Source organism: Pseudophryne corroboree, chromosome 11 (assembly GCF_028390025.1).
Source record: "Pseudophryne corroboree isolate aPseCor3 chromosome 11, aPseCor3.hap2, whole genome shotgun sequence".
Lineage (NCBI taxonomy): Eukaryota > Metazoa > Chordata > Amphibia > Anura > Myobatrachidae > Pseudophryne > Pseudophryne corroboree.
In genome coordinates this window covers 19,680,793-19,824,971 of record NC_086454.1, presented here as the reverse complement: position 1 = coordinate 19,824,971, position 144,179 = coordinate 19,680,793, and the positions used below count along the sequence as shown (strand labels likewise).

Sequence of the window (144,179 nt, the reverse complement as noted above, 5' to 3'; positions counted from 1 at the left end):
AGAGGCTGTGCTATCAGGCAGCCAGTGAGAGGAGAAGAGAGGCTGTGCCTGTCAGGCAGCCAGTGAGAGCTGTGAGAGGAGAAGAGAGGCTGTGCTGTCAGGCAGCTAGGGAGAGCTGTGAGAGGAGAAGAGAGGCTGTGCTGTCAGGCAGCCAGTGAGAGCTGTGAGAGGAGACGAGAGTCTGTGCCTGTCAGGCAGCCAGTGAGAGGAGAAGAGAGGCTGTGCTGTCAGGCAGCTAGTGAGAGCTGTGAGGAGAAGAGAGGCTGTGCCTGTCAGGCAGCCAGTGAGAGCTGTGAGAGGAGAAGAGAGGCTGCGCTGTCAGGCAGCCAGGGAGAGCTGTGAGAAGAGAAGAGAGGCTGTGCTGTCAGGCAGCCAGTGAGAGCTGTGAGAGGAGAAGAGAGGCTGTGCTTTCAGGCAGCCAGTGAGAGCTGTGACAGGAGAAGAGAGGCTGTGCTGTCAGGCAGCCAGTGAGAGCTGTGAGAGGAGAAGAGAGGCTGTGCCTGTCAGGCAGCCAGTGAGAGCTGTGAGAGGAGAAGAGAGGCTGTGCCTGTCAGGCAGCCAGTGAGAGGAGAAGAGAGGCTGTGCTGTCAGGCAGCTAGTGAGAGCTGTGAGAGGAGAAGAGAGGCTGTGCTTTCAGGCAGCCAGGGAGAGCTGTGAGAGAAGAGAGGCTGTGCTGTCAGGCAGCCAGGGAGAGCTGTGAGAAGAGAGGCTGTGCTGTCAGGCAGCCAGTGAGAGCTGTGAGAAGAGAGGCTGTGCTGTCAGGCAGCCAGTGAGAGCTGTGAGAGGAGAAGAGAGGCTGTGCTGTCAGGCAGCCAGGGAGAGCTGTGAGAAGAGAAGAGAGGCTGTGCTGTCAGGCAGCTAGTGAGAGCTGTGAGAGGAGAAGAGAGGCTGTGCCTGTCAGGCAGCCAGTGAGAGCTGTGAGAGGAGAAGAGAGGCTGTGCTGTCAGGCAGCCAGGGAGAGCTGTGAGAGGAAAAGAGAGGGTGTGCTGTCAGGCAGCCAGTGAGAGCTGTGAGAGGAGGAGAGAGGCTGTGCTGTCAGGCAGCCAGGGAGAGCTGTGAGAAGAGAGGCTGTGCTGTCAGGCAGCCAGTGAGAGCTGTGAGAGGAGAAGAGAGGCTGTGCTGTCAGGCAGCCAGTGAGAGCTGTGAGAGGAGAAGAGAGGCTGTGCTGTCAGCCAGCCAGTGAGAGCTGTGAAAGGAGAAGAGAGGCTGTGCTGTCAGGCAGCCAGGGAGAGCTGTGAGAAGAGAGGCTGTGCTGTCAGGCAGCCAGTGAGAGCTGTGAGAGGAGAAGAGAGGCTGTGCTTTCAGGCAGCCAGTGAGAGCTGTGACAGGAGAAGAGAGGCTGTGCTGTCAGGCAGCCAGTGAGAGCTGTGAGAGGAGAAGAGAGGCTGTGCCTGTCAGGCAGCCAGTGAGAGGAGAAGAGAGGCTGTGCTGTCAGGCAGCTAGTGAGAGCTGTGAGAGGAGAAGAGAGGCTGTGCTGTCAGGCAGCCAGGGAGAGCTGTGAGAGAAGAGAGGCTGTGCTGTCAGGCAGCCAGGGAGAGCTGTGAGAAGAGAGGCTGTGCTGTCAGGCAGCCAGTGAGAGCTGTGAGAGGAGAAGAGAGGCTGTGCTGTCAGGCAGCCAGTGAGAGCTGTGAGAGGAGAAGAGAGGCTGTGCTGTCAGGCAGCTAGTGAGAGCTGTGAGAGGAGAAGAGAGGCTGTGCTGTCAGGCAGCCAGTGAGAGCTGTGAGAAGAGAGGCTGTGCTGTCAGGCAGCCAGTGAGAGCTGTGAGAGGAGAAGAGAGGCTATGGTTTCAGGCAGCCAGTGAGAGCTGTGAGAGGAGAAGAGAGGCTGTGCTGTCAGGCAGCCAGTGAGAGCTGTGAGAGGAGAAGACAGGCTGTGCCTGTCAGGCAGCCAGTGAGAGGAGAAGAGAGGCTGTGCTGTCAGGCAGCTAGTGAGAGCTGTGAGAGGAGAAGAGAGGCTGTGCTGTCAGGCAGCCAGGGAGAGCTGTGAGAGAAGAGAGGCTGTGCTGTCAGGCAGCCAGGGAGAGCTGTGAGAAGAGAGGCTGTGCTGTCAGGCAGCCAGTGAGAGGAGAAGAGAGGCTGTGCTGTCAGGCAGCCAGTGAGAGCTGTGAGAGGAGAAGAGAGGCTGTGCTATCAGGCAGCTAGTGAGAGCTGTGAGAGGAGAAGAGAGGCTGTGCTGTCAGGCAGCCAGTGAGAGCTGTGAGAGAAGAGAGGCTGTGCTGTCAGGCAGCCAGTTAGAGGAGAAGAGAGGCTGTGCTGTCAGGCAGCCAGTGAGAGCTGTGAGAGAAAGGAGGGGGTGGGGCCTCCCTGCAGCTTCTTACTGCACAGATGCTTGACGGACACTGTAGGAGATTATATATGCCATAATTTACAGTTCCCAGTGTTGCATCACTATACATATATCCAATCCCCAGGCTTCCTCAAGGACTAAGCAGTATACTGTCCGGGTTGCAGACCCGATAATTATAACTTCTTATAAACACTGTTCAGGGGCGTCTTAAGCGAGGAGGGGGCCCATGTGCAGACTCCAGGTAGGCCCTCTCCTCTTCATGGCGCCGTAGGCTCCATCATTATGCCGGAGCCTACTGTGCATGCACAGGTCTCCGGAAACATGGTGCCCGCCATGTTCCGGAGACTAAATTCAAACTGCGCATTCGCTGGGGCCATTTTGGAAGGGATTTTTTGCGCGACGGCTGCAGCGCCTAACTCCGGAGAGGTGAGTACTAAAATATGGGTGCAATGTGTGCGGTGTGGTACCCCCCTGGACCCAGAGGCCTGTGTGCACCGCACACCGCACACATGATAGAAACACCTATGCCACTGTTTGCGACAATAAGGAGCTTTTTTGTTCACCTGAATGTTTGACAGGAGCCGTCACTGCAATTTAGAAGTGAAGTGTTCGCTAATGCTTCCTCAGGACCATGTGGAGCTAATGCGCATGTGCGGTCTCCTGACCACGCACTTGTGGGCAGCCATTGCTGGGAATGGACCCTACGGATCCCTCTCCCAGTAAACGCTGCTGAATTTAGCCCACAGGTTACAATGGCTACTGCCATCTAAGGATGACGTTAGCCACCAGGAGCTTGGTAAATTCAGCAACCTATAGGGGCTGGTTATGCGGTCGAAAATGGAATACTCAGCACATATTATTATTATTACATTTTATTTATAAGGCGCCACAATTGTTTTGCAGCGCCGTACAAAGGACAGTACAGGGAGACAGAACTTAGCATTACAGTAAATAAATAACAGAAATAGAGTACAGGTAACACAGAGCACCACAATTCTCACACATAATACAGCAAGGATGTAAGTAGTGAGGGAGTGATCATTGTACTACTAGGAGCTGGCGGCCATAGATAGAGAGGAGCCTTTACCAGCAGGAGAGAAAGCGGTAAAGATGGTCGCTGAGTAGGAGAGAGCTGCGAGTGAAATGTGTCGAGAAGATGGCTTAGATAACAAGATGAAAGAGGGCCCTGCTCTGAAGAGCTAACAATCTAGTGGGGAGGGGCGACAGACAGATGACAGAGGTGCAAGCAGGTGGGAGGTAGCCTGATGGCAGTATGTAAGCGAAGCAGAGATGGGCAAGGCATGGGGCAGGGGGATGGAGAAGCAGCCTCAGGACAAGGTTATGCATTGGAGGGGTACGCTTTGATAAATAGGTGGGTTTTCAGTGCCCGTTTAAAGCCTTGCAAGGACGGGGAGAGTCTAATGGAGCGGGGGAGCGCGTTCCACTGAAGGGGTGCAGCGCGGGCATAGTCTCTGATATCTGCTGCAGTCCCCTGTACATATATATATATAGTATTTGCAGGTACCCCCTGAAAACAGCTGGTTTGGGGGATATCCCACAATTACTAATTGATAAATCGGCCCCTTAGTCTGTCCACACATACTAGTGGTGGGATGTAAGGAAACCTTGTAAGCGATTGCCCCTTTAAGAAACCGTCCGAGTTCGGCTGCATCCCGCACGGCCGCCACACTTGGACTTCTTACATCCTGGCCCTGAGCTCTATTGTAGATAAATGGGCAGCCTACGATGTACTTATATTAAGGAAGATTTATCATCAGAGTTGTCAAGGGACAGGGCCAATAAGATATATGTAGGGGGAAGGTTACTTTATGAAGAGTCTAAAAGTGGAAAGTCCCTATTACAACATTTTCATTGTAAAACACACACACACAAACACACTCACATACAGACATGCACACACACTCACATACATACATACATACATACATGCAGACATACACACTCACACACACTCACATACAGACATGCACACACACATACATACATACATACATACATACATACATGCAGACATACACATACACACTCACATACATACAGACATGCACACACACTCACATACATACATACATACATACATGCACACACACTCACATACAGACATGCACACACTCACATACATACATGCAGACATACACACTCACATACAGACATGCACACACACACTCATACATACATACATACATACATGCAGACATACACATACACACTCACATACAGACATGCACACACACTCACATACATACATACATACATACATACATACATACATGCACACACACTCACATACAGACATGCACACACTCACATACAGACATGCACACACTCACATACAGACATGCACACACACTCACATACATACATACATACATACATGCAGACATACATATACACACTCACATACAGACATGCACACACACTCACATACACACATGCACACACACTCACATACAGACATGCACACACTCACATACAGACATGCACACACTCACATACAGACATGCACACACACTCACATACATACATGCAGACATACACACTCACATACAGACATGCACACACACTCACACACACTCACATGCAGACATACACACTCACATACAGACATGCACACACACACACATACATACATACATGCAGACATACACACTCACATACAGACATGCACACACACTCACACACATACATACACACATACATACATACATACATACATGCAGACATACACACTCACAAAGAGGAATCTCCTGCAAACTGATATTTGCTGGATCATCGCTTTCCAATACTAGACCATTTTCTGTAGCAACTTTAAATGCGCCTATAATATGTATTTGCTAAAGTTTGATATATTTTTTTATAAACAATTTAGGCCTATTTATGAAGCCTTATTAATGTGATAAAACATTCAGCCCTATTTATTCACCGATTTATCCCAAGCGATTAGACCTCCATGTCTCTGTATGAGAGACCTTATTTACCAAGTCACTTTTCTGCTGCGCTGTTTGGTCATCGCCAGCATAACCTTCTCTTCAACCCTGTACACTGCGCAGCATCTGACGGGGGCCTGATTCAGAGGTGGGCACAACAGGCGCAGCCGCTGCGTGGTATAAATGAGCTAATGCCGCAAGTGGTGTCTTCTGTAAGTAGATGCCTCCCGCTGGCTTCTGGGAACCGCCGCAGCATTGGATAATCTCTGTGAACATGGGCCATCTGCGTAACACATACTTTCTTACTGTCCTGGGTGGTCATTCTGAGTTCGCTCGCTAGCTGTTTTTAGCAGCCATGCAAACACTAAGCCGCCGCCCTCTGGGAGTGTATCTTAGCTTAGCAGAAGTGCGAACAAAAGGATCGCAGAGCGGCTACAAAAAAAGATTGTGCAGTTTCTGAGTAGCTCCAGACCTACTCCTACCTTGCGAACACTTCAGACTTTAGTTCCTGTTTTGACGTCACGAACACGCCCTGCGTTCGGCCAGCCACTCCTGTGTTTCCCCAGGCATGCCTGCATTTGTATCTGACACGCCTGCGTTTTTCCACACACTCCCAGAAAATGGTCAGTTACCTCCCAGAAACACCCACTTCCTGTCAATCACTCTGCAGCCAGCAGTGCAACTGATAAGCTTTGCTAGACCTTGTGTGAAACTACTTCGGCTGTTGTGAAAGTACGTCACGCGTGCGCATTGCGCTGCATGCGCGGAAGTGCCGTTTTTTTGCCTAAACGCTGCGCTGCGAACGAAAACAGCTACCGAACAACTCGGAATGACCCCCTTGGAACCTGCGAGAGACAGATAATTGTTCGGGTAGTAACTCGCTGCCCCGGAAGAGTGGCCACTCCTCCCACATCCCAACCAGAATGGGGAGATTAATACAGGGAAATCCTGCAGTCCTCGAGGAGGGGGCGGGGCATAATGATGTTTCTATTAAAATGTGTCATTATGACACCACCCCTATGCAAAATATACACCAAACTGCATTTTTGGCACAAGGGGCGTGGGTTAATGACATGGCTAGCCTAGCCCTGCCCATGTCCATCCACCTGCATTTCTGGAGAGGAGCGGTGTTAATAGGCAGTAATACGCACAGCAGGGTAATGGGCAGTAATACGCACAGCAGGGTAATGGGCAGTAATACGCACATCAGGGTAATGGGCAGTAATACGCACAGCAGGGTAATGGGCAGTAATACGCACAGCAGTGATAATGGGCAGTAATACGCACAGCAGGGTAATGGGCAGTAATACGCACAGCAGGGTAATGGGCAGTAATACGCACAGCAGGGTAATGGGCAGTAATACGCACAGCAGGGTAATGGGCAGTAATACGCACAGCAGTGATAATGGGCAGTAATACGCACAGCAGGGTAATGGGCAGTAATACGCACAGCGGTGGTAATGGGCAGTTATACGCACAGCAGGGTAATGGGCAGTAATACGCACAGCAGTGGTAATGGGCAGTAATACGCACATCGGTGGTAATGGGCAGTAATACGCATAGCAGGGTAATGGGCAGTAATACGCACAGCGGTGGTAATGGGCAGTAATACGCACAGCAGGGTAATGGGCAGTAATACGCGCAGTGGTAATGGGCAGTAATACGCACAGCAGGGTAATGAGCAGTAATACGCGCAGCGGTGGTAATGGGCAGTAATACGCACAGCAGGGTAATGGGCAGTAATACGCACAGCAGGGTAATGGGCAGTAATACGCACAGCAGGGTAATGAGCAGTAATACGCACAGCAGGGTAAAGGGGAGTAATACGCACAGCAGGGTAAAGGGCAGTAATACGCACAGCATGGTAATGGGAAGTAATACGCACAGCAGGGTAATAGCCAGTAATACGCACAGCAGGGTAATGGGCAGTAATACGCACAGCAGGGTAATGGGCAGTAATACGCAGAGCAGGGTAAAGGGCAGTAATACGCACAGCAGGGTAATGGGCAGTAATACGCACAGCAGGGTAATGGGCAGTAATACGCACAGCAGGGTAATGGGCAGTAATACGCACAGCAGGGTAATGGGCAGTAATACGCACAGCAGTGGTAATGGGCAGTAATACGCACAGCAGGGTAAAGGGGAGTAATACGCACAGCAGGGTAAAGAGCAGTAATATGCACAGCATGGTAATGGGAAGAAATACGCACAGCAGGGTAATAGCCAGTAATACGCACAGCAGGGTAATGGGCAGTAATACGCACAGCAGGGTAATGGGCAGTAATACGCACAGCAGGGTAATGGGCAGTAATACGCACAGCAGGGTAATGGGCAGTAATACGCACAGCAGGGTAATGGGCAGTAATACGCACAGCAGGGTAATGGGCAGTAATACGCACAGCAGGGTAATGGGCAGTAATACGCACAGCAGTGGTAATGGGCATTAATACGCACAGTAGGGTAATGGGCAGTAATACGCATAGCAGGGTAAAGGGCAGTAATACGCACAGCAGTGGTAATGGGCAGTAATACGCACAGCAGGTTAAAACGAGTTTTATGGTAAGAACTTACCTTTGTTAAAACTCTTTCTGTGAGGTACACTGGGCTCCACAAGGAATGGACAATGGGGTGTAGAGTAGGATCTTGATCCGAGGCACCAACAGGCTCAAAGCTTTGACTGTTCCCAGAATGCATAGCGCTGCCTCCTTTATCACCCCGCCTCCCAGCACAGGATCTCAGTTTTTAGTTAACCAGTCCAATGCAGTAGCAGAAAAAGAGACGACAACGGTTAGTAGCCACAACACCGCATTCTCGCGACAGGAGACGTGTCAGTGGCTAATGCCATACCAACCCAAAGAAGCTAAGTGCGTCAGGGTGGGCGCCTTGTGGAGCCCAGTGTACCTCGCAGAAAGAGTTTTAACAAAGGTATGTTCTTACCATAAAACTCATTTTCTGCTGCGGGGTACACTGGGCTCCACAAGGATTGGACAATGGGGATGTCCTAAAGCAGTTCCTTATGGGAGGGGACGCACTGTAGCGGGCACAAGAACCCGGCGTCCAAAGGAAGCATCCTGGGAAGCGGCAGTATCGAAGGCATAGAACCTTATGAACGTGTTCACAGAGGACCACGTAGCCGCCTTGCACAATTGTTCAAGGGTCGCACCACGTTGGGCCGCCCAAGAAGGTCCAACAGACCGAGTAGAATGGGCCTTAATGTGATCAGGAGCAGAGAGACCAGCCTTCACATAAGCATGTGCAATCACCATTCCAATCCATCTGGCCAGAGTTTGCTTGTGAGCAGGCCAGCCACGTTTGTGAAACCCAAACACAACAAAAAGAGAATCCGATTTCCTAATAGGAGCAGTTCTCTTCACATAGATACGGATAGCCCGTACCACATCCAAAGACCGCTCTTTGGGAGACAGATCAGGAGAAACAAGTGCCGGCACTACAATCTCCTGATTAAGGCGGAACGAAGAAACCACCTTAGGTAGATAGCTGGGACGAGTCCAAAGAGCCGCCTGGTCACGGTGAAATATCAGATATGGGGAACTACAGGACAAGGCACCCAAATCCGACATTCTTCTAGCTGAAGCAATAGCCAGCAGAAACACCACCTTAAGGGAAAGCCACTTAAGGTCAGCTGAACCAAGAGGTTCAAACGGAGACTCTTGTAACGCCTCCAAAACCACCGACAAGTCCAAAGGAGCCACAGGCAAGACATAGGGAGGCTGGATACGCAACACGCCCTGAGTAAAGGTATGCACATCAAGTAAGGTCGCAATTTTTCTCTGAAACCACACCGACAAAGCAGATATTTGAACCTTGAGGGAGGCCAGACGCAGGCCTAAGTCCAGGCCCTGCTGAAGAAAAGCCAACAACTGGGCTATACTAAACTTGGAAGCGTCATAATCGTTAAATGCGCACCAAACAAAGTAAGAATGCCAGACCCTATAGTAAATCTGAGCCGAAGCCGGTTTCCGGGCCCGCAACATAGTTTGAATGACCGCCTCAGAAAACCCTTTAGCCCTTAAGACGGAAGCTTCAAGAGCCACGCCATCAAAGACAGCCAGGCTAGGTCCTGGTAGACACAGGGGCTTTGAACGAAGAGGTCTGGGTGTTGTGGAAGTAGAAATGGACGCTCTGACGATAGGCCTTGCAGGTCTGAGAACCAGTGCCGTCTGGGCCACGCTGGAGCTATGAGAAGCAGGATTCCTTTTTCTTGCTTGAACTTCCGAATTACCCTGGGCAGGAGTGACACCGGAGGGAACACGTACGCCAGCCGAAACCTCCACGGCACCGCCAGCGCATCCACGAATGCTGTTTGAGGATCCCTTGTCCTTGCTCCGAAGAACGGAACCTTGTGATTGTGTTGAGACGCCATCAGATCTACGTCTGGAAGGCCCCACCTTTCCACTAGGAGTTAAACCACTTCTGGATGGAGGCCCCACTCACCGGCATGCACGTGCTGACGACTGAGAAAGTCCGCTTCCCAATTCAGGACTCCCGGAATGAATATTGCCGATATGGCCGGTAGATGGCGTTCTGCCCACTGTAGAATCCGTAAGACTTCCTTCATTGCTAGGCGGCTTCGAGTGCCGCCTTGATGATTTATGTAAACCACTGTGGTGGCGTTGTTCGACTGTACTTGAACAGGACGGTTCTGAATTAAATGCTGGGCTAGGTTCAACTCCAGAATATTGATCGAGAGGAGGGACTCCTCCTTGGTCCACCGCCCCTGAAGGGAGTGTTGCTCCAGCACCGCGCCCCAACCTCTTAGACTGGCATCTGTTGTCAACTGGACCCAGTCGGATATCCAGAACGGACAGCCCCTGCACAGTTGTTGGTCCCGGAGCCACCAGAGCAGCGACAGACGGACCTCCGGAGTCAATGAGATCATTTGAGACCTGATCCGGTGAGGCAGGCCGTCCCATTTGGCTAGAATCAGCCTCTGGAGAGGGCGAGAATGAAATTGAGCGTACTCCACCATGTCGAATGCTGACACCATGATGCCCAGCACCTGCATCACCGAATGTATCGACACTTGCGGACGATATAGGAAGCAACGAATCCTGTCCTGAAGTTTCAGGACTTTCTCCTGAGACAGGAACAACCGCTGGTTGTGAGTGTCCAATAGTGCTCCCAGATGCACCATGCTCTGAGCAGGGATCAGGGATGACTTCTTCCAGTTGATGAGCCACCCGTGGGCTTGCAGAAACCGGACCGTCACATCTAGATGACACAGGAGAAGTTCTGGGGAATTTGCCAGGATTAACAAGTCATCCAAATAGGGCAGTATCCTGACCCCTTGACGGCGGAGTACCACTGTCATCACCGCCACGACTTTTGTAAAGACTTGCGGAGCCGTTGTTAAACCAAAAGGTAATGCCCGAAACTGGTAATGGCAGTTGCCAATCGCAAATCTCAGCTATTACTGATGAGACACTGCTATAGGAACATGCAGGTAAGCATCCTGTATATCCAGGGAGACCATGAAGTCCCCAGGTTCCAAGGCCAGAACTATAGAGCGAAGGGTTTCCATCCGGAACTTGGAAACCTTCACAAACCTGTTCAATGCCTTGAGGTTGAGAATGGGCCGGGAGGACCCATTCGGTTTCGGGACTAGAAACAGCGGAGAATAGTACCCCCAGCCACTCTGCGCAAGAAGCACCTGTACTACGACTCCTGTATCCAGGAGGGTCTGTACCACCGAATGTAGAGTGTTTGCCTTTGTCTTGTCCAACGGGACATCTGTCTGGCAAAACCAATGAGGGGGACGGTTTTTGAAGGCTATGGCGTAACCTCGTGTGACGACTTCCCGTACCCAGGCATCTGAAGTGGTCTTCAACCATTCCTGGGTATACCCTAGAAGCCGGCCCCCCACCCTGGGATCCCCCAGAGGGAGGCTCGCCCCGTCATGCGGCAGGCATATCTGTCTTGGAAGCTGGCTGACGGGCCGCCCAGGCTCTTTTGGGCTTAGGCTTACCAGGTTTGGAAGTGCGGGCCTGCTTGTTGTACGCCTGACCTTTTGCTTTACCTGAAGGACGAAAGGGGCGAAAGGAAGTACCTTTAGCCTTCGACACAGAAGGAGCAGTACTTGGCAGACAGGCAGTTTTGGCAGTAGCCAAGTTAGCCACAATCTTATTTAAATCCTCCCCAAACAGAATATCTCCCTTAAAAGGGAGTACCTCCAGGGTTTTTCTAGAGTCCAGATCCACGGACCAGGATCTCAGCCACAATATCCGGCGAGCCAGGACTGATGTAGTAGAGGCCTTGGCTGCCAGGATACCGGCATCAGAAGCCGCCTCTTTAATATAACGAGAAGCTATGACAATATAAGACAAGCGTTGTCTAGCATGGTCAGAGGAGATATCAGCACCTAACTCCAAGGCCCATGCTTCAATGGCCTCTGCAGCCCAAGTAGCTGCAATAGTGGGCCTTTGTGCAGCACCCGTGAGGGTGTTATTCGCTTTCAGACAACCCTCCACACGTTTATCCCTAGGCTTTTTTAGAGACGTGACGGTAGTGACCGGTAGAGCTGAGGAAACCACCATCCTAGCCACATGTGAGTCCACTGGAGGAGGCGTTTCCCAATTCTTAGACAGCTCCGGCGCAAGGAGATAGCGAGCCAGCATCTTCTTTTGAGGCACAAACTTCATACCCGGGTTTTTCCAGGGTTCCTGACGTATATCAATTAGGTGGTCAGAGTGAGGTAAAACTTGTTTAATCACCTTCTGACGCTTGAACCTATCTGGTTTCTTAGGAGGAACGGATGGCTCGGGATCATCCGTAATCTGTAAAATTAACTTAATAGCCTCCAAGAGATCAGGAACATCCACATGTGAACCACCCTCCCCATCAGCCGTATCTGAGTCAGAACCTGTGGGGTCAGTGTAAGTGCCGTCTTCATCCGACGAGGTGTCAGTGACAGCAGTGGATTGTGAGGAGACAAGCGCTCGCTTAGAGGACCCCTTTGACATAGGCTAGCGACGGTCAGACTTTTTAGTAGTCAGGGACTGGTTCAACTTCTTTATTTGAGCAGATAAATCGTCCGCCCACGGCGGGTTAGCTGCAGGGACCACAAACGGTTTTACCGGCATTGGGGGTCCCAAAGGTGGGTGTTAGTTTACGAACTAGCGTATGCAGAAGCGTGGAAAAAGCGGCCCACGGCGGGTCATTATTTGCCCCCGTTGCCACCGTGCCACTGGGGGGCAAGGAGCCCCCAGAACCAGAGCCCAAAGCTGCTATATTCTCCTCATAGGTATCTGCGGCTTCAGCAACACCGGCAGTATGTTCAGCCCCAGAACCGTTACCCTCAGAAGCAGACATGATATAACTTGCAGTATCAGGTAACACAGTACAATTTGTCAGCAGCACGATACCTCTTACCCAAACCCCTGCGCAGTGTAGTCAGCGCCAGCAGAGATAAAGGAGAGATATGGTGACAAAATCACAGAGAAAAATACGTAAAACAGTATATCTTTGTGAAAATCCTATATTAAATAAAACCTGACGCACCAAGCCCCCTCAGGTTATAGAATATAGGGATAGCAGGTTGAGTGAAAGACACGAAATGGACACCACTCAGCTATCAAATGCACACACAAATAGTCACAGTTTGTACAATGCAGAGGTTATTACTGACAATAATACTGCACTGGACTAGCTTACACACTATATAGTCAATAGATATAACAGTACACAGTAAGAACTGGATGTATATCACAGGGTAATTGTACTATAAAACCCTGACTAAATGCACTCTTTCTTAACTAACACTGACTGAAAAAGGCAGGTAGAATACTTAAGTGTCTTGTAAAGTCACAGCACTGACAACCAGGCGGCTTTACATAGGAGGATTTGCCCAAGCAGTCCCAGGAACAGTGAGCTGAGGGATAATGGCGCCGCAGACACTGCCAGGGAGTGAGGGAGAGACAGATATGCAGCTCCAGGGCGGGAACATTTGCAGAAAATGGCACCCTGGGGCTGGGAGAGGGGCTTCAGGTCCAAGCTCTATCCCCCTGCTGGCAAAAAACCCACCGGGTACTGCGGGCTCTAATAAAACGGTTTATAGAGAAAACCTGACCTGTACCCATGCCCTGGTGATCTAGTGGGATCGCCTGTACTGCCACAGTGTCCACCGCCAGCGCGCGCGGCCCGCCTCCCACTGACCACGCCGGATCGCGATAAAGACCGGGTCCCGCAAGCGGGACCCACCACCTCCCGAAGCGCGGCCACGCGATCCCGGAGAGCCCCCATCGTGTGTGCCTGACAAGAAGAAAACCGGAGCCTCCAGCTGTAGTTACCCGGCAACCAGGGCTCGGGAGTGTACAGCGCCGCTGGGGAGAGCCGGACCTGCAGCCGTGAATGTCCACTGACATGTAACACTGCTGCTGCCCTTGTAGTCTTCACTTTTTTCCTCAGAAAAAAAGCTCTTCATAGGGCTGCCTGGAGCAGCCCCTCTGTTAAGTGCCTGCTACTGCAGCACCAACTACAAAACTGAAATCCTGTGCAGGGAGGCGGGGTGATATAGGAGGCGGCGCTATGCATTCTGGGAACAGCCAAAGCTTTGAGCCTGTTGGTGCCTTGGATCAAGATCCTACTCTACACCCCATTGTCCATTCCTTGTGGAGCCCAGTGTACCCCGCAGCAGAAAGGGCAGTAATACGCACAGCAGTGGTAATGGGCAGTAATACGCACAGCAGGGTAATGGGCAGTAATACGCACAGCAGGGTAATGGGCAGTAATACGCACAGCAGTGATAATGGGAAGTAATACGCACAGCAGAGTAATGGGCAGTAATACGCACAGCAGGGTAATGGGCAGTAATAAGCACAGCAGGGTAATGGGCAGTAATACGCACAGCAGGGTAAAGGGCAGTAATACGCACAGCAGGGTAATGGGCAGTAATACGTACAGCAGGGTAATGGGCAGTAATACGCACAGCAGGGTAAAGGGCAGTAATACGCACAGCAGGGTAATGGGCAGTAATACGCACAGCAGGGTAATGGGCAGTAATACGCAGAGCAGGGTAAAGGGCAGTAATACGCACAGCAGGGTAAAGGGCAGTAATACGCCCATCTCAGCTTGTGTACATCCAAGTTCCGTCAAACATTATTTGGGGCTCTGACATACAAATATACTCAGAGCAGGGCAATAATGTGATTAGACTTCCGCACTGGAGAAATTCCCACTATGATTGGTTTGTTTTGGCTACAAACTATAATCTGCTCACTCCAGCTCATGTCTCATTAACTGAAAGTAATGTAGTAGCAGTGAGGGTGCTGGAAGTAATCTAGTAGCAGTGAGGGTGCTGGAAGTAATCTAGTAGCAGGGAGGGTGCTGGAAGTAATCTAGTAGCAGGGAGGGTGCTGGAAGTAATCTAGTAGCAGTGAGGGTGCTGGAAGTAATCTAGTAGCACGGAGGGTGCTGGAAGTAATCTAGTAGCAGTGAGGGTGCTGGAAGTAATCTAGTAGCAGTGAGGGTGCTGGAAGTAATCTAGTAGCACGGAGGGTGCTGGAAGTAATCTAGTAGCAGTGAGGGTGCTGGAAGTAATGTAGTAGCAGTGAGGGTGCTGGAAGTAATCTAATAGCAGTGAGGGTGCTGGAAGTAATCTAGCAGCAGTGTGTTAGGTGCCGCGGTCCACGGCGCCGCTCGGTCTGTTTCCGAGCGACGCTCACGGCTGCCGCACCCCCTTCCCTGCCCGCCCGGCGCCTAGCAACGCTGGGGCGCCGTGCGCGCTGAGCCGCCGGGTCCCTAGCAACGCTAGGACGCCGTGCGCGCTGAGCCGCCGGGTCCCTAGCAACGCTAGGACGCCGTGCGCGCTTAGCCGCCGGACCCTTAGCAACGGGGACGCCACTGACTACCGCGTTCCCTGTTGCTTCCTGCCAATCATTACACCTGTTAGCTCTGGTTGTGCAGCAGGGCAGCTGCACGACATTACTAATCAGGCTTCGCTGCAGCTATTGGAGGGTTCCCTGTTAAATTCTCCCTCACTACCTGGCACAGACGCCGGTGATAGCTTCCTGTATGCTGTTCCTGCCTGGTAACGTCTGTTCCTGGTTTAGCTGTATCTGGTCGATCCTGCTCCCTGTGCTCCCGTGTCCTGGAGTTCTGAAGCCGGTCCTGGGAATCCTTCCTGTCCAAAACGAACCTGTTGCAGTCATCCGTGGGTTCTCGTTACTTGGGGTTCTCTCCCGGTTTGTGAGTAGCGGCTTCTGCCGCGAGTTGCGGCCCAGGCCGCTTAATCCTTGTATTACCTTTGTGTTGGTGGTTTTTGCGGAGGTTTACGCTTTTCACTGTCCTTCCCAGAACTCGGCGGTGCCGTGTGGGGGAACGGACAGTGGTATCTTTTGTTGTTCTTTTCCTTTGGCGGCGTGCCGCACATATATTTAGTTTCAGGGTAGTTAGTAGCCCCTAGCTTTTGTTTGTTTTAGTTAGAGGTCCCCTTGTTATTATCCTGTCTCGGTTCACGCTTTGTCTCACGCTAAAACCTGGGGGCATCGGAGTTGGGCAGACCTAATCCGCCCTTTAAACGCGGCTGCCGTGGGCCCAAGAAACCATAGTCACTCAGGCGTGAATTGACCACACGGGTAAGACAACGGAGGTAGGGTGCTAGGGGCTATTCTCGAACCACTCCTTAGTTCAGCGTCGCGTCCTGGTGCTCTGAACTCACATCGCAACATCTCTCCAGTTCTGAGCATCAGGAACGTAACACAGTGAGGGTGCTGGAAGTAATCTAGTAGCAGTGAGGGTGCTGGAAGTAATCTAGTAGCAGTGAGGGTGCTGGAAGTAATCTAGTAGCAGTGAGGGTGCTGGAAGTAATCTAGTAGCAGTGAGGGTGCTGGAAGTAATCTAGAAGCAGGGAGGGTAGCTGGAAGTAATCTAGTAGCAGTGAGGATGCTGGAAGTAATCTAGTAGCAGTGAGGGTGCTGGAAGTAATCTAGTAGCAGTGAGGGTGCTGGAAGTATTCTAATAGCAGTGAGGGTGCTGGAAGTAATCTAATAGCAGTAAGGGTACTGGAAGTAATCTAGTAGCAGTGAGGGTGCTGGAAGTAATCTAATAGCAGTGAGGGTGCTGGAACTAATCTAATAGCAGTGAGGGTGCTGGAAGTAATCTAGTAGCAGTGAGGGTGCTGGAAGTAATCTAGTAGCAAGGAGGGTGCTGGAAGTAATCTAGTAGCAGTGAGGGTGCTGGAAGTAATCTAGTAGCAGTGAGGGTGCTGGAAGTAATCTAATAGCAGTGAGGGTGCTGGAAGTAATCTAATAGCAGTGAGGGTGCTGGAAGTAATCTAATAGCAGTGAGGGTGCTGGAAGTAATCTAGTAGCAGTGAGGGTGCTGGAAGTAATCTAATAGCAGTGAGGGTGCTGGAAGTAATCTAATAGCAGTGAGGGTGCTGGAAGTAATCTAGTAGCAGTGAGGGTGCTGGAAGTAATCTGGTAGCAGTGAGGGTGCTGGAAGTAATCTAGTAGCAAGGAGGGTGCTGGAAGTAATCTAATAGCAGTGAGGGTGCTGGAAGTAATCTAATAGCAGTGAGGGTGCTGGAAGTAATCTAGTAGCAAGGAGGGTGCTGGAAGTAATCTAGTAGCAGTGAGGGTGCTGGAAGTAATCTAGTAGCAGTGAGGGTGCTAGAAGTAATCTAGTAGCAGTGAGGGTGCTGGAAGTAATCTAATAGCAGTGAGGGTGCTGGAAGTAATCTAATAGCAGTGAGGGTGCTGGAAGTAATCTAATAGCAGTGAGGGTGCTGGAAGTAATCTAATAGCAGTGAGGGTGCTGGAAGTAATCTAGTAGCAAGGAGGGTGCTGGAAGTAATCTAGTAGCAGTGAGGGTGCTGGAAGTAATCTAGTAGCAGCGAGGGTGCTGGAAGTAATCTAATAGCAGTGAGGGTGCTGGAAGTAATCTAATAGCAGTGAGGGTGCTGGAAGTAATCTAATAGCAGTGAGGGTGCTGGAAGTAATCTAATAGCAGTGAGGGTGCTGGAAGTAATCTAATAGCAGTGAGGGTGCTGGAAGTAATCTAATAGCAGTGAGGGTGCTGGAAGTAATCTAATAGCAGTGAGGGTGCTGGAAGTAATCTAGTAGCAGTGAGGGTGCTGGAAGTAATCTAATAGCAGTGAGGGTGCTGGAAGTAATCTAATAGCAGTGAGGGTGCTGGAAGTAATCTAATAGCAGTGAGGGTACTGGAAGTAATCTAATAGCAGTGAGGGTGCTGGAAGTAATCTAATAGCAGTGAGGGTGCTGGAAGTAATCTAATAGCAGTGAGGGTGCTGGAAGTAATCTAGTAGCAGTGAGGGTGCTGGAAGTAATCTAATAGCAGTGAGGGTGCTGGAAGTAATCTAATAGCAGTGAGGGTGCTGGAAGTAATCTAATAGCAGTGAGGGTGCTGGAAGTAATCTAGTAGCAGTGAGGGTGCTGGAAGTAATCTAATAGCAGTGAGGGTGCTGGAAGTAATCTAGTAGCAGTGAGGGTGCTGGAAGTAATCTAATAGCAGTGAGGGTGCTGGAAGTAATCTAATAGCAGTGAGGGTGCTGGAAGTAATCTAATAGCAGTGAGGGTGCTGGAAGTAATCTAGTAGCAGTGAGGGTGCTGGAAGTAATCTAGTAGCAGTGAGGGTGCTGGAAGTAATCTAATAGCAGTGAGGGTGCTTGAAGTAATCTGGTAGCAGTGAGGGTGCTGGAAGTAATCTAATAGCAGTGAGGGTGCTGGAAGTAATCTAATAGCAGTGAGGGTGCTGGAAGTAATCTAGTAGCAGTGAGGGTGCTGGAAGTAATCTAATAGCAGTGAGGGTGCTGGAAGTAATCTAGTAGCAGTGAGGGTGCTGGAAGTAATCTAATAGCAGTGAGGGTGCTGGAAGTAATCTAGTAGCAGTGAGGGTGCTGGAAGTAATCTAGTAGCAGTGAGGGTGCTGGAAGTAATCTAATAGCAGTGAGGGTGCTGGAAGTAATCTAGTAGCAGTGAGGGTGCTGGAAGTAATCTAATAGCAGTGAGGGTGCTGGAAGTAATCTGGTAGCAGTGAGGGTGCTGGAAGTGATCTGGTAGCAGTGAGGGTGCTGGAAGTGATCTGGTACCAGTGAGGGTGCTGGAAGTGATCTGGTACCAGTGAGGGTGCTGGAAGTAATCTGGTAGCAGTGAGGATGCTGGAAGTGATCTGGTAGCAGTGAGGGTGCTGGAAGTGATCTGGTACCAGTGAGGGTGCTGGAAGTAATCTGGTAGCAGTGAGGGTGCTGGAAGTAATCTGGTAGCAGTGAGGGTGCTGGAAGTAATCTGGTAGCAGTGAGGGTGCTGGAAGTAATCTAGTAGCAGTGAGGGTGCTGGAAGTAATCTAGTAGCAGTGAGGGTGCTGGAAGTAATCTAGTAGCAGTGAGGGTGCTGGAAGTAATCTGGTAGCAGTCAGGGTGCTGGAAGTAATCTGGTAGCAGTGAGGGTGCTGGAAGTAATCTCGTAGCAGTCAGGGTGCTGGAAGTAATCTAGTAGCAGTCAGGGTGCTGGAAGTAATCTAGTAGCAGTCAGGGTGCTGGAAGTAATCTAGTAGCAGTCAGGGTGCTGGAAGTAATCTAGTAGCAGTGAGGGTGCTGGAAGTAATCTGGTAGCAGTGAGGGTGCTGGAAGTAATCTGGTAGCAGTGAGGGTGCTGGAAGTAATCTAGTAGCAGTCAGGGTGCTGGAAGTAATCTGGTAGCAGTGAGGGTGCTGGAAGTAATCTCGTAGCAGTCAGGGTGCTGGAAGTAATCTAGTAGCAGTCAGGGTGCTGGAAGTAATCTAGTAGCAGTCAGGGTGCTGGAAGTAATCTAGTAGCAGTCAGGGTGCTGGAAGTAATCTAGTAGCAGTCAGGGTGCTGTAAGTAATCTAGTAGCAGTCAGGGTGCTGGAAGTAATCTAGTAGCAGTCAGGGTGCTGTACAGATGGTGGCTCTGGAAGGTCAGTGAGGTTCAGGTGCCAAATGTGAACTGCATTAAATGTCACTCAGTGGCCGCTCCGAGCACTTTTAGCTCTCACTGTAGGACAGAGTTTATCATCTCTTTGACCTAGAATCTATTCAGATATTGGTGACTTGTTCCAGCTGGCAGGACAATAGCTGGAAAAGCTCCGGGAAGGCACTTACCTGCAGGGGTCTGCTGTGTTGATGCATATTGCCCCGCCCCCTGATCTGAGTGTAAAGATGTCCTGTTTATGTACAAGTAAAAGCACATCAGGGCACTTGTGCCTCCATGTCTGCAGCTACATACCACATATCACCTCATGTTTTGCTGTTAAAAGCCATTGTCCTTTTACATTGCAGGCACCAGAGTTTACTGTGCATGCGCAGGTCTCCAGGAACATGGCGCCCATGCCGCGTTTTCAAGGATATCTCTATTGCACATGCGCAACTCACTGCATCGGCCATTTTTCCAGTGATTTCTGCAGCTCTGCAGACAGTGCTGGTCCGACGAAGCGGTAAGTATAAATAAATGGGTGCAGTGTGTGCAATGTGTGGGCGCCTCCGCACACCTTGCACCCATTATCGATACACCAGGACGTCTTAGTCCTTGCACATTCAGCCACACGTATGTACACAGGGGGAGGCGTTTCTAGACAATTTGCATAATGTCACAGACGGGAATAGGCGTAGCTGCGTGCGCTTTTGCGTGACTCATTATCAGGCCCATAAGGTTGACATTTCCGGGATGTGGACATTGTGAATTTTCGACAGTGGCCATGTTGTCAGTGCATTTTTTTTTATTGACTTTTAAACTAACCCTAGCTCCTAAACTTTACCCTAAAATCATTCTGTCAGTATCGACATTGTGAATTCAATGTGATGATTGTATACCCAATATTCATGAGGTAACCAGTGACATGATTGTACAGCCTCACGGTGGGCGTGGTCATAGACCAAATGTGGGCAGGGCTTGTTTTGCTTTTTAACATGTTGGAATAAATACAATTGAATTGAGATGTTGCGTGGGTACTAGTGAATTGAGATGTTGCGTGGGTGACTAGTGAATTGAGATGTTGCGTGGGTAACTAGTGAATTGAGATGTTGCGTGGGTGAATAGTGAATTGAGATGTTGCGTGGGTGACTAGTGAATTGGGATGTTGCGTGGTTGACTAGTGAATTGAGATGTTGCGTGGGTGAATACTTAGTGAATTGAGATGTTGCGTGGGTGACTAGTGAATTGGGATGTTGCGTGGGTGACTAGTGAATTGAGATGTTGCGTGGGTGACTAGTGAATTGAGATGTTGCGTGGGTGACTAGTGAATTGAGATGTTGCGTGGGTGACTAGTGAATTGAGATGTTGCGTTAGTGACTAGTGAATTGAGATGTTGCGTGGGTGACTAGTGAATTGAGATGTTGCGTGGGTGACTAGTGAATTGAGATGTTGCGTTGGTGACTAGTGAATTGAGATGTTGCGTGGGTGACTAGTGAATTGAGATGTTGCGTGGGTGACTAGTGAATTGAGACGTTGTGTGGGTGACTAGTGAATTGAGATGTTGCGTGGGTGACTAGTGAATTGAGATGTTGCGTTGGTGACTAGTGAATTGAGATGTTGCGTGGGTGACTAGTGAATTGAGATGTTGCGTGGGTGACTAGTGAATTGGGATGTTGCGTGGGAGACTAGTGAATTGAGATGTTGCGTGGGTGACTAGTGAATTGAGACGTTGTGTGGGTGACTAGTGAATTGAGATGTTGCGTGGGTGACTAGTGAATTGAGACGTAGCGTGGGTGACTAGTGAATTGGGATGTTGCGTAGGTGACTAGTGAATTGGGATGTTGCGTGGGTGACTAGTGAATTGGGATGTTGCGTGGGAGACTAGTGAATTGAGATGTTGCGTGGGTGACTAGTGAATTGAGACGTTGTGTGGGTGACTAGTGAATTGAGACGTTGCGTGGGTGACTAGTGAATTGAGATGTTGCGTGGGTGACTAGTGAATTGAGATGTTGCGTGGGTGACTAGTGAATTGAGATGTTGCGTGGGTGACTAGTGAATTGGGATGTTGCGTGGGTGACTAGTGAATTGGGATGTTGCGTGGGAGACTAGTGAATTGAGATGTTGCGTGGGTGACTAGTGAATTGAGACGTTGTGTGGGTGACTAGTGAATTGAGACGTTGTGTGGGTGACTAGTGAATTGAGACGTTGTGTGGGTGACTAGTGAATTGAGACGTTGTGTGGGTGACCGGTGCAGCGTCTGTATGCTGCCCTGACTGCAGGGCTCAGCCACAGTCGCAGTCTACTGAGTGTAAGTAACTGTCAGTTCAGTGTCCTGTGTAACGCAGCCGCCGGTCACTCGGAGACCTGGATGCTCCTGTGAAAACAGACTATACAGTAGGTCAGTTATAAAAATACAACCGACATACCCAGCATTCCTTCATGGCTGAACTGAGGAGGCAGAGATCCCTGCCAAGATGTGGCTTATGTAACCTTTAAAGTGACAGTCCCTTACCCTGACACATGAACCTTTAGTGCGGACTATTGCGAGCGGCTCCTTACTGCTAGGATATTGCTGCACTTTTATCCAGCTCTGAGCACTGTCTATTGTAAACCTATTAATACCCGTTTGTGAGAGCTGTAATAATCGTCATACATTATTCTCCATCCAAAGCTTAGTAAATAGACCCCTATGTCACTTGCTGGACCCTCTGGTGTACGTGCCAGGGCCTCAGTGGTGGCGCCCAGCTGGCTCATCCTGAGTGCAGCTAGTGCCTCCTTCTTCCTCCGTCTGCCATGTTGCTATACGGGAGTGCATGTGACATGTTCTATCGGATCCTGCAATGGTGGTATGTGTCAGCGCTGTGTGATGGAGGTTAGGCCATACAGCAGATAAACCAGGGAATGGCTTATTAGCAGGTAGAAACAGGTGCAGGATAACACAGAGACAATCTGCACAGGAGCATACAGGGTAATGCTGGTGCCCAGGGCAGCCATCAGGGGGGGACTGTGGGGACTAGGGTCCCGGGCCCTTACAGAGAAGGGGGTTCACCCTTTCTTTCCAATACCTGTAGAGCTGCACCAGTCTGAATCAACAGCAGTCTGATGCGCAGGGAGGACTTCTTAAAACAAAACTTCCCTGTGCATCAAATCTCTGTGAACCATTCCTGTAGGTTCACAACACTCCACCTATATGTAACATCACAATGTATGACATCACATAGGGGTGGAGCAGTGCAGCAGAATTTTTTTTGGGGGGGAGAGAGGGGCCCTGTCTATATGGTCAGTCCCGGGCCCCACAATTTCTGGTGGCAGCCCTGCTTGTGACTGTAGTGCACCTCTATGGGGGTCATTCCGAGTTGTTCGCTCGTTATTTTTTTCCGCTACGGAGCGATTAGTCGCAAACTGCGCATGCGCAATGTTCGCAGCGCGCCTGCACCAAGTAAATCAGCATAAAAGTTTGGTATTTTACTCACGGCGTAACAAAGTTTTTTCATCGTTCTGGTGATCGGAGAGTGACTGACAGGAAGTGGGTGTTTCTGGGCGGAAACTGGCCGTTTTCTGGGAGTGTGCGGAAAAACGCAGGCGTTTCAGGGAAAAACGCGGGAGTGTCTGGAGAAACGGGGGAGTGGCTGGCCGAACGCTGGGTGTGTTTGTGACGTCAAACCAGGAACGAAACTGACTGAACTGATCGCAGTGTAGGAGTAAGTCTGGAGCTACTCAGAAACTGCTAAGAAATTTCTATTTGCAATTCTGCTAATCTTTCGTTCGCAATTCTGCTAAGCTAAGATACACTCCCAGAGGGCGGCGGCTTAGCGTGTGCAATGCTGCTAAAAGCAGCTAGCGAGCGAACAACTCGGAATCACCCCCTATAGGCACACACTGTAAGGACATATGCAGTGATGTTAGCGGGATATATATCGGTGGTAACACAGTGGAGTTTGGGGGATCTGTAGGGGATGCGGTCAGGACACCAACTGTCGACACCCATCAGAATCCCAACATCGGAACTCCGAATGAGGCAGGATCCCCACGCCAGAATCCTGACAGCTGGCATCCCGACCGTAAGTATCCCCCCAAACGGAGGTTTAGGGCCGGCAGGAGGGGGGGGGGGGGTTTAGGCGTCAGACAGGGGGGTTACGGTTAGGCTGCGCATGGGGGTTGGTGTTAGGGTGCGGGGAGGGTGGGTCAGGGTTAGGTTTAGGCAGCGGAGACGGAGGTTAGGACTAAGTACCATAAGTACCATTGAGGGGAGGTTAGGGTTAAGCAGTAAGGGGGGAGGGTTAGGGTGGTGAAGAAAGAGGAGAACACCCCTTACCCCTGTCGGACTTCTCATTAGCGGGATCCCGGCATCAGTATTACGACCGCCAGGATTCCCTCCGCTGGCGTAACATACTGATCCCCTCTGTAGGGCCTTCGTTAATTGGAACACTCAGGGGCACACCCTATACACTGGTAGACGCTCAGAGAACCGAGCATGCCCAGTAGCACACTTGGCAGATTGGAAGGTCGCGTCTCCGGAGGCGCAGGGTCCTAGTGCCCGGGGGATAGAATGGAGAGACAGCGTGCAGAGCATTCAAAATAATATTCACTTAATGTTGGCAGGTCCCATTTAATAAAATCTATCTACATTATAATAGGCATGAATAGTTTATCCTATTCATTCTATAGTGTACGTGTTGCGGCCCTGAATCATGCCCTACGGGGCCCGGGGAGCCGGACACAGCCATGTTCGTGTCTGCATCATATACCGCTGCAGCATCTGCGACCTTATGCTAATGCTGCTGCAGAGCCCTTCCCTAGTGCACATCCGCCTGTCTGACCGTGCAAGGACTGCCATGCCCGCCGCAGCTCACATCATCAAAGTGTGGAGCAGCCCCGTGCGAGGTACAGATTCTCCATCTGGGTGCGGCCTCCGGTGTGAGCGGTGAAACATCTGTGTACACAGCAACTATAACCGACATTCCTATAGGATGCAGCGTCTGAGAAGCCCCTCCCCCGTCCAGCCTCACCCAATAGATTTCTAATACATTTCAGAGACCATGCATCAGTTCTGCGCCTCTGGCCCTGATTCAGAGGTATACCCCGTAACAGCGTGGAGTTTGTCTGGTTCAGATGCTGGAACGGGCGTTTATGTGATTCCTCATAAAAAGGGGTTACGGGAACGTGCAGGAGTAGGGTGTAGGGTTACAAAGTAGCCTCTGCCACAGCGGGCCGGTGCAGTGAGCCCTCTCCCCTTATACCAGGGCCGGATTTAGGGGGGGCGAAGGGGGCGACCGCCCCCCCCCCCTAACACAGTCATAGCTACGCCCACTTTTGAGCAGAAAAGAGCTCTCCGGGGAGACCTGAGGCAGAACGATGTGCTGCAGCTTATACCACAGCAGCACAGAGGAGCCAGGAGAGCAAGGGTTACAGAGCATTTGCCCCTCACTTGCTGGTGTGTGGGTACTAGGGCTAATAAATACAATTGCCCCATAGCACAGTCACATGTACATAGAACAATCGCAAAGCTCTATCTCAGTCTCACTCAAAAAGTTCAGTCAGAATTGAGAGAAGGAGTTAGGATTGCAGATGGGAGGAGTTGGGACTGTAGAGGGAGGAGTCAAGATTAAACAGTAAACCGCCCGCCCCTAAAGAAAAGTCTAGATCCGTCCCTGCCTTATACCAGGCTCTCTGCTCTTGGGATGTTGGAACTCTTCACAATGACTTTTGCTGCTGTCTGTAGTTGAAATGTATCAAACTATGGAGAGAGGTATAGACAAAGCAACCAGACAGGTACAGTGATGCCCAGAATAATCTTCAGGTGTAACGTGTCACCGCTGCTGGTTATGGAAACCCTGCGTCATGTCAAATTCAGGTCCTCTTAAAGGGCCTGATTCCGATTTGTGCGTAATGCTGATATTTACGCAGCTGAGCGATTATCGGAAGACTGCGCATGTGCCGCGGTCACACTGAGCGCACGTGCCATGGTACCATTGCGATGCCGCACGCAGTAAGGATTTACTCTCAGAGGGATTGACAGTCAGAGACCATTTGGGGGCGGTAACGGGGAGTTGCTGCAAAAGCGCAGACGTGTCGCAACCATTTTTGGGGCATGTTTGTCTACATCTGTGATCATGCCGCAGGAAATATGGTGTCAGCGCTGCAGCTCTCGCAGCCAATCAGGAGGTCTATGTTCCTCGGATTTACGTCGATGCGATTGTGTACGCAGTTGCTGAGACGTTGCGATGGATCCGGTGGGCATCGCTAATAATTTTTGGGTGGCAGCTTCACTTGCAATGTTTCCCTAGTCTGAAATATGGCAGCTACGAAGGCTTCAGCGCGCAAATCGGAACCAGGCCCCAAGCTCAGGTTTCAGGACACGCTGACAGTAACGAACTGCAGGATCCCAGCTGCAATCAGAGCAACAGACTCAAAGGTCATAGTTTTATCACAACCACTCGGAGCCTGTGCCAAGCTGCATGCGTTGTGTGTATGACTGCAACTTAATCATTAATATTCTCACAAACCCCAGGCGGCTGCATACAGGTTATTGTTATGCTATTACTTAGACGAGTTGCGATGCCTTGGCCGTGTCGCTGGGGCTAATTGTGATTCCCATCACAGGATTTTTTGGTTTGCACGTGTATGGCCTGACGGGGGCGGATGGGCAGCTGAGTGGTCTGCTTCCGTTCCGAGTACAGAAATAAAATGATAGTGTAATCTATCACTTTACTTTATATTCATCATTGGGACGGGCTCTTAACCATCTCACTGGACTGACCCCTGTCCTGTTCCCCTTCCTTAAAAGCACCTTTTAATTGCCACACGTTGTGGCAGGTGCCAGGAAGGAAGGGGACATACTATCCCAATCAGGACAGAGCTCTCACATTGTCACTGGGGGTCATTCAGAGTTGATCGTAGCTGTGCTAAATTTAGCACATCTACGATCATCCACACTGACATGCGGGGGGACGCCTAGCACAGGGCTAGCCCGCCCCAAATGTCAGTCCCTGCGCCGTCGCAGAAGTACAAAAGCATCGCACAGCGGCGATGCTTTTGTACTTCATGAGTAGCTCCCGGCCTGTGCGGCTCCTGCGTGCTGGCTGGGAGCTACTCATCGCTGCCCGGGTCGCAGCGGCTGCGTGTGACGTCACGCAGCCGCCGCGGCCCGCACCGGGCACCGCCCGGCCACGCCTGTGTTGGCCGGACCACTCCCCCTAAATGGCGGCTTAACGCCCCCTCCCGCCCAGCGACCGCCTCTGCCTGTCAATCAGGCAGAGGCCATCACTGGGCTACGACAGCCGTCGGCTGTCTGCCATGCACCGGCGCACTGCAGCGCCGGCGCAGTTCAGACTTGATCGGCTGCTGTGCGAATTCGCACAGCACCGATCAGGTCTGAATTAGGCCCACTATCCCACCAAAATCGTGCAAATGCAGGGGGATGGTGTCACGTAGCAAGTAAAGCCAAGTCTTTGACATTAGTATGCTCAGACTGCTGACCCCCTAGCAAGACTTACTCTGCTGATGATATGGACTAATATGCAATCTTGTGGAACTTTACCTGGCGTGTTTTGTATTTAATTACTGTCCCTTTAAATCCAGCAGCTGAGACTAGTTTTGAAAAACACTGCATAGTACTTTTACCCCTCTGTTTATTAATACCCAGTGTTATTTTAATTCTGTGCTGCAGTGTACACTTCAGTAATAACAATATATCTGATATACTTGAAATAACTAAAGTATTTATATACAGTTAACTAAAAGAGCGGAATTCAAATCTTATCCCTCCACTAGATGGCGCCGAAACAGCTATTCAATTGTAGCTCCGTTTGTGCACGATGACTGCCAGCGTCTGCATTTCAGCTGCCCCCCCCTTTCCCCGGGTGCAGCGAGCTGAAATGCGCAAAAAGTGACTCGCCACTTTTCACAGTCGCGCCCAGCACTTTGGGTAAAGTGGCTAAACACGACCTGTATAGGTGCCAACAGCGCAATAATGGGACTCAATTGAATCTAGCCACCGTGATCTTCTGTCACTTTAGATGGAAAATCGGGAGCAATAATCAATTGAATTCCACCCATAATATCTATTGTGCACTTTCACTCCGCTGCTGACGGATGCCACGTGAGAGATAATATTCTAACAGGGCACAGTCAGGGGGCCGTAATTCTGGTCCATTCCAGGACTTAGTAAGGTGTTAGCATGGTGGTATAATTTAATGTCTGGTAATTGGAGGCCACCTATCTGTTTCAGGCACGATAGTAGCTCACGTCGGATTCTAGGTCTTTTCCTGGACCAAATAAATTGCCGAATCAGGGAGGAGAAAGAAAAAAAACAGGAGTCGGGCATAGTTATCGGCAAGGCCTGCAGGACATAAAGTATCTCGGGAAGCGTGTTCATCTTAACCAGGTTGGATTTACCGATCCAAGATAGCTGCTTCAAGTGCCAACTTTTATAATCTGAGTGAAACGAGGAAAGAAGAAGGGTAAAGCTCGTTCGGAGGAGTTGTGAAAGGTTTCTGGGTAATTTGATCCCTAGATAAGTAATATGGGAAGGGTGCCAGGTAAATGGGAAGGTATGGTGGAGACCAGAAACTGTGGAAGGAGGGGGAGGAGATATTGAGGGCCCTAGACTTCAAGAAGTTAATCTTAAAGTTTGACAATTGCCCAAATCTCTTGTTCTCCAGTATCAAGTTCAGGAGGGAGGTAACAGGGCGAGAGGCAACAGCTAACAAATCATCAGCAAGTAACGCAAGTTTGTGTTCCTCATCTCCAACATGGACACCAGAAATGAGAGGGTTGGTCCTAATTGCCCTCTCTAGACCTCTATACATAGAACAAAAATCAGTGGAGATAAAGGGCAGCCCCGTCAAGAGACGTTCTATAAGGCAGGAGTCTGACAGGGTACCGTTGACTCGTACTTTGGCCGATGGAGCTGCATAAAGCGCCAGAATTCTATGGGTAGCGAGAGGACCCAAACCTACAGGACTGAGAACAGACCTCATAAATGTCCAACTGCTCCAGTCAAATGCTTTCTCCGCGTCCATGGACAGGAAAATGTCAGGCACCTGAGCCCGAGACGCTAGCTGGTTCAAACTGGGGACCTTGGTCGTAATATCTCAAGCTTCAAGTCCCCTAACAAATCCCCCCTGATCATTATGGACTAATTGTGGAAGGACGGAATGCAGCCTATGAGTCATCAGTTTGGCATATAGTTTAAGGTCAACACTGAGAAGGAAATAGGTCTGTAGCTCGGACACAGGAAGGGGTCCTTTCCCAATTTGGGGATGACTGATACATACCTCCCAACTGTCCCAATTTTCGTGGGACAGTCCCGTTTTTTGGGGACTGTCCCACCTGCGGCCGCAGTGTCCCGCGTTGGGGGGGGGGGGCAGTTGGGAGGCTCAAGCACTCGCTGCCCTGCCTATCAGAGCAGCGGTGAATAGATGTTTTGCGCAAGCGCACAGCGTCTATTCACTGGAGTCAGAGGGAGAGGGGGCATGCCAGCGGCTCACAGAGCGCTGGGCATGCCCCCTCAGTGACGAAAGCGGGGCGTGGCTCGCAATCGCGGGTCCTCCCATGAAGCCACGCCCCATTTCTTAGGCCACACCCCTTTTACGGGAGCGCGAGCGGCTTCGCCGCGCGTGTGTCCCTCTTTGTACAAAAGAAAAGTTGGGAGGTATGCTGATATATGGGCCTCTAAAGATTGGTTTGAAAGTTGCATATCTTTGGAGGTGATGCCGGCGCTCATGTGACTAACTTTGGAATCCCGACACCACAACCGTCGCTGGATCACTGACAGCTGACATCCTGAAGGTAAGTATTGGGATATGGGTTAGGGCCTGAGAGGGGGAGGGTTAGGCACTAGGGGAGGTTAAGGTTAGGCACTGGTGGGGGGGTTATCCATAGCTGACACCCCTGGAGGGTTAACCATAACCGCCACCCTTTGAGGGTTAGAGGAGAGGAGAGTTAAAATATTTACCCCATCTGGTGTCAAGATCTTCACTTTTGGGATGCCGCTTAAGGTCATGTGACCGCTGGCATCCCGATTGCCGGAGTGACATACTGAACCCCTTTGGAGATGGAATTGAAAGAACAGGCTATAGTAACGCTATGAGGGCCCAGGCTCTTTCCTGAGGGGGGAGGGGAAAGAGCCAGCTCCACCTCTTGCAGTGTAAAGGCAGTTCTAGGTAGTGTCTATCTGAGGCAGAGTAGGAAAAGAGACTGAGGAGAGACATTACAACTTGGGGGAATGAATTTGGTCGAGGGAAGGAGTCAGACAGATTACGCAATGCAGAGTAATATTGTCTGTGATTGCGGTGTCTCACAATTGGGCGCTACTGCGTCTGTTCTAGCACAGGCAGGGCCGGCAACAGAAATCTAGGGGCCCGTTACACTGATATCTCTGGGGCCCCCCTCCCCTCCGTCCCACTCCCTAAATATCCCTAACCTGCATGTGCCAATACAGGCATCACCAAATACAAGGCACTAGATTTGTGCATATACTGAAACACTACAATACATAGATGGAAAACACACAACAAAAGTGCACTGTGTCCGTTACTGGAGCACAAACACACTCATACACATACCTACATACATACACATCACATATACTGTATACACACACACACATACTGTGAAGCAGACATAAACTGTCCAGGAAGGACTCACTGTCACCACAGCTAGGGTGTCTCTCTCGTGTGTAGCACTGCGGGGGGGCTGCTGCAATCTTCTCCCTCCGAGTGTCACACACCAGTGGACAGGCCGGCAGCGGGAGGTTGTGCACAGCTTCTGGACAGCTCCTCAGCGGAGGCAGGAGACAGGGAAGTGCCGGTGGGCCAGCGTCATGACGTCACGACATTGGTGCCACGGTATGGGACCATACCAAGGGACAGGGTAAGGAGGGGGAGGCGCGGAAGGAGGTATTGCGGCTTCTGACTGGACACTTAATTAATTTTCTCTAACGTCCTAGTGGATGCTGGGGACTCCGTCAGGACCATGGGGAATAGCGGCTCCGCAGGAGACAGGGCACAAAAGCAAGCTTTTAGGATCACATGGTGTGTACTGGCTCCTCCCCCTATGACCCTCCTCCAAGCCTCAGTTAGGTTTTTGTGCCCGGCCGAGAAGGGTGCAATCTAGGTGGCTCTCTTAAAGAGTTGCTTAGAAAAAGTTTTTAGGTTCTTTATTTTCAGTGAGTCCTGCTGGCAACAGGCTCACTGCATCGAGGGACTTAGGGGAGAGATTTTCAACTCACCTGCGTGCAGGATGGATTGGATTCTTAGGCTACTGGACATAGCTCCAGAGGGAGTCGGAACACAGGGCTCGCCCTGGGGTTCGTCCCGGAGCCGCGCCGCCGACCCCCCTTGCAGACGCTGAAGATGAAGAGGTCCGGAACCAGGCGGCAGAAGACTCTCAGTCTTCATCAGGTAGCGCACAGCACTGCAGCTGTGCGCCATTGTTGTCAGCACACTTCACACAGCGGTCACGGAGGGTGCAGGGCGCTGGGGGGGGGCGTCCTGGGCAGCAATGTATAATACCTGTATGGCGAAAAATACATCACATATAGCCCTTGAGGCTATATGGATGTATTTAACCCCTGCCAGATATCTAAAACTCCGGAGAAGAAGCCCGCCGAAAAGGGGGCGGGGCCTATTCTCCTCAGCACACAGCGCCATTTTCCCTCACAGAAAGGCTGGTGGGAAGGCTCCCATGATCTCCCCTGCACTGCACTACAGAAACAGGGTTAAAACAGAGAGGGGGGGCACTGATTTGGCGATATGTATATATATTAAAATGCTATAAAAGGAACACTTATATAAAGGTTGTCCCTGGATAATTATAGCGTTTTGGTGTGTGCTGGCAAACTCTCCCTCTGTCTCCCCAAAGGGCTAGTGGGTCCTGTCCTCTATCAGAGCATTCCCTATGTGTGTGCTGTATGTCGGTACGTGTGTGTCGACATGTATGAGGAAAATATTGGTGAGGAGGCGGAGCAAATTGCCTGTAATGGTGATGTCACTCTCTAGGGAGTCGACACCGGAGTGGATGGCTTATTTATGGAAATTACGTGACAATGTCAACACGCTGCAAGCCGGTTGACGACATGAGAGGGCCGGCGAACAAATTAGTATCTGTCCAGGCGTCTCAAACACCGTCAGGGGCTGTAAAATGCCCATTTACCTCAGTCGGTCGACACAGACCCAGACACGGACACTGATTTCAGTGTCGACGGTGAAGAAACAAACGTATTTTCTTTTAGGGCCACACGTTAAGGGCAATGAAGGAGGTGTTACATATTTCTGATACTCCAAGTACCACAAAAAAGGGTATTATGTGTGAGGTGAAAAAACTACCTGTAGTTTTTCCTGAATCAGATAAATTAAATGAAGTGTGTGATGATGCGTGGGTTTCCCCCGATAGAAAATTATTGGCGGTATACCCTTTCCCGCCAGAAGTTAAGGCGCGGTGGGAAACACCCCTCAGGGTGGATAAGGCGCTCACACGCTTATCAGAACAAGTGGCGGTACCATCTACGGATAGGGCCGTACTTAAGGAGCCAGCTGATAGGAGGCTGAAAAATATCCTAAAAAGTATACACACACATGCTGGTGTTATACTGCGACCAGCGATCGCCTCAGCCTGGATGTGCAGAGCTGAGGTGGCTTGGTCGGATTCCCTGACTAAAAATATTGATACCTTTGACAGAGACAGTATTTTATTGACTATAGAGCATTTAAAGGATGCATTTCTATATATGCGAGATGCGCAGAGGGATATTTGCACTCTGGCATCAAGAGTAAATGCGATGTCCATATCTGCAAGAAGATGTTTATGGACACGACAGTGGTCAGGTGATGCAGATTCCAAACGGCACAAAGATGTATTGCCGTATAAAGGGGAGGAGTTATTTGGGGTCGGTCCATGGGACCTGGTGGCCAGGGCAACTGCTGGAAAATCCACCGTTTTTTACCCTAAGTCACATCTCTGCAGAAAAAGACACCGTCTTTTCAGCCTCAGTCCTTTCGTCCCTATAAGAGTCATATCTGCCCAGGGATAGAGGAAAGGGAAGAAGACTGCAGCAGGCAGCCCATTCCCAGGAACAGAAGCCCTCCACCGCTTCTACCAAGTTCTCAGCATGACGCTGGGACCGTACAGGACCCCTGGATCCTACAAGTAGTATCCAAGGGGTACAGATTGGAATGTCGAGAGGTTTCCCCCCTCGCAGGTTCCTGTAGTCTGCTGTACCAATGTCTCCCTCCGACAGGGAGGCAGTATTGAAAACAATTCACAAGCTGTATTCCCAGCAGGTGATAATAAAATTACCCCTCCGACAACAAGGAAAGGGGTATTACTCCACACTATATGGTGGTACTGAAGGCTAGGTGAGACCTATTCTAAATCTGAAAAATTTGAACACTTGCAAGGGTTCAAATCCAGATGGAGTCACTCAGAGCAGTGATAGCAAAGAACAAGGGGACTATATGGTGTCCCGGGACATCAGGGATGCTTACCTCCATGTCCCAAAATTTGCCTTTTCTCACCAAGGGTACCTCAGGTTCGTGGTACAGAACTGTCACTATCAGTTTCAAGACGATGCCGTTGGATTGTCCAAGGCACCCCGGGTCCTTACCAAGGTAATGACCGAAAGGAGGATTCGTCTTCAAAGAAAATGGACGACCTCCTGATAAGAACAAGGTCCAGAGAACAGTTGGAGGTCGGAGTAGCACTATCTCAAGTAGTTCTACGACAGCACGGGTGGATTCTAAATATTCCAAAACCGCAGTTGTTCCGACGACACGTCTGCTGGTCCTAGGGATGATTCTGGACACAGTCCAGGAAAAGGTGTTTCTCCCAGAGGAGAAAGCCAGGGAGTTATCCGAGCTAATCGGGATCCTCCTAAAACCAGGAAAAGTGTCAGTGCATCATTGCACAAGAGTCCTGGTAAAAATGGTGGCTTATTACGAAGCGCTTCCATTCGGCAGATTTCACGCAAGAACTCTTCAGTGGGATCTGCTGGACAAATGGTCCGGATCGCATCTTCAGATGCATCAGCGGATAACCCTATATCCAAGGACAAGGGTGTCTCTCCTGTGGTGATTACAGAGTGCTCATCTTCTAGAGGGCCGCAGATTCGGCATTCAGGATTGGATGCTGGTGACCACGGAGGCCAGCCTGAGAGGCTGGGGAGCAGTCACACAAGGAGTGTGATCAAGTCTGGAGAATTCTCTCCACATAAATATACTGGAGCTAAGAGCAAATTTATAATGCTCTAAGCTTAGCAAGACCTCTGCTTCAAGGTCAGCCGGTATTGATCCAGTGGGATAACATCACGGCAGTCGCCCACGTAAACAGAAAGGGCGGCACAAGAAGCAGGAGGGCAGTGGCAAAACTGCAAGGATTTTTCGCTAGGCGGAAAATCATGTGATAGCACTGTCAGCAGTGTTCATTCCGGGAGTGGACGACTGGGAAGCAGACTTCCTCAGCAGGCACGACCTCCACCCGGGAGAGTGGGAACTTCATCGGGAAGTTTTCCGCATGATTGTGAACCGTTGGGAAAGACCAAAGGTGGACATGATGGCGTCCCGCCCAAACAAAAAATGGGACAGGTATTGCGCCAGGTCACGAGACCTTCAGGCGATAGCTGTGGACGTCCTGGTAACACCGTGGGTGTAACAGTCGGTGTATGTGTTCCCTCCTCTGCTTCTCATAACCAAGGTATTGAGAATTATAAGACATAGAGGAGTAAGAACTATACTCGTGGCTCCGGATTGGCCAAGAGGGACTTGGTAACCGGAACTTCAAGAGATGCTCACAGAGGACTAATGGCCTCGGGAGCTAAGAAGGGATTTGCTTTCAGCAAGTACCATGTCTGTTCCAAGAGGAACCGTGGCATCGGCCTTTAAGAAAGGACCTGCTCCAGCAGGGACCTTGTCTGTTCCAAGACTTACCGCGACTGCGTTTGACGGCATGGCGGTTTGAACGCCGGATCCTAAGGGAAAAGGCATTCCGGAAGAGGTCATACCTACCCTGGTCAAAGCCAGGAAGGAGGTGACCGCACAACGTTATCACCACATGTGGTAAAAATATGTTGCGTGGGTGAGGCCAGGAAGGCCCCACGAAAAAATTTCAACTAGGTCGATTTCTGCACTTCCTGCAAACAGGAGTGTCTATGAGCCTCAAATTGGGGTCCATTAAGGTTCAAGTTTCGGCCCTATAGATTTTCTTCCAGAAAGAATTGGCTTCAGTTCCTGAAGTCCAGACGTTTGTCAAGGGAGTATTGCATATACAGCCCTTGTGTGCCTCCAGTGGCACCGTGGGATCTCAACGTAGTGTTGGGATTCCTCAAATCATATTGGTTTGAACCACTCAAATCTGTGGATTTGAAATATCTCACATGGAAAGTGACCATGCTGTTGGCCCTGGCCTCGGCCAGGCGATTGTCAAAATTGGCGGCTTTGTCTTACAAAAGCCCATATTTGATTTTCCATTCGGACAGGGCAGAACTGCGGACTCGTCCCCAGTTTCTTCCTAAGGTGGTGTCAGCGTTTCACCTGAAACAACCTATTGTGGTGCCTGCGGCTACTAGGGACTTGGAGGACTCCAAGTTGCTAGACGTTGTCAGGGCCCTGAAAATATATATATATATATATAATTCCAGGACGGCTGGAGTCAGAAAGTCTGACTTGCTGTTTATATTGTAGGCACCCAAAAAGCTGGGTGCTCCTGCTTCTAAGCAGACTATTGCTCGTTGGATTTGTAGTACAATTCAGCTTGCACATTCTGTGGCAGGCCTGCCACAGCCAAAATCTGTAAATGCCCATTCCACAAGGAAGGTGGGCTCATCTTGGGCGGCTGCCCGAGGGGTCTCGGCTTTACAACTTTGCCGAGCAGCTACTTGGTCAGGGGCAAACACGTTTGCAAAATTCTACAAATTTGATACCCTGGCTGAGGAGGACCTGGAGTTCTCTCATTCGGTGCTGCAGAGTCATCCGCACTCTCCCGCCCGTTTGGGAGCTTTGGTATAATCCCCATGGTCCTGACGGAGTCCCCAGCATCCACTAGGACGTTAGAGAAAATAAGATTTTACTTACCGATAAATCTATTTCTCATAGTCCGTAGTGGATGCTGGGCGCCCATCCCAAGTGCGGATTGTCTGCATTACTTGTACATAGTTATTGTTACAAAAAATCGGGTTATTATTGTTGTGAGCCATCTTTTTTAGAGGCTACTTCATTGTTATCATACTGTTAACTGGGTTCAAATCACAAGTTGTACGGTGTGATTGGTGTGGCTGGTATGAGTCTTACCCGGGATTCAAGATCCTTCCTTATTGTGTACGCTCGTCCGGGCACAGTACCTAACTGAGGCTTGGAGGAGGGTCATAGGGGGAGGAGCCAGTACACACCATGTGATCCTAAAAGCTTGCTTTTGTGCCCTGTCTCCTGCGGAGCCGCTATTCCCCATGGTCCTGACGGAGTCCCCAGCATCCACTACGGACTATGAGAAATAGATTTATCGGTAAGTAAAATCTTATTTTTTAGGTGACTGGCAGCTGGGCAGGCATTCACTTCAAATAGGCAGTGCGTCCTATATTTTATTTCCCTGATTCATGGGGCCCCTCCAACCCTCGGGGCCCGGTACAGGTGTCCCCTTTGACCCCCCCTGTCGCCGGGCCTGAGCACAGGTGCCATAATATGCAAATGTTTGAGTACAAGCATACATCTGAATGCGCAAGATGCTGCATCACTGGTCGTCTAGACAGTCCACCATCGCCACAGCCCACACCATCAGTACTTATACCACACTTTGGCTGTTGCAGTATCTTCTGCTACAAGAAATTAAATGTACTATTGCGCAAATACTGTTTATATGGTTACATATAATAAAAACAATGAAACATTACTTCCCTTCTCTCTTTCTGTTGGGGGAACAATAAACTTGAATACAAGCGAACATTGAAATATTTAAACTCACCCGCTGAGCGCGGCGCTTCCCCTCTGCCCCACGTCTGAGTACGAGCGCCCGCGAGCTGAGACTGGCCGGTGATAGGGGGGAAGTGGGGTGGAGACTGGTTTATTGTTCCCCCCAACAGAAAAAGAGAAGGGAAGTAATGTTTCATTGTTTTTATTATATGTAACCATATAAACAGTATTTGCGCAATAGTACATTTAATTTCTTGTAGCATTTGAGTGTATGGAAAATAAGTGAATTTTTCCAAAGTGTATGTGCTGCATTTGTTCACTGTTTATCTAGCGCAGAAAACGCAATATTTTTTGGTTATGTTGCAGTATCTTCGTCTGAACATGGCCTCCATTGAAGCGGCTATGTGTTCATTTTATGTCACTACCCAGGTAAGACCATCGCTTTACTGTTCAATGTCTGATACTATCGGTAGAGCCTGTGGTGGTCATTCCGAGTTGTTCACTCGCTGCCGATTTTCACAGTGCAGCGATCAAGTGAAAAAATGGCAAAAATGCGCATGCGCTAAGTACTTTCACACAAAACTTAGTGGATTTACACAAGCTCGAACGACGTTTTTTCATCGCTCCAGTGATCGTAGTGTGATTGACAGGAAAGGGGCGTTTCTGGGCGGAAACTGGCCGTTTTCAGGGAGTGTGCTAAAAAACGCAGGCATGTTAGGGAAAAACGCGGGAGTGTCTGAGAAAACGGGGGAGTGGCTGGCCGAACGCAGGGCGTGTGTGTGACGTCAAACCAGGAACTAAACGGACTGAGGTGATCGCAGTGTAGGAGTAGGTGTGGAGCTACTCAGAAACTGCAAAGAATTATTTAGTAGCAGTTCTGCTAATCTTTCGTTCGCTATTCTGCTAAGCTAAGATACACTCCCAGAGGGCGGCGGCCTAGCATGTGCAATGCTGCTAAAAGCAGCTAGCGAGCGAACAAACTCGGAATGAGGGCCAGTGTCTGATACTATCGGTAGAACCTGTGTACGTACTCTCAGGGTAATGCATGCGCTCCATTTTTACCACATGTGCAGTAATAATCGCTCCACTACGTGGACATGGAAATAGCATGCGGTCTTGGGCCCTCATTCCGAGTTGATTGCTCGCTAGCTACTTTTAGCAGCTGTGCAAACGCATAGTCGCCGCCCACGGAGGTGGAGGGGGGGTATATTTTTGCTTTGCAAGTGTGCGATCGCATGTGCAGCCGAGCAGGACGAAAAAGTTTTTTGCAGTTTCTGAGTAGCTCTGGACTTACTCAGCCGCTGCGATCACTTCAGTATTTTTGGTCCCGGAATTGACGTCAGACACCCGCCCTGCAAACACCTGGACATGCCTCCCTGAAAACGGTCTGTTGACACCCACAAACGCCCTCTTCCTGTCAATCTCCTTACGATCGGCTGTGCGAATGGATTCTTCATTAAATTAATCGGCAAGCAACGATCCGCTTTGTACCCGCACAACGCGCCTGCGCATTGCGGTGCATACGCATCCGCAGTAGTAACCTGTTCACTGCGCTGCGAAAAACGGTAGCAAGCGGTCAACTCGGAATGACCCCCTTTGTGCGCCCTTTGCCTACATACACATCAGGCAGAAGGGCGACTGGCAGGCTATCCAACTCGCTCTGCACACATGCACCTTAAAAATAGGATTCATAGAGAGAGGCGGGGCCAATGATATCACAGCAGCTTAAATGACTGCAGTCTCCGCTTTTTAACCTGCATGAGATCCCATTAGGACACTGGGCCTGAATCAGAAGTGGACGCATAGTTGGCCAATGTTGCGCAATGTGCCGCAATGGTCTTGCGATGATGTTAGTAACGTGGATTAGTAAACAGAGAAGCTGACAGATAGTGACCATTTGTGGGAAGTAGCAGTGGGTGTGGTGACTTAGGGGGACATTTACTAAGCAGTGATAAGAGCAGAGAAGTGAGCCAGTGGAGATATTTCCCCATCAACCAATCAGCAGCTCTGTATCATTTTATAGTATGCAAATTATAGATGTTACTTCAGTGCTGATTGGTTGCCATGGGCAACTTCTTCACTGGCTCACTTCTCCACTCTTATCACTGCTTAGTAAATGTCCCCCTCAATCTCTGATGTTTCGTGATAATTTCGGGGGCGTGCTCCAGACAATGACTGTGTCTGCCTACGCAGTCGTTTTGTCCCCAGCGCCTTACTTACCACGGACATTCTGAGCAACCATAGGGTTGTTCTGAGGTCCTATGGTGCGACCGATGTATCTCCGATGCGGCAGATCTGAAAAGCTGAGGGTGGGCGTCTCTGTAAAGAAGACGGCGCCTGCGACATTTGCTTTATTCCTGTTACCTACAGATAACAGCTAATCCATTGCCGGCTGTCATGTGCTGAGCCCGACATCCTGAGGTAACGCTATCAGCTCCCCAGCGGTCCTGAGACAAAGTAAGCAGTCATGAGGAACCAGCCTATGTCACCAGCAAAAGGCCCTGCAGCGGCCGGCCACAAGATGGACACGGTTCCAGGTGCCAGTGACAGGGCCTGGGGGGTGCCAGCGACGAATCTCCTACAACTTGTGCACAGCTGGCACTCACTGGGCCTGATTCTAAATCAGACAGTACGTTGTTCGTGTGTGCGTCTTCTGCCGCTCTTGCTCCTGCCGCAGCTTGAACCATTTCAAAATTGTGATGTTGACTTTGTGGCGTCACCATGAACAACGGCCTCCAATGTGAGCAATTCTGCGTCTAAACACAACCGCTATCAGCACCATGCACGCGACACTCCCATATCCCCTCCCCCCATAATACGACCCATCTCCATGCATGCGCTAAGCCACCACCCTGTCACCGACTAGGAATGTCCATTATATTTTCAAAACACTTCTGAGCCCGTGCGCCTCAATCTCTGACTGTGCGTGGGGACTCTGGATTCATGCGCAGAAGAAAAAAATCGTTCCACTGTGTCTGACATCGATGCTTCAGAATAGGGCCCATAGTCGCTGACTACCAGGAGTGGTTGGTAACTGCAGGTGACGGACAATTAGGGAACTCCTAGATCAAGCAGTAGAACCACAAGTAAACTGTAGAGAGGAAAGTGGATGCGGTCAGGATCCCAGCGGTAAGTATGGGAGGTTAGGGTAAGGCACTAGGGTTAGGGGTCGGAGCGGGATGGTTAGGCTGTGGGACGGGGGGAGCGGTTAGGGTTGGGCTGCGAGATGGGTTGGAGTGGGATCGTTAGGCTGTGGGACGGGGGGAGTGGTTAGGGTTGGGCTGCAGGAGGGGTTGGAGTGGGATGGTTAGGCTGTGGGATGGGGAGAGTGGGATGGTTAGGCTGTGGGACGGGGGAGTGGTTAGGGTTGGGCTGCGGGAGGGGTTGGAGCGGGATGGTTAGGCTGTGGGATGGGGGGGAGCGGGATGGTTAGGCTGTGGGACGGGGGAGCGGGATGGTTAGGCTGTGGGACGGGGGAAGTGGTTAGAGTTGGGCTGCGGGAGGGGTGTATTACGGGTAGGGTTTAAATACTTAATGTGATCCATCGGGATTTGGACTTTTGGGATGTCGTTGTCGGCATCCTGACCGTTGGGATACTGAATGCCAGGATTTCATACCCAACCCAGATTTAGCCAATCCTGTCACCGTTGGGTTAACTCTGAACAGAGTATTTTATCTGCATGGCTGCTATCTGCAAATGACAACATTATAAGAACATACATGATGAAATAGAAGTTGAAAGGTTCAAAAGTCCTTCTACAATGATATATGTTCTCTCACCTGCAGGTACAGTAACACGCTATTTGCATATGGGGAGATGTACTAAGCCTTGGAGAGAAATACAGTGGTGAGAGATAAGGGGGCAGATGTATTAAGCCTGGAGAAGTGATAAAGCAGTGATAAGAGGAAGATGATAACGCACCAGCCAATCAGCTCCTAACTGTCATTTTTCAAACCTGTAATGATTGGCTGGTGCGTTATCACCTTCCACTTATCACTGCTTTATCACTTCTCCAGGCTTAATACATCTGCCCCAAAATACCAACCAATAAGCTCCTAACTGCCATGTTAGAGTTTGAAAAATGACAGTTGGGGGCTGATTGGCTGGTACTTTATCTCTCTCCTATTTATCACTCTCTAAGGCTTAGTAAATCTGCCCCAGTATATGTTTCTCTTTTGTCATTCCCATAATATTCCACTAATACTTAGCTAGTTCAGTGTTACCCAGTAAATGGCGCAGGTCGTTCAGGCGTGCAGCGGCCGGGCCTTGGGGTGATCACAGATAATGAGATTTGGCGCTTGGCTGAACATTTTCTACGCTTCCTCGCGTCGCTGTTCCTCCGTTATAAGGATTTAGTCAGGAATGTCCGTTTTATTTCTTCACTGATGGAGAAAGATAACAAGTGGGGGGATTATAGTCCGTGGAACAGTGCTTAGCTTGCAGTCCATGGCCGGCACCTGTATACCCGCACAGCTGCTGTATACAGCGCACTGGCTCATGGAGACGTGGAAATGACAGTTGTATAGATGATGAAATATTATACAGGTTGGTGAGCTCTTCTACCTCCGTCAGTTATCTAGATAGCTACTGGCCCCAGGGACGTGCAGTCAGGGGAGGCATAATGCACGCCCCTGTCAGTCCCATAGATTTGATTGGGCCAGCAGACACATGCGGTGGCGTGACACGGCATCGTGGCGGCGGGACTCGGCGGAGAGAGGGTGGCTGGTGGCAGACCTGTATCCGAGAGGATCCAGCTCCTGCCAGCCACTCTGCAGAGTTCGGCAGCGGAGAGCGGCTTCCAATTTCAAAAATGGCGCCTCAGCATCTTTTTTTAAATTCAAGATGACCGCCGCCAGCCAATCGCGGCTCGCCGTGTCATTGCCCCGCCCCCCCTCAACTGGCATATATAAGCCAGCGGCGAGGAGGGAGCAGTCAAGAGCTCCCGAAGACCGAAGACGCCAGAAGCCCTGGGGAGGCGGCGGCCATGCAAAAGAGCGTAAAAGCCGCCTCCCCCAGGTGAAGACGCCGGAAGTCCTGGAGTGGGGGCGGCCATGTTAAAGAGCGTAAAAGCCGCCTCCCCCAGGTGAAGACGCTGGAAGTCCTGGAGTGGGGGTGGCCATGTTAAAGAGCGTAAAAGCCGCCTCCCCCAGGTGAAGACGCCGGAAGTCCTGGAGCGGGGGCAGCCATGTTAAAGAGCGTAAAAGCCGCCTCCCCCAGGTGAAGACGCCGGAAGTCCTGGAGCGGGGGCAGCCATGTTAAAGAGCGTAAAAGCCGCCTCCCCCAGGTGAAGGTCCTGCACAATAAAATATTTAAACATGTTGTTGTTTTTATTTTAATATTTTCTTTACAGGCGGACTACGGGTGCCAGCGGGCCCTTAATGTCTGGGCATGCTGGCACTTGTGGTTCTCCAATTGCCGGCATGCTTGGGCAGGCTTGCTGGGACCTGTAGGCTGACAATATTAGTATGCCATGAACCTTGCACCCACCGCCACCAGGGGTCCGGGGCATAGCACTGGGCTGGTTGTTGCTCAGGAGGGTGCTTTTTGAGGTCCCTACTTCCTGAGTAATTCCAACCCTGGGCTGACTGGTTTGGGGGGTGTTTAATGCTATGGCAGGGGGGCCCAAACTGAGAGTCTCCCCTGCTATGGAATTACTCCCCCTGGCTGGTTCAGCCTAGTGCTGGTCTTTGTAAAAGAAGGGGAGCCCTATACCTTTTTTTTTTTTCTTGGGAAGGGGGGGGTAGAGGTGGCGCCAGTGCCTCACCAGTCACTGCCCTCATCGCACATCACTGACTGGCCCTTTCTCACATTATATATATACTAGGTGATTCATCGCACCCTACGACCTTGTATTACCTCCAATCATATTTGTGTGAGTGGTTAAATATTGCACCGACAAAGGGCGTGTGATGGTTATGGGGTCGAAGCCCCTTGCAACGGCGTGAACAGCGCACGCAGGGCCTGATGAATCACCTTGTAGGTGCTGTGGTTGGGGGAGTGGCGGATGCGGGGAGACACAGACGGGGCCCGGGGGTGCCGTGGGTGGGGTAGGAGCGGTTGTGGGGGTGCCGCGGGTGGGGGAAGGGCTAGTGCAGTGGGTCCGCGGGTGGGGGACGGTGCGTGGGTGCCGCGGGTGGGGGTCCGGAGCCACTGCGGGTGGGGGAGGAGCTGTTGCGGGGGTGCCGCGGGTGGGAAGGTGCGGGTGCGTTGCTGCGGCGGGTGTTGGAGGGGGTCCGGAGCCACCTTGGGTGGTGGAGGGAGGGGTGTGGGGGTACCACGGACTGGGCCCGGAGGTACTGCGAGTGGGGGAGGGGCGGGTAATGCTTCTCCTGCTTCTCCTCCTTTCAGCAGCTAAGCTGCTGTCCTCCTTTTGGCAGTGGCTCTCCCGGAGACTCGCACAGCAGCCAAGTCACTATTGTTAGCGCCAGTGTCCCAACGAGCCGCATTACAGGGAAGAAGATGCACTCAATAAACTACAGCTCCCAGCAGCCCTTAGCGCCGGAATGCTTCGGCACTAGGGCTGCTGGGAGCTGTAGATTATTTAGTGCGTCTTCTTCCCAGTAATGCGGCACGTTGGGACACCGGCGCCAACAATAGTGACTGGCTGGCAGAACCGACTGACTGGCTGAATCAATGTAAAAGGTGAGAGTGCTATGCAGTGTCAGTGACACTGCACACCCACTGCACTGCACAGCACTGTCCCCTTTTACATTGATTCAGCGTCCAGACATTACCCTCTGCGATATCACACACTCTATCCGTTACATTAGCCATCTCAGGGCTTCCAGGCCGGCCGCCTAGGTGCTGTGTTGCGGAGTCAGGGCATCTGGGGATCTGGGCGCGGCTGTGGCGTGGAGGCACTTCTGTGACATCACGCGCAGAGGAGGCACCGGGGATCAGAGAGTATGCGGCGCAGGGAGGGATGCGCCACTTTCATACACATCTATGCCGGTGGCCGCAGCAGCATTTGTTCCACCTGCGCCGCGGCTAGGGAGTGGGGATTGTTGATGCCGGAGGGGGCAGGTGGACTGGCAGCAGGACATAGGGGGTAATTCCAAGTTGATCGCAGCAGGAATTCTGGGGGTCATTCCGAGTTGTTCGCTCGTTATTTTTTTCTCGCAACGGAGCGATTAGTCGCTAATGCGCATGCGCAATGTCCGCAGTGCGACTGCGCCAAGTAAATTTGCTATGCAGTTAGGAATTTTACTCACGGCATTACGAGGTTTTTTCTTCGTTCTGGTGATCGTAATGTGATTGACAGGAAGTGGGTGTTTCTGGGCGGAAACTGGCCGTTTTATGGGAGTGTGTGAAAAAACGCTTGTTGTTTCTGGGAAAAACGCGGGAGTGGCTGGAGAAACGGGGGAGTGTCTGGGCGAACGCTGGGTGTGTTTGTGACGTCAAACCAGGAACGACAAGCACTGAACTGATCGCACTGGCAGAGTAAGTCTCGAGCTACTCAGAAACTGCACAGAGAAGTCTTTTCGCAATATTGCGAATCTTTCGTTCGCAATTTTGATAAGCTAAGATTCACTCCCAATAGGCGGCGGCTTAGCGTGTGCAAAGCTGCTAAAAGCAGCTTGCGAGCGAACAACTCGGAATGACCCCCTCTGTTAGCAATTGGGCAAAACCATGTGCACTGCAGGGGAGGCAGATATAACATGTGCAGAGAGAGTTAGATTTGGGTGTGGTGTGTTCAATCTGCAATCTAATTTGCAGTGTAAAAATAAAGCAGCTAGTATTTACCCTGCACAGAAATAAAATAACCCACCCAAATCTAACTCTCTCTGCACATGTTATATCTAGAGATGAGCGGGTTCGGTTCCTCGGAATCTGAACCTGCCCGAACTTCAGGTTTTTTTACACGGGTCCGAGCGACTCGGATCTTCCCGCCTTGCTCGGTTAACCCGAGCGCGCCCGAACGTCATCATCCCGCTGTCGGATTCTCGCGAGGCTCGGATTCTATCGCGAGACTCGGATTCTATATAAGGAGCCGCGCGTCGCCGCCATTTTCACACGTGCATTGAGATTGATAGGGAGAGGACGTGGCTGGCGTCCTCTCCGTTTAGAGTGACTAGAGTACTAGAGAGAGACACACATTTTGGGGAGCATATAGGAGGAGTACTACTTGCTGCTGATAGTGTGACCAGTGACCAGTGCCACCAGTTTAATTTAATTAATCCGTTCTCTGCCTGAAAAAAAACGATACACAGTGTGACACAGTCACACATACCATATCTGTGCTCAGCCCAGTGTGCTGCATCATATACTGTATATCATTATCTGACTGCTGATTGCTCAGTGCTCACTGCTCACACAGCTTAATTGTGGGGGAGACTGGGGAGCAGTTATAGCAGGAGTACATTTAAGTACAGTGCACACTTTTGCTGCCAGAGTGCCACTGCCAGTGTGACTGACCAGTGACCACTGACCACCAGTATTGTGATTGTCTGCTGACCACCAGTATATTGTGATTGTCTGCCTGAAAAAGTTAAACACTCGTCGTGTGGTGTTTTTATAAACGCATTCTGCAGACAGTGTCCAGCAGGTCCGTCATTACATAATATATATATACCTGTCCGGCTGCAGTACTAGTGTGATATATATATATATATATTTTATTTTTATCTCATTATCATCCAGTCTATATTAGCAGCAGACACAGTACGGTAGTCCACGGCTGTAGCTTCCTCTGTGTCGGCAGTCGCTGGTCCATCCATAATTGTATACCACCTACCCGTGGTTTTTTTTTCTATCTTCTTGATACTAGTAGCTTACTTTAGGAGTCTGCAGTGCTGACAGACAGTGTCCAGCAGGTCCGTCATTACATAATATATATATACCTGTCCGGCTGCAGTACTAGTGTGATATATATATATATATATATATATTTTAATTTTATCTCATTATCATCCAGTCTATATTAGCAGCAGACACAGTACGGTAGTCCACGGCTGTAGCTACCTCTGTGTCGGCAGTCGCTGGTCCATCCATAATTGTATACCACCTACCCGTGGTTTTTTTTTCTATCTTCTTGATACTAGTAGCTTACTTTAGGAGTCTGCAGTGCTGACAGACAGTGTCCAGCAGGTCCGTCATTACATAATATATATATACCTGTCCGGCTGCAGTACTAGTGTGATATATATATATATATATTTTTTAATTTTATCTCATTATCATCCAGTTTATATTAGCAGCAGACACAGTACGGTAGTCCACGGCTGTAGCTACCTCTGTGTCGGCAGTCGCTGGTCCATCCATAATTGTATACCACCTACCCGTGGTTTTTTTTTCTATCTTCTTGATACTAGTAGCTTACTTTAGGAGTCTGCAGTGCTGACAGACAGTGTCCAGCAGGTCCGTCATTACATAATATATATATACCTGTCCGGCTGCAGTACTAGTGTGATATATATATATATATATATATATATATTTTAATTTTATCTCATTATCATCCAGTCTATATTAGCAGCAGACACAGTACGGTAGTCCACGGCTGTAGCTACCTCTGTGTCGGCAGTCGCTGGTCCATCCATAATTGTATACCACCTACCCGTGGTTTTTTTTTCTATCTTCTTGATACTAGTAGCTTACTTTAGGAGTCTGCAGTGCTGACAGACAGTGTCCAGCAGGTCCGTCATTACATAATATATACCTGTCCGGCTGCAGTACTAGTGTGATATATATATATATTTTATTTTTATCTCATTATCATCCAGTCTATATTAGCAGCAGACACAGTACGGTAGTCCACGGCTGTAGCTACCTCTGTGTCGGCAGTCGCTCGTCATCCATAAGTATACTAGTATCCATCCATCTCCATTGTTTTCCTGAGGTGCCTTTTAGTTGTGCCTATTAAAATATGGAGAACAAAAATGTTGAGGTTCCAAAAATAGGGAAAGATCAAGATCCACTTCCACCTCGTGCTGAAGCTTCTGCCACTAGTCATGGCCGAGACGATGAAATGCCAGCAACGTCGTCTGCCAAGGCCGATGCCCAATGTCATAGTACAGAGCATGTAAAATCCAAAACACCAAATATCAGTAAAAAAAGGACTCAAAAATCTAAAATAAAATCGTCGGAGGAGAAGGACTTGCCAATATGCCATTTACCACACGGAGTGGCAAGGAACGGCTGAGGCCCTGGCCTATGTTCATGGCTAGTGGTTCAGCTTCACATGAGGATGGAAGCACTCAGCCACTCGCTAGAAAAATGAAAAGACTCAAGCTGGCAAAAGCACAGCAAAGAACTGTGCGTTCTTCGAAATCCCAAATCCACAAGGAGAGTCCAATTGTGTCGGTTGCGATGCCTGACCTTCCCAACACTGGACGTGAAGAGCATGCGCCTTCCACCATTTGCACGCCCCCTGCAAGTGCTGGAAGGAGCACCCGCAGTCCAGTTCCTGATAGTCAGATTGAAGATGTCAGTGTTGAAGTACACCAGGACGAGGAGGATATGGGTGTTGCTGGCGCTGGGGAGGAAATTGACAAGGAGGATTCTGATGGTGAGGTGGTTTGTTTAAGTCAGGCACCCGGGGAGACACCTGTTGTCCGTGGGAGGAATATGGCCATTGACATGCCTGGTCAAAATACCAAAAAAATCAGCTCTTCGGTGTGGAAGTATTTCAACAGAAATGCGGACAACATTTGTCAAGCCGTGTGTTGCCTTTGTCAAGCTGTAATAAGTAGGGGTAAGGACGTTAACCACCTCGGAACATCCTCCCTTATACGTCACCTGCAGCGCATTCATAATAAGTCAGTGACAAGTTCAAAAACTTTGGGCGACAGCGGAAGCAGTCCACTGATCAGTAAATCCCTTCCTCTTGTAACCAAGCTCACGCAAACCACCCCACCAACTCCCTCAGTGTCAATTTCCTCCTTCCCCAGGAATGCCAATAGTCCTGCAGGCCATGTCACTGGCAATTCTGACGAGTCCTCTCCTGCCTGGGATTGCTGTTGTTGCTGCTGGGAGTCGATGGTCATCCCAGAGGGGAAGTCGGAAGACCACTTGTACTACTTCCAGTAAGCAATTGACTGTCCAACAGTCCTTTGCGAGGAAGATTGAAATATCACAGCAGTCATCCTGTTGCAAAGCGGATAACTGAGGCCTTGACAACTATGTTGGTGTTAGACGTGCGTCCGGTATCCGCCGTTAGTTCACAGGGAACTAGACAATTTCTTGAGGTAGTGTGCCCCCGTTACCAAATACCATCTAGGTTCCACTTCTCTAGGCAGGCGATACCGAGAATGTACACGGACGTCAGAAAAAGACTCACCAGTGTCCTAAAAAATGCAGTTGTACCCAATGTCCACTTAACCACGGACATGTGGACAAGTGGAGCAGGGCAGGGTCAGGACTATATGACTGTGACAGCCCACTGGGTAGATGTATGGACTCTCACCGCAAGAACAGCAGCGGCGGCACCAGTAGCAGCATCTCGCAAACGCCAACTCTTTCCTAGGCAGGCTACGCTTTGTATCACCGGTTTCCAGAATACGCACACAGCTGAAAACCTCTTACGGCAACTGAGGAAGATCATCGCGGAACGGCTTACCCCAATTGGACTCTCCTGTGGATTTGTGGCATCGGACAACGCCAGCAATATTGTGTGTGCATTAAATATGGGCAAATTCCAGCACGTCCCATGATTTGCACATACCTTGAATTTGGTGGTGCAGAATTTTTTAAAAAACGAGAGGGGCGTGCAAGAGATGCTGTCGGTGGCCAGAAGAATTGCGGGACACTTTCGGCGTACAGGCACCACGTACAGAAGACTGGAGCACCACCAAAAACGCCTGAACCTGCCCTGCCATCATCTGAAGCAAGAAGTGGTAACGAGGTGGAATTCAACCCTATATATGCTTCAGAGGTTGGAGGAGCAGCAAAAGGCCATTCAAGCCTATACAACTGAGCACGATATAGGAGGTGGAATGCACCTGTCTCAAGCGCAGTGGAGAATGATTTCAACGTTGTGCAAGGTTCTGCTGCCCTTTGAACTTGCCACACGTGAAGTCAGTTCAGACACTGCCAGCCTGAGTCAGGTCACTCCCCTCATCAGGCTTTTGCAGAAGAAGCTGGAGACATTGAAGGAGGAGCTAACACGGAGCGATTCCGCTAGGCATGTGGGACTTGTGGATGGAGCCCTTAATTCGCTTAACAAGGATTCACGGGTGGTCAATCTGTTGAAATCAGATCACTACATTTTGGCCACCGTGCTCGATCCTAGATTTAAAACCTACCTTGGATCTCTCTTTCCGGCAGACACAAGTCTGCTGGGGTTCAAGACCTGCTGGTGACAAAATTGTCAAGTCAAGCTGAACGCGACCTGTCAACATCTCCTCCTTCACATTCTCCCGCAACTGGGGGTGCGAGGAAAAGGCTCAGAATTCCGAGCCCACCCGCTGGCGGTGATGCAGGGCAGTCTGGAGCGACTGCTGATGCTGACATCTGGTCCGGACTGAAGGACCTGCCAACGATTACGGACATGTCGTCTATTGTCACTGCATATGATTCTCTCCCCATTGAAAGAATGGTGGAGGATTATATGAGTGACCGCATCCAAGTAGGCACGTCAGACAGTCCGTACTTATACTGGCAGGAAAAAGAGGCAATTTGGAGGCCCTTGCACAAACTGGCTTTATTCTACCTAAGTTGCCCTCCCACAAGTGTGTACTCCGAAAGAGTGTTTAGTGCCGCCGCTCACCTTGTCAGCAATCGGCGTACGAGGTTACTTCCAGAAAATGTGGAGAAGATGATGTTCATTAAAATGAATTATAATCAATTCCTCCGTGGAGACATTGACCAGCAGCAATTGCCTCCACAAAGTACACAGGGAGCTGAGATGGTGGATTCCAGTGGGGACGAATTGATAATCTGTGAGGAGGGGGATGTACACGGTGATATATCGGAGGATGATGATGAGGTGGACATCTTGCCTCTGTAGAGCCAGTTTGTGCAAGGAGAGATTAATTGCTTCTTTTTTGGTGGGGGTCCAAACCAACCCGTCATTTCAGTCACAGTCGTGTGGCAGACCCTGTCACTGAAATGATGGGTTGGTTAAAGTGTGCATGTCCTGTTTATACAACATAAGGGTGGGTGGGAGGGCCCAAGGACAATTCCATCTTGCACCTCTTTTTTCTTTAATTTTTCTTTGCGTCATGTGCTGTTTGGGGAGTATTGTTTTGAAGGGCCATCCTGCGTGACACTGCAGTGCCACTCCTAGATGGGCCAGGTGTTTGTGTCGGCCACTAGGGTCGCTTAGCTTACTCACACAGCTACCTCATTGCGCCTCTTTTTTTCTTTGCGTCATGTGCTGTTTGGGGAGTGTTTTTTTTGGAAGGGCCATCCTGCGTGACACTGAGGTGCCACTCCTAGATGGGCCAGGTGTTTGTGTCGGCCACTAGGGTCGCTTAGCTTACTCACACAGCTACCTCATTGCGCCTCTTTTTTTCTTTGCGTCATGTGCTGTTTGGGGAGTATTTTTTTTGGAAGGGCCATCCTGCGTGACACTGCAGTGCCACTCCTAGATGGGCCAGGTGTTTGTGTCGGCCACTAGGGTCGCTTAGCTTACTCACACAGCTACCTCATTGCGCCTCTTTTTTTTTTGCGTCATGTGCTGTTTGGGGACTGTTTTTTTTGGAAGGGCCATCCTGCGTGACACTGCAGTGCCACTCCTAGATGGGCCAGGTGTTTGTGTCGGCCACTAGGGTCGCTTAGCTTACTCACACAGCTACCTCATTGCGCCTCTTTTTTTCTTTGCGTCATGTGCTGTTTGGGGAGTGTTTTTTTTGGAAGGGCCATCCTGCGTGACACTGCAGTGCCACTCCTAGATGGGCCAGGTGTTTGTGTCGGCCACTAGGGTCGCTTAGCTTACTCACACAGCTACCTCATTGCGCCTCTTTTTTTCTTTGCGTCATGTGCTGTTTGGGGAGTGTTTTTTGGAAGGGCCATCCTGCGTGACACTGCAGTGCCACTCCTAGATGGGCCAGGTGTTTGTGTCGGCCACTAGGGTCGCTTAGCTTACTCACACAGCTACCTCATTGCGCCTCTTTTTTTCTTTGCGTCATGTGCTGTTTGGGGAGTGTTTTTTTTTGGAAGGGCCATCCTGCGTGACACTGCAGTGCCACTCCTAGATGGGCCAGGTGTTTGTGTCGGCTACTAGGGTTGCTTAGCTTACTCACACAGCTACCTCATTGCGCCTTTTTTTTTCTTTGCGTCATGTGCTGTTTGGGGAGTGTTTTTTTTGGAAGGGCCATCCTGCGTGACACTGCAGTGCCACTCCTAGATGGGCCAGGTGTTTGTGTCGGCCACTAGGGTCGCTTAGCTTACTCACACAGCTACCTCATTGCGCCTCTTTTTTTCTTTGCGTCATGTGCTGTTTGGGGAGTGTTTTTTGGAAGGGCCATCCTGCGTGACACTGCAGTGCCACTCCTAGATGGGCCAGGTGTTTGTGTCGGCCACTAGGGTCGCTTAGCTTACTCACACAGCTACCTCATTGCGCCTCTTTTTTTCTTTGCGTCATGTGCTGTTTGGGGAGTGTTTTTTGGAAGGGCCATCCTGCGTGACACTGCAGTGCCACTCCTAGATGGGCCAGGTGTTTGTGTCGGCCACTAGGGTCGCTTAGCTTACTCACACAGCTACCTCATTGCGCCTCTTTTTTTCTTTGCGTCATGTGCTGTTTGGGGAGTGTTTTTTTTGGAAGGGCCATCCTGCGTGACACTGCAGTGCCACTCCTAGATGGGCCAGGTGTTTGTGTCGGCCACTAGGGTCGCTTAGCTTAGTCATCCAGCGACCTCGGTGCAAATTTTAGGACTAAAAATAATATTGTGAGGTGTGAGGTGTTCAGAATAGACTGAAAATGAGTGGAAATTATGGTTTTTGAGGTTAATAATACTTTGGGATCAAAATGACCCCCAAATTCTATGATTTAAGCTGTTTTTGAGTTTTTCTTGAAAAAAACACCCGAATCCAAAACACACCCGAATCCGACAAAAAAAATTCGGTGAGGTTTTGCCAAAACGCGGTCGAACCCAAAACACGGACGCGGAACCGAACCCAAAACCAAAACACAAAACCCGAAAAATTTCAAGTGCACATCTCTAGTTATATCTGCCTCCCCTGCAGTGCACATGGTTTTGCCCAACTGCTAAAAAATTTCCTGCTACGATCAACTTGGAATTACCATAGGACGCTGCAGTAAAAGGATGTTTTTTTCCCCCTATCTACAGCGCAGAGACTTGCTGCAGATGCAGTGGCATACCCTCCAGCTGCACCTTTTTGGCAGGTATAGGACCTTTTTTTTATGGTCTGTACCGATTTTTGGCTCTCCAAACTTCCATTGAAAGTACAGGAAAAGGGGCGGGTCACGCCGCTGTACCCGTGACCATGCCCCCTTTTTGAATTTTTAGCAATTTTTATGAGTACATTAGGGGTCATTCCGAGTTGATCGCACGTAGCAACTTTTTGCTGTCCATGTGATCGAGACGCTGCCTATGGGGGAGTGGATTTTTGCATAGCAAGGCTGCGAACCCTTGTGCAGCTGAGCTATGCAAAAACATTTTGTTCAGTTTCTGAGTAGCTCTGGAGATACTTACCCGCTGCGATGTCTTCAGCATGTCAGCTCCCGGAATTGACGTCAGACACTCGCCCTGCAAATGCCAGGACACGCCTGCGTTCGCCACACCACACCCAGAAAACAATCAGTTGACCCCCCGGAACGCCTTCCTCCTGTTAATCTTCATGCGATCGCGGTAGCGATCGCTTTCTTTATTCTTCTTGTCGTTGCCCAGCGACGCCCATCGCTGGGCAATGACGCACCTCTGTGAAAAACAGCAGCGTGCGAACGGGTCGGAATGACCCCCATTGTTGGAGGGTATGTTGCTGCAGATGCAGTGGGCCTATTTTGGGGTGTGGACCTGGAGCTGCAACTCCATCAGTCCCATTGCTAATCCTGCTCTGGGAAAACACAGCAGCCAAAGGGCAGAGCCTCCCATTGGATGCAACCTGTGTGGGAGGGCGTTTCTCGCCCAATCAGCTGAGGACTGGGTGTGATAGACCTGCTGCTAACCCAATGAGAGCTCCTAGCCACGCCCAGCACAGGCACAGAGTCACAGATCTGGGCTATTATATAGTAGACACGAAATGGTTTTGGACATCAATCCTCTTATCCCATAAATGATGCACTTAATTTGAGAGCTATTTGTCATTTAGTTACATTATCCCTAATATTAAATCACAGCAGGAAGCCACAGACTGAGAGTTATATAGTGGGAGGACCCTAACCATCCGCAGCTTGTCAGTCAGGCTGTTTCTTGGGGACTTTGTGACACAGTCAGCACCTGTTCTCCACATGCACCAAATGGGTCCTACGCAGGTGCTCCACCATTGAAGATGTGCGTAATCCACCAGGCCACAGGTTCACACATTCAAGTTTAGAAAAGGATGCCGCAATGGCACTGGAGCATGGTAAGGGGGAGGGGCGCGAGGTAGCCTGCAGGCCAGCGGCACACAAACAGGGGGGGGGGAGGGGGAGCGGCAAGGTAGCCCCTCCCTGCTCTAACACCTGGGGCATCTTGCTGGCCAATAGGGCAGTGTGGCTGCACTTAGTAAGGGAGGGGGCAGGATGCAGGGATAAGGAGCAGCAGGAGGGAGTGGGAAGTCGTTCTCAGGCAGAAGTTTCCCACCCTCTGAACCCTGTAATGGAGTGGCCGTGCAGAAATATAGAGATTTTGGGGAGATTTAATAGTGGATCTTCAATCTGTTGTTTGTTTTTGTATAGTGTTTATTTTATGTGGGTTCCATTTTTGGTGTTGGTTGTGGTTGTTGTTTTTTCCTATATAAAAATTATTGAAATAAAATTAAATAAGATATATATACAGTGGGGATCGAAAGTTTGGGCACCCCAGGCAAAAATTCATTTTAATGTGCAAAAAGAAGCCAAGGAAAGATGGAAAAATCTCCAAAAGACATCAAATTACAGATTAGACATTCATATAACATGTGAAAAAAAGTTTGATTTTATTTCCATCATTTACACTATCAAAAGAACAGAAAACAAAAAATGGCGTCTGCAAAAGTTTGGGTACCCTGCAGAGTTAATACCTTGTACTGCCCCCTTTGGACAGCTGAGACCTGACAGTGTCATGGATTGTTCTCAATCATCGTCTGGAAAGACCAGGTGATGTCAATCTCAAAGGTTTTAAAAGCCCAAACTCATCTGACCTTGCTCCAACAATCAGCACCATGGGTTCCTCTAAGCAGTTGTGTAGAACACTGAAACTGAGAATAGTTGACGCTCACAAAGCAGGATGATAAAGCTAAATATTTATCTTATATAAAACCCTTTATGAGGTCTAAGAACACTGTACGCTATTTACGTATGGAGTACCGTAAGGGTACGCTCGTTGCGTAACGATCGCTTAGCCGTGGTCGAGACGCTCAAGCGTCACGTTCGCTCACGGCCAAGAGATCACAGGCAGGCACGCTATTGGCTGCCGACTAACGTAATGATTCGCTATAGCGTAGCGGACGCTCGGGTCCACGAGGAGATCACCAGCGGCGCTGACGCTCACAATGTTAAACCTTTATATCTAAACCATAAACAATGTAATATGCTGTAAAACCTTAGTGTAGAGATAGGGTGTAGATGCAACCTAGTGTAACCTTATTACCTTTTTAGCTGTTCTAGCGTCACCGACGCTCTGAGAATACTTAACACTATAAGAAATACACAGATACCTGGGCTTAGGGTCCAACGCCTAATATATATATATTATGAATGATATACTTGCAAAAGAATTAATACAAATACAAATCATACACTACAATATAACATAGACTACCTAACCAGATAACTACACAGGAAATACAATACAATTACTATTTAAGGGAAAATAAGAGAGAAAGAGGAGAAGAGAGAGAGAGAAATTGGCCCACAATAACAAGAAGATCAATATAGTTGCGGAGAATAACTTACGCACAAAGGAAACGATCGCATGCGCCTCTGGACATCCAGCTCCCGATTTTCAGCAATGATAACCGTTGAAGAGTGAGAGCTGGATGTGATCGGCCTGTCTATTTATGCCCCACACACAATACAATTCAATGGTCCCTACAATCTCATTGTTCATTGGACACAGGAATTCCTCCTCGCATTATAACAAAAGGTCATAGGTTGATTCATACTGGTGGGCTGTGACTATTTCCAACAGCTCAGGTGGGAGGGAAACTGGGTTTCCCGCCGCATGGATAAGTAAGTGCAAATACAGTAAATGTTCATAAACTTCTTATGTCCATAACTATTCGCACGAGCGATTAATCCGCTTCAAACCAACACCGGAATATTGCTAATTAAATACTCTTCCGATGGGTACTAAACACCACTGTATTACTCCTGTCTGACCCTTCGTATCAAACAATGAGGGATCTCTTTGTCCAGGAACATGCTACATTAACTAAACTTTCAGAATCTATCAAAGGGACCATGATCTACAAAATACATTATATAGTGAAAATATGTAACGATTGAGTCGCACGCTACGATCACATAAACTCTACCGTAAATACGCATACCGTGCGCCTGCGGGTGCCCGCGACTGTGAGTATGCGCACGTACGGGAGAGCGTACGCATGCGCAGCACGTACCTGTGTGAGGTGCAAATATGGTAGTGTGCATAGAGATATTTTTCTGACTTTGACAGTCCACCCTTTGGCAGTCAATAATAACTGCCACCTTCTAAAACATTTCAAAAAGAGAAAAATATATGTCAGGGGTTAATACATTTCCATGGTTGGGTAAGGGAGGAGAGAGGAGAAGGTGTGAAGAGGGTATGACCTAGTGAGATAGCAGAAGCATGTGTGTATGAGTCCATGTTTGGGGGGTCATGTATCATCGTGCCGTACGTGTGGTACATCAAGCTTCGAGGTATTGCGAAGTATACATTTGAATTCCTTCTTATCCCGTGGTACGGGTCTGTGGATGGGCTGTCAAACTTTACCGAGCTCTTTTCGGCTTTGGTTGTAACAAAATGGGGGAGCACATTTTAGTTGATGATACATGAATGGGGGAGATATGTGATTGCTGATATCTGTGCCTGTATTCCCTATCGACTATGTGTGTCATTACCTGAGGGTTGTAGAAATGAAGAAAAGACATAATTACGGTAAATGCGGTGGTATTCTATGTCAGGTAAATGTACATTCGTCGATTGAGGTCTTGTTTGGTGTCTGTTGAATGCAGTCTTCTTTGTGCTTTTGCCCATAAGGTGCGAGCAAAAGCTGTCAATGTCCATAGATTTACAAAAGTGTTGGGCTAGCGTAATTTTAAAATTTCTAGGGAAACTGGGGATCCATGGCATAGTTCATAAAAAATCTGTGTATCAGGTTGTCAAAACTTCTTCTTTAATCCCTCTGTTGTCTGTATATCGGCTCATCAAATTCCTCGTCCAAGTGGGTCTTTTTACCTTGGAGGAAACGGAAAAACAGGTGAAAGAAACGGACCGTACAAATCGCATTTTCATCACATCATTGTTTCTACATTTGGGTCATAAATCAAGTCCATTGGAATTACAGTTTCCTCACTCCTCAAACTCATTACTCTGGAACGATGTTTGCACCTCATCAAAGCCTGACCGCATCTAAATATCAAACCAATCGTTATGATAACACCTAAGATACATAGGAGAAACTTCCCAACATCCATTATGACTCCTTGAGCCCAGTCTCCTAAACCAGAGAACCAATTTCGCGGGTTCAACCATGACACCCAACCAGTCAGCTCATTACCTACAGCAGCAAGAGTGAGATTGTGTCTCCTGCGAAATTCCCACTTCAGTTGGAGAATATCGTCCATCTTTTGGTCTATGACCTCGACCGGGTCCTCGGTGCTATTCGTAATATATGTGCAACATTTCTCGCCGTATTGTGTTGCCAGTGTGACACAATATCCGCCTGTCACTGCTGTGAGGTAATTAAGAACCATTCTATGCTGTACCAGTTCTGTTTTATAAGCTTGAAGTTCTCTTCCAGTATACCTAAACGTGTCATCATACATTTCAGTGATATTATCTAACAAATTGGCGAGCGCAGATATGTATTTATAATTCAACACTCCTCTAGCGGTGTGAGTGATATCTAACGCGATTAGAAACTGAATCCCGGTGGATTCATGGATCATGTCAGAGGCCGGATGCTCTGTTCTTTCTATCAGGTGCCGTTTAACTACGTGCTCGTAATGGGTGTGAGTATAAGGAGTTTGGGCAACACGGTGTATGTCTTTCATTTTGTCATGTGATACAGTCATTACTTCAGGCAGTACTTTTCCAATATAACACAATCCTTCAGAGTTTGGGGCAAGCCACTTATACGCCTTTCTCCCGCATATGAAATATGCATCATCGGGGAGAACATATGGGACGGAGTAGGACATAACCATATTACACACCTTCCATGTGAAATCTCCTAACCCTAATTCTTCCATCTGCTTAGTACACGTATCAGGTTGTACGATATGTGCACAGTATCCTGGTGATACCTCTCCAACTCTCGTAATCCTATTTCCTAAGGTATACCTATACCGGAAAGATTTTCCTCTACTGGCTATGTGGCGTATAAGCTCTGTATCTGTAGGCATTCTATCTGCTCTATGCGAAAAGGTCATGGTTTGATTACTCCATGACACTTCCCAATTTTCCGGCTTTCGGGGATTGGAGATGTTAAAGCATAATAGGGACCTATCCACATGGTATTGGTGGAGCTTCAAACTAGGAGGGCTGGAGATATTAAACCTCCTGTCCACCGGTCTCCCACCACTTAACTCAAGTACCTCCCCTAACGTTAAAGGAAATGGTACTAGCCCTGATTTGCTATGACCTTGAGGTACTTGAGAGCATACCCAACAATCTGTTTTATTTAACACACTACCCACTAAGGAGTGATAGTCACTCAATGGATGCCGGTCCATATGGATATTAAAACTGGATTGGCATTTCTTTATGCACCCATCCTCAATGACATTGTTACAGAGCCGACAGATACAGTTTTCTTCAGCTAACAATCCTTCACAATTCCTTCTATGGTCAATGCTATCGGATCGTTTTCTGATACTCGCCTTTGCTTGTTGATTATGTTGTTCTTGGAAAACTACGCCTCCATCTCTGTCATCAGAACCCATTCCAAAACCTCTCTCGACCTCCATGGTACTCTCGCCGGAACAGACTGCTCTGGTCAACATCATGGTCAACAGGAAAATCCGGGTCACAGTCTCTTGGGGCAAGTCCATCTCTAGGAGGAAACGGAGAAGAATGAGAAGGGGGAAAAAAATAGTTTGAGGGAGAGGGGATGGGAAGTTGGAGAAAAACAATAAAAGGGAACAGGGGATCGACAACTGCTTTTGGTCTTGTGATTTTCAATGCTCAGGTGCCGCCTCAGTCCTCCTGGAACAGACACTCCAGTGATACAACCTCTACCGTCTGTTCCTTATCACGGGGCCTCTCTGGATCAGCAACCTTTTTACAGTGGGACGAATGAACCCAAGTCTCTCTCTCAGCAACCTTCAATGCTGTAGTGCTAGTCAATAAGACCTGGTATGGTCCTTCCCATCTGTCAATAAGGCAACCTGAGCGTAGAAAATTCTGTATCATTACATAATCCCCAGGTTCAATGTCATGACAATTACTATCTGGTAAATCAGGAATCACTAACTTCAGATTATCATTTTGATTCCTTAACTGTTTACTCATGTTAATCAAGTATTTTACAGTCACTTCATTGTTACACTTCAAATCATCCTGAGTGTTAATCATAACATGCGGTTGTCGACCAAACAAGATTTCAAAGGGAGACAGATTAAGAGGGGACCTGGGAGTGGTTCTGATGCTGTACAGTACAATGGGTAAAGCTTCTGGCCATGTCAATCCTGTCTCTGCCATCACTTTACTCAGTTTATTTTTAATAGTGCTGTTCACTCTTTCCACTTTCGCACTCGCCTGTGGACGGTATGGAGTGTGCAGCTTGCTATCAATTCCCATCAATTTACACATTCCTTGAAAGACATCACCTGTAAAATGGGTACCCCTATCACTTTCGATAATTCTAGGGATACCGTATCTACATACAAATTCCTGCACAATTTTCTTAGCAGTAAACATAGCGGTATTTGTGGCCGCCGGAAATGCTTCGACCCAATTTGAGAAAGCATCTATACAAACAAGTACATATTTCAAATTTCGACAAGGGGGTAATTGAATAAAGTCAATCTGTATTACCTGGAAAGGGCCGCAGGCAGGTGGGATATGAGATGGTTCTGTAGGTATTGCCTTTCCGATGTTCTTTCTCAGACAGGTAAGGCATGACATTGCCCTTTTACTCGCATGAGATGAAAATCCTGGGGCACACCAATATGCTCTTACCAACTTGCACATCCCTTCCTTGCCCAGATGAGTCAGCCCGTGGGCTGCCTCAGCTAAACATGGAAGGTATGCTCTGGGGGCCACTGGTTTACCGTGTCCATCCGTCCAGAGTCCTGAGGACTCCTGGCCATATCCTTTTGCCTTCCAGACTGCCTTTTCCTGTGTGGAACACAAATTTTGCATCTCACACAACTTCTGTGTGTTGATGGTATTAAATACCATCAGTTGTGTGGTGTCTGTCTGTCTGGGGGTAGCAGCTGCTAACTTAGCAGCTTCGTCTGCTCGGCTGTTACCAAGTGATACTGGGTCTTGGCTATATGTGTGTGCTTTACATTTGATAACAGCCACTCTGTCGGGTTCCTGTATCGCTGTTAGAAGCCTTTTTATGTGAGCTGCATGCGCTACCGGTGTACCAGCTGCCGTCATGAAATTTCTGAGGCGCCACAGGGCTCCGAAATCATGGACTACCCCGAATGCGTATCTAGAATCGGTGTAGATATTGGCTGATTTGCCCTTAGCTGTCACGATCCGGGTATCTGGACGCCATTTCTTACCCATCAGATGCCTCCTAAGGCTGGCTCAGCGCTCCAGGACCGGATCCCATCTGTTATCCTAATGTTCACATTCCTGCATCCTCTCCTGTCTCTCTGAGACGCTGTCACAGTAACGCCTTATTACATCTGGCATGGCGTCTCCCGCGGCCTCCGCCGCCGTCCCTGAGCTTCTGCATGCAGAGTGTCAGAGTGGCGATTATGTCAGCCGCGGCCTCCGCTGTGTCCGCGTGGTTGGATGTGCACTTGTCAGCCTGGCGTCTCCTGTCTCCAGTGGCCGGCGCCGCCATTACTGTTTTCATTACCACATGGATTACAAACCAAACTTCCCTCCAAGTGTCTGCATGGGCGCAGCCATCTTGGATTCTGTCAGCTGATCATTTCCTCCAATCTGTTGTCAGTATTTTTAATCTGCATAATTGCCAAGCCAATCCCTTCCTTGCTGCAGGTATAAATACACTGTGCCTGAGCAAGGAAGGCGTCAGTGCTTTGGTTGTCAAACCTAGTTCCTGTTTGTCTCTCTCCTGTGATTGTCTTCCAGGTTCCAGCTCCTGTCTCAAGACTTCCACCATAGAGACCCGCACCAGCATTCCACCTGCGGTGTAGCCTGACTCTCCAATCCATTGTGGATTCATCTGTTTCCAGCTACAACATTACCTGCTTCCAGCTCAGCTTCCAGCAGAGTACAGCTTCTCTTAAAGGGCCGGTGTCCTTTCTACACTTTACCACTCTCCACCGGTATTATTATTTCTCCGCTCTCAAGTTCTACATTTCAGTTCATATTTCATCGCTCCCAAGTTCATTTATTATTTAACTGGTTCCAGCCAGTATCCACTCCGTGCTAACAACAGTCTGGTTCCAGCCAGTATCCACAGCAGCTGTTTTATCTTCAGCAACCCAGCTTTTCCTGGAACACCAGCTGGCACAATCCTGGGTTATCTCCATTGCTACAGTCGGGCCTGGTAAGGACTTTCCATCTAGAAGATCATAAGAACTATCTCACACTACCAGTGCCCTGTGGCTCCTGCCATCCTGTAGTACCCAGGAACTGTATTTATTCTTTGCTGACTTTTACGTTTTCTTTTACTGCTGCTGTGTTGCGGAGTTGTCATAATAAACATCATTGACTTTTATCCAAGTTGTCGTGGTCACGCCTTCGGGCAGTTATTATCCATGTTACTTACATGTCCAGGGGTCTGATACAACCTCCCAGGTTCCGGTACATCTCAGCCCCTACAACTGAGGCTGCCTCCCGTCAGCTCAGGCCCTCAGTTGTGACAGTAAGCACTGACCTAATGAATCCAGCCGGAGACCAGGATCAAGCGGCCAGGCCGATGCAAGAACTGGCAGCCCGACTAGAACATCAGGAGGCTGCACAGGGCCACATCATCCGCTGTCTCCAGGATCTCTCTACTCGGCTGGATGGGATTCAGACAACTCTCCGTGGATCAGGCGCGTCTGGTGCGTCAACCACAGTGACTCCAGCTATAACCCCACCCACCTTACCCATTTCTGCTCCACGTCTTCATCTTCCAACGCCAGCAAAATTTGACGGATCTCCAAGATTCTGCAGGGGATTTCTCAACCAGTGTGAGATTCAGTTTGAGCTACAACCTGGCAATTTTCCCAGTGACCGTACAAAAATTGCCTACATTATTTCTCTTCTCAGTGGCTCAGCCCTTGATTGGGCATCACCGTTATGGGAGAGGTCCGACACCCTGCTATCTTCCTACACTGCCTTCGTGTCAACATTCAGGCGCATCTTCGACGAGCCAGGCCGGGTAACCTCAGCTTCATCCGAGATTCTCCGTTTACGCCAGGGGTCACGTACTGTAGGACAATATCTGATACAGTTCCAGATCCTGGCATCCGAACTGGCATGGAACGACGAGGCCCTGTATGCTGCATTCTGGCATGGCTTATCTGAGCGTATTAAAGATGAGTTAGCTACCAGAGACTTACCTTCTAAGTTAGATGAGCTAATCTCACTCTGCACGAAAGTGGATTTACGTTTCAGAGAGAGAGCAACTGAGCGTGGAAGATCATCTGCTCCAAAATCTTCTGCTCCTCCTCCTCGTCAACTGTCACCATCTAAAGATGAGCCCATGCAACTTGGCCGTTCCCGTTTAACTCCTGCTGAGCGCCGAAGACGTCTCTCCGAGTTTCTCTGTCTCTATTGTGCAGCTCCGTCTCACACCATTAATGCCTGTCCCAAACGTCCGGGAAACTCCAAATCCTAGCTCGCCAAGGAGAGGGCCGGCTAGGAGTAATGATCTCCTCTCCATCTCCTCAAGATTGTAATCTCCCAGTCTCGCTTCAAGTTGCTCAACGTTATCGGAACGTCATTGCCCTCCTTGATTCCGAAGCAGCTGGGAACTTTATTACCGAAGCCTATGTTAAACGGTGGTCCCTACCCACCGAGAGACTTCCTTCGTCCATTTCTTTAACTGCCGTGGATGGCAGCAAAATTTTTGATGCAGTTATTTCTTTAAGGACTCTACCAGTTCGTCTGAGAGTGGGAGTTCTTCATTCCGAACTTATTTCTTTTTTAGTGATTCCTAGAGCCACACATCCTGTGGTCCTGGGCCTTCCATGGCTCCGTCTTCACAATCCTACAATTGATTGGACGACTATGCAAATCCTGGCATGGGGTTCCTCCTGTGCTGAGACATGTTTGTTTAAAGTATTGCCTGTCTGTTCTTCCTCCCCCAGGTCGTCTGATGTTCCACCTCCTCCATATCAAGATTTCACGGATGTGTTCAGTAAAGCTTCTGCTGATATCCTTCCTCCTCATAGAGAATGGGACTGTCCGATTGATCTCGTTCCAGGGAAGGTTCCACCTCGAGGCCGAACTTATCCGTTGTCTCTGCCTGAGACGCATTCTATGGAGGAATATATTAAAGAGAACCTAGCAAAGGGGTTCATTCGACCTTCTTCTTCTCCAGCCGGCGCAGGCTTCTTTTTTGTAAAAAAGAAAGATGGTGGTCTGCGGCCGTGCATCGACTACAGAGGTTTGAACGACATTACCATCAAGAACCGTTATCCTTTACCCCTGATTACTGAGCTCTTTGACAGAGTTAGCGGAGCTACCATCTTTACAAAGCTGGACTTGCGAGGTGCATACAATCTCATCCGGATCCGTGAGGGTGACGAGTGGAAGACCGCCTTTAACACCCGTGACGGACATTATGAGTACCTCGTCATGCCCTTCGGATTGAGCAATGCTCCAGCTGTCTTCCAGCATTTTGTCAATGAGATCTTCAGAGACATTCTATACCGTCATGTCGTGGTCTATCTAGACGATATCCTCATTTTTGCCAACGATTTAGAGGAACATCGTTTTTGGGTTAAAGAGGTTCTGTCCCGTCTCCGTGTCAATCATCTCTATTGCAAATTAGAAAAATGCGTCTTTGAAGTCAAGTCCATTCCGTTTCTAGGGTACATTGTGTCCGGTTCCGGACTAGAGATGGATCCTGAGAAACTACAAGCAATCCAAAATTGGCCGGTACCCTTAACCCTCAAAGGGGTCCAGAGGTTCTTAGGGTTCGCCAACTATTACCGAAAGTTTATACGAGACTTTTCCACCATTGTGGCGCCTATTACTGCTTTCACTAAGAAGGGTGCTAACCCGTCCAAGTGGTCTGAAGAAGCCATGCAAGCATTTCATCTTTTAAAACAAAGGTTCATCTCTGCGCCTGTTCTGAAACAGCCTGACATCGACTCTCCTTTCATCTTAGAGGTGGATGCCTCCTCCGTTGGAGTAGGAGCGGTGTTATCTCAGAGGGCTAAAGATGGCCATTTACACCCTTGCAGTTTCTTCTCCCGGAAGTTCTCCCCAGCTGAGCGCAACTATGCCATTGGCGACCAGGAGTTGCTAGCCATCAAGCTCGCTCTAGAAGAGTGGAGGTATCTGTTGGAGGGAGCTTCTCATTCAATCACCATACTTACAGACCACAAGAACCTTTTATACCTGAAGGGCGCACAATGTCTCAACCCTCGTCAGGCCAGATGGTCACTTTTCTTTTCCAGGTTCGACTTTAAACTCCAGTTCTGTCCGGGCTCTCAGAATCGCAAGGCCGATGCCCTTTCCCGCTCATGGGAGCAAGAAAATGAGTCAGAGTCTTCAGACAAGCATCCTATTATAAATCCGTTGGCATTCTCCACGGTAGGGATGGACTCTACGCCCCCATCAGGGAAAAGTTTTGTGAAGCCGATGCTAAGGAAGAAGCTCATGCATTGGGCCCATGCTTCCCGTTTTGCCGGACATACAGGTATCCAAAAAACCCTGGAGTTTATCTCTAGGTCCTATTGGTGGCCAACTCTGAAAAAGGACGTCTTGGAGTTTATTGCATCTTGCCCAAAGTGTGCCCAACATAAAGTATCCCGCCAGTCGCCTGCGGGGCAACTGGTTCCACTATCCGTTCCCCGTCGACCATGGACCCACTTGTCGATGGATTTCATTACAGACTTACCCATGTGCAACAAGTTCAATACCATCTGGGTGGTAGTTGACCGGTTCACCAAGATGGCACACTTCATTCCTCTCACCGGTCTTCCGTCAGCTTCCAAGTTGGCTCAAGTATTCATACAAGAGATCTTCCGACTCCACGGTCTTCCTGAAGAAATTATATCAGATCGAGGAGTTCAATTCACAGCCAAATTCTGGCGAAGTTTATGTCAAGTCCTCCAAGTCAAGCTAAAGTTTTCCACGGCTTACCATCCTCAGACCAATGGTCAAACCGAGAGGGTGAATCAGGACTTGGAGGCCTTCCTCCGCATCTATGTGTCCTCCTCTCAAGATGACTGGGTTCAATTACTTCCCTGGGCCGAGTTCTGTCATAACAACCAGTATCATTCTTCATCTGCTTCAACACCATTCTTCACTAACTTTGGATTCCATCCTAAAGTCCCTGAGTTCCAACCGCTTCCAGCAACTTCTGTTCCCGCAGTGGATATCACCTTGCATCAGTTTGCCAATATCTGGAAGAGCGTACGATCAGCTCTGCTCAAGGCATCGTTCAGGTACAAGAAGTTTGCAGATAAGAAGCGTCGAGCAGTTCCTGCTCTCAAGGTGGGTGATCGGGTATGGTTATCCACGAAGAATTTGAGGTTAAGAGTTCCCAGTATGAAGTTTGCACCTCGCTATATCGGTCCTTTCAAGATTGAACAAGTCATCAATCCTGTTGCTTACAGACTCCAGTTGCCTCCCTTCTTAAAAATACCCAGGACATTCCATGTTTCCCTGTTGAAACCGCTGATCTTGAATCGGTTTCATTCCTCACTTCCTCCAACTCCGAAAGTCCAAACTCAACGAGGCGTTGAGTATGAAGTGGCCAAGATCCTGGACTCACGTCACCGTTACGGTCAACTACAATATCTTATTGACTGGAAGGGTTATGGTCCTGAGGAACGTTCATGGACCAATGCTTCTGATGTCCATGCTCCTGCCTTGGTCCGGAGATTCCATTCCAAGTTTCCTCAAAAGCCAAAGAAGTGTCCTGGGGCCACTCCTAAAGGGGGGGGTGCTGTCACGATCCGGGTATCTGGACGCCATTTCTTACCCATCAGATGCCTCCTAAGGCTGGCTCAGCGCTCCAGGACCGGATCCCATCTGTTATCCTAATGTTCACATTCCTGCATCCTCTCCTGTCTCTCTGAGACGCTGTCACAGTAACGCCTTATTACATCTGGCATGGCGTCTCCCGCGGCCTCCGCCGCCGTCCCTGAGCTTCTGCATGCAGAGTGTCAGAGTGGCGATTACGTCAGCCGCGGCCTCCGCTGTGTCCGCGTGGTTGGATGTGCACTTGTCAGCCTGGCGTCTCCTGTCTCCAGTGGCCGGCGCCGCCATTACTGTTTTCATTACCACATGGATTACAAACCAAACTTCCCTCCAAGTGTCTGCATGGGCGCAGCCATCTTGGATTCTGTCAGCTGATCATTTCCTCCAATCTGTTGTCAGTATTTTTAATCTGCATAATTGCCAAGCCAATCCCTTCCTTGCTGCAGGTATAAATACACTGTGCCTGAGCAAGGAAGGCGTCAGTGCTTTGGTTGTCAAACCTAGTTCCTGTTTGTCTCTCTCCTGTGATTGTCTTCCAGGTTCCAGCTCCTGTCTCAAGACTTCCACCATAGAGACCCGCACCAGCATTCCACCTGCGGTGTAGCCTGACTCTCCAATCCATTGTGGATTCATCTGTTTCCAGCTACAACATTACCTGCTTCCAGCTCAGCTTCCAGCAGAGTACAGCTTCCCTTAAAGGGCCGGTGTCCTTTCTACACTTTACCACTCTCCACCGGTATTATTATTTCTCCGCTCTCAAGTTCTACATTTCAGTTCATATTTCATCGCTCCCAAGTTCATTTATTATTTAACTGGTTCCAGCCAGTATCCACTCCGTGCTAACAACAGTCTGGTTCCAGCCAGTATCCACAGCAGCTGTTTTATCTTCAGCAACCCAGCTTTTCCTGGAACACCAGCTGGCACAATCCTGGGTTATCTCCATTGCTACAGTCGGGCCTGGTAAGGACTTTCCATCTAGAAGATCATAAGAACTATCTCACACTACCAGTGCCCTGTGGCTCCTGCCATCCTGTAGTACCCAGGAACTGTATTTATTCTTTGCTGACTTTTACGTTTTCTTTTACTGCTGCTGTGTTGCGGAGTTGTCATAATAAACATCATTGACTTTTATCCAAGTTGTCGTGGTCACGCCTTCGGGCAGTTATTATCCATGTTACTTACATGTCCAGGGGTCTGATACAACCTCCCAGGTTCCGGTACATCTCACCCCCTACAACTGAGGCTGCCTCCCGTCAGCTCAGGCCCTCAGTTGTGACATTAGCCAATTCACATGCTCTGGTTAGGGCGACCAGTTCAGCAACCTGGGCTGAGTGAGGTGGGCCTAGCGGTTCCGCTTCTATGGTGCCTTGGTCATCTTCGACTGCATATCCAGTACACAAGTCTCCCGAGTCTGACTGTCTATGACAACTACCGTCCCTGTAGAACGTAAGTTCTACATCTTCCAGTGGGTTGTCACTGATGTCAGGCCTTGCGGTAAAATTTTGGGTCAAATATTCCATACAATCATGTGTGTCTTCCTTTGTATTAAATCCTCCTTCCCCACCACTCTCATCCTCCACCCTTTGTGCCTGTCCAGGCACACCTGGGAGATATGTTGCAGGATTTAATGCACTGCATCTCCTTATGGTGATGTTTACGGGGGCCATTAGTGCCAATTCCCATCTTGTAAACCGCGCTGATGAGACGTGTCTGGTTTGGGCAGAATTTAATAAGGCTGACACTGCATGTGGTGTATGAATTGTGAGGTTGTGACCTAGCACGACGTCTTCGCTTTTCGTTACTAGCAATGCTATCGCAGCAACGCTTCGCAAGCATGTGGGGAGGGATCGCGCTACCGTATCTAGCTGAGCGCTGTAATATGCTACTGGCCTGCTGGCATCACCGTGCTTTTGGGTTAGTACGCCTGCCGCGCAACCAGCACTTTCTGTTCCGTATAGTTCAAAGGGTTTCCCATAGTCTGGCATACCCAATGCTGGTGCCTGCGTTAGGCACTGTTTAAGTCTCTCAAATGCTGTCTCAGACTCGTCTGTATGCGAAATCCGATCAGGTTTGTTTGAGGAGACCATCTCCTGCAAGGGTAACGCTAGGATGGAAAACCCTGGGATCCAATTACGGCAATACCCACACATTCCTAAAAATGTTCTGATTTGTTGCTGGGTTTGTGGCAGAGTCATGTCTCTAATTGCTTGAATTCTATCAGCGGTCAGGTGTCTCAGTCCTTGTGTTAGACAGTGTCCCAAATATTTTACCTTAGTTTGGCATAATTGCAACTTGTCTTTGGAAACCTTGTGTCCTGTGTCTGAAAGATGAAACAGGAGCTGTTTCGTATCCTTCAGGGATGCTTCCAATGAATCAGAACACAGTAGTAGATCATCCACGTACTGTATTAATACTGATCCACTCACTGGTTGGAAAGACTGTAAACAATCATGCAAAGCCTGAGAAAATATACTTGGGCTATCTATGAATCCTTGTGGTAATCGAGTCCATGTGTATTGGACTCCTCTGTATGTAAATGCAAACAAATATTGACTGTCAGGGTGCAGAGGTACCGAAAAGAAAGCGGAGCAGAGGTCAATAACAGTGAAAAATTTCGCAGTGGGAGGGATTTGCATTAGGATGACAGCTGGATTTGGCACTACGGGGAACTGACTCTCAACTATTTTGTTAATCCCCCTTAGATCCTGCACTAGCCGGTAACCCCTCCCCCCACTCTTTTTAACAGGGAAGATGGGACTATTGGCAGTGCTGGACGTTCTTACCAGAATGCCCTGTTGTAGCAAGCGCTCTATTACGGGATACACTCCTAACTCCACCTCTGGCTTCAGAGGGTACTGTGGGATTTTTGGAGCTATCCTACCATCTTTTACTTGTACAACTACCGGAGCTACGTTTGCCATTAATCCAGTGTCCTGTCCATCTTTAGTCCAAAGTGACTCTGGTATCTGAGATGTCATTTCTTCTACTTGGGAGGGAGTCCTATTTGTCATAATGGTATGTGACATTAATTTTGATGGGGAGTCTAACATGTCTCGTACTTCCTGAGCGTGATTCTCAGGTATGTCCAAGAATACACCTTCAGGAGTACAATAAATGACGCACCCCATTTTACACAGTAAATCTCTTCCCAGGAGATTAGTCGGTGCCGATGCAGCCAGCAAAAAGGAATGCTTGGTATGTAAAGGCCCTACTGTAATCTCGGCTGGTTTGCTAACAGGGTAGTGCTGGACTACTCCCGTTACCCCTATGGCTGGAATTGTCTTACCAGTGGTTCTCATGCCCACTGTCGAATTTATCACTGATTTGGCCGCCCCTGTGTCTACAAGAAAGTTTAATGATTTACCAGCTACATTGATTGCAATTTCTGGTTCACTTCCAAGGCTTGCAATCAATTTTACTGGCTGCAGATTACAGGTATGGCCACACCCCTATTGGGTATGGTGACCTCCCTGAATCCCGCTGGCAGCAACTACTTGTGATGGAGTTAATTGGGAGCTACCAGAGGCTTGCCAGTCTCTGTTCGGGGGGTATCTTTTTGTTTCCCCTGTATGTGGCTCATAACTCCGTTTCTGCGGACCTTGCTCCCAATGTCGTGTGTCGTGTCGTTGTCTAGGGGGTTGGTATGAGTTTCGTGAATTCTTCATTCTACAATCTCGTGCCATGTGTCCCTGTTTATGACAAGAATAACAAGTAACCACATTTGACTTACCCACAGGGTTTGGTGATATAAACAAAGGCTGCCTTGTGGTCAGGGCCTGTATACTTACTGCCATTAACTTATCACCTTGTTGTTCCCTGTGTCTGGTGATGTTCCTATCGTGATCAATAGCAGCCTCTCTCAAAGTAGCCACAGACAGACCTCGCCAACAAGGTTGCGTGGTCTGTACCCTAGTCTTCAATGACTCTTTTAAACCATCCATCAGTACCGATACTGCTACTTCTCGATGGTTTATGTTTGTTTTAATGTCCTCTATGCCTGTGTATTTTGCCATTTCTGATAATGCTCTGTGAAAATACTCTGCAGCTGTTTCTGACTCCTTCTGTTTAATGGAGAATATTTTGTTCCATTTAACTACGGCTGGGAAATACTCCTTTAACTGTAAACTTATTCTTTTTACATTGTCTTTGTTGTACACTTCTGTAAGAGGTACATCCTGATCTAATCCACAGTCAGCTAAAAATTGAGCTGCGTCAACATTGGAGGGTAAACATGCTCTCAGCAATATCTGCCAGTCTTTGTTGTTGGGCTCTACAGTGTTACCTAGGTCTCTGATGTATTTTTGGCTGGCAACTAAGTCTTTTCTAGGGTCAGGGAATTCCGACACTATGGTCCTTAATTCCATTCGGGAAAATGGGCTGTACATGGCAATGTTCCTAACAGGAGTGACTCCTGTAGTGTCTGTTTTCCCATTTGGAACTACTATTACCTTAACAGGATTAACTCTAACAACCTCATTCTGTGTAGATTCTACAGGCTGTGGTGAAATAGTTTCAGCATAGTGTATGGTGCCGTACTTACCCGTTGATACGACCTCACCTATCCCTCCGCTAGGGGCCTTTGTTACTAATCTCGGGGGTGGAGCTGTGCCTACTGTGGTCTCTGCTATGGTGGCTGCTAGAGAGAGCGCTGAAATTGTTGCCGATTCGTCCTCTTGGTCACACTCCTGAGGAAAGTTCAAAACAGGGTACAACTTGCACGGGTTAATACTTGCATTGGTTAATTGGTTAACATTATCTTTAACATTTACACAGTTGCTAAGTGTTTGTTTGTTACACCTTAGTGCGTCATTCTCCGCAACCAATTTTTCTCCCGATATATATGGTGGCGGTGGGGCCGTGGCTATCAGTTTTCTGATCGAGCCAGATCCCGCCGCCTGAGCCAATCCTCTCTGTATGTCACCCTCCTGTTGCCACAACTGTAAATAATCATAATGCTTGATTCGTCTCTTTGCTGATTTAATGAGACATATCCTTCTCCTTAAATTCGTTAACAGTTCTGTGCTGAAGCTACCTACTCTTGGGAATTTCTCCCCGTCATGTATTGTCATTCTCTCCCATTCATCACATAAAGCTTCTGTGTGACTTCCGTATTTCTCACACATTACGTATCTTGCCGACCCGACTGGTCGGTTCACTGAATCAACCCGAACCGAGGTTGATCGCCCCCTACCTGAACAAGTGGCCCCCATAGTTCGAAGGTGTTGCTTTATTCAGCCAACCCTTACGCAAACCAAAATGTTCAAAATAGGCTGACGGTGGCGGTTTACCGAGTACCCCACTCACTCGCCCACGCCGACCAATACGACCTGATCACACCGATATGGTGCTGGCGTACTCGACCTAGGGCCCCTGCGACCTGAACCTCTATTTACTGGAACCTGCGAGGGTGATCCGAAGAACACTTACTCTTTCCAGTAACTATTGGTTGTTGGATAGTTCCTGAGTGAGCAGCGAACCTCCCTTAAAATAAAAAAAATTACACAAATCACGTTAGAATGTACAAATAGCGTTTATGACCTTCGTACACAAATAGTACCGGTCAGGTTTACTAATGTACACAATTACGTGCGGTACAATCGTTCAGCACATAAGCAACTAATCTTATGTACGGAGCGACCAGTGGAATCGAAAATTACGGCTGCGAATTCCTTCAGCCAGAGCTTGTATGGCCTATATGGGTGTTGCACCAACCCTTTTAGGTGTTGTGCCTGTGGACTGTATAGCGGACTTCCTTGTCTGCTGTACCTGAACCTGCTGGTCTGCTATGACCTCCTGGTCTGTTACAGTATGACCTCCTGGTCTGCTACACTCTAATGCTCAAATTGTATGTTTTAACCAGGGATGCCTCCCTAGCCACCATGTACGTCACTTACACGCATGTACCTCACGAGAACTCGACTTTTCTTGTGGTTCAACCTCAAAAATTGTAAAAACAAACACTCACTCACCACATATACACTTTTGTTTCTATTTCTATTTCTGCGCAGAAATTTCTCTTTAGACCAGATGTGTTACAAATTAGGAGAAGGATCTATTAATTTAAATTTCGAATGTTAAAATAGATTTGCGCGATTTATCGCCTTGCGTTATTTACCGCGTTGCGCTATTTATCGCGTTGAGAGGAGAAAAAAAACTTGTGATTTGAGTTACGTGGGCGTACCCGGACGCTCCGCTGCGTGATATACGCTGCGTGCGTCGGCCTTTGGTTTGCGTACGCAAGTCTCAGTCCTTTGTTAGAGACACGTGTACGCAAAATAAAGATCCACCGTAACACAATTTATACGTTTATCAATGTAGATGATCCTTTATCATCTACCGCGCACCACACTGACTTCGCCTTGTCTCTCAGGCACAGCTGTGTTTGTCTATACTTTAACTATGTTACCTTTACTCTTAAACTATGAAATAGCGGCAAATCTCTCTTAGCACGTTTATCAACTATAAAACTGGCAAACAGGAGAGTGATATACGAAAATACACAAATGAAAAAAAAAAGAAATGCAGATATGCGTATGTGTGTACGCAAGACAGAAAAATAAACAGTTTTAAAAGAGACTATCGTTTTGTTCTTACCTCCGGTTCCCGGATTCCTTCAGCACCCTTTACTAAGAGAAGCAGACGCTTATCCAAACAGCACTACGAGGAATATGATCTCCCGCCCTTTGCTGCTGGATAATGTCTGCTGAAATTACCTAGTGCAGATATGTGAAGGACAGGACGAGCCTGCAATTGATAAAGCTAAATATTTATCTTATATAAAACCCTTTATGAGGTCTAAGAACACTGTACGCTATTTACGTATGGAGTACCGTAAGGGTACGCTCGTTGCGTAACGATCGCTTAGCCGTGGTCGAGACGCTCAAGCGTCACGTTCGCTCACGGCCAAGAGATCACAGGCAGGCACGCTATTGGCTGCCGACTAACGTAATGATTCGCTATAGCGTAGCGGACGCTCGGGTCCACGAGGAGATCACCAGCGGCGCTGACGCTCACAATGTTAAACCTTTATATCTAAACCATAAACAATGTAATATGCTGTAAAACCTTAGTGTAGAGATAGGGTGTAGATGCAACCTAGTGTAACCTTATTACCTTTTTAGCTGTTCTAGCGTCACCGACGCTCTGAGAATACTTAACACTATAAGAAATACACAGATACCTGGGCTTAGGGTCCAACGCCTAATATATATATATTATGAATGATATACTTGCAAAAGAATTAATACAAATACAAATCATACACTACAATATAACATAGACTACCTAACCAGATAACTACACAGGAAATACAATACAATTACTATTTAAGGGAAAATAAGAGAGAAAGAGGAGAAGAGAGAGAGAGAGAGAGAAATTGGCCCACAATAACAAGAAGATCAATATAGTTGCGGAGAAAAACTTACGCACAAAGGAAACGATCGCATGCGCCTCTGGACATCCAGCTCCCGATTTTCAGCAATGATAACCGTTGAAGAGTGAGAGCTGGATGTGATCGGCCTGTCTATTTATGCCCCACACACAATACAATTCAATGGTCCCTACAATCTCATTGTTCATTGGACACAGGAATTCCTCCTCGCATTATAACAAAAGGTCATAGGTTGATTCATACAGGTGGGCTGTGACTATTTCCAACAGCTCAGGTGGGAGGGAAACTGGGTTTCCCGCCGCATGGATAAGTAAGTGCAAATACAGTAAATGTTCATAAACTTCTTATGTCCATAACTATTCGCACGAGCGATTAATCCGCTTCAAACCAACACCGGAATATTGCTAATTAAATACTCTTCCGATGGGTACTAAACACCACTGTATTACTCCTGTCTGACCCTTCGTATCAAACAATGAGGGATCTCTTTGTCCAGGAACATGCTACATTAACTAAACTTTCAGAATCTATCAAAGGGACCATGATCTACAAAATACATTATATAGTGAAAATATGTAACGATTGAGTCGCACGCTACGATCACATAAACTCTACCATAAATACGCATACCGTGCGCCTGCGGGTGCCCGCGACTGTGAGTATGCGCACGTACGGGAGAGCGTACGCATGCGCAGCACGGACCTGTGTGAGGTGCAAATATGGTAGTGTGCATAGAGATATTTTTCTGACTTTGACAAGAAGAAAGCTATAAGAAGATAGCAAAGCGTTATCAGATGCCCATATCCTATGTTCGGAATGTAATTAAGAAATGGCAGTCATCAGGAACAGTGGAAGTTAAAGCAAGATCTGGAAGACCAAGAAAAATATCAGACAGAACAGCTCGCAGGATTGTGAGAAAAGCAAGTCAAAATCCACGTTTGACTGCACAATCCCTCCAGGAAGATCTGGCAGACACTGGAGTTGTGGTACACTATTCCACTATAAAGAGATACTTGTACAAATATGGTCTTCATGGAAGAGTCATCAGAAGAAAACCTCTTCTACGTCCTCACCACAAAAATCATCGTTTGAAGTTTGCAAATGAACATATAGACAAGCCTGATGCATTTTGGAATAAAGTTCTGTGGACCGATGAGGTTAAAATAGAACTTTTTGGCCGGAATGAGCAAAGGTACATTTGGAGAAGGAAGGGCACAGAATTTAATGAAAATAACCTGTCCAACTGTTAAGCATGGGGGTGGATCAATCATGCTTTGGGGTTGTATTGCAGCCAGTGGCACAGGGAACATTTCACGAGTAGAAGGAAAAATGGATTCAATAAGATTCCAGCAAATTTTGGACGCTAACTTGATGCCATCTGTGAAAAAGCTGAAGTTAAAGAGAGGCTGGCTTCTACAAATGGATAATGATCCTAAACACACCTCAAAATCCATGGTGGATTACATCAAGAGGCGTAAACTGAAGGTTTTGCCATGGCCTTCACAATCTCCTGACCTCAACATAATTGAAAACCTATGGATAGACCTTAAAAGAGCAGTGCGTCACAGACAGCCCAGGAATCTCAAAGAACTGGAAGACTTTTGTAAGGAAGAATGGGCGAAGAAACCTCAAACAAGAATTGAAAGACTCTTGGTTGGCTACAAAAAGCGTTTACAAGCTGTGATACTTGCCAAAGGGGGCAGTACAAGGTATTAATTCTGCAGGGTGCCCAAACTTTTGCAGATGCCATTTTTTGTTTTCTGTTCTTTTGAAAGTGTAAATGATGGAAATAAAGTAAACTTTTTTTGACATGTTATAAGAATGTCTAATCTGTAATTTGATGCCTTTTGGAGATTTTTCCATCTTTCTTTGGCTTCTTATTGCACATTAAAATGATTTTTTGCCTGGGGTGCCCAAACTTTCGATCCCCACTGTATATATATATATATATATATATATATAATATATATGGAATGTCAGTGAAGGTAACGTAATTGGGCAGCGATGATGTGGCTGTCACAAGGATGTCACAGTCTTTGTATGGTGGTAGGAGAGTGGTGGTGAGCAAGGCATGGTGCGTAGGGGGATTTCAAAGAGCCAGGCACATTCAGGGAGTATGGCTTATTGCGACCCACAAGACTGGGTTGAACACGCACCCACAAGTTAGGTTAGGGAGTGTGGCCTATTGCGACCCACAAGGTTGGGTTGAACATCAGTGCCGTAACTAGGTGTGTGCCGATGGTGCCTTGCCCACAGCGCACATGCACTGAAGGCGCACCATCGGCAGCACACCTCCCGCCCCCACCCCTCCGCACGGCCGCAGTCACTTCAGTGCTGCCTTCTGCCTCCCGCCAGCCGCCGGAGCCGCCCCCCAAAGCCGCAGCCACTACTGTCAGACCAGCGCTCCTGCACTGTCTGCCTCCCGCCAGCTGCCGGAGGCCCCCCCCCCCCCCCAAAGCCACAGCCACTACTGTCAGACCAGCGCTCCTGCGCTGCCTGTCTCCTGCCAGCCGCCGGAGCCAGCTCTGGTCTCCGAGTCCCGCTGATGTCTGCCTCCCGCTGCTGCCTCTGATCATGCCGCAGCCGCCAGCTCCCGGGTCTCTGCCTCCTCTGCCATTGATGCCGGATCGCAGGTGAGTATAACTCTCTCTCTTTCTCTCTCTCTCTCTTTCTCCTTCTCTCTCTCTCTCTCTCTCTCCCATAAAAGGGGGACTGCCTGCCGTAATGTGTAAAAAGGCGGACGCTGTCTGCCATAATGTGTAAAAAAGGGGTCGCTGTCTGCCGTAATATGTAAAAAGGGGGACGCTGTCTGCCGTAATGTGTAAAAAGGGGATGCTGTCTGCCGTAATGTGTAAAAAGGGGACGCTGTCTGCCGTAATGTGTAAAAAGGGGGACGCTGTCTGCCGTAATATGTAAAAAGGGGACGCTGTCTGCCGTAATGTGTAAAAAGGGGACGCTGTCTGCCGTAATGTGTAAAAAGGGAGACGCTGTCTACCGTAATATGTAAAAAGGGGGACGCTGTCTGCCGTAATGTGTAAAAAGGGGACGCTGTCTGCCATAATGTGTAAAAAAAAGGGGACGCTGTCTGCCATAATGTGTAAAAAGGGGGACGCTGTCTGCCGTAATGTGTAAAAGGGGCTCTACCTGGTGTAGTGGTGCTACTGTGCAGTGTCATTTGAATAATGGAGACTACTGTGCACCGTAGTATGAATTGGTATTATTTTGTGTCCACGCCCCTTCCCCATGAAGCCACGCCCCTATATATTTTTTGCGCGACTACGGCGCACACTGCCACTGTATGGGGAGGAAGGGGGGAGCGCCAATGCCGTTCCTTGCACACGGCACTGTTGAACATGCACCCACAAGTAAGGTTAGGGAGCGTGGCCTGTTGGGTTGAACACTCCACAGCAAGTGGTTCAGGGGGTGTGGCTTGTTACGGCCTACAAGGTTTGGCCGAACATGCCCCCCAAATGTGGGATATATGTGGCGGTCAAAAATTTGTCGAAGAGCCTTGCCCACCAGTTCTCTCTTTGCCCCGCGACCTGTTTCGATGGAGTCTTCTTGTATTTCTTTTTTGTGAATGAATAAAGCTGTGACCGTTTCTTTGCCCAAACATGCGTGGACTCTGTTATTGCGTAGTGTAAGGTGAATACAGAGGCTTCGGATAGTTATCTCCCCCTTAGCTGTTTTACATTTGCCTGAGACACAATAAATGCATTGTAACGTGTCAGACTTGTACCACCTAGTGCCTCTTTGTGGTTACTGCAAGAGGTGAGCATTGACGGATAATAATGGCCCTCATTCCGAGTTGTTCGCTCGTTATTTTCCTTCGCATCGGTGCGATTTTCCGCTAACTGCGCATGCGCAATGTTCGCACTGTGGCTGCGTCAAGTAAATTTGCTAAGAAGTTCGGTATTTTACTCACGGCATTACGAGGATTTTTCTTCGTTCTGGTGATCGGAGTGTGATTGACAGGAAGTGGGTGTTTCTGGGCGGAAACTGGCCGTTTTATGGGTGTGTGTGAAAAAACGCTGCCGTTTCTGGGAAAAACGCGGGAGTGGCTGGAGAAACGGGGGAGTGTCTGGGCGAACGCTGGGTGTGTTTGTGACGTCAAACCAGGAACGAAACTGACTGAACTGATCGCAGTGGCAGAGTAAGTCTCGAGCTACTCAGAAACTGCTAAGAAATTTCTATTCGCAATTTTGCGAATCTTTCATTCGCAATTCTGCTAAGCTAAGATACACTCCCAGAGGGCGGCAGCTTAGCGTGTGCACTGCTGCGAAAAGCGGCTAGCGAGCGAACAACTCGGAATGAGGGCCAATGTTATTTATATAGCACTTTTCTCCTAATAGGGCTCAAAGCAGTGCCGTAACTAGGCATTTTAGCTCTGTGTGCAAGATACGGCATCAGCGCCACCCCCTATACAAGATAGGGGCAGTGCGCGCCTAAGGCGCACTAAAAATATATAGGGGTGTGGCTTCATGGGGAAGGGGCGTGGCCACAACATAATACCAATTCATACTACGGTGCACAGTAGTATCCATTATTCAAATTACGCTGCACAGTAGCGCCACTACGACAGGTAGAGCCCCTTTTTACACATTACGCCAGCCAGCGTCCCCTTTTTACACATTACGGGAGAGACAGTCCCCCTTTTTACACATTACGGCAGACAGCGTCCCCCTTTTTACACATTACGGCAGACAGTGTCCCCTTTTTACACATTACGACAGACAGAGTCCCCTTTTTACACATTACGGCAGCCAGCGTCCCCTTTTTACACATTACGGCAGACAGTCCTCCTTTTTACACATTACGGCAGACAGCGTCCCCCTTTTTACACATTACGGCAGACAGTCCCCCTTTTTACACATTACGGCAGACAGTGTCCCCTTTTTACACATTACGGCAGACAGAGTCCCCATTTTAACACATTACGGCAGACAGCGTCCCCCTATTTACACATTACGGCAGACAGCGTCCCCTTTTTACACATTACGGCAGCTAGCGTCCCCTTTTAACACATTACGGAAGCCAGCGTCCCCCTTTTTACACATTACGGCAGACAGCGTCCCCTTTTTACACATTACGGCAGACAGTCCCCCTTTTTACACATTACGGCAGACAGTGTCTCCTTTTTACACATTACGGCAGACAGCGTCCCCCTTTTTACACATTGCCGCAGACAGCGTCCCCCTTTTTTCACATTACGGCAGCCAGTCCCCCTTTTTACACATTGCGGCTGACAGAATAGATAGAGAGAGAGAGATACTTACCATCTCTCCCCGCTGGCAGTCAGGCTCCTTGGTGCTGGTAGATGCCGGCCAGTGGGAAGGAGGAGGAGGAGGGAGGGGGACTGAAGCCGCAGCAGCGCTATGTAATTGGTAGAGGCGCCGCTGCAGCTGTCCCTCTGCTTCTGCATTGGCTGCCCGGTGCTGCTGTGAATGCTGGGATGAGGGAACCGCATCCCAGCATTCACAGCAGCGCCGGGCAGCCAATGCGGAAGGAGAGGGGACTGCTGCAGCGGCGCTACTACCAATTACATAGCGCTGCTGCGGCTCCAGTCCCCCCCTCCCTCCTCCTCTTTCTCCCCTGCCTCCGGCGCTGCTGCTCTCCTCCCCTGCCTCCGGAACGGCTTCTCCAGCGCGGTGCACACAGCAGAGGCGGCTTGTAATGAGTCAATTTGACTCATTACAAGCCGCTGGCTGTTGCGCCCTCGAGGCAACTGCGCTGTGTGCCAGGCACACCTGGCACACACGTAGTTACGGCGCTGGCTTAAAGTACTTTATATTTGCATTTAAGAACACAAGATACAAAATAAGCTTAGAACCGAGAACTAAGCATTTTGGTTGTTTTTCGTGAAATGCGTGAGATAGCAGGTCAGTCTTCAGTCTGTTTGTGACAGATGCTCGCGTGGGGGCCTCTCGGACTGTGCGGGGGAAGAGAGTTCTATACAGCTGGAGCCGCAAAGCTGAAAGCTCGACCCCCAGATGAATTCGGGAGATTCTAGGTACTGCTAATAGTCTACAGATCACAGTGAGGAATCAGAAGCTGCTTCCGGCACCTTAGGTTCTGGTCACGTATGGCTTGGAACATGGGACAATCGAGACGCATGCACAGACTCAGACATTGGCCATTTCCGGGCAACACTGACACGCTTCCATCTGTGAATGAGGCCCATAGGGGCATGTTCAATTGGCCATAAGATTTTTGCCGTAGAAATCACAGCGGACCTCATAACCAATTTTTTATCAATGCCGGAATGCACGCTCCTGGTACCCGCGGGATTCCATTGGTAAAACATGGGAATTTTTACAGCCAAATACAAAAAAGTTTTCGGTATCAGTTTTGGCTTAAATTAGTAATTTTTACATTTTTTTAACCTGCGCCAGGTCTGCGAGATATTCCTATAGGAATAAACGGGACTGATTTTCTACCCGACAACTGAACAGGAAAAAACTAGCGACTGCGGGAAAATCCCAGCGCCGCAGGCTTGTTCAAAATCCCACCGCTGGTTTAGCAACCATTGCTGGTCTGATACTGATGATGAGCGATTCACCGTCAATGGTCACCATCCATGGTATAATATCGATGGCTGATTCAGATGGCGAATCACAGCTGTGTTTTGCGCATGAGCGGGCACTGACTGCGCATGTGAAAAAACAAACCATCAGACGGTTTGAAACAATCGACCATCGATGGCGGCGCTAGTTGGGTTGGGTGTCCTAGTGCATAGGTTCTCAAACTCGGTCCTCAGGACCCCACACAGTTCATGTTTTCCAGGTCACCATTTTAAAAGGTCCACAGGTGGAGCTAATTATTTCACTTGCGATTCTGTGAGGAGACCTGGAAAACATGCACTGTGTGGGGTCCTGAGGACCGAGTTTGAGATCCTGTGTCCTAGTGGAATACATACAAAGTACCGGCAGTCACGTGACCGCCAGCAGCATCCCAACACTGAAGATGTCGACAGCAGACAGGGAATTTTTACCCTACCCTAACCCTCGGGGGGAGTCTGGATTCCGGCGTTGGTCACATAACCGCAAGCATCCTGTCCTAGATAGTAAATTGCAGGTTAAGATCAAAACTGCCCCACAGTGACAAAACACAACAAAATAACACACACATCCCCCAAAAGAGAAAAGCATTATAGCATGGTGTGCTCAGTGGTAAGCATGCCACGACTAAGGAGCAAAGTTATAGATAATAGCAACTGTATTATAAATACTTCACAAAAAATCAGTGTATAACTTAGAATGACCCTCAGTAACATATAAATGAAGCTGTTTAATCACATAATTCGGGATAATTGTGACATTATTCCTGGTCAAGGCAGAGACTGGAGAGAGTGAAATTCCTGTTGGCCTTTAAGGGGGTTATTTAAGGTTATAGTGAGACAGAGCTGCCATTTTGTTGGTGGGATGCAGGCCTGTGACAACAAGCGTCATTACTGGCAGCTTATGGCTACGCCCACATTATGTAATGTGACATGAACTAAGCAATGGGCAGGATGGCTGCAAGCATACCAGGTGATCAGAGCCAACCAATGGCCAAGGTCATATTGCCGCGTTTGCTTTCTACTGTCAACTGACCTCTGCCAGCCAATGACATGTCAGATTGAGCAGCGGCTGTCAGTGGGCCCACGTGATGCTGATGAGCAAATGGGCGGCAGTGTAAGATCTGTTGCGCATCTGAGGTGGTTTGTGCTGTCCGGAGTTCCGTAGCTAGACCCAGAGGAGAGGAAGGAAAGAGGAAGCGGGGCAGGCTGGGAGCATGGAGCCGCTGTCTGTATGCGCCTGACTGGAGCGGTATGTGCCCCCGTGCCCCGTCACCCCCATCCCGGGCATCCTGACACACCGCTGCCCCCTCACAGTGCCTGCTACCTTATATATCCTAATACAGTGCCACCTATACACACTGACAGCAGCATGTCCCTGCTCTAACGACTGTACAGTGCCTAATACCTTATATATCCTAGTACTGTGTCACCCATACACACTGACAGCAGCATGTCCCTGCTCTAACGACTGTACAGTGCCTAATACCTTATATATCCTAGTACTGTGTCTCCCATACACACTGACAGCACCATGTCCCTGCTCTACCGACTGTACAGTGCCTAATACCTTATATATCCTAGTACTGTGTCACCCATACACACTGACAGCACCATGTCCCTGCTCTAACGACTGTACAGTGCCTAATACCTTATATATCCTAGTACTGTGTCTCCCATACACACTGACAGCACCATGTCCCTGCTCTACCGACTGTACAGTGCCTAATACCTTATATATCCTAGTACTGTGTCACCCATACACACTGACAGCACCATGTCCCTGCTCTACCGACTGTACAGTGCCTAATACCTTATATATCCTAGTACTGTGTCACCCATACACACTGACAGCACCATGTCCCTGCTCTAACGACTGTACAGTGCCTAATACCTTATATATCCTAGTACTGTGTCACCCATACACACTGACAGCACCATGTCCCTGCTCTACCGACTGTACAGTGCCTAATACCTTATATATCCTAGTACTGTGTCACCCATACACACTGACAGCACCATGTCCCTGCTCTACCGACTGTACAGTGCCTAATACCTTATATATCCTAGTACTGTGTCACCCATACACACTGACAGCACCATGTCCCTGCTCTACCGACTGTACAGTGCCTAATACCTTATATATCCTAGTACTGTGTCACCCATACACACTGACAGCACCATGTCCCTGCTCTAACGACTGTACAGTGCCTAATACCTTATATATCCTAGTACTTTGTCACCCATACACACTGACAGCAGCATGTCCCTGCTCTAACGACTGTACAGTGCCTAATACCTTATATATCCTAGTACTGTGTCACCCATACACACTGACAGCAGCATGTCCCTGCTCTAACGACTGTACAGTGCCTAATACCTTATATATCCTAGTACTGTGTCTCCCATACACACTGACAGCACCATGTCCCTGCTCTACCGACTGTACAGTGCCTAATACCTTATATATCCTAGTACTGTGTCACCCATACACACTGACAGCACCATGTCCCTGCTCTACCGACTGTACAGTGCCTAATACCTTATATATCCTAGTACTGTGTCACCCATACACACTGACAGCAGCATGTCCCTGCTCTAACGACTGTACAGTGCCTAATACCTTATATATCCTAGTACTGTGTCACCCATACACACTGACAGCAGCATGTCCCTGCTCTAACGACTGTACAGTGCCTAATACCTTATATATCCTAGTACTGTGTCTCCCATACACACTGACAGCACCATGTCCCTGCTCTACCGACTGTACAGTGCCTAATACCTTATATATCCTAGTACTGTGTCACCCATACACACTGACAGCACCATGTCCCTGCTCTACCGACTGTACAGTGCCTAATACCTTATATATCCTAGTACTGTGTCACCCATACACACTGACAGCACCATGTCCCTGCTCTACCGACTGTACAGTGCCTAATACCTTATATATCCTAGTACTGTCACCCATACACACTGACAGCACCATGTCCCTGCTCTACCGACTGTACAGTGCCTAATACCTTATATATCCTAGTACTGTGTCACCCATACACACTGACAGCACCATGTCCCTGCTCTACCGACTGTACAGTGCCTAATACCTTATATATCCTAGTACTGTGTCACCCATACACACTGACAGCACCATGTCCCTGCTCTACCGACTGTACAGTGCCTAATACCTTATATATCGTAATAATGTGCCAGCCAAACACACTGACAGCACCATGTCCCTGCTCTACCGACTGTACAGTTTCTAATACCTTATATATCCTAATAATGTGCCAGCCAAACACACTGACAGCAACATGTCCCTACTCTACCGTCTGTACATAGTGCCTGCTACCTTATATAACCTAATACTGTGCCACCCATACACGCTGACAGCACCATGTCCCTGCTCTACCATCTGTGCAGTGCCTCATACCTTATATATCCTAATACTGTGCCAGCCATACACACTGACAGCACCATGTCCCTGCTCTACCATCTGTGCAGTGCCTCATACCTTATATATCCTAATACTGTGCCACCCATACACACTGACAGCACCATGTCCCTGCTGTACCGACTGTACAGTGCCTCATACCTCTTAGATCCTAATCCTGTGCCAGCCATACACACTGACAGCACCATGTCCCTGCTCTACCATCTGTGCAGTGCCTCATACCTTATATATCCTAATACTGTGCCACCCATAAACACTGACAGCACCATGTCCCTGCTCTACCATTTGTACACAGTGCCTGTTACCGTATATAGCCTAATACAGTGCCACCCATACACACTGACAGCAACATGTCCCTGCTCTGACGTCTGTACACAGTACCAGCTACCTTATATAGCCTAATACTGTGCCACACCTACACATTGACATCATTATGTCCCTGCTCTACCCTCTATACACAGTGACTGCTACCGTATATATGATAATACTGTGCCATCGCACATACACTATGTACCAGCACTATGGTCTGGAGATAGTTACTCCTGCCTTATATGTCCTAATATTATGCCATCCATTTACAGTCACCCCTTTTTTGAATATACATTATCATCCTCACACAGTGACAGCACTGTCCTAGCAGTATAGTATATTTGTGATTCCTCCTACCTTGTATTTCCTAATAATGCACCATAAATACACAGTGACAGCGCTGTGGTTCATGGATATCTTTGACTACTGCCCGATAAGCGCGCCTTACATTTTAATTTGATTATTTTCAGGTTCATGCTAATTGTGGTGGTACACATGGAGCAGTATATTGATACATTGGGGGGGTATTCAATTGTTTGAAGAGTCAGTTGGGTGAGCCCGGTGTTGCAGCTTGTATATGTGTCACTAGCTGATGTCACTTGACTTTCAGACCCAATTGTAAAAAGTTTCCTTTAAAATATTTCACAGCCAAGCTCAGCATGGCGTCTCAGAGGACACAGATGATAATTTATCCCCATGCCGCTTTGCATTAATCCGGCCGTGTATTCCAGCTGTCGCTGCTCCGATCCCTGCTTCATGCTGCGATGTGACGCTATCTGCTGCGATGCCCTGACTAATACACACTACCCTGCCTCCTGCCACCCGGCTTGTAACTGTTACTTTGTGTTCTGCAGCGCCCGCCCAACTCACCAACATGGCTACGTCCTCGGAAGAAGTGCTGCTGATAGTGAAGAAAGTGCGTCAGAAGAAGCAAGATGGGGCCCTCTACCTAATGGCGGAAAGGATCGCCTGGGCCCCCGAGGGCAAGGACCGCTTCACAGTGAGCCACCTGTATGGAGACATCAAGTGTAAGTGGTTGTTGTCATTGAGACATCAGTTGCTGGAATTACTATGGTGCGGAGAGTAGTCACTCTGGTTAGACTTATTATCAGTGTGTTGTACATAGGAAGATAGTGTGCAACTCTTACACTGCTGCGGCTCTTCTCCAGATTCTGGCGCCCCTCTTCCTCCCGCTGTACGAGCTGTTTTCTGGAGGCCCGAGCCTGTGGGAGGATGACGGCTGCCCCTGGCTATTCTAGTAGACCACGGAGAGTGGAGGCATCCACTAGACTGCTGCGCCGAGAGAGGGAGAGCTGTTACATGTTAGGGGCTGATATGTGATGTCTTCTTGAAGTGTATTTGAATATAAAATATTATTTTAAACCTGTTATACAGGAAAATTTAGGCAAAATTGTTAAGTCACAGTGTTCACTTTGTGCGGTCTGTGATGTAATCCGGGGTCCCAGGGCTGATGGAGGAGCGTCCCACTAGCCTTTCTGGATATAGCAGTGTCAGTGCTCACCTGCTATGTGGCTTGATCTGATCCTAGCCAGTTTTACCATGAATCCTGGATCTGATGTGTCGCTTGCTCCCTCCAGGTCAGAAGATCAGCCCCGATGGCAAAGCGAAGGTCCAGCTCCAGCTTGTCCTCCATGCGGGAGAGTCCACTAACTTCCATTTCTCCAATGACAGCACAGCAATAAAAGAGAGGGACGCCGTGAAAGAGCTGCTGCAGCAGCTTCTGCCCAAGTTCAAGAGGAAGGCCAACAAGGAGCTGGAAGAGAAGAACAGGTAAAGGGGAAGTTGGCACAGGGTGCAAGCCTGCAACTACCATACATCTGCCCTCTTTATCTAAACCCCAAGTCGGCATGTCCAAGGAGAGGAGGCGCAGATGTTTTAAAAGGGGATGCAGTAAATTTGTCGGCTGTCGGGATCCAGGCAGTCAGGATGCCGACGCAGGAATCCCGGCGCACAGGGCCAATTCCCACTCGCACTCCCTGTGGCGAGCCCACAAGGGGACTCTTTGCGTTCGCCTCGCTGCCGGCGTATTGGCAGACGGGATGCCGTTGTCTGTATACCGCCGGTAAATCATACTGATCCCCTTATAAGGAATCGCCCACAGAATAGTCCCAGATCAGAATTAGGACAGGGTATGGCATGTGTGCACAATTAGGAAAAATACGCCCCGCCCAAAGGCCCACTTTCACCAAGCCACGCCTTTCTGCCAGCTTATCCTGCTCCTGTGTAAGCCCCACCCCTTTCCAGTATCCTAAATTGCCTGCCCCAGCTGCCGAGGAACAGATGTCTGGCCTAAGTCACACTCCCTCTCAGTAGTCGTCAGATGAGTCACTGGATGCAGAGCTGGGTTCTCTGCAGCCCTTTACTCCCCTGCGTCTGTTCAGGCTATAGAATCCGGGGGAGAGAAATTATAGGGGACGGGCAGGTATGCATCAGACCACCCCTGGCAGGTCACCTGACCCGAATTCTGGGCTAAGAACTCCAAAGCACTGTACCGTGCATTGCATCTATACTGTGGCTGCACATTTGCTAAATATGCTTGTGAGTGTGTGTAGGAGGCCCTGTGCGTGGTATCTGTGTGTGACTAATGGCCTGTCTGTCGCCGGATACAGCACATTGGAAACACTGGAGCTTTGCTGGAATCCTTAATCGCTCAGCATTTAATAGTTGCTCTAATGCGACGCTCCGCTGATTCCGGCAATGAGCAGATTGGTTGCTGTTTTGCAGTATTCATTCCCACCCTTTGATAGAATATGGCGGAGGTTGGTTTGTGGAAATCCGGCAAATACAGACTGAACATTGGTGGTCATTCCGAGTTGTTCGCTCGATGCTATTTTTAGCAGAATTGCTAATAGGCTAAAATCTGGCAATTCTGCGTATGCGTATGCACAGCAGGGCGCACGCGCTAAGCAATTTTACACAAAACTATGCTATTTTACTCACGGGCGAACTAAGCTTTTCAGTCGCTCGAGTAATCATGGTGTGATTGACAGGAAGTGGGTGTTTCTGGGCGGAAACTGGCCGTTTTCAGAGAGTGTGCTAAAAAACGCAGGCGTGCCAGGTAAAAACGCAGGAGTGCCTGGAGAAACGGGGGAGTGGCTGGCCGGACGCTGGGCGTGTTTGTGACGTCAAACCAGGAACTAAACGGACTGAGGTGATCGCAATCTAGGAGTAGGTCTGGAGCTACTCAGAAACTGCAAGAAAATACTTAATAGCAGAATTGCTAATCTTTCGTTAGCAATTCTGCTATGCTAAGATACACTCCCAGTAGGCGGCGGCCTAGCGTGTGCAATGCTGCTAAAAGCAGCTAGCGAGCGAACAACTCGGAATGAGGGCCATGGTGCGAGAATTAGGTACGACAACAACACTTGAATGTTCAGAATCAGTGAATCTCTAAATGAGTGTCCTAGTCACCTGAGTTATACATACTGTCCCATTATACAGCCACTATTCCTATGTATATTAAAGGCTGTGTGTTACTGAGCATGACATGACTGGAGTGGTGGTGATGGTGTTACTGAGCATGACATGACTGCAGTGGTGGTGATGGTGTTACTGAGCATGACATGACTGGAGTGGTGGTGATGGTGTTACTGAGCATGACATGACTGGAGTGGTGGTGATGGTGTTACTGAGCATGACATGACTAGAGTGGTGGTGATGGTGTTACTGAGCATGACACGACTGGAGTGGTGGTGATGGTGTTACTGAGCATGACATGACTGGAGTGGTGGTGATGGTGTTACTGAGCATGACATGACTGGAGGTGATGGTGTTGCTGAGCATGACATGACTGGAGTGGTGGTGATGGTGTTACTGAGCATGACATGACTGGAGGTGATGGTGTTGCTGAGCATGACATGACTGCAGTGGTGGTGATGGTGTTACTGAGCATGACATGACTGGAGTGGTGGTGATGGTGTTACTGAGCATGACATGACTGGAGTGGTGGTGATGGTGTTACTGAGCATGACATGACTGGAGTGGTGGTGATGGTGTTACTGAGCATGACGTGACTGGAGTGGTGGTGATGGTGTTACTGAGCATGACATGACTGGAGTGGTGGTGATGGTGTTACTGAGCATGACGTGACTGGAGTGGTGGTGATGGTGTTACTGAGCATGACATGACTGGAGTGGTGGTGATGGTGTTACTGAGCATGACGTGACTGGAGTGGTGGTGATGGTGTTACTGAGCATGACATGACTGGAGGTGATGGTGTTGCTGAGCATGACATGACTGGAGTGGTGGTGTTGCTGACAATGACATGACTGGAGTGGTGGTGATGGTGTTACTGAGCATGACATGACTGGAGTGGTGGTGATGGTGTTACTGAGTATGACGTGACTGGAGTGGTGGTGATGGTGTTACTGAGCATGACATGACTGGAGTGATGGTGATGGTGTTACTGAGCATGACATGACTGGAGGTGATGGTGTTGCTGAGCATGGCATGACTGGAGTGGTGGTGATGGTGTTACTGAGCATGACATGACTGGAGTGGTGGTGATGGTGTTACTGAGCATGACATGACTGGAGTGGTGGTGATGGTGTTAATGAGCATGACATGACTGGAGTGGTGGTGATGGTGTTACTGAGCATGACATGACTGGAGGTGATGGTGTTGCTGAGCATGACATGACTGGAGTGGTGGTGTTGCTGACAATGACATGACTGGAGTGGTGGTGATGGTGTTACTGAGCATGACATGACTGGAGTGGTGGTGATGGTGTTACTGAGTATGACGTGACTGGAGTGGTGGTGATGGTGTTACTGAGTATGACGTGACTGGAGTGGTGGTGATGGTGTTACTGAGCATGACATGACTGGAGTGATGGTGTTGCTGACAATGACATGACTGGAGTGATGGTGTTGCTGACAATGACATGACTGGAGTGGTGGTGATAGTGTTACTGAGCATGACATGACTGGAGGTGATGGTGTTGCTGACAATGACATGACTGGAGTGGTGGTGATGGTGTTACTGAGCATGACATGACTGGAGTGGTGGTGATGGTGTTACTGAGCATGACATGACTGGAGTGGTGGTGATGGTGTTACTGAGCATGACATGACTGGAGGTGATGGTGTTGCTGACAATGACATGACTGGAGTGGTGGTGATGGTGTTACTGAGCATGACATGACTGGAGTGGTGGTGATGGTGTTACTGAGCATGACATGACTGGAGTGGTGGTGATGGTGTTACTGAGCATGACATGACTAGAGTGGTGGTGATGGTGTTACTGAGCATGACATGACTAGAGTGGTGGTGATGGTGTTACTGAGCATGACATGACTGGAGTGGTGGTGATGGTGTTACTGAGCATGACATGACTGGAGTGGTGGTGATGGTGTTACTGAGCATGACATGACTGGAGGTGATGGTGTTGCTGAGCATGACATGACTGAAGTGGTGGTGATGGTGTTACTGAGCATGACATGACTGGAGTGGTGGTGATGGTGTTACTGAGCATGACATGACTGGAGTGGTGGTGATGGTGTTACTGAGCATGACATGACGAGGTGATGGTGTTGCTGAGCATGACATGACGAGTGGTGGTGATGGTGTTACTGAGCATGACATGACTGGAGTGGTGTTGGTGTTACTGAGCATGACATGACTGGAGTGGAGTGGTGTTGGTGTTACTGAGCATGACATGACATGACTGGAGTGGTGTTGGTGTTACTGAGCATGACATGTCTGGACATGTGAGACCAGCATGGACCCAGCGCAGCCTGTAGGGCGTTCTCGGAGGTGCTGTTGGCAGGGGGTGTGTTGTATTTGTATGCTGCAGACACCGGTGTACGTTATATGCCGCCATCCAGCCTGTGGATCCATAGACAGTGTCCGGCAATGACGCCGCCGTGTGCTCTGTTTCCTTAGGATGCTGAAGGAGGATCCCCTATTGTTCCAACTCTACAAGGACCTTGTTGTCAGTCAGGTGATCAGCGCCGAGGAGTTCTGGGCCAATCGCCTGAGTCTGACCTCGCTGGAGAGCGCAGTGTCTAACAACAAGCAAGACGTGGGGATCTCGGCTGCCTTCCTGGTGCGTTCAGTGTGACCCTGCAGAGGAGCAAATCTCTTTTACACCCACACTTTTACCTGAAAATCACTTTAAAAAAACAATTTCTGTAAATACCTGACACAGCCGATAACGGAAATCACACATAACTTCTTACATGGAAAGTATTGCCTGTGCTGTGTGTCTCACACTGTCAAACAGAGCGCTGGAAGGGCGGGAAAGAGGGGGAAGTGGGAGTGGTCAATCATTAGCTGCAGTGATCTTGCGGGTGCGAGTCGTTGCGGCAGTGGATGCACTTTACGGCAGCCTGAATTCACACAAAAGTACTAGCCAACCCCACAGAGGTCCCAGCAATTTTGTCCGAATTGGGGCAAAGGGTGTGAGATTGGTTGCCGTTGTCGGTGTTGAAATGCAGCGGCACATTGCACCCTTGGCGGCTAATTGGATTGACCCGTAAGTGTGAAAGTTGGGTGAATCCGATGTCGGCGAATATGCCGCTAGTTTTGCTCACCATCGTTCCTTGGCCTAACTATAACATTGCTTGCCAATTACAGAGTGACGCAATATAGAGACTCGCCGCCCCGCTGTGGTGCGATGTGAGAGTTGGCATGTGCTATAGATTTAGTTACAGGAAAACGTTCTCCTATAGTACATACATTACTTAGCATTGTAATATAGTTTCTCTAACGTCCTAAGTGGATGCTGGGACTCCGTAAGGACCATGGGGAATAGCGGCTCCGCAGGAGACAGGGCACAAAATAAAAGCTTGAGATATCAGGTGGTGTGCACTGGCTCCTCCCCCTATGACCCTCCTCCAAGCCAGTTAGATTTTTGTGCCCGGCCGAGAAGGGTGCAAACTAGGTAGCTCTCCAGAGCTGCTTAGAATAAAAGTTTAGTTAGGTTTTTTTATTTTCAGTGAGTCCTGCTGGCAACAGGCTCACTGCATCGTGGGACTAAGGGGAGAAGAAGCGAACTCACCTGAGTGCAGAGTGGATTGGGCTTCTTAGGCTACTGGACGTTAGCTCCAGAGGGACGATCACAGGTTCAGCCTGGATGGGTCACCGGAGCCGCGCCGCCGTCCCCCTTACAGAGCCAGAAGAGACGAAGGTCCGGTGAAAGCGGCGGCAGAAGACATCCTGTCTTCAAGACTAAGGTAGCGCACAGCACCGCAGCTGTGCGCCATTGCTCTCAGCACACTTCACACTCCGGTCACTGAGGGTGCAGGGCGCTGGGGGGGAGCGCCCTGAGACGCAATATAACACACATATACCTTAGCTGGCAAAAGGAATACATCACATATAGCTCCAGGGCTATATGGATGTATTTTTTCCCCTGCCATTTTACACAAAAAAGCGGGAGTTAAGGACGTCGTGAAGGGGCGGGGCCTATCTCCTCAGCACACTGGCGCCATTATTCCCTCACAGCTCCGCTGGAAGGACGGCTCCCTGATTCTCCCCTGCAGTACTGCATCTGATTCAGGGTAAAAAAGAGAAGGGGGGGCATTTTGGCAGCAAATAACTAGATTAACAGCAGCTATAAGGGATTAACACTTATATAAGGTTATCCCTGTATATATATAGCGCTGGGTGTGTGCTGGCAGACTCTCCCTCTGTCTCTCCAAAGGGCTAAGTGGGGTCCTGTCCTCTATCAGAGCATTCCCGGTGTGTGTGCTGTGTGTCGGTACGCGTGTGTCGACATGTATGAGGAGGAAAATGAGGTGGAGGCGGAGCAGTTGCCTGTGTTAGTGATGTCACCCCCTAGGGAGTCGACACCTGACTGGATGATTGTGTTTAAGCAATTAAGTGATAATGTCAGCAATTTACAAAAAACTGTTGACGACATGAGAAAGCCGGCAAATCAATTAGTGCCTGTTCAGGCGTCTCAGACACCCTCAGGGGCCCTAAAACGGCCGCTACCTCAGTGGGTCGACACGGATCCAGATACAGATACTGAATCTAGTGTCGACGGTGACGAGACAAACGTAATGTCCAGTAGGGCCACACGTTACATGATCACGGCAATGAAAGAGGCATTGAACCTTTCTGACACTACAAATACCTCAAAGGCGGGTATTATGTGGGGTGTGAAAAAACTGCCAATAGTTTTTCCTGAGTCTGAGGAAATAAATGAGGTGTGTGATAAAGCGTGGGTTTCCCCCGATAAAAAACAGCTAATTTCTAATAAGTTATTAGCACTATACCCTTTCCCGCCAGAGGTTAGGGCACGGTGGGAAACACCCCCTAGGGTAGATAAGGCGCTCACACGTTTATCTAAACAAGTAGCGTTACCGTCCCCTGATACGGCCACCCTCAAAGAACCAGCTGATAGGAGGCTGAAAAATATCCTGAAAAGTATATACACACACATACTGGTGTTATACTGCGACCAGCAATCGCATCAGCCTGGATGTGCAGTGCTGGAGTCGCATGGGCGGATTCCCTGACTGAGAATATTGATACCCTGGATAGGGACAATATTCTGTTAACTATAGAACATTTAAAGGATGCATTGCTATATATGCGTGATGCGCAGAGGGATATTTGTACCCTGGCATCAAGAGTAAGCGCAATGTCCATCTCTGCCAGAAGAGCATTATGGACCAGACAGTGGTCAGGGGACGCAGATTCCAAACGGCACATGGAAGTATTGCCGTATAAGGGGGAGGAGTTATTTGGGGCTGGTCTAACAGACCTGGTGGCCACGGCAACGGCTGGAAAATCCACCTTTTTACCCCAGGTTACTTCACATCAACAGAAAAAGACACAGTCTTTTCAAACTCAGTCCTTTCGTTCCCATAAGTACAAGCGAGCAAAAGGTCACTCTTTTCTGCCCAAGGGCAGAGGAAGAGGAAAAAGGCAGCACCATGCAGCCGCTTCCCAGGAGCAGAAGCCCTCCCCTGCTTCTGCCAAGTCTTCAGCATGACGCTGGGGCTTTACAAGCAGACTCAGACACGGTGGGGGCCCGTCTCAAGTATTTCAACGCGCAGTGGGCTCACTCGCAAGTGGATCCCTGGATTCTACAGGTAGTATCACAGGGGTACAAACTGGAATTCGAGGCGTTTCCTCCTCATCGGTTCCTGAAGTCTGCTTTACCAAAGTCTCCCTCCGACAGGGAGGCAGTTCTGGAAGCCATTCACAAGCTGTACTCCCAGCAGGTGATAATCAAGGTACCCCTCTTACAACAGGGGAAGGGGTATTATTCCACACTATTTGTGGTACCGAAGCCGGACGACTCGGTGAGACCAATATTAAATCTAAAATCTTTGAACACTTACATAAAAAGGTTCAAATTCAAGATGGAGTCACTCAGAGCGGTGATAGCGAACCTGGAAGAGGGGGACTATATGGTGTCGCTGGACATCAAGGATGCTTATCTCCACGTCCCAATATATCCTTCTCACCAAGGGTACCTCAGGTTTGTAGTACAAAACTGTCATTATCAGTTTCAGACGCTGCCGTTTGGATTGTCCACGGCGCCTCGGGTCTTTACCAAGGTAATGGCCGAAATGATGATTCTTCTACGAAGAAAAGGCATCTTAATTATCCCTTACTTGGAAACCAAGGAACAGTTAGAAGTCGGAGTGGCACTATCTCAGGTAGTGCTAAGTCAGCACGGATGGATTCTAAATATTCCAAAATCGCAGCTGATTCCAACGACACGTCTACTGTCCTTAGGAATGATTCTGGACACAGTCCAGAAGAAGGTGTTTCTCCCGGAGGAGAAGGCCAGGGAGTTATCCGAGCTAGTCAGGAACCTCCTAAAACCAGGACAGGTCTCAGTGCATCAGTGCACAAGGGTCCTGGGAAAAATGGTGGCTTCTTACGAAGCGATTCCATTCGGAAGATTCCATGCAAGAACTTTTCAGTGGGATCTACTGGGAAAATGGTCCGGATCGCATCTTCAGATGCATCAACGGATAACCCTGTCGCCAAGGACAAGGGTGTCTCTCCTGTGGTGGCTTCAGAGGGCTCATCTACTAGAGGGCCGCAGATTTGGCATTCAGGATTGGATCCTGGTAACCACGGATGCCAGCCTGAGAGGCTGGGGAGCAGTCACACAGGGAAGGAATTTCCAGGGCTTGTGGTCAAGCATGGAAACATCTCTTCATATAAACATTCTAGAACTAAGGGCCATTTACAATGCCTTAATTCAAGCAAAACCTCTGCTTCAGGGTCAGGCGGTGTTGATCCAGTCGGACAACATCACGTCAGTCGCCCACATAAAATTCCGGGAGTGGACAACTGGGAAGCAGACTTCCTCAGCAGACACGACCTTCACCCGGGAGAGTGGGGACTTCACCCAGAAGTCTTCCACCAAATTGTAAACCGTTGGGAAAGACCAAAGGTGGACATGATGGCGTCACGTCTAAACAAAAAACTGGACAGATATTGCGCCAGGTCAAGGGACCCTCAGGCAATAGCAGTGGACGCTCTGGTAACGCCGTGGGTGTACCAGTCAGTGTATGTATTCCCTCCTCTGCCCCTCATACCGAAAGTATTGAGAATCATAAGAAGGAGAGGAGTAAGAACTATACTCGTGGTTCCGGATTGGCCAAGAAGCTCTTGGTACCCGGAACTTCAAGAGATGCTCACGGACGAACCGTGGCCTCTACCTCTAAGACAGGACCTGCTACTGCAGGGGCCTTGTCTGTTCCAAGACTTACCGCGGCTGCGTTTGACGGCATGGCGGTTGAACGCCGGATCCTGAAGGACAAGGGCATTCCAGAAGAAGTCATCCCTACTCTGGTAAAAGCCAGAAAGGAAGTAACCGCAAAACATTATCACCGCATTTGGCGTAAATATGTTGCGTGGTGTGAGGCCAAGAAGGCCCCTACACAGGAATTTCAACTGGGTCGTTTCTTGCATTTCCTGCAAACAGGACTGTCTATGGGCCTAAAATTAGGGTCCATTAAGGTTCAAATTTCGGCCCTGTCGATATTCTTCCAGAAAGAACTGGCTTCAGTACCTGAAGTTCAGACATTTGTGAAAGGGGTGCTGCACATACAGCCTCCTTTTGTGCCTCCAGTGGCACCTTGGGATCTCAATGTTGTGTTGAGATTTCTAAAATCACACTGGTTTGAACCATTGTCTACGGTAGATTTAAAATATCTCACGTGGAAGGTGTCGATGCTGTTGGCCTTGGCTTCAGCTAGGCGTGTGTCAGAATTGGCGGCTTTATCATGTAAAAGCCCTTACCTAAATTTTCATTCTGACAGGGCGGAATTGAGGACTCGTCCTCAATTTCTACCTAAGGTGGTTTCTGCATTTCACATGAACCAACCTATTGTGGTACCTGCGGCTACTAGGGACTTAGAGGACTCTAAGTTGCTGGACGTTGTCAGGGCCTTGAAAATATATGTTTCCAGGACGGCTGGAGTCAGGAAAACTGACTCGCTGTTTATCCTGTATGCACCCAACAAGCTGGGTGCTCCTGCTTCAAAGCAGACGATTGCTCGTTGGATTTGTAGTACAATTCAGCTTGCACATTCCGTGGCAGGATTGCCACAGCCAAAATCAGTAAAAGCCCATTCCACAAGGAAAGTGGGCTCATCTTGGACGGCTGCCCGAGGGGTCTCGGCTTTACAACTTTGCCGAGCAGCTACTTGGTCAGGGGCAAACACGTTTGCTAAATTCTACAAATTTGATACCCTGGCTGAGGAGGACCTGGAGTTCTCTCATTCGGTGCTGCAGAGTCATCCGCACTCTCCCGCCCGTTTGGGAGCTTTGGTATAATCCCCATGGTCCTTACAGAGTCCCAGCATCCACTTAGGACGTTAGAGAAAATAAGATTTTACTTACCGATAAATCTATTTCTCGTAGTCCGTAGTGGATGCTGGGCGCCCATCCCTAGTGCGGATTGTCTGCAATACTTGTATATAGTTATTGTTACAAAAAATTCGGGTTATTATTGTTGAGCCATCCTTTCAGAGGCTCCTTTAAATTTATCATACTGTTAACTGGGTTCAGATCACGAGTTGTACGGTGTGATTGGTGTGGCTGGTATGAGTCTTACCCGGGATTCAATATCCTTCCTTATTATGTACGCTCGTCCGGGCACAGTATCCTAACTGGCTTGGAGGAGGGTCATAGGGGGAGGAGCCAGTGCACACCACCTGATATCTCAAGCTTTTATTTTGTGCCCTGTCTCCTGCGGAGCCGCTATTCCCCATGGTCCTTACGGAGTCCCAGCATCCACTACGGACTACGAGAAATAGATTTATCGGTAAGTAAAATCTTATTGACTTTGCTATGTTTTTTTTCTGTAGGCGGATGTTCGTCCCCAAACTGACGGCTGCAATGGTCTGAGATACAACCTGACTCCAGATATCATTGAGTCCATCTTCCGCACATATCCTGCAGGTAGGATTCAGCTTGTTGCTGTACAGAGTGTAAGCTCTCTGGGGCAGTAGCGACCTTTGTAGTGCCTATAATTGTAGCCCCGTGTCTCTCCATCTGTCCGGTTCTCCCGCACATTTTATTTTCCCGTTCACATTTTGTGTTCCATCATTCACATACTGGTGCAAGTGGCATCTAGCGGGATAGGTAAATGGAAAGGGGAGATAAAAAGAAAGATGGTTCCGGGCACAAGCAGCAAAGGCGATGTGCTGTTTTTATGTAGCTCATTGTATCATGCCACGTTTATTCCCGGGGTCAGGGGCACTGTACGTGGCCTAAACCGACTGAAGGATGTTACTAAAGAAAGAACAACCCTGCTTTCCGTTCCTTACAGTAAAGCTCAAGTATGATGAGAATGTTCCCCACAACATGACGGAGAAGGAGTTCTGGACCCGCTTTTTCCAGTCTCACTACTTCCACAGAGACCGACTTAACACGGGATCAAAAGACTTGTTTGCGGAATGCGCCAAGCTGGATGAGAAAGGTAATTCCATCTCTTTATTTATGGCGTGTGTCGCTGGGAATCCCTGGTATTAGGTGCACCTCCTAAAGACAGACTCTTTTTGCCACCTGTCGTAGACTTCAGGTGCCCCAGCTTCCTCCTACCACCCGCCATCTTGCATCCAGTGTTCTGGCCCTGTGCAGTGTCATTGCTTCCTGGAAGTCTACGTACATTGGCTCACTGCCTGCAGTAGCTTTGTAACCTGAAGACGTAGATTTATCAGGTTCTGTAGGGACAGAGCCGGCTGAGAGATCAGTAGTCGCTTTATTCAATTCTTGTCGGAAAGACGTCCGTTTCCGACTGTATTAGGTCGGAAAGGGTTCCGACATATTTAATGTGACCCCTTAAATTCCGACAAGTCGGGAAATCCGACTTGTCGGAATGCTCGCGGATCGGCGGCGTATTGTCGGAAGCGCGGCCAAGCCCGACAGGTTTTAGCCCTGTTTCCGACAATGTCAATCCGACTTTAAAAAAAAAAGTCTGATTGCCATTCTCTGGAATGGGCCAAACCTTTCGGGTTTAGCCGGCCATTGAATATAATCACGTTGGATCCTTTCCGTCAGAAAGGATCTGACATAAATTGAATACGCCCCTATTATGTCTTTAATATCCGTATCCTGTGGTACGTTCTGTCACTTGATGCTGCACAAATAACACACTTTGGTTCGGTAGTGACCTGTCTGTTCCAGATGTCACCATGTGTCTACGCCCAATTAATGATTCTATCTAACGATTTCCAGGTCTGAAATCCTTGGTGTCTCAAGGGGTGAGAAATCCAATGTTAGACTTATTGTCGCTGGAAGACAAGTGTCTGGATGAGGTAAGAGGGGGACTTATGATTTACCATTATGGGGGGGAATTCAAAGGTTTGAAAAGTCGGTTGGGTGTCTGTTTTTTCCTATTAGAACAGACTCCCAACTGCCTTTTCAAACAATTGAATATTCCCCTAAGTGTCCTGTTCTCTAGACACCTAGAATTTGATAGGTCATTTAAATATCTCAATGCAAAAACGTAACATTACTCACATTGTTTAAATAAACAAATGACTGGATCCGGTCGGGGGGGGGGGGGGGGGAATAGGTTTAGGCTGCGGAAGGGGGGTTGGGTAGCCACCCCCGCGAAGGGTTAGGCACCACCGGGGAGGGTTAGGGGGGAGGGTTAGCATACTTACCCGACAACTGTCGAGATTCTAAACATCGGATGCCGTGGTCGGTATTCTGACCGCTGACATCCCAACCGCCCGCGTTTCAGCCGTAACTCTAAAAGACGCCCGTCCTATGACGGAGAAATAAAATGGGATCTTCCTACGTCGTTACTATGCGTCAATAAGCAGATGAGCCAACCTACCGAGAGTAAAGCCCAGTACCCACGGACCGATGCAGGAGAGATGTGTGCTGAGCGAAGCGCTCAGCACACATCTCTCCTGCCGCTCAGCACAGCGCGATCTGTGCTGAGCGTGCGGGGGGAGACGGGGGGTGAAATGAGCGACCCGCTAGATTGGCCTGTCAGGCCAATCTAGCAGCAGCGATAGCGATGTGCGGGGCCGCGCATCGCTATCGCCGAGGGGGCTACACACGGAGCGATCATGCTGATATTCTAAGCAATCTAGTCAGATTGCTTAGAATATCGCTCCGTGAGTACCCCGCTTAAGGAATGTTATAGTACGGCTTATGTGAATCCTAAACCAAAATGCTAATTAAAAGTTCATAGTGGTAACTGATAAGGGCGTCTACAGCTGGAGCAGGGTTTATTGCCATGGGTTCAGATTTGAGTGATCACTATTACAGGAAACGGATTTGGGACATGATATAATCGGTGCATTGTCTAGTAGTGTGCTTAGTAATTCTAGTCTAGTGTCGGCCGGTGAATAGCGGCAGCGACGCTACAATGTATTGCACATGTGCAGTTGACACCGGAAATTTGCGTATGTGCAGAGCTGCGGTCAGCGCGTCGGGGTGTCGGCGGCTGCATTGAAGTAATTCACCATCGGATGAGCTTCGGGATGAGGTATTTGATGTTGGCAACCATTGCAATACTGTCATCAAATGGATAAACCATTGCCATCTGTGGGTGCCAGTCCCTACGTACCAGTCATGCATCAGAGTAAATATTTCCTCTTAGTATATTATAATTAAATTGTGTAAAGAACACACGGCAATCACGGTATGCCGTCACTTTGTTGATATTCCTAATGTTGACCGTTATGATGTAAGCATGGTTAAAATGTTGACATAAGCATCGACATATGAAATATTTACACGGGCAAACTGTCGATATTGTGGGTTAGGGATACACTTTCCTTACAGACTGTGTTGACATAATAATGATGTTGACATCCTCGTGTTGCTTTTATGAATGTCGACATAAGTTTTGCCGGGTTCAGGATATTATTTTAAAAAGGACTGGAGTTTTCTGCCCATATAATAATAATATATGAATTGCTCCTGACTGCATGCACCCAGCGACCGTCCCATTTTCCTTTCTCGCCAAAGTGACCGCCCGTTGTATTCTCTGTGCGGCAAGTCTCAGACAGCCGTCCAGTGCGATGAGAGCACGTCCAGCTCTGGCGCCCTCTGGAGGTGAGGGAGGAACGTGATGCAGTCCGTTCCCTCGTAGTGGTGCCGCCCTTGTCGGCGGTTCTCTTTAATAAACAGAGCAATCCTGTAATGACTGCAATGTTGTGTCTGACCGTGTGCTCTGTTCTTATTCCAGGGATACGGTATTTCCTCGGTGCCGTCCACCTCAAACGCAAAATCCGTGAAAGAGAACAGCAACGCCGCCATCATCAAACGATTCAACCATCACAGCGCCATGGTGCTGGCAGCAGGACTCCGGAAAGAGTGCGTTTTACCTTCTAGCCGGGCGTAATGATGGCAGAGACGGTCTCTGTGGCCTGTGTATAGTGAGGGCAACATTGAACCTTGCTTTTTTTATTGTCGCTTCACAATTGCTGTTCAAGCAGGGATATCCTTAAAACCTGGACTGTAATGGCGGAGTTTGGGAACCTCTGCATTATGACTGGTTCCCAGATGTGGTCCTCCAGGAATCCAAACAGTCCCGGTTTTAAGGATTTCCATGCTTAGGCACAGGTGACTTAATTAGTACCGGAGTCCGTTTGATTATAGCATCTGGCTTGTTGGGATGCCTTGAGGACCGTATTTAGGAACAGGTCATGTTTTGTGGATGTCTTTAATCAGGCGCAGGTGAGATAATCTGTGGTGCTGGGTCAGTAATTATCCCACCGGCTTCCACAGACAGAAACCCTCAAACCACCTGTTGTGGATATTTGAGGGCTGAGGTTGAGAACCATTGCTCTATGGTCCGGGCGGGGTCATTATTCCATGTAACTGTTTCCTGCAATAACCGTAAAGCTATAATGTAACATAGGAAGTAACGGTTCCATCAGGGATTATTAGACATTGAGATCACAGTGTAGACGTTAGTTTGGTCAATGAAATGTTAAAACAATACTGGGCATATTCTACTTTCACATGGACTAGAATGATTATAAAATAATTTTTATCTTCACTCCCCACTCTCGAGCACCGGCATTGCGGCTCTATCGAAACTAGTTACGGCCCCAAAAATAATTTCTTTTTTTTATGATTACAGCTGCATCGCCACCTTGTGGTAGACTAGGTACTGCAGGCGTATTACACATAATAAGGCATATTGAGCAACATAGCTCAGGGGCAAACGCAGGATTTAGTGAGGGGGGTTTCCGTGGGTGTGTATGTATATATGAAGGTGTGCTCTCTCTCTCTCTCTCGCATATTGTATATATTTAAAGTCTCCGAGTGCCGCCTCTTTTTTGCTGTTAGAATATATATATATATATATATATATATATATTCTATCACACATTCATATATATACATACATACATACAAATACACACATAAACTCAAAGTTCAAACTTACATGACCTCGCAGGCAGGCGGTGGGAGCAGAAGCCAGGGCGGCAGTGTCAGAGGACGGAGGGAGCTGCTGGTGCTGAGTATGTGCAGCCAGCGGTTCCCCCGGACGTTCTGTAAGCAGAGAGCTCCATATCTCTGTTACTGCTGCAGCTCCGCGGTCGCGCTTTTTGCTGAGACAGAGACAAAGCTGTCTCCGTCTCAAAATTGAAAACTCAACTCATCAGGGGGGGGGGGGGGGGGTTCCAGGTCCTATAATTACATTATGCAAGCAGCTACTTAAATCATGATGAAACGGACGACTGTCTCTGCCAGGCTCAGCGAGAGGCACGTCAATGATGTATTCAGCCTGAATTGCCTTTGTGTGATACTTTACTGTTATCTATAATTTGTTTGCAGTTTCGTTTGCAACATGTATAGCAGCATTTCGCAAAATTTGTTGGCAAAGAAAAATGAAGAGCAGCATTCACAATGACTGGATTATTGAACGTCCTGCAATGTCGGTCTCATTAGCACTGAATAATGGGGCTGCGTTTTATTGTCTTTCTAGAGAAGCACAAAATGACCAGAACAGCGAGACGAGTAGCGCAGACGGTAACTCCCGGGACTCCGATTTCTTTCAGCCCCCTATAAAGAAGGTAAACATGAATGACAGGTCGCTTGCTTACCATGTGGGATCTTCTGACCGCTCCAGTTTATATTGCGTTGCTTCTACACCCTGCCGGACTACTCTGGCTGAGTTCTTGGCCGGGCCTCTGTTATGCAGGACAGAGAAAAACGTGTCTGCCTCTTCTGTTGTAGGTGAAGCTGCAGGAAGCCATAGATTATGAAGATTTGGGGGAAGGTAACGGTATAAAACCAATAGCGCTAACTCTCAAGAAATCCGATAGGTAAGTTATAGATACGCTATCATTACTTCTTTGTTTATATTGTACCATATATTTTTTTATAACCAGGTATTTTGTTTTTTCTCAGCTTTGTATTAAAGTAGAACTGCAGAGTTTATCAGATGTGGGCAGTTGTTGCTTAGTCTCTTATAGTAACGAATGAGCATATTAACCTTTACACAATCTATTACATTCCCACATAGCTTAGTTCTGATTTACAGGTTGCGTTTCTGCTAAACGGTCAATTTATCTGCAGTTCAGTGACTAAGAAGGTGATAGAGAGTTACCGATATATGGCAGGATGCATCATGCAACATGTTCTGACCTCTAAGAGAAGGAAATAACACAATATCATAGACCTCGGTGATGCCGGCTTAGCCACTATTGAATTTTGGGACATCTGCGTTCGTGTTTGTAGGGGGAAGGAGTTTACTTTCCCAACGACGAGGGAAAAAGACATTGCTCATGTGCTATGAATCACAGCCAACACAGAATATAGCAGAGTAGAACAGGTGCTCCTAATGCGACATATATACTTACGGTTATGTCTTTTACGTAAGAGTCAGGTTTATTTTTTACTTTTTAAATTCCGGAAGCGCGACTGTCCTAACATAGGCCAAAAAGTTTAATTTAAGGCAGGGCTGGCCAAACCGGTGCTCAAGATCTACCAACAGTTCATGTTTTCCAGGCCTCCTGGAGATCTGTAGAATTGTCAGTTAGGAATGAATGCAGCACATCTTAATTAGTAATGACTACACCTGTGCACCAGCTAGGTAGTCTGGAAAATGTGAACTGTTGGTAGATCTCGAGGACCGGTTTGGCCAGCCCTGATTTAAGGCATTGCCCCTTCAGAACAAATATTGATACAATTACAATCATATTCTCTAGCTGCCCACAATTGGTGATTGTCTAGCTGCCCGGAGTTGGTGACTGTCTAGCTGCCCGGAGTTGGTGACTGTCTAGCTGCCCGCCGTTGTTGACTGTCTAGCTGCCCGCCGTTGTTGACTGTCTAGCTGCCCGCCGTTGGTGATTGTCTAGCTGCCCGCCGTTGGTGATTGTCTAGCTGCCCGCCGTTGGTGATTGTCTAGCTGCCCGCCGTTGGTGATTGTCTAGCTGCCCGCCGTTAGCGATTGTCTAGCTGCCTGCAGTTGGTGATTGTCTAGCTGCCCGCCGTTGGCGATTGTGTAGCTGCCCGCCATTGGTGATTGTCTAGCAGCCCGCCGTTGGCGATTGTCTAGCAGCCCGCCATTGGCGATTGTCTAGCAGCACGCAGTTGGCGATTGTCTAGCTGCCTGCAGTTGGCGATTGTCTAGCTGCCTGCAGTTGGCGATTGTCTAGCTGCCTTCAGTTGGCGATTGTCTAGCTGCCTGCAGTTGGCGATTGTATAGCTGCCCGTCATTGGTGACTGTCTAGCTGCCCGCCGTTGGTGATTCTGTTACTGGTGCTAAGTTTATTTGTTTATGTTTTCCAGGTATTATCATGGTCCAACCCCAGTCCAGTCCCAGCAATACACAACAAGCCAGGATATTATTAACTCTCTTAATAGTATTAAACAACAAATGGAAAACTATGTACCAAGACTAACTCAGGTAGGTGGGAGGTGAAGGATAACATGAGGCACTTACCAATGTGCAGGGGTTGTATAGGAGTAGATTCTGGGTAATGTTTAATAATTGTCCCCTGTGGTAACAGTGCAAGAGTTGCCCCTTACACCATCCCTGGTAAATGTAGAATCATGGCAATTAATTGCTTTAATCATTGTTGTTGTTGTTATTTATAATATATTTAAATTTTCTTTTTTTTTTCTGATGTAGGTTCTTTCAAGTGGTGCTGCTAGTATTACAGTCTCTGCGTTGTCCCCCGGGGGAGCGTTGATGCAGGGGGGAGGCCAGCAATCCATAAACCGTGAGTACAGCTGTCTCCGCCGGGAGTGGTCCTGGCTGAGAAATAAGCAGGAGATAAGTACGTGGCTTCAGCCCTCCAGCGGCGAGTGTGCAGATAGGTCACAGCCGTTCCAGTCTGAGGCCATAAAACAGGTGTAAGAAACCTCTGTGCTTAGGACTGGTGTAACAGGGGATGTATCCCAGTGGATACTTATGTACAGCACACAAATAGCGAAGGACAGAGTAACATAAAATTACACTGACCTTTATTGTCCCTAAATCTAGCTGATCATATTGTTTTATAACTGTCATGGTGGCGAGCGGCACTGGGCAGAAGGGTGCGGAGGCCAGGGCTGTAGAGAGGATGGCCGTGCCCAGGTACTTGAGGAGGCGTGGCTAATGTATGGAGGAGTGGCCACGCTGTCTTCCAAAAAAAAAAAAGGAAAGTTAGCATTTGTGGCATCGCGAAGCAACATCCTCACTGCACCCACCTTAGCCCAGCATAGAGCAGCGTGGGCTGGGCTGAAAGGTAGATGATGCGGCACGGGCAGGTAAGGGGGGCTGGGGTGAGCAGCGTACGCAAGCCCCCTCCAGGTCGCTGGGTAATTAGTACCTGCCCCCCTCAGTGCCACTGGCGGAGGCTTTAGTGGGGAAGAGAATTGCGCAATAGCTACCGCTGATCAGGTTGTATTTTTATTTTGTTGCTCCGCGTACAAGGCGAGCGGGAAGCGATGAGTGCGCGGATTGCTGATATGTTACTATCTGCCCCTTTCAGAGATGGTGCCAAACGACATCCAGTCTGAGCTGAAACACTTGTACGTGGCTGTGGGTGAATTGCTTCGCCACTTCTGGTCCTGCTTCCCCGTCAATACCCCCTTCTTAGAGGAAAAGGTAAGGTGTCCTGACTAGTCGCCATGTTGCTGCGTTTCCACTCCCTCCCCCGGACTGTGATATTGTCATCCTAGGGTTTAACTAGAAGCCAGTAATCCTGTGTAACAGTCAAACGCGTGGACTGTATTTATTAACATTCATAGTAAGTTACAGAGTCCTGCTGATGTTATATTAATATAAACTTGAAGTTGACCGTAGTAATGTTGATTAAACTCCGTAGCTCGCGATAATCCTAGTATGTATGTCACTGGCGCGTTTCGTTTTCAGCAGATGTTTCAAAGCATGACGAGGATTATTATTTTATTTATAGTAGTAACGACAATGATTTTATTTTCAGGTTATTAAAATGAGGAATAACTTAGAAAGGTTCCAAGTTACCAAACTGTGTCCATTCCAAGAGAAAGTGAAAAAGCAATACCTGAGCACAAACGTAAGTCCGCCTGCAGATCGTTACCCCTGCAATCATACCAGAGGAGCAGAAGATTTGCCCTCTTCATATATATCTTACTGTTATCGCCCCCCTCCCTATTATTGTCCTACCTCCCTCTGTTCTGCTACCAGTACCCGAGAGCCGCCGCCAACGCCGGTCAGTACTGCCGCAGAACAGGGAGAGATGGGTTCCTGCACTGGAACCCTGGAACCTTCCTTGCCTATCCCATGTTATGTGGGCAATCATACAAAAGTAAAAAGACAATAAGCCGCTTTCACAGCGCCTCAGAGACAGGTGACTGGTAATCAAATTCCCCTGATAGATGCGCAGCTGAAAAACACTAGGTGGCTGTTTGAATAGAGACAATAAAAACAAAAGAATCAGCTGCGCAAAATATCAGGGAAAAGAGAACAATAAAGAATTAGGAGAGCTCATGTATATAGAGTAGATTTATTAACCATGAATAAAAATAACTAAGTTGTGACAATACAACATTAAAACATTAAAAATATTTAAGAAAGCACACCTTAACTCAGTATATCCGATTCAATAGACACCAACTGTGTCAGTTCTCTAAATAAAGGTCCACATGAAATATGGAGTCCAGCTGATATTTAGAGCAATAAGTGGTAATAGCCGCAAAGCTGGATGCTGGAGGCACAGTGGATAATCAATTGAATAAATGTCACATACCATCAAATTGCGGGTTAACCCGGTGTTGGGCACAGATAAAATACCTCTCCTTGTGTGGGCTGGTCCAGAGCCGAGCGTCCTCGGCGATGTATCCGCCCACTGATGCGAATGCCGCAAAGGAGAGGAAGCTGTGAGTTCACTGTGGAGTGAGAGCCGTATGTTGGTATAGACGGCTAGCAGAGAGCCGTATGTTGGTGTGGACGGCTAGCGGAGGAAACCAAGTCCGCGGCTGTTCTAAGATCTCTGTAAAAGGTATAGGGCGGCTGGCGGGGAGAACAAACCCCCACGGTTGCTTTCAAAATCGGATGCCTTGACAAGGTGTGCTGGAGGAGGCGTGGCCTAACGCGTTTCGTCACGTGACCCGTGACTTTATCAAAGGAGTATACCAGCCTCGGTACAGATCCATATTTAAAGCAAAATAGCTGATCATGCAAAGGTGTAGACATTCATTAAATCACTCTTAATTAAATACATCGGCTCTCAAAGAAATAAAAAGCAGATACAAATGTCCAACTAGGACTCAAAATATATTCACAACACTTTAAAATACTAAAATGTATCTACAATAATTTATTCAATACAATAAAAACACTCAAGTAGTAATAAGAATAATACCATAATAATAATAATGAATAATAAAACAGCGTGGGGGAATGTAACCCAAGGGCTCCAGGTGAGAAAAATGTTTAGCCAGAGAGTCCATAATTATATCAGTAGAGCTGTTATATGATTATGCATTATACAAATATGCATTATACAAATACAGAATTTTGCAGAAGAATAAATAAAATAAAAATAAAGAAAACAGTAGCGGTCACAATAATATAAATTAAACATTAATCAGTATATTAGTCACAGTTCAAACTTAGGATCGAACCCGGGTAGCTTAAATTCACCACAACAGTGGGTTATCCCAGTGCGCCACTGAGGCATAGATAAAAGGTTATCACCATTGAAAGGATATTATGGTGATATATTCATATTGAGAGGATCATGTAATAACATAATCCTCCCAGGATTAAACATCAGAACTAGCACAAATTTAATAAAAATTAGTGTTAAATGTGAGATAATATATGAAAAGATAGTGCTTAAACCTCATAACTGTGGAGAATACCACATACTAGAGAAGAGGGAAGGAAAAAAAGTAGGAAAAGAGAGAAGGAGAAAAAAGGGGGGGGGGATATTAGAACGGTTATTGGAATAAGCCCCTTACTAATAGAACTTCTTAAGGATCGAATTCAATGGACTCATTTAGCCCTTCGGGAACAAGGGTTCTGAGTTTATGAATCCAATAGTTTTCCCTGAGACAAAGTTTTCTATATCTGTCTCCCCTACCCCCCCCCCCCCCCCCCCCCCGCGCAGAAGGCAAGATTGTTTCTATGCCAATTAAGTGAATGTCATCAGGATTCTTTTGATGGAATTCAGAAAAATGTCGGGATACACTGTGAAAAAGAAAGCCCTTTTGTATATTGCGTCGATGTTCTAAAAATCTAATCCTCAGTTTACGAGTAGTTCTTCCCACATAGTGAAGATTGCATTTACAGATCAGAATGTATATTACATATGAACTGTTACAGTTAATAAAGGACTTAATTTCAAACAGTGTCTGATCCGAAGAAGTGACATTTTTGGAGTTGTTCTGAATGAAAGAGCAAGTGATGCATTTATTGGCACCACATTTGAAGCACCCTTTAGTTCTTGTGAGCCACTGGGAGGTTCACAAGAGGCTCACAAGAACTAAAGGGTGCTTCAAATGTGGTGCCAATAAATGCATCACTTGCTCTTTCATTCAGAACAACTCCAAAAATGTCACTTCTTCGGATCAGACACTGTTTGAAATTAAGTCCTTTATTAACTGTAACAGTTCATATGTAATATACATTCTGATCTGTAAATGCAATCTTCACTATGTGGGAAGAACTACTCGTAAACTGAGGATTAGATTTTTAGAACATCGACGCAATATACAAAAGGGCTTTCTTTTTCACAGTGTATCCCGACATTTTTCTGAATTCCATCAAAAGAATCCTGATGACATTCACTTAATTGGCATAGAAACAATCTTGCCTACTGCGCGGGGGGGGGGGGGGAGACAGATATAGAAAACTTTGTCTCAGGGAAAACTATTGGATTCATAAACTCAGAACCCTTGTTCCCGAAGGGCTAAATGAGTCCATTGAATTCGATCCTTAAGAAGTTCTATTAGTAAGGGGCTTATTCCAATAACCGTTCTAATATCCCCCCCCCCCCCCTTTTTCTCCTTCTCTCTTTTCCTACTTTTTTTCCTTCCCTCTTCTCTAGTATGTGGTATTCTCCACAGTTATGAGGTTTAAGCACTATCTTTTCATATATTATCTCACATTTAACACTAATTTTTATTAAATTTGTGCTAGTTCTGATGTTTAATCCTGGGAGGATTATGTTATTACATGATCCTCTCAATATGAATATATCACCATAATATCCTTTCAATGGTGATAACCTTTTATCTATGCCTCAGTGGCGCACTGGGATAACCCACTGTTGTGGTGAATTTAAGCTACCCGGGTTCGATCCTAAGTTTGAACTGTGACTAATATACTGATTAATGTTTAATTTATATTATTGTGACCGCTACTGTTTTCTTTATTTTTATTTTATTTATTCTTCTGCAAAATTCTGTATTTGTATAATGCATATTTGTATAATGCATAATCATATAACAGCTCTACTGATATAATTATGGACTCTCTGGCTAAACATTTTTCTCACCTGGAGCCCTTTGGTTACATTCCCCCACGCTGTTTTATTATTCATTATTATTATTATGGTATTATTCTTATTACTACTTGAGCGTTTTTATTGTATTGAATAAATTATTGTAGATACATTTTAGTATTTTAAAGTGTTGTGAATATATTTTGAGTCCTAGTTGGACATTTGTATCTGCTTTTTATTTCTTTGAGAGCCGATGTATTTAATTAAGAGTGATTTAATGAATGTCTACACCTTTGCATGATCAGCTATTTTGCTTTAAATATGGATCTGTACCGAGGCTGGTATACTCCTTTGATAAAGTCACGGGTCACGTGACGAAACGCGTTAGGCCACGCCTCCTCCAGCACACCTTGTCAAGGCATCCGACTTTGAAAGCAACCTCGGGTTTGTTCTCCTCGCCAGCCGCCCTATACCTTTTACAGAGATCTTAGAACAGCCGCGGACTTGGTTTCCTCCGCTAGCCGTCCACACCAACATACGGCTCTCTGCTAGCCGTCTATACCAACATACGGCTCTCACTCCACAGTGAACTCACAGCTTCCTCTCCTTTGCGGCATTCGCATCAGTGGGCATTGCAGGATACATCGCCGAGGACGCTCGGCTCTGGACCAGCCCACACAAGGAGAGGTATTTCATCTGTGCCCAACACCGGGTTAACCTGCAATTTGATGGTATGGGACATTTATTCAACTGATTATCCACTGTGCCTCCAGCATCCAGCTTTGCGGCTATTACCACTTATTGCTCTAAATATCAGCTGGACTCCATATTTCATGTGGACCTTTATTTAGAGAACTGACACAGTTGGTGTCTATTGAATCGGATATACTGAGTTAAGGTGTGCTTTCTTAAATATTTTTAATGTTTTAATGTTGTATTGTCACAACTTAGTTATTTTTATTCATGGTTAATAAATCTACTCTATATACATGGGCTCTCCTAATTCTTTATTGTTCTCTTTTCCCTGATATTTTGCGCAGCTGATTCTTTTGTTTTTAATCATACAAAAATGGCTTCTGATTGGATAAACACAGCTCCTGTCCAATCAGTTGCTGCGTTCACTACACACCTCCCTTCTGTTATAGATCTGGTGACAGTACAGTCTTACAGCTATTCTCGGGTAATGACGGGCGTCCCCTGTCCTGAGTACTAGTATGGGGGTGAGTGCTAGGGATGTGGGGGTTACCGAAAGATAAAAAAGCCCTTAACCTCACTCCTGTCCTTACAGTTGGAGTCCTTTCAGAGTACTCTTGTAAGGTGGGTGTTGCAGATAGCGGGCTGCAGGTGACTTCCCAATTGGATTATGGGGGTCATTCCGAGTTGATCGCTCGCTAGCAGTTTTTAGCAGCCGCGCAAACGCTATGCCGCTGCCCACTGGGAGTGTATTTTAGCTTAGCAGAAGTGCGAACGAAAGGATCGCAGAGCGGCTACAAAATAATTTTGTGCCGTTTCAGAGTAGCTCCAGACCTACTCAGCGCTTGCGATTACTTCAGACTGTTCAGTTCCTGTTTTGATGTCACAAACACGCCCTGCGTTCGCCCAGCCACGCCTGCATTTTCCCTGGCACGCCCGCGTTTTTCCGAACACTCATTAACACCCAGAAACGCCCACTTCATGTCAATCACTCTGCGGCCAGCAGTGCGACTGAAATTCTTCGCTAGACCTTGTGTGAAACTACATCGGCCATTATAATAGTACGTGCATGCGCAGAAGTGCCATTTTTTTTGCCTCATCGCTGCGCAGCGACTGAAAGCAGCTAGCGATCGACTTGGAATGACCACTTCGTGAATACAAACTTTAGGGATCTGTGTCTCTTAATAGTGAGGGTGGGATCCCCGTAATTCTATTGTTTGTAATCGGGCCATGAATCTTCTTACTTTGCACTTCTGTTCTTTATTGCAGCTCACAAGTCACTTAGAAGAAATGCTACAGACGGCCTACAACAAATTCCAGATGTGGCAGTCTCGGCGTATGTTGAAGAAGACGTGAGGCGTCCCCTCCGGCAGTACAGATGCATACCTTGCAGTCCGCCAAGGGCAAACCGATCTAGATCTTGGCAGAAGTGCGCAGAGCGCAATGTGCGCTCTGGCGAGAAGCATCACACGGTCCTTGGCGTTGATATCGAGCAGCAGGCACATCTCTACAACCAAGAAGAATCTCGTCGGAACCGATAAATATATATATGTATAATCCAACAGCGGGAGAGAATTGCATGAGATACCGCCTCCTTTGATCACTCAGGAACTGCGCCAATTCTTCCCCTTTCTGGTTACGAAGCTGCTTGGGGAACTTCTGCAAGAACGTACCCAGATCAAAAAACACATACACTATTTCCGTCTTTTTTTTTTTCTTTTTTTTTTTCTTTTTTTTTTATATTCCATTAAAACGCTATGTGGCGCTGGGTGTAGAATACGTTTCTCGCTCTTACCTGAATTTTAGTTATGGAGTTTGTACCAGTTTAAAGCTTTTAATAAAATTAGGGTTTTTTTTTTTTTGTTTTGTTTTTTAAATAACTTGAATCATTTAAAAGACTGAAGAAAACTTTTTCTTTTCTTGTTCCTTTCTCTGATCTATATCTCCCAAAGAGAAGTGGATTATTTGCGCTGCTGAGTTGCCGATTCCTCCCAACAAACACTACAGACTGCCTAACCTCCAGAATCCAGGGTGCTGTATGCAGAAATATTTGTACAGTGTCTTTCCTTAGTCAGGATGTTGGGAGGAGGGGGGGTGGGGATTTACAGACTAGGTTAAAAGTGTTTTCTCGCCATTTTCACGGGAAATGAGGTTCTCCGCTCTCCTCAATACTGTTGCGGTGAAACAGCGACTTGATAATCATTGATGGACGTGAAAAATGCAGCAGTGTGAAGTTTAGCGGCTGAGCCTGTGTCATGAAATGTTTCAGCTGTGGATTGGCTCCTACAGTACATGAAAACCGTGACTGGTATTACAGAAGAAGCGATCAGATGTTTTATACATGCAAACCCGTTATATATTGTGTTGTTCTCTATGGCAACCTAAATTATCTATGCAGCTATGATTACGGGGTAGGAGTTTGAGCGTTTTCAGATAATCTCTGTCGCGTAGTGATGCAGCCCCTCACCTTCCTCCCCGGCTCTTGCTGCGCCGCCTTTCACAGTTGTACAATGAGCTGGGCGCGTACAAAAAAACCCGCAAATGAGCGTTGTGATAAATTGTCACTGGACGATTTCTAGCCGGGATCTGTCACTTGAAGAGTTGCAATGGGTTCGTTGTTATGCAGCCGACTTTAAACAGATCTCGCTTTGTTTTTTTGTTTTTTTATATGTAAAATAAAAATGTAATTCATAATTTTCGTGTTGTGTTTTGATTTCTTCAAGGGCGACTAAACCCAGACAGCTTCCGTTGTCACACACAAGGCGTAGAAATAGATCACATGGATCAGCTTTATCGTGTCTCGCCATTGCTTAATGATCATGTGATAGGTATATCACTCCATCGGGTTTGGTTTGATTTACCTACGGACACAATACAGACAGCCACTGACCGACAGTCAAAATACAGACACAATCAAAATGCCGACATGTTCAAAATGCCGACAAGCAGAATACCGATATTTGAAATGCCGACATGAGTTTTTCTGTTTTGTTTTTTTTTTTATGTCAGTATGGACATAGGTCAACATGGACACCGTGTAAGTGTACTGCGTCACCTCGCTGCGCTCGGCACACTATTATATTCCCCTTCCAGGTCCACTGGGATGGTAAAGTAAGAACAAGTCAGTTTTGGGGCAAAAATTCCTTAAAAGCACATGTCAGCATTTTGTACATGTCGGTATAATGAATGTCGGTATTTTGACCGTGTAGGCATTTTGACTGTCTGTCAATGGCTGTCAGGAATATGACCGTCGGTAAATCAACTGCTACCCCCACTCCATCATACTGTAGGATATAACACATCAGCGCTTCATGTCTTTTGAGGAGACCATAAGTTATACATGCAGCTTCCTTTTCACCAATTACTTTAATTAGGCAAAGTTATGGTGTGTATATACAGTGGGGATCGAAAGTTTGGGCACCCCAGGCAAAAAATAATTTTAATGTACAAAAAGAAGCCAAGAAAAGATGGAAAAATCTCCAAAAGGCATCAAATTACAGATTAGACATTCTTATAACATGTCAAAAACAGTTTGATTTTATTTCCATCATTTACACTATCAAAAGAACAGAAAACAAAAAATGGCGTCTGCAAAAGTTTGGGCACCCTGCAGAGTTAATACCTTGTACTGCCCCCTTTGGACAGCTGAGACCTGACATTGTCATGGATTGTTCTCAATCATCGTCTGGAAAGACCAGGTGATGTCAATATCAAAGGTTTTAACAGCCCAGACTCATCTGACCTTGCTCCAACAATCAGCACCATGGGTTCCTCTAAGCAGTTGTGTAGAACACTGAAACTGAGACTAGTTGACGCTCACAAAGCAGGAGAAGGCTATAAGAAGATGGCAAAGCATCAGATGCCCATATCCTCTGTTTGGAATGTAATTAAGAAATGGCAGTCATCAGGAACAGTGGAAGTTAAAGCAAGATCTGGAAGACCCAAGAAAAATATCAGACAGAACAGCTCGCAGGATTGTGAGAAAAGCAAGTCAAAATCCACGTTTGACTGCACGATCCCTCAAGGAAGATCTGGCAGACACTGGAGTTGTGGTACACTATTCCACTATAAAGAGATACTTGTAAAAGTATGGTCTTCATGGAAGAGTCATCAGAAGAAAACCTCTTCTACGTCCTCACCACACAAATCAGCGTTTGGAGTTGGCAAATTAACATATACACAAGCCTGATGCATTTTGGAATAAAGTTCTGTGGACTGATGAGGTTAAAATAGAACTTTTTGGCCGGAATGAGCAAAGGTACGTTTGGAGAAGGAAGGGCACAGAATTTAATGAAAAGAACCTCTGTCCAACTGTTAAGCATGGGGGTGGATCAATAATGCTTTGGGGTTGTATTGCAGCCAGTGGCACGGACCATTTCACGAGTAGAAGGAGAAATGGATTCAATAAGATTCCAGCAAATTTTGGACGCTAACTTGATGCCATCTGTGAAAAAAGAGGATTTTGGTACTTACCGATAAATCCATTTCTCTGAATCCTCTAGGGGACACTGGAGTCCTATACAGTAGGGGTGTGAAGCCTTGAACCGGAGGTGTGGCACAATCTTAAATTAGCATTGTCTGCACAGCCGGCTCCTCCCCCTTCACATCCCTCCTCCCTCAGTTTGAAAAATGTGACTGAGAGAATAGGATATGACACTATAGCCCATGGCGAGGAACCGAACCGTACAACATATCAAACAGCGACCAAGAACTCTTAACCGAATAATTAACGCTGTTTGCACGAACTGATTAAAACAAGAACTTGGAACACAGCAGGTTGACAGCACCGAGGCGGGCGTCCAGTGTCCCCTTGAGGATTCAGAGAAATGGATTTATCGGTAAGTACCAAAATCCTCTTTTCTCTTTCATCCACTAGGGGACACTGGAGTCCTATACAGTAGGGAACGTCCCAAAGTTTACCCCCAGGGAGGGAGTGCTGTCGGTGGCCTGCAAAACTAAACGTCCGAACTTAAATTCTCCGGACGCAAAAGTATCAAACTTGAAAAATCTTGCGAACGTGTGGGCTGAAGACCACATCGCTGCTCTGCAAAGTTGAGTAGTGGAAGCACCTCTGGCAGCCGCCCACGAGGCACCCACTGATCGGGTAGTATGAGCACCCGTCTGAACCGGAACCTGTTTGCCACAGGAAATATAAGCCTGCCGAATGGCAAGTCTAATCCATCTGGACAAGGTCTGCTTAGAGGCCGGCCAACCCTTCTTTGGCTCATCATAAAGAACAAACAAATGGTCCGACTTTCTGAAGGACGACGTAACCTGTACGTATACCCGTAAAGCTCGGACAACATCCAATGACACGTCTTCATCTGTGAGACCCTGGAAAGATGGGACCACTATTGGCTGGTTTACATGAAACCCCGACACCACCTTTGGAATGAAGTCTGCTCTTGTACGGAGTTCCGCCCTATCCTCATGAAAAACAAAGAAAGGGCTTTTACAGGATAAGGCTCCCAACTCAGAAACCCGCTTAGCCGAAGCCAAGGCCAGTAATAGCGTGACCTTCCAAGAGAGTTATTTCAGGTCCGTTCTTGTCAATGGCTCAAAAGTCGGTGACTTCAAATATTCTAACACCAAACCTAAGTCCCATGGTGCCGTGGGAGGACGAAAAGGGGGTTGAATCCTCAGAACCCCCTGTAAAAAGGTTTGAATCTCTGGTAAGGATGCTAGCCGCTGTTGAAAAAGGATGGAGAGAGCCGAAATCTGAACCTTCAAGGATCCCAATCTGAGTCCTCCCTCTAGACCGGCCTGAAGGAAAAGTAGAAGTCGCGATAAATGGAAGTTAGATGAATTACATCCCCGTTCCTGACACCAAGCCATGTACCGTCTCCAAATCCTGTAGTAGTGCCTGGCTGTGACCGGTTTCCTCGCGGCAATCATTGTAGGAATGGCCGTTCGTGGGATCCCTCTGTTTCTTAGGATCCGGGTTTTAATAGCCACGCCGTCAAACGCAGCCTGTTTAGATCGGGGTGTAGGAACGGTCCCTGAGATAGCAGGTCCTCTCTCGGAGGTAACCTCCAAGGATCTTCCGCAAGTAACCCTCGCAGGTTGGTGTACCAACTCCTGCGGGGCCAATCTGGTGCGATTAGAATGACCCACACCCGTTCCCGCTTTATTCTCTTCAGAACCCTGGGTATGAGTGGGAATGGGGGAAATATGTAAACTCTCCTGTAACACCAGGGAAGTGTTAGTGCGTCCACTCCTTCTGCTGCTGGATCTCGAGTCCTTGACTCATATCTGAGCAGCTGATGGTTTTGTCGAGACGCCATGAGGTCCACCTGAGGCAGACCCCATCTTTTCACAATCATGTTGAAAATCCGTGGGTGAAGGCACCACTTCCTCGGATGCATGTCCTGGCGACTGAGGTAATCTGCCTCCCAGTTCTCCACACCTGGAATGAACACTGCGGAGAGAATGATGTCTCTTCTTTCTGCCCACAACAAGATCTTTGTGGCCTACTTTAACGCCATCCTGCTCTTCGTTCCTCCTTGACGGTTTATGTAGGCCGTCGTCGTGACATTGTCCGACTGAATCCAGATGTGTTGATTCATGACTAGGTCTTCTGCTAAGAGAAGGGCATTGTAGACTGCTCTTAGTTCGAGGATATTTATGGGTAATTTGCTTTCTTGTAGCGTCCACCGTCCCTGAAACTGATTGTCCTCTAGGACGGCTCCCCAACCTCTGAGACTGGCATCCGTCATCAGGATCTTCCAATCCCAAATGCCGCATTTCTTGCCGGTTGTAAGGTTCTTGTGTAACGACCACCATGTCAAGGAGACCCGTACTTGTGGTTGAAGTCGGATTCTCCGATGGAGGAGCCAGTGCGAGCCTGCTCCCTGAGCAATGAGGTTCATTTGGAATGGTCGGGAATGAAGTCTGCCGTACTGGAGAGCTTCGAACGACGCCACCATCTTCCCGAGAAGTTGTACACAGAGGTGCAGAGAAACGGTCTGCGTCCGCAGTACCTGAGCCACTAATCTCTGTAGGTCCTGTACCTTGTTCTCTGGTAGGAACACACATAATAGGACCGTGTCCAAGATGAGACCGAGGAATTGAATCCGTTGAGTCGGTATGAGGTTGGACTTTTGGAAATTGACAATCCATCCATGTTGAATTAGAAATTGATGTGATGTCTGAACATCCTTGAGCAGTCGATTCTGAGATGGAGCTTTGATTAGTAAATCGTCCAGATAAGGTATAATCGTGACCCCCAACAGTCTCAGTCCTGCCACCATGACCGCCATGATCTTTGTGAAAATTCTTGGGGCTGACGCTAGACCGAATGGCAAAGCCCGGAATTGGTAGTGCTCCGCCACCAGTGCGAACCGTAAGTAAGCCTGGTGAGGAGTCCAGATTGGGATATGCAGATATGCATCCTTTATGTCCATGGATACCATGAACTCGCTTTGCAATTCACTGAACACCTGTATCCAGGACGCTCTCAGGCCACAGCCATCTCATCCGGCTCTCACCAACGGCAGCCGCGGGCGGCTTTTTATTTGGCTTCACGATCAGCCGCAGACGCTGCACGCTCACGGCAATTATCTTTAGCATCTTCCACCTCGTTTTCTACCGGCGGACGGTGCACGTCCAGGTAGTTTGGAAGGAAGGTTTCCTCATACAGCTGGACTTAAAACACCATCCGATTCAGCAGCCATATACCTGCCGCTCACGTTTATCTGCACAATACTTGCAAGGTGGAACCAGCCGGTTAATCAAACAAACCTTGCAGCCGGCTGACGTATCCAGATACCTTACGTACCCTCCAGCTTTTCTACCAACTGGGCAATTTCTTGGACTCACCCGGGGACGCTCGGGTTTACCAGCCCTTATGGAGAGGTATTTCATATATTAATCTATGATGACAATTATCAATACTGTGACATGTTCAGGATTCACATCTAGCAGCTGTGGCAACAGTGTTTCTAAAAAGACTGCAACATTCTGATACATACTCTTTGAATCATATAGTTCAGTGATATTTCAAGTATATTAATATATTATCAAGGTTTAGATAATCCATGTATTTTTACATTTCTGTATTTCACAAATCATGCTAAAATCATAAGGAATATTATCTGTGAATTATCCACTATGAAATAGTACTTTTATATTATCATTAATAAATATATATATTTTATATTTACATATTTTTTGATTCCTTGGTTGATACTGAACCTGTGGAATTTTGGTGTGTGTTCTTCATGAGCGCCTCTATTTATATTCTCGCTTGGCTCTAAGCCTGCAATGACTGATTGGATTGATTCCATCTTGAATCTGTAGACTTTTAAAAACTGGTTGAAAACTTTTAAATTGAGTATTGGTCTGACCGTCCCATCTGGTTTTGGCACGACAAAAAGATTGGAATAGAACCCTGTTCCTCTCTGAGAAGCGGGAACCGGAATAATGACCTCTGCTTGTGGCAATTTGTGAATTGCTGCCCGTAGTGCCCTTGCTTTTTGAGGACACTGAGGCAATCCTGTTGTAAAAAACTGACTGTGAGGCCTCTGTTGAAATTCCAGTTTGTATCCTTGAGAGATTAAGTTGTTCACCCAAAGTTCTGGTGAGGTTTTGGCCCAGATGTCCTGAAAACCTTCCAGTCGGCCGCCCACCAAGGGGGACCCCAGGTGAGCTGGGAGGCCGTCATGCCACGGTCTTGTCAGCAGGTTTATCCTGCTTTCTGGTTGCTGCCTGCGAGCGGCCTCTACCTCTGCCCCCGCGTGCTTGTGCACCGAAACCCCTACCTCGGACTCGAAAGGACTGTGACCTAAATGAAGTAAACGATGGTCCCGAATAACCTCTCCTAGTTTGTGGAGCGGTTCTCGTATAAGGCGTTGGTAGAAAAGTGGACTTCCCCGCTGTAGCCTGCGAAATCCACTTGTCCAACTCTGGTCCGAACAGCATTTCACCCCCAAAGGGAATGGATTCTACCGCCTTCTTGGTGTCAGAGTCACCTTGCCATTCTCTGAGCCATAAAATCCTTCTAGCCGATATGGCCGATGCAGATATGCGCGATGCTATTCTGCTAATATCCTTAGAAGCTTGACACAAGTATGAAGCAGATTCTCGAATGTGTTCCGCCAGCTGTGTAATCTCTTCTAAACTATTTTCCTCCTCAATAGCTTGTACAATACGGCCGGACCATGCACCCATGGCTTTGTTGACCCAAGCACAGATGATCGCAGGTCTCTGCGCTGCACCTGCTGCTACAAACATTGATTTTAACGCCGTGTCAACTTTACGGTCGGACGCATCCTTTAACGTAGTTACGTTAGGAATTGGCAAGATTGTCTTCTTTGACAATCTACCTAGTGAAGCATCCACTACCGGCGGATTTTCCACCTTGTCCATTACACCCTTAGGTAGGGGGTAAGTTACCTGAAAACGTTTCGGAAATTGAAAACGTTTGTCAGGTTGTTTCCAAGCCTCCCTTGAAAATATAATTTGTAAAGTTTGGTTACTTTTCAGGAGATCCTCGTATATTGTATATATACATTACACCAGCAGAGGGAGCTGTTGTATAACTCTCTCTACTATTTTAATGCCTGTACTATCCAGGCCGTGCAGCAGGGGGAGTTGTTGTTTTTTATGAATAAACTTTACACTACTGGCGGGGGAGAGAGGGGACCCGTCCCTCACCTCATCCTGGCGCCAAAACGAATAAACATGGCCCCCACTATGTAAGTTATATGAGGTAGCCGGCCGCACTGTTATTAACATTGATATGCGTCCACTCCTTTGTCGCTATACAGCGTGCTCCGGACCCGCCGGCTGGTGCGCGCGTGATGGGTCCGTTATCCGTAGCGGCGCCTGTGCTCCTCTCTGCCCGTGGATCCCTGTACCTGTAGCTCGCCCTGGGGCCGGCGGCTGGCTCGCGCGACGGGTCCGTCTCCCGTAGCGGCGCCTGTTCTCCGTCTGCTCTGCCTCTTGTGCTGTACAGCGCGCCGCTTCCGCCATCCCCCCCTGCTTACAGGGACAACAAGCTGAGTCACGCACCGCACTAAGTCTCCCGTGCGCGGCTACAGACGCTCTGCCCTTGATTAGCTGTATAAAAGGGAGTTTCTGAGTAAAGGGTTTAGAGAGAGATTCTTTTTAACTGAAAATCCCTCTTCCTCCTGTAGTCTAATTCTGAGTTTTGTACCAGTACTCACTATTAGTTGTTTTGAGGATCTCCTGTGGAGAGATGCAGGTCCCTTCAATAGGGATCTTTGTCTCTCTGCTATCAGGCAGCTTTGTTCCCCCTTTATTAGGGTTACGCAGCCCCTTTAGATTTTTTCTGTCAGGAGCTCAGTGCTCCACGCTGTTGTGCCTCCAGCACAATTTTTCAAACTGGGGGAGGAGGGATGTGAAGGGGGAGGAGCCGGCTGTGCAGACAATGCTAATTTAAGATTGTGCCACACCTCCGGTTCAAGGCTTCACACCCCTACTGTATAGGACTCCAGTGTCCCCTAGTGGATGAAAGAGAAAGCTGAAGTTAAAGAGATGCTGGCTTCTACAAATGGATAATGATCCTAAACACACCTCAAAATCCACGGTGGATTACATCAAGAGGCGTAAACTGAAGGTTTTGCCATGGCCTTCACAATCTCCTGACCTCAACATAATTGAAAATCTATGGATAGACCTTAAAAGAGCAGTGCGTCACAGACAGCCCAGGAATCTCAAAGAAATGGAAGACTTTTGTAAGGAAGAATGGGCGAAGATACCTCAAACAAGAATTGAAAGACTCATGGCTGGCTACAAAAAGCTTTTACAAGCTGTGATAGTTGCCAAAGGGGGCAGTACAAGGTATTAACTCTGCAGGGTGCCCAAACTTTTGCAGACGCCATTTTTTGTTTTCTGTTCCTTTGAAAGTGTAAATGATGGAAATAAAATCAAACTTTTTTTGACATGTTATAAGAATGTCTAATCTATAATTTGATGCCTTTTGGAGATTTTTCCATCTTTCCTTGGCTTCTTTTTGCACATTAAAATTAATTTTTGCATGGGGTGCCCAAACTTTTGATCCCCACTTGTAAGAGACATGTTGAGTGATGGAGAGAGAACATGTTTGTGGTCTAGTGGTGATTTACCTGGTTAGGTATGTCCAGCGGCTTCAGCGGTGTCTTCTGGCTGTTTCTGTGAATATGGGTAGCCGCTAATCCCGCAGTCTAACCCTGGGCCTAATTCAGACCTGAGCGCTGTGCTGCAAATTACATGTGTGCGCTGTGCGAAATTTCCGCTCAGTCAGCGGACATCTTCAAAACCGTTCGCATCACACTCACCATGGAATGTTTTTCCCGTTCTGTGCAGTGTGAGCGTAGCTCAATACTTACTCCTCCAGTGCGATAAGAACAGGCTGATGGGGGCCGGAGCTGACGCCAGACACCTGCCCTGAAAACACTTGGGAACGCCTGCGTTTTCCAGACACTCCCAGTAAACGGTCAGTTACCACCCGCATGGTCCTCCTCCAGTCAATCAACCTGCAAACAGCCGTGTGATTGAAATTTCTCGGGCACGGTCCACAGGTTATCTACAGGACAACAATGGGATATGATGTAGCAACAGCGGATTTGCACCAATCAGTCAAAACTTTCCGGCCTCCCAGCATGTTGCATATATCCCCGCTCCCTGGCTCAGGCAAATCAGTTTTTTGTTTGTTGCGGCAGGAGCCGGATCGTGGTCAGAGGGCTGCTGGTTTTTGTGGACCCTGCCGGACTAAGCAGCCCTAAGCTTTCTTATGTTATTTTTTATAGTCACTCCAACAACTCTTCGCCGGGTCGCGACAGAGATTACCCACGAGTACAGTGCTGTCTCGACGGGCGTCTGTGTCGGATATGCTAGCAGGTCCATGAGACGTTACCAGGCTGTGGCCGGAGCACGGGGAGAAGGTAAGGCATCGGTTCCGCTTAGTAGATGGAATACGGACACTGCCGCACTGTATTGGGAGGAGACTACCAAACAGTAGCTGACGCGCCGCCACCGTGGGTGCACCAGCGCTAGGCCTTAGGGATCATAGGCACCAGGAATAGTATGAGGCCGCGATCCCTAGGGTTGATGTCAGCAGACGGAGTCAGACGCTCTCCTGGTTGCCCCTCCCTCCCGGTTCATGACCAGTTTCCGCCGAGTCTCCGACCATGAACTGTTTCCTCGCTTCTGTCCCAGACGCTACTACGAGGGGACCCGGTCTCAGCATAGGCGGCTGTGTGACCGGTGCGTCTGTGCTCACTATAGGTTCATGGAGCGGCAGTGTACACTAGTAGCGTCTGGATCCACTCAGCGTTCGCTAACGTATTGATCGATCCTGGAACTGAGGGGAGTCTCCCTGTATCCCACTCTACTGAGGACGGGCTATACAGCACTAAGTGTCTATCTACTGTTTTGAGTACCAAAAGTTAGATAAGTGCCTATTGCATATGAGTCTGTATACCATTACTGTTGTTTCTGTTGCATTGCGTCTGAATACATTAGATATGTTAAACATAATTCAGTAAATGTGTTCTCCTACATACTTAAAGTATTATTGTAGTTGATGATGTACTCATATTGCTTATTATACTAATGTATAACATGTGACTGACTGCTGGTATGATGCTGACTTTACTATATGTTTGTCAGTTTGTTTTGCAGATCCTCAATGCTGGTGCATGAGTAGAATCGGATGGATATCATTTTAAAGAAGAAAAAAAAGGTTAAAGTGATAGTCACAATTTTGTAGTACACTGTGGAAGTGCTGATTATTTTTCATGTATTAAAGTGGCAATGGTGAGGACACTCATACCATGTTTGAAGCTGTATTATCCTCTTATGATCTGGGTCAGGATGGCTTGTATGCATAATGTTTTAGCTCATCAGAGATGCAAGGTGGATACAGATACGAGTGTATCCACCTTGAGCTATCTTTGCACAAGCTTTATCCGATAAATTAAATGGATAATCCCCCCAAATCCTGTACCAGGCAAAGGGTTACTCTATTAGCCCTTACATACAGCAGCAGCTTCTCAGAACCAGTGGTAAGTAAATCTTCACCCTCACAGGCTACACATTGTTCAGATTCATCAGAAGATGAAAGCCCAATTATTCTACTTCATCATATGAAAGAGAGGTAGGTCTTAGCTCTCGAATATAGTGGAGTCGATTAAAGCGATAGTCATCTTACTTTAGAGGAACAGCAGAGCCTGTGTTAAAAACCAAGGTACCTGTGTTTAAACATCCCAAAACTTGAGTTTCCAGGGTCAGATCAGCTGACGGAAATCATGGAAAAGGCTTAGGCTACGCCCAATAAGAAGTCAGAATTCCTTAGAAATGGAATTCCAATGATCTGCTTCCATTGTTTAAAAAGGGGGAGATAGCTCCTAAAGTAGATACGAATAATCTACATTAGCTTTGCTTTCAATTTTTCCGGTCTAGGGCTGTGATGAGGCCAAGCCTTAGCTTCGGCTTGAATGGCAAAGGCAGTGGTTGCCTAGGCTGAAGCAATAGAAGGAGATTTTTCGGTAGAGCAAGAAGCTCATATGGCTAATATAAAAAAACGGCAATGTACCTGAAAGCATTGGATATGAGCAGAATATTTACTCCAGGGCATCAGTCCAAACTATGTCCCTCATTCCGAGTTCATCGCTAGCTGATTTCGTTCGCAGCACAGCGATCAGGCAAAAAAACAGCAAATCTGCGCATGCGCGTCGTACTTTCACAAAAGCCGATGCAGTTTTACACAAGCTCTAGCGATGCTTTTCATTCGCACTGCTGGCCGCAGAGTGATTGACAGGAAGTGGGTGTTTCTGGGTGGTAACTGGCTGTTTTCGGGGAGTGTGTGTAAAAACGCAGGCGTGCCAGATAAAAACGCAGTGGCTGGAAAAACATAGGCGTGGCTGGCCGAACGCAGGACGTGTTTGTGACTTCAAAACAGGAACTAAATAGTCTGAAGTGATCGCAAGCTAGGAGTAGGTCTCGAGCTACTCTGAAACGGCACAATCTTTTTTTGTAGCGGCTCTAAGATCCTTTCGTTCGCACTTCTGCTAAGCTAAGATACACTCCCAGAGGGCAGCGGCTTAGCGTTTGCACTGCTGCCAAAAGCAGCTAGTGAGCGATCAACTCGGAATGAGGGCCTATACCTGCTCATAGAGCAGTTTAGCTGGGTACGTGGAAGATCTACAGCCACACCACACTGGATATGCCCAATCTCACCAGATCTCGGAGGCTATGCAGTGTGGGGCCTGGTGAGTACTTGGATGGAAAACATCTGCGAATACCAGGTGCTGTAGGTGGAATCATTGTCTCTTTCTGAAAATATTCTTTTTGGTAAGAATTGACAGATATTCTGGAGTCAGAAGCAGACTCCAAGAAGTTCAGGTTCCTTTGACATACAGTTCACTTTAGTGGTATCTTAACAGGTTGTGTTGGTCTTACACTATCAATGGAAGGCTGTCACAGGTTTGAATCCCATGTCAGTGTGATTGGAAACTAGGAAAGCATTGGGCTACCAGAAGTTCTACAGTTTTGGGTTAGTACTTGGATGGGAGACCATCGGAGAATACCAGGTGCTGTAAAAAAAATTAAACCATCAGCTGATGGTGTGGGCTCCGCCTGGGGGACCGACTTCTTCAGGTCACACAGATCTGGCACGGTATCTCTAGTTATGCTTTTGCCTTCAAAACAGCCTGTCTGGCTTTGCAAAAAGCAGGTCAGAAATTTGCTTCGGTCAGGAATAGTCATTCCAGTTCCTCTGGCAAACACGGACAAGGTTTTACTTCAACATGATTTTAGTCGGAAGACAAATGGGTCATTTCGGCCCATGCTCAATCCTAAAATGCTGAACAAATACATTTGGTATCGTTACATTCCTTATGTGTGGCATGGAGCCAGGGGCTTTTATGGTATCCCTTGTGAATGCCAAATTGCTTTCTCACAAATATTTAAAATGCCAGCTCTAATATATATTGCAGACGCCAGGCGCATCTTATTACCATATACGATAAAAGTGCGCTGTACATCGCAAAACACTGTATCCCATAAGAGAAAACAATACACCCACACATTATCTGAGTTCCAAAGCTCTTTGATGTATATATTTGTTATTAAAAGGATATGGATTCAATATATATTACAATGTACAGTATACCTATAGTCACATGGTTACACTCACACAGTAAGCAGTTAAAACATACAGTTACAGTTACATGCCAGCATACAATACCATTCCCTCAATGTATCTTATCTCTCTCTCTCTCTCTCTGTAAAGTAATGCTGGGACTCCATCTTTCTCTGAGACCAAAACAGGAACTGCCTCCTGTGTGATCAGCAATGTGTTATATAGTTTTGGGGGAGGGAACTTACTCTCATTCATGATGAGTCACTAGTCTCTTTGTATATGCTAATCAGGTTCAGCCTTGAAGACATCCAAAGGGGCTGGCCTGAGCTTCCTGTCCACGACCTGTTTGGAACATCTATTGTCCTAATAAAAGTGATTTTAGCTTTTATACTTTTAATCATAACTATCTGTCGCAATGTCCTATAACTTAATAACAAGTATAAAATTAATCTACACATTAATCTGGTTGCTTTAATAGTAAATATGACAGGTCTATCTTGTTTCGTTCAAATAATACACATACATGACATTACTTCATTATATATAATTTTAAATCATCATGATGCCTGGCGCTTGATATTATTATAATTATGTACTGTATGAAATAAGTGTCGAATCCATCTCTGTGGCATGTCCGTGTAAATGCGTGTGTTACCATATATTGCTGTGCTCGCTGCGCATATTTGCAAGTATCGCGACTCATAATGTGTGTAGTTTGTATGTTCTCTTTATGAAATATTTTTTACTTCGACAGTCCACCCTTTGGCAGCAAACAATAACTGCCATCAATTATTAACATAAGAAAAAATATTTCATACCATAATCGGTGACCTAGACACTCGGCGGTCACGGGACCACTGGTTGGGTGTGGGACAACATTCATCCTATAGAGTATGCTGGGACAGTGCTTTGGCCTATAATGTCTATAATGTCTGATGTCTGATAATGTCTGATTTGCGACGAACATTTCACACATACATGTACCTACGTCTTTGTACACTGATGTTTGGATTCGATTGAGGTTCTGCTGGGTAGATGAAGAGGACACAAACAAATCGTGACAGTGACATATAAAATTTTCATGATCTACATATTCCTATAATTTTCAGAACATTGTTTCCATTTCTGGAACGTATGCTAGGTCTGTTTAATAATTGAACAAGGGTTAGTGTCCTTCCTAAATAACATAAACCTTCGGAGTTCGGGGAGAGCCATTCATAAACCTTTCTTCCACATATATTAATGAGCTCTTTATCTGCAATGTGTGAAAAGCCATTGTCTGATTATTCCTGATTACCTCTGAACTCCATAACTACTAGAACTTTGATTTTTCTCTGACTTTAACAAACTGATCGGCTAATCCTGGGATCCTATAAGGAAATCACTCCTTCCTCCAGAACCAGTTCCAATCCCACACTCGACTCCTCATAAAAAAAAAAAACTTGCAAAAATAGAATATCCTGAAAAAAAAATGTTTGTCAGCGGGAAAGAGAGAAAAGATAAATAGAACAAAACAACTCTTGTTCATAACAAATCAATTACAATGACTGGTCTTTCTGCAATCCTATAGTACGCTCAGGTAGTGTTCAACAGTGCCGCCTCTCAGTCTTCACGGAACAGAGTCTCTGGTGATACTTTTGCGATCTCACTCCATTTACAAGATCCTTCCGGACTACCGACTTTCCTTCAATGGGAATCGTGGACCCAAGTCTCTCTCTCGGTTACTTTCACTGGGATAGTGCTGTCAACAAAACTTGGTATGGTCCTTCCCACCTGTCTATTAGGCAACCTGAGCGTAAGAAAAATCACACAGTCTCTTGGTTCACAATCAAGACAGTTAGTATTTGGCATACCAGCAATCAACAGTTTCAAGTTCTTTTGTCAAGTTCCCAAATGCTGGCTCATCTCAATAAGGTACTGTACTGTCACCTCATTGGTGTATTTCTGATCATTGTGCGGATCAATCATGACATGAGGTTGTCTTCCAAAAACAACCCAAAAACCACAAATACCAAAACAAAAACGAATTTCGAAGAGGGTGATTCGTTGAGTGAAGATGTAGGAGTGGTTCCAAAGCTACATAATACTAGTGGCCGTATCTATGATCACAATAGTACAATTTCAAGCTTTGCTCCTACTTCTAGGGGTACCATTATCTACACACAAATTTCTGCGCAATTTTTCTTTGTGGTAAACACAGAAGCATCCGTGGCGGCAGGAAATGCCTCTACCCAGTTTGAGAAAACATCAGTGCACACCAATACATAACAATAATTCCTAAAGGGTGTTAACTGTACGAAGTCGATTTGTATTACATGAAAAGGTCCGTCTGCAGGAGGGATATGGGATGGCTCTGTTGGTATTGCTTTACCAATATTCTTCCTCAAGCAAGCAAAACAGGTCATTGCTCTCTTACCTGAATGAGAATAGAATCCTGGCGCACACCAGTAGGCTCTCATCAGCCTGCACCTACCCTCTTTGTCTAGATGAGTCAGACCGTGTGCCACCTCAGCTAGACTTGGAAGGTATGCTCTGGGGGCTACTGGCTTACCGTGTCCACCTGCCCACAGTCCTGAGGACTCCTGGCCATACCCCTTTGTCCTCCAGACTGCCTTTTCCTGTAGGGAACACAATTTTTTGTATCTTAATTTAACTATCGTGTGTTTGCAATAGGGATGTGCACTTGAAATTTTTCGGGTTTTGTGTTTTGGTTTTGGGTTCGGTTCCGCGGCCGTGTTTTGGGTTCGACCGCGTTTTGGCAAAACCGCACCGAATTTTTTTTGTCGGATTCGGGTGTTTTTTTAAAAAAACCCTAAAAAAACAGCTTAAATCATAGAATTTGGGGGTCATTTTGATCCCAAAGTATTATTAACCTCAAAAACCATAATTTCCACTCATTTTCAGTCTATTCTGAATACCTCACACCACACAATATTATTTTTAGTCCTAAAATTTGCACCGAGGTCGCTGGATGACTAAGCTAAGCGACCCTAGTGGCCGACACAAACACCTGGCCCATCTAGGAGTGGCACTGCAGTGTCACGCAGGATGGCCCTTCCAAAAAACACTCCCCAAACAGCACATGACGCAAAGAAGAAAAAAAGAGGCGCAATGAGGTAGCTGTGTGAGTAAGCTAAGCGACCCTAGTGGCCGACACAAACACCTGGCCCATCTAGGAGTGGCACTGCAGTGTCACGCAGGATGGCCCTTCCAAAAAACACTCCCCAAACAGCACATGACGCAAAGAAGAAAAAAAGAGGCGCAATGAGGTAGCTGTGTGAGTAAGATAAGCGACCCTAGTGGCCGACACAAACACCTGGCCCATCTAGGAGTGGCACTGCAGTGTCACGCAGGATGGCCCTTCCAAAAAACACCCCCCAAACAGCACATGACGCAAAGAAGAAAAAAAGAGGCGCAATGAGGTAGCTGTGTGAGTAAGCTAAGCGACCCTAGTGGCCGACACAAACACCTGGCCCATCTAGGAGTGGCACTGCAGTGTCACGCAGGATGGCCCTTCCAAAAAACACTCCCCAAACAGCACATGACGCAAAGAAGAAAAAAAGAGGCGCAATGAGGTAGCTGTGTGAGTAAGATAAGCGACCCTAGTGGCCGACACAAACACCTGGCCCATCTAGGAGTGGCACTGCAGTGTCACGCAGGATGGCCCTTCCAAAAAACACTCCCCAAACAGCACATGACGCAAAGAAGAAAAAAAGAGGCGCAATGAGGTAGCTGTGTGAGTAAGCTAAGCGACCCTAGTGGCCGACACAAACACCTGGCCCATCTAGGAGTGGCACTGCAGTGTCACGCAGGATGGCCCTTCCAAAAAACACTCCCCAAACAGCACATGCCGCAAATAAAAATGAAAGACAAAAGAGGTGCAAGATGGAATTGTCCTTGGGCCCTCCCACCCACCCTTATGTTGTATAAACAGGACATGCACACTTTAACCAACCCATCATTTCAGTGACAGGGTCTGCCACACGACTGTGACTGAAATGACGGGTTGGTTTGGACCCCCACCGAAAAAGAAGCAATTAATCTCTCCTTGCACAAACTGGCTCTACAGAGGCAAGATGTCCACCTCATCATCATCCTCCGATATATCACCGTGTACATCCCGCTCCTCACAGATTATCAATTCGTCCCCACTGGAATCCACCATCTCAGCTCCCTGTGTACTTTGTGGAGGCAATTGCTGCTGGTCAATGTCTCCACGGAGGAATTGATTATAATTCATTTTAATGAACATCATCTTCTCCACATTTTCTGGAAGTAACCTCGTACGTAGATTGCTGACAAGGTGAGCGGCGGCACTAAACACTCTTTCGGAGTACACACTTGTGGGAGGGCAACTTAGGTAGAATAAAGCCAGTTTGTGCAAGGGCCTCCAAATTGCCTCTTTTTCCTGCCAGTATAAGTACGGACTGTCTGACTTGCCTACTTGGATGCGGTCACTCATATAATCCTCCACCATTCTTTCAATGGTGAATCATATGCAGTGACAGTAGACGACATGTCCGTAATCGTTGTCAGGTCCTTCAGTCCGGACCAGATGTCAGCATCAGCAGTCGCTCCAGACTGCCCTGCATCACCGCCAGCGGGTGGGCTCGGAATTCTGAGCCTTTTCCTCGCACCCCCAGTTGCGGGAGAATGTGAAGGAGCAGATGTTGACAGGTCGCGTTCCGCTTGACTTGACAATTTTCTCACCAGCAGGTCTTTGAACCCCAGCAGACTTGTGTCTGCCGGAAAGAGAGATCCAAGGTAGGTTTTAAATCTAGGATCGAGCACGGTGGCCAAAATGTAGTGCTCTGATTTCAACAGATTGACCACCCGTGAATCCTTGTTAAGCGAATTAAGGGCTCCATCCACAAGTCCCACATGCCTAGCGGAATCGCTCCCTTTTAGCTCCTCCTTCAATGCCTCCAGCTTCTTCTGCAAAAGCCTGATGAGGGGAATGACCTGACTCAGGCTGGCAGTGTCTGAACTGACTTCACGTGTGGCAAGTTCAAAAGGTTGCAGAACCTTGCACAACGTTGAAATCATTCTCCACTGCGCTTGAGACAGGTACATTCCACCTCCTATATCGTGCTCAATTGTATAGGCTTGAATGGCCTTTTGCTGCTCCTCCAACCTCTGAAGCATATAGAGGGTTGAATTCCACCTCGTTACCACTTCTTGATTCAGATGATGGCAGGGCAGGTTCAGGCGTTTTTGGTGGTGCTCCAGTCTTCTGTACGTGGTGCCTGTACGCCGAAAGTGTCCCGCAATTCTTCTGGCCACCGACAGCATCTCTTGCACGCCCCTGTCGTTTTTTAAAAAAATTCTGCACCACCGAATTCAAGGTATGTGCAAAACATGGGACGTGCTGGAATTTGCCCATATTTAATGCACACACAATATTGCTGGCGTTGTCCGATGCCACAAATCCACAGGAGAGTCCAATTGGGGTAAGCCATTCCGCGATTATCTTCCTCAGTTGCCGTAAGAGGTTTTCAGCTGTGTGCGTATTCTGGAAACCGGTGATACAAAGCGTAGCCTGCCTAGGAAAGAGTTGGCGTTTGCGAGATGCTGCTACTGGTGCCGCCGCTGCTGTTCTTGCGGCGGGAGTCCATACATCTACCCAGTGGGCTGTCACAGTCATATAGTCCTGACCCTGCCCTGCTCCACTTGTCCACATGTCCGTGGTTAAGTGGACATTGGGTACAACTGCATTTTTTAGGACACTGGTGAGTCTTTTTCTGACGTCCGTGTACATTCTCGGTATCGCCTGCCTAGAGAAGTGGAACCTAGATGGTATTTGGTAACGGGGGCACACTGCCTCAATAAATTGTCTAGTTCCCTGTGAACTAACGGCGGATACCGGACGCACGTCTAACACCAACATAGTTGTCAAGGCCTCAGTTATCCGCTTTGCAACAGGATGACTGCTGTGATATTTCATCTTCCTCGCAAAGGACTGTTGGACAGTCAATTGCTTGGTGGAAGTAGTAAAAGTGGGCTTACGACTTCCCCTCTGGGATGACCATCGACTCCCAGCAGCAACAACAGCAGCGCCAGCAGCAGTAGGCGTTACACGCAAGGATGCATCGGAGGAATCCCAGGCAGGAGAGGACTCGTCAGAATTGCCAGTGACATGGCATGCAGGACTATTGGCATTCCTGGGGAAGGAGGAAATTGACACTGAGGGAGTTGGTGGGGTGGTTTGCGTGAGCTTGGTTACAAGAGGAAGGGATTTACTGGTCAGTGGACTGCTTCCGCTGTCGCCCAAAGTTTTTGAACTTGTCACTGACTTATTATGAATGCGCTGCAGGTGACGTATAAGGGAGGATGTTCCGAGGTGGTTAACGTCCTTACCCCTACTTATTACAGCTTGACAAAGGCAACACACGGCTTGACAAATGTTGTCCGCATTTCTGGTGAAATACTTCCACACCGAAGAGCTGATTTTTTTGGTATTTTCACCAGGCATGTCAACGGCCCTATTCCTCCCACGGACAACAGGTGTCTCCCCGGGTGCCTGACTTAAACAAACCACCTCACCATCAGAATCCTCCTTGTCAATTTCCTCCCCAGCGCCAGCAACACCCATATCCTCCTCATCCTGGTGTACTTCAACACTGACATCTTCAATCTGACTATCAGGAACTGGACTGCGGGTGCTCCTTCCAGCACTTGCAGGGGGCGTGCAAATGGTGGAAGGCGCATGCTCTTCACGTCCAGTGTTGGGAAGGTCAGGCATCGCAACCGACACAATTGGACTCTCCTTGTGGATTTGGGATTTCGAAGAACGCACAGTTCTTTGCGGTGCTTTTGCCAGCTTGAGTCTTTTCAGTTTTCTAGCGAGAGGCTGAGTGCTTCCATCCTCATGTGAAGCTGAACCACTAGCCATGAACATAGGCCAGGGCCTCAGCCGTTCCTTGCCACTCCGTGTGGTAAATGGCATATTGGCAAGTTTACGCTTCTCCTCCGACAATTTTATTTTAGATTTTGGAGTCCTTTTTTTACTGATATTTGGTGTTTTGGATTTTACATGCTCTGTACTATGACATTGGGCATCGGCCTTGGCAGACGACGTTGCTGGCATTTCATCGTCTCGGCCATGACAAGTGGCAGCAGCTTCAGCACGAGGTGGAAGTGGATCTTGATCTTTCCCTAATTTTGGAACCTCAACATTTTTGTTCTCCATATTTTAATAGGCACAACTAAAAGGCACCTCAGGTAAACAATGGAGATGGATGGATACTAGTATACTTATGGATGGACGAGCGACTGCCGACACAGAGGTAGCTACAGCCGTGGACTACCGTACTGTGTCTGCTGCTAATATAGACTGTATGATAATGAGATGAAATCAATATATATATATATATAATATCACTAGTACTGCAGCCGGACAGGTATATATATTTATTATGTAATGACTGATGACGGACCTGCTGGACACTGTCAGCTCAGCAGCACCGCAGACTGCTACAGTAAGCTACTATAGTAGTATGTATAAAGAAGAAAGAAAAGAAAAAAACCACGGGTAGGTGGTATACAATTATGGATGGACGAGCGACTGCCGACACAGAGGTAGCTACAGCCGTGGACTACCATACTGTGTCTGCTGCTAATATAGACTGGATGATAATGAGATGAAATCAATATATATATATATATAATATCACTAGTACTGCAGCCGGACAGGTATATATATTTATTATGTAATGACTGATGACGGACCTGCAGGACACTGTCAGCTCAGCAGCACCGCAGACTGCTACAGTAAGCTACTATAGTAGTATGTATAAAGAAGAAAGAAAAAAAAAAACCACGGGTAGGTGGTATACAATTATGGATGGACGAGCGACTGCCGACACAGAGGTAGCTACAGCCGTGGACTACCGTACTGTGTCTGCTGCTAATATAGACTGGATGATAATGAGATGAAATCAATATATATATATATATAATATCACTAGTACTGCAGCCGGACAGGTATATATATTTATTATGTAATGACTGATGACGGACCTGCTGGACACTGTCAGCTCAGCAGCACCGCAGACTGCTACAGTAAGCTACTATAGTAGTATGTATAAAGAAGAAAGAAAAAGAAAAAAAAACACGGGTAGGTGGTATACAATTATGGATGGACGAGCGACTGCCGACACAGAGGTAGCTACAGCCGTGGACTACCGTACTGTGTCTGCTGCTAATATAGACTGGATGATAATGAGATGAAATCAATATATATATATATATATAATATCACTAGTACTGCAGCCGGACAGGTATATATATTTATTATGTAATGACTGATGACGGACCTGCTGGACACTGTCAGCTCAGCAGCACCGCAGACTGCTACAGTAAGCTACTATAGTAGTATGTATAAAGAAGAAAGAAAAAAAAAACCACGGGTAGGTGGTATACAATTATGGATGGACGAGCGACTGCCGACACAGAGGTAGCTACAGCCGTGGACTACCGTACTGTGTCTGCTGCTAATATAGACTGGATGATAATGAGATGAAATCAATATATATATAATATCACTAGTACTGCAGCCGGACAGGTATATATATTTATTATGTAATGACTGATGACGGACCTGCTGGACACTGTCAGCTCAGCAGCACCGCAGACTGCTACAGTAAGCTACTATAGTAGTATGTATAAAGAAGAAAGAAAAAAAAAAAACACGGGTAGGTGGTATACAATTATGGATGGACGAGCGACTGCCGACACAGGGGTAGCTACAGCCGTGGACTACCGTACTGTGTCTGCTGCTAATATAGACTGGATGATAATGAGATGAAATCAATATATATTATATCACACTAGTACTGCAGCCGGACAGGTAGATATATTTATTATGTAATGACTGATGACGGACCTGCTGGACACTGTCAGCTCAGCAGCACCGCAGACTGCTACAGTAAGCTACTATAGTAGTATGTATAAAGAAGAAAGAAAAAAAAAAACCACGGGTAGGTGGTATACAATTATGGATGGACGAGCGACTGCCGACACAGAGGAAGCTACAGCCGTGGACTACCGTACTGTGTCTGCTGCTAATATAGACTGGATGATAATGAGATGAAATCAATATATATATATATAATATCACTAGTACTGCAGCCGGACAGGTATATATATTTATTATGTAATGACTGATGACGGACCTGCTGGACATAGTCAGCTCAGCAGCACCGCAGACTGCTACAGTAAGCTACTATAGTAGTATGTATAAAGAAGAAAGAAAAAAAAAAAAACACGGGTAGGTGGTATACAATATTATATATATATTATATACAATTATATATATATATATATATATATATATATATATATATATATATATTAAACTGGTGGTGACTGGTGGTCAGGTCACTGGTCACACTATCAGCAACTTGCAAGTAGTACTCCTAAGCAGACAATCACAATATATATTATACTGGTGGTCAGTGTGGTCACAATGGCAGTGTGGCACTCTGGCAGCAAAAGTGTGCACTGTACGTTATATGTACTCCTGAGTCCTGCTCTCAGACTCTAACTGCTCCCCACTGTCAGTGTCTCCCCCACAAGTCAGATAATATACAGTCACACTATCTATCACTTCAGCAAGTAACTAGTACTCCTCCTAATGCTCCCCAAAATTACTACTGTGTCTCTCTCTACTGTCTCACTCTCTTCTCTATAAACGGAGAGGACGCCAGCCACGTCCTCTCCCTATGAATCTCAATGCACGTGTGAAAATGGCGGCGACGCGCGGCTCCTTATATAGAATCCGAGTCTCGCGATAGAATCTGAGCCTCGCGAGAATCCGACAGCGGGATGATGACGTTCGGGCGCGCTCGGGTTAACCGAGCAAGGCGGGAAGATCCGAGTCGCTCGGCCCCGTGTAAAAAAACATGAAGTTCGGGCGGGTTCGGATTCCGAGGAACCGAACCCGCTCATCCCTAGTTTGCAATGTAGAGTACCATGAGCATAACATAAAAAAAAAAAGAAACATCTCTAGAGGAGAGAAGGAAGAGGAAAATGAAAAGAAAATGTCAGGTTTGCCATTCACCAACAGGCATATCAGTGTCTATACAAAATTTCCCTTCACCGGTATTCCCATTCTCCACCCTTTGTGCATGACAAGGCACACTGCAGTAATACTGGTGTTATCGTGCTGTTGAGATATACTGGGTTCGGGCAGAACTCTGAAGGACCTAGGCATGTGGAGTTTGAACTGTACTTGGGTCCATGTATTGTACCACCCTGTGTGAACGCAAAAGATGAAGAGGAGACTGTAGAGAAAGAGAATAGAGGTTGGTGACAGATGAGTTTGTAGAGGTGAAGAAGATTTTATAAAAATTTGACAACTGGATCGGGCACTACGGGGAAGTGATTCTCTACTTGGTCTATACCCCTAAAAAAAATTCTGTGTGTCTTATCTCTACTGGGACTATCCCAGCCATCAATCCAGTGTCCTGTCCATCTTAAGTTCATAGGGAACCTGGTATCTGTGAGATAATTTCCTCTACCTGTGATGGACATGCATCTAGAACAGCAGAATGCGACATTAGTCTTCAAGTTTTGTCAAAGGGTAATGTTGCATTTATTTTGTTCTTCCCATTAGCCGAATCTGTGTTTTCTATATGGCTTATGATTCCTTACTATATGTCCCTTGGTCCTGTCTATGTGTTTAATAATGTGGCTTGTGTTTTCTGTCTAGGGGATCTATATTGACTATGTGTCCTACTACTCCTACAATCTCTGGCAAAATGCCCTTCCGTCCTACAAGTGTAACATATTATCGACCATTAGGGATCTGGGGTTTGGACTGATGGGTCTTTCCTGTATGTGCCAGTATACTTACCGTCCTCAACCTCTCCACCTGTTGTTCTCTGCGCCTAGCACTATTCTTGTGATGTTCAATAGCACACTGTCTAAGATTAGCTACTGTGACCTTTCCAATTTTGCAAAGAAGTCTGCACCCTGACACTCAATGCCTTATTGTGCCCGTCTATTTGCACAGAGACAGCCACCTCCCATTTGCCGAATTAGTGTTTATCAGTGATCTTATCCAGATGGAGAGTTTTCTATTTCTGCAAGAGACAAAAACAAAAAAAAGTTTAACAAGCTTCTAGGTCATGCGAAGTATTCATTTAATCATTCTCATCCCGTATTATGGGTCTGTACATGGTCCAACAAACATTTCCGAGCTCATCTTGACTAGGGGCATTACTAGGAATTAATACTTCTTATATGGTAACTGAAAGAAATACCCGGGGGTTACGTTGCCTCTGTCCGCTTTCCTACTGGCAAATACTAATGTGCGGACTGGTTTTTCTCCATTTCTGACGTTACTTTCTTGATTTTTATTTTTTTTAGGTTTTATTATATATGTACACGAATGATACCATACTTATCTGTTCCACTGGTCTCAGCCACTTCCCCCACAGGCTACTGCTCTTCTTTTACTGGTTGGATACTCCTCTGGGTGCATGAGAAATGACTGAAAACAATCAGGTCACCTTCTCCTCCTAAATAAAACTTCAACATTCATTAGTACATATTTAGGTTACAGTCATATTTTTCATATTTTTATTATTTTCTATAGTTTGTATGCTGGCCGTAACTGCTTCCACATCTACATATGGCGGTGTACTTGCATTCTCTTTTATTTATTTTTCTTCCTACTTGTTTATTGTTGCTACAAGTTCAAACAGTTCTTATATTTCCATTCTTGTCTTATATGACTTTGGTTAGACATACCACCTGCAATACCTTAGGATCAAACTCATCAACCCCTCCTTGCTGCCACAGGTTTAAACACTTTGTATGTCTGACCCTTTGTTTTTTTGGATTTTATCATACATATCCTTAAGTTCTGCAATACCTCTGGTTCAAAGCTGCTCACCTTAGGGAATGGTACCCTATCTTTGTCAGTCATACATAACCATTCATTGCATAAAACTACTGTGTGTGAACCATCACTTAGACCACTGCACACAATTATATATGTACCATTCACTGGTCTCTTATGAGACACCTTACCTCTTATTTGCATATCAAAGCTATTTGCTTTTCCACTGCTAAGAAAAAGCAGTTACACAGGTTAATTTGCATTTCAATGGCTATGTTATAGCAAACAGAGCGTTAACCAAATCCTGGGAAAGAAGAAGAAAAAAAAAGTTTTGCGTTTTTTTTCAATTTCTTACAGCAAGTCAAGCATTTATCTTACCATTTACTCTCATTAGGCCCAATTGAAACTATTTGTAATTGACTATGGCATGGGTTAAATAAATGCATTGGTAACTCATAAATGGTGTTTGATGTGACCAAGGAAAGCTGATTGTTCTGAGCACATGAGGATTACACAGAATGGGGGACATGTGTCTAGCCCAAAATGGAGGACACCATGCGGCTTCCTTTGTCACAAATAAATCACACATTATACAAGCACCAGAAGTTATTTTAGGCCAGAGTAAAAAAAAAAAACTATATCAAGGCTATGCAGCACGTATTTGCAAGTATAGCGACTCATAACGTGTGTAGTTTGTATGTTCTCTTTATGTAATATTTTTGACTTCGACACCCTGGATATACAGGATGCTTACCCACATGTTCCTGTACCACTGTCCATCAGTGTTATCCAAGGTTCTGCTATTCTCCAAACAGCATTTTAAGTTCTAGGCCTTACCCTTTGGGTTAGCCACAGTCCCCAGAGTATTTACCAGCAGGGGTTAAGGTTTCTCTGACGTCCTAGTGGATGCTGGGTACTCTGTAAGGACCATGGGGTATAGACGGGCTCCGCAGGAGACTGGGCACTCTAAAGAAAGATTAGGTACTATCTGGTGTGCACTGGCTCCTCCCTCTATGCCCCTCCTCCAGACCTCAGTTAGTATCTGTGCCTGGCCAGAGCTGGTTGCACACTAGGGGCTCTCCTGAGCTTCTAGAAAAAGAAAGTATTTGTTAGGTTTTTTTATTTTCAGTGAGATCTGCTGGCAACAGACTCACTGCTACGTGGGACAGAGGGGGGAGAAGCAAACCTACCTGCTTGCAGCTAGCTTGGGCTTCTTAGGCTACTGGACACTATTAGCTCCAGAGGAATCGAACACAGGCCCAGCCTCGGTCGTCCGGTCCCGGAGCCGCGCCGCCGTCCCCCTCGCAGAGCCAGAAGAACGAAGAGAAGTGGAAAATCGGCGGCTGAAGACTTCTGTCTTCATTAAGGTAGCGCACAGCACTGCAGCTGTGCGCCATTGCTCCCTCTGCACACCACACACTCCGGTCACTGATGGGTGCAGGGCGCTAAGGGTAGGGGGCGCCCTGGGCAGCAATTAGAGTACCTTACCATGGCTAAAAGCACATAATACAGTGTATAACACTGTATATGTGCATAATCCCCCGCCATACAACATATATAAAAGCGGGAGAAGTCCGCCGAGAAAGGGGCAGGGCTATCTACCTCAGCACACTGGCGCAATTTTCTTTACAGCTCTGCTGGAAGACAGCTCCCCAGGCTCTCCCCTGCAGTTTCCAGGCCTCAAGGGTTAAAAAGAGAGGAGGGGCACTAAATTTAGGCGCAAACTGTGTAAAAAAGCTGCTATAGGGAGAAATCACTCAGTACAAAAGTGTTACTCCCTGTGATATATAGCGCTGTGGTGTGTGCTAGCATACTCTCTCTCTGTCTCCCCAAAGGACTTTGTGGGGTCCTGTCCTCAGTCAGAGCATTCCCTGTGTGTGTGCGGTGTGTCGGTACGGCTGTGTCGACATGATTGATGAGGAAGATTATATGGAGGTGGAGCAGGTGCCGATAAGTGTGATGTCACCCCCTGCGGGGTCGACACCAGAGTGGGTGGATATGTGGAGGGTATTAACCGACAGTGTCAACTCCTTTACATAAAAGGCTAGATGACGTACAGCAGTGGGACAGCCGGCTTCTCAGCCCGTGCCTGCCCAGGCATCTCAAAGGCCATCAGGGGCTCAAAAACGCCCGCTACCTCAGATGGCAGACACAGATGTCGACACGGAGTCTGACTCCAGTGTAGACGACGATGAGACAAATGTAAGATCCACAAGGGCCATCCGTTGTATGATTATGGCAATGAAAAATGTGTTGCACATTTCTGACATTAACCAAGTTACCACAAAAAAAGGGTATTATGTTTAGGGAGAAAAATCATCCAGTGGTTTTTCCCCCATCAGATGAATTGAATAAAGTGTGTGAAGAAGCGTGGGGTTCCCCCGATAAGAAGATAGTGATTTCTAAAAAGTTACTGATGGCGTACCCTTTCCCGCCAAAGGACAGGTTACGTTGGGAGACGTCCCCTAGGGTGGATAAGGCGCTCACACGCTTGTCAAAAAAGGTGGCACTGCCGTCTCAGGATACGGCCGCCTTAAAGGAGCCTGCTGATAGAAAGCAGGAGGCTATCCTGAAGTCTGTATATACACACTCAGGTACTATACTGAGACCTGCAATTGCTTCACCATGGATGTGTAGTGCTGCAGCAGCTTGGTCCGATACCCTATCAGATAATATTGATACTAGACAGGGATACTATTTTGCTAACCAGAGAGCATATTAAAGACGTAGTCTTATATATGAGAGATGCACAGAGGGATATTTGCCGGCTAGCATCTAGAATTAATGCAATGTCCATTTCTGCCAGAAGAGTGTTATGGACTCGGCAGTGGACAGGTGATGCTGATTCTAAAAGGCACATGGAGTTTTTGCCTTATAAGAGTGAGGAATTGTTTGGGGATGGTCTCTCGGATTTACCTCAAATCTGCCTTGCCGGCTGCTCCCAAAGAAAGGGAGGTAGTACTGGACGCTATTCACAAGCTGTACTTCCAGCAGGTGATAATCAAGGTACCCCCCCTTCAACAGGGGCGGGGTTACTATTCCACAATGTTTGTGGTACCGAAACCAAATGGTTCGGTGAGATCCATCCTAAATGTAAAATCCTTGAACACTTATATAAGGAAGTTCAAGTTCAAGATGGAATCGCTCGGGGTGGTTATTGCAAGCCTGGAAGAGGGTGTCCCCATGTACCCACCTCACCAGGAGTACCTCAGGTTTGTGGTACAGGACTGTCATTACTAATGCCAGATGTTGCCGTTTGGTCTGTCCACGGCACCGAGGGTATTTACCAAGGTAATGGCCAAAATGATGATACTCCTGTCACAATCCTGACTGTAGGTTTTATATTTGGTGACTTACCCCTGCCATCTGTCCTGGATCCTGTGTCTTTTCACTCACGGAGTTAAACAGCTTGTCAGTTTTCCTGAGTTCTCTGCCTGAGAGGTAATAGTTAATTAGCTCCACCTGTGGTGATCTCCTGTGTGAGGCTGAATTCAGTAATCTGAAGTTCAGGCTTCAGTGTTCTCTCGGCCTGCTAGGCCTCGCTGCACTTCACAGCCTCCTCTAGAGTAGTCACATGACAGTGACTTCACCTGACCCAGAGTTGTCCAATCCTCTGCCAGCCTGAGACTCTCTACATCACCTAATCCTGCCCACCAATCATCAGGGACCAGGAAGTATAAATCAGGAGGCTGAGTTGGAATCTGGGCCAGTTCCTCATGTCACATACAGCCTTGTGTGAGTCTTATGCTGAGCTCCCTTAAGGTAACCTTTGTACCTAAGTTCCTGTGGGAACTCTGTTCCCTTGTTACCGTTTGGTTTACTTGTGTGTTGCCATTTGATTTCATCATTTTCCCTGAGTCTCAATGTAAAGGCACAGCTGCAATGTTTCGTCTTAAAGGCACAGTACTGAATTCCGTGTTCTCCACTGAAAACCACAGAAGTCGTGTTTCAGTTTTACTACTGTTGTAGTTGGGATCTCCAGGACTCAGTACCTCCGTGCCTCAGTACCTCCATGCTTCCAGCACCTCCGTGCCTCAGTACCTCCGTGCCTCAGTACCTCCGTTCTTCCAGCACCTCCGTGCCTCAGTACCTCCGTGCCTCAGTACCTCCATGCTTCCAGCACCTCCGTGCCTCAGTACCTCCGTGCCTCAGTACCTCCGTGCCTCAGTATCTCCGTGCCTCAGTACCTCCGTTCTTCCAGCACCTCCGTGCCTCAGTACCTCCATGCTTCCAGCACCTCCGTGCCTCAGTACCTCCGTGCCTCAGCATCTCCGTGCCTCAGTACCTCCGTTCTTCCAGCACCTCCGTGCCTCAGTACCTCCGTGCTTCCAGCACCTCCGTGCCTCAGTACCTCAGTGCTTCCAGCACCTCCGTGCCTCAGTACCTCCGTGCTTCCAGCACCTCCGTGCCTCAGTACCTCCGTGCCTCAGCACCTCCGTGCCTTAGTACCTCCGTGCCTCCACGCATCCCAGTGCCACTACGCACCTCAGTGTTCCCAAGCACCTCAGTGTCCCCAAGCACCTCAGTGTCCCCAAGCACCTCAGTGTCCTCAAGCACCTCAGTATCCTCAAGCACCTCAGTGTCCTCAAGCACCTCAGTGTCCTCAAGCACCTCAGTGTCCTCAAGCACCTCAGTGTCTCCAAGCACCTCAGTGTCTCCAAGCACCCCGTGCCCTTTAGCACAGTTGAACCTGGTATTCTTCACTGATTCATCAGCGCCTTTCCAGTTTTGTCTTTCAGGAGACCTTCAGCGCCCCCACGTGCTTCCTGTCTGCCGACCTAATCCTGTATGAGGAGAGCCTAGATTCGGCCATCTCTGCCGCGGTTCCTCTTCCCAGTCATCGGAAGAATACTCGAGTCCACAACATTTCCAAACCAGGTCAGTGGTAGTATTCACATAATCCTCCAGTCGCCCGCACAGACTTCACTACACCGGGTTCACAAAAACCTCAGTCATGACAGTAGGAACTGGCCACATGGACCCGGCCGAAAGTGTTTGTCTGACGCATGACCTCCTAAGCAATATTGCAGGACGCTTGGAAGGTCTGGAGTCGACTCAGCATCGATTGGCACAGTGTCTGCAGCGGAATTCGTCCTCCAGAGATTCTATGACCTTCTGCTCTAAGACTCCTGACCAACTGCAGATTTTCTACCAGATGTTACTACAGTTACAAGAACTTTTGCCTAGTATTCTCTCTGTGATGCCTGATCTCCTCAGGAATACTACCAACGTTGTTGATCCTGTTTTGTCCCATCCAGTTAATAGAGTCTCTTCCTCTGCGCAAGGGAAAGTTTTTCATCAGAGCTATCCACGGCCCAAGCTCTCTGAAGCTGAACGTCAGCGGCGTAAGGAGCTACATCTCTGTCTTTACTGTGGAAATTCTGGTCATTTTGTTAAAGACTGCATTCTTCGCAAGCCAGGTAATAGTGACAAATCTCAGTATCATAGTGCTCATGTCTACAAGTCATCCACAGTATCCGATCCTTCTGCTGCTGACGGGGGTATCAAGAAGGCTACTCTTCTGAGAGAGACTCAAATTTATGACTGGGGTCCGGTGGTTAAAAGACCTTATCCCAAGTTGGGTGTCCAGAGAAGAATGTTCAAGCCATTTACAGTCACAGAGGAGTCCGTGTCCACAGCCCCAGGAGGGGCGTCTTCAGAGCGTCCAGCCCCAGGAGGGGCGTCTTCAGAGCGTCCAGCCCCAGGAGGGGCGTCTTCAGAGCGTCCAGCCCCAGGAGGGGCGTCTTCAGAGCGTCCAGCCCCAGGAGGGGCGTCTTCAGAGCGTCCAGCCCCAGTGAGGGGTTCAGAGCGCCCAGCCCCAGAGAGTCTTCAGAGTGCTGCCCAGCCAGTGAGTCTTCAGAGTGCTGCCCAGCCAGTGAGTCTTCAGAGTGCTGCCCAGCCAGTGAGTCTTCAGAGTGCTGCCCAGCCAGAGAGTCTACAGAGTGCTGCCCAGCCAGAGATTCTACAGAGTGCTGCCCAGCCAGAGATTCTACAGAGTGCTGCCCAGCCAGAGATTCTACAGAGTGCTGCCCAGCCAGAGATTCTACAGAGTGCTGCCCAGCCAGAGATTCTACAGAGTGCTGCCCAGCCAGAGATTCTACAGAGTGCTGCCCAGCCAGAGATTCTACAGAGTGCTGCCCAGCCAGAGATTCTACAGAGTGCTGCCCAGCCAGAGATTCTACAGAGTGCTGCCCAGCCAGAGATTCTACAGAGTGCTGCCCAGCCCCGTGAAGAGGGGGCTCTTGCCTCAGCCCAGCCCCGTGAAGAGGGGGCTCTTGCCTCAGCCCAGCCCCGTGAAGTGGGGGCTCTTGCCTCAGCCCAGCCCTGTGAAGAAAGGGCTCAGCCCGTCCCGGTTCCAGCCGGTCCAGCAATACCCCAGGCCCTGCCTGGTCAGTCCGTCCCGGTTCCAGCCGGTCCAGCAATACTCCAGGCCCTGCCTGGTCAGTCCGTCCCGGTTCCAGCCGGTCCAGCAATACTCCAGGCCCAGCCTGGTCAGTCCGTCCCGGTTCCAGCCGGTCCAGCAATCCTCCAGGCCCAGCCTGGTCAGTCCGTCCCGGTTCCAGCCGGTCCAGCAATACTCCAGGCTCCGCCTGGTCAGTCCGTCCCGGTTCCAGCCGGTCCATCAATACTCCAGGCTCCGCCTGGTCAGTCCGTCCCGGTTCCAGCCGGTCCAGCAATACTCCAGGCCCAGCTTGGCAAGTCCGTTCCGGTTCCAGCCGGTCCATCAATACTCCAGGCTCCGCCTGGTCAGTCCGTCCCGGTTCCAGCCGGTCCAGCAATACTCCAGGACCAGCCTGGTCCGTCTCCTTTGGCTCCAGCCAATCCAAGTATCCTCGGATCCAATCCAGTCCTACTCGTCCAGCCAAAGCTTTCTTCAGTTTCATCCTCTAAGCTTTCGTCTGATGGTTTTCCACCTATTTACTTTGATGGAGATTTATTGCAATATGCCGCTCTGGTTGAACAATTTCTCTCTCGGATGGAGTCTGATCCTTCAGGTGCAGTAACTCTTTCCAACGTTACTCGATATCTGTTCCTGGCATTCAGAGGAAGAGCTTTGGAGTGGGCCAACATGCTCTTTGAGAGTAATGATCCTGTGTTCCATGACTTACAGACTTTCAGTAACGCTGTAGTTAAAGAATTTAGTCCTAAACCTTTGGAATCTGCATCAACGAAGGTCCTAAATTCTTCTGTATGAATTTCTCAAGTTCCTCTAAGATTCAAGATGGGTGTCCGGAGTCCACCCTTGAAGAGGGGGATACTGTCACAATCCTGACTGTAGGTTTTATATTTGGTGACTTACCCCTGCCATCTGTCCTGGATCCTGTGTCTTTTCACTCACGGAGTTAAACAGCTTGTCAGTTTTCCTGAGTTCTCTGCCTGAGAGGTAATAGTTAATTAGCTCCACCTGTGGTGATCTCCTGTGTGAGGCTGAATTCAGTAATCTGAAGTTCAGGCTTCAGTGTTCTCTCGGCCTGCTAGGCCTCGCTGCACTTCACAGCCTCCTCTAGAGTAGTCACATGACAGTGACTTCACCTGACCCAGAGTTGTCCAATCCTCTGCCAGCCTGAGACTCTCTACATCACCTAATCCTGCCCACCAATCATCAGGGACCAGGAAGTATAAATCAGGAGGCTGAGTTGGAATCTGGGCCAGTTCCTCATGTCACATACAGCCTTGTGTGAGTCTTATGCTGAGCTCCCTTAAGGTAACCTTTGTACCTAAGTTCCTGTGGGAACTCTGTTCCCTTGTTACCGTTTGGTTTACTTGTGTGTTGCCATTTGATTTCATCATTTTCCCTGAGTCTCAATGTAAAGGCACAGCTGCAATGTTTCGTCTTAAAGGCACAGTACTGAATTCCGTGTTCTCCACTGAAAACCACAGAAGTCGTGTTTCAGTTTTACTACTGTTGTAGTTGGGATCTCCAGGACTCAGTACCTCCGTGCCTCAGTACCTCCATGCTTCCAGCACCTCCGTGCCTCAGTACCTCCGTTCTTCCAGCACCTCCGTGCCTCAGTACCTCCGTGCCTCAGTACCTCCGTGCCTCAGTACCTCCATGCTTTCAGCACCTCCGTGCCTCGGTACCTCCGTGCCTCAGTACCTCCGTGCCTCAGTATCTCCGTGCCTCAGTACCTCAGTTCTTCCAGCACCTCCGTGCCTCAGTACCTCCGTGCCTCAGTACCTCCATGCTTCCAGCACCTCCGTGCCTCAGTACCTCCGTGCCTCAGCATCTCCGTGCCTCAGTACCTCCGTTCTTCCATCACCTCCGTGCCTCAGTACCTCCGTGCTTCCAGCACCTCCGTGCCTCAGTACCTCCGTGCTTCCAGCACCTCCGTGCCTCAGTACCTCCGTGCTTCCAGCACCTCCGTGCCTCAGTACCTCCGTGCCTCAGCACCTCCGTGCCTTAGTACCTCCGTGCCTCCACGCATCCCAGTGCCTCTACGCACCTCAGTGTTCCCAAGCACCTCAGTGTCCCCAAGCACCTCAGTGTCCCCAAGCACCTCAGTGTCCTCAAGCACCTCAGTGTCCTCAAGCACCTCAGTGTCCTCAAGCACCTCAGTGTCTCCAAGCACCTCAGTGTCTCCAAGCACCCCGTGCCCTTTAGCACAGTTGAACCTGGTATTCTTCACTGATTCATCAGCGCCTTTCCAGTTTTGTCTTTCAGGAGACCTTCAGCGCCCCCACGTGCTTCCTGTCTGCCGACCTAATCCTGTATGAGGAGAGCCTAGATTCGGCCATCTCTGCCGCGGTTCCTCTTCCCAGTCATCGGAAGAATACTCGAGTCCACAACATTTCCAAACCAGGTCAGTGGTAGTATTCACATAATCCTCCAGTCGCCCGCACAGACTTCACTACACCGGGTTCACAAAAACCTCAGTCATGACAACTCCTTAGAAAGAAGGGAGTTATAATTATCCCGTACTTTGACGATCTCCTGATAAAGGCGAGGTCCAAGGAGCAGTTGCTAGTCAGCATAGCACTATCTCAGGAAGTGCTGCATCAGCGCGGCTGGATTCTGAATATCCCAAAGTCGTAGCTGATTCCCGCGACGCGTCTGCTGTTCCTGGGTATGATTCTGGACACAGAACAGAAGAAGGTTTTTCTCCCGGTGGAGAAGGCCCAGGAATTATCATCTCTGGTCAGGGACCTACTGCAACCAAAACAGGTGTCGGTGCATCACTGCACGCGAATCCTGGGAAAGATGGTAACTCTTACGAAGCATTTCCCTTTGGCAGGTTCCATGCGAGGATCTTCCAGTGGGATCTATTAGACAAGTGGTCCGAATCACATCTTCAGATGCATCGGTGGATCAGTGTCTCTGCTGTGGTGGCTGCAGAGTGCTCATCTTCACGAAGGCCGCATATCCGGCATACAGGACTGGGTCCTGGTGACCACGAATGCAAGCCTCCGAGGGTGGGGAGCAGTCACTCAGGGAAGAAAACATCCAAGGACAATGGTCGAGTCAGGAAACTTCCCTGCATATACATATTCTGGAACTACGGGTCATTTACAATGCCCTGAGTCAAGCAGAATCCCTGCTTCAAAAACAACCGGTGCTGATTCAGTCAGACAACATCACGGCTGTCGCCCATGTAAATTGACAGGGCGGCACAAGAAGCAGGGTGGCAATGGCAGAAGCCACAAGGATTCTTCGATGGGCGGAGAATCACGTGATAGCACTGTCAGCAGTGTTCATTCCGGGAGTGGAAAACTGGGAAGCAGACTTCCTCAGCAGACACGACCTCCACCCGGGAGAGTGGGGACTTCATCCAGAAGTCTTCAAGCTGATTGTACACCGGTGGGAACGACCACAGGTGGACATGATGGCGTCCCGCCTCAATAAAAAGCTAAAAAGATATTGCGCCAGGTCAAGGACCCTCAGGCGATAGCTGTGGACGCTCTAGTGACACCGTGGGTGTACCAGACGGTTTATGTGTTCCATCCTCTTCCTCA

General features: G+C 48.0%; 1 protein-coding gene across 2 annotated transcripts; it reads left to right on the top strand.

Annotated features, from left to right (window-relative positions):
* Positions 1–79,561: 79,561 nt before the first annotated feature.
* On the top strand, positions 79,562–120,012 carry GTF2H1 (general transcription factor IIH subunit 1). 2 transcript variants are annotated; one of them, XM_063946347.1, is made up of 15 exons: positions 79,562–79,757; positions 83,123–83,296; positions 83,867–84,059; positions 88,172–88,334; positions 94,576–94,669; positions 95,040–95,189; positions 95,948–96,027; positions 97,920–98,047; positions 99,672–99,759; positions 99,923–100,011; positions 101,480–101,597; positions 101,823–101,913; positions 102,667–102,782; positions 103,120–103,212; positions 119,911–120,012. In XM_063946347.1, exons 2-15 carry the CDS (start codon positions 83,143–83,145, stop codon positions 119,941–119,943), a joined length of 1,590 nt encoding a protein of 529 aa, XP_063802417.1. In that variant the 5' UTR covers positions 79,562–79,757; positions 83,123–83,142; the 3' UTR covers positions 119,944–120,012. The 2 variants fall into 2 exon arrangements, with proteins under 2 accessions (XP_063802417.1, XP_063802416.1); XM_063946346.1 differs by lacking the exon at positions 119,911–120,012 and adding an exon at positions 108,568–109,992 and having other exon boundaries at positions 79,564–79,757.
* The last annotated feature ends 24,167 nt before the right edge of the window (positions 120,013–144,179 follow it).

Coding starts and splice junctions, on each gene's coding strand:
- GTF2H1 (XM_063946346.1), top strand. CDS start 83,143: ATGGCTACGTCCTCGGAAGAAGTGCTGCTGATAGTGAAGAAAGTGCGT. Junction 95,190..95,947: donor CGCCAAGCTGGATGAGAAAG/GTAATTCCATCT, acceptor AACGATTTCCAG/GTCTGAAATCCTTGGTGTCT. Junction 99,760..99,922: donor TTCAGCCCCCTATAAAGAAG/GTAAACATGAAT, acceptor CTTCTGTTGTAG/GTGAAGCTGCAGGAAGCCAT.